The 140,035-nt window shown below is 46.9% G+C and overlaps 6 protein-coding genes, 1 long non-coding RNA gene, 2 other non-coding genes and 1 pseudogene across 18 annotated transcripts; 5 read left to right on the top strand and 5 right to left on the bottom strand.

The window, feature by feature from the left end:
* Window positions 1–5,498: 5,498 nt before the first annotated feature.
* On the bottom strand, window positions 5,499–21,242 carry MAS1 (MAS1 proto-oncogene, G protein-coupled receptor). The gene is made up of 2 exons (XM_019831449.3): window positions 20,347–21,242; window positions 5,499–9,552 (listed from the first exon to the last, which is right to left on the bottom strand). The coding sequence occupies exon 2, from the start codon at window positions 9,513–9,515 to the stop codon at window positions 8,538–8,540; it is 978 nt and encodes a 325-aa protein (XP_019687008.1). The 5' UTR covers window positions 9,516–9,552; window positions 20,347–21,242; the 3' UTR covers window positions 5,499–8,537.
* A 26,957-nt stretch (window positions 21,243–48,199) lies between these two features.
* On the bottom strand, window positions 48,200–66,492 carry PNLDC1 (PARN like ribonuclease domain containing exonuclease 1). 6 transcript variants are annotated; one of them, XM_045058319.1, is made up of 19 exons: window positions 66,339–66,492; window positions 65,858–65,915; window positions 65,484–65,557; window positions 63,824–63,863; window positions 63,168–63,291; window positions 62,680–62,768; window positions 61,136–61,236; window positions 60,165–60,241; window positions 59,859–60,002; window positions 59,297–59,369; window positions 57,591–57,676; window positions 56,198–56,253; window positions 52,514–52,578; window positions 52,012–52,065; window positions 51,765–51,909; window positions 50,214–50,313; window positions 49,771–49,946; window positions 49,526–49,624; window positions 48,200–48,460 (listed from the first exon to the last, which is right to left on the bottom strand). In XM_045058319.1, exons 1-19 carry the CDS (start codon window positions 66,412–66,414, stop codon window positions 48,397–48,399), a joined length of 1,701 nt encoding a protein of 566 aa, XP_044914254.1. In that variant the 5' UTR covers window positions 66,415–66,492; the 3' UTR covers window positions 48,200–48,396. The 6 variants fall into 6 exon arrangements, with proteins under 6 accessions (XP_044914254.1, XP_044914256.1, XP_023110320.1 ...); XM_045058321.1 differs by having other exon boundaries at window positions 50,247–50,313; XM_023254552.2 differs by having other exon boundaries at window positions 50,247–50,313; window positions 51,765–51,807.
* Window positions 66,493–67,804: 1,312 nt separating this feature from the next.
* MRPL18 (mitochondrial ribosomal protein L18) lies at window positions 67,805–72,689 on the bottom strand. Of its 2 annotated transcripts, XM_019831447.3 has the most exons (5): window positions 72,393–72,689; window positions 71,917–72,103; window positions 68,833–68,919; window positions 68,273–68,274; window positions 68,132–68,193 (listed from the first exon to the last, which is right to left on the bottom strand). In XM_019831447.3, exons 1-5 carry the CDS (start codon window positions 72,442–72,444, stop codon window positions 68,132–68,134), a joined length of 390 nt encoding a protein of 129 aa, XP_019687006.1. In that variant the 5' UTR covers window positions 72,445–72,689. The 2 variants fall into 2 exon arrangements, with proteins under 2 accessions (XP_003986739.1, XP_019687006.1); XM_003986690.6 differs by lacking the exon at window positions 68,273–68,274 and having other exon boundaries at window positions 67,805–68,199; window positions 68,688–68,919; window positions 72,393–72,651.
* A 698-nt stretch (window positions 72,690–73,387) lies between these two features.
* TCP1 (t-complex 1) lies at window positions 73,388–84,593 on the top strand. The gene is made up of 12 exons (XM_003986687.6): window positions 73,388–73,714; window positions 74,558–74,643; window positions 74,843–74,971; window positions 76,458–76,555; window positions 76,925–77,035; window positions 77,591–77,772; window positions 78,156–78,282; window positions 82,104–82,279; window positions 82,647–82,770; window positions 83,077–83,269; window positions 83,627–83,790; window positions 84,289–84,593. Exons 1-12 carry the CDS (start codon window positions 73,651–73,653, stop codon window positions 84,503–84,505), a joined length of 1,671 nt encoding a protein of 556 aa, XP_003986736.1. The 5' UTR covers window positions 73,388–73,650; the 3' UTR covers window positions 84,506–84,593.
* On the top strand, window positions 76,705–76,844 carry LOC111560700. The gene has a single exon (XR_002742695.1). It is a non-coding gene; the product is annotated as a small nucleolar RNA SNORA29 (small nucleolar RNA).
* Window positions 82,829–82,960, top strand: LOC111560697. The gene has a single exon (XR_002742692.1). It is a non-coding gene; the product is annotated as a small nucleolar RNA SNORA20 (small nucleolar RNA).
* ACAT2 (acetyl-CoA acetyltransferase 2) lies at window positions 84,499–100,955 on the bottom strand. Of its 2 annotated transcripts, none has more exons than XM_019831446.3 (9): window positions 100,802–100,955; window positions 100,067–100,201; window positions 96,551–96,732; window positions 94,988–95,105; window positions 87,904–88,047; window positions 86,937–87,059; window positions 86,206–86,360; window positions 85,526–85,636; window positions 84,499–84,898 (listed from the first exon to the last, which is right to left on the bottom strand). In XM_019831446.3, the coding sequence occupies exons 1-9, from the start codon at window positions 100,854–100,856 to the stop codon at window positions 84,728–84,730; spliced, it is 1,194 nt and encodes a 397-aa protein (XP_019687005.1). In that variant the 5' UTR covers window positions 100,857–100,955; the 3' UTR covers window positions 84,499–84,727. The 2 variants fall into 2 exon arrangements, with proteins under 2 accessions (XP_019687005.1, XP_044914253.1); XM_045058318.1 differs by lacking the exon at window positions 100,802–100,955 and adding an exon at window positions 100,288–100,507.
* Window positions 100,956–101,398: 443 nt separating this feature from the next.
* LOC109500018 lies at window positions 101,399–106,060 on the top strand. Its single transcript, XR_002157658.3, has 2 exons — window positions 101,399–102,064; window positions 104,645–106,060. It is a non-coding gene; the product is annotated as an uncharacterized LOC109500018 (long non-coding RNA).
* Window positions 106,061–107,325: 1,265 nt separating this feature from the next.
* WTAP (WT1 associated protein) lies at window positions 107,326–134,192 on the bottom strand. Of its 3 annotated transcripts, none has more exons than XM_023254549.2 (8): window positions 133,959–134,192; window positions 126,819–126,856; window positions 124,520–124,575; window positions 121,685–121,743; window positions 119,855–119,982; window positions 115,517–115,695; window positions 110,277–110,431; window positions 107,326–108,583 (listed from the first exon to the last, which is right to left on the bottom strand). In XM_023254549.2, exons 2-8 carry the CDS (start codon window positions 126,846–126,848, stop codon window positions 108,000–108,002), a joined length of 1,191 nt encoding a protein of 396 aa, XP_023110317.1. In that variant the 5' UTR covers window positions 126,849–126,856; window positions 133,959–134,192; the 3' UTR covers window positions 107,326–107,999. The 3 variants fall into 3 exon arrangements, with proteins under 3 accessions (XP_023110317.1, XP_023110316.1, XP_023110319.1); XM_023254548.2 differs by lacking the exon at window positions 133,959–134,192 and adding an exon at window positions 133,625–133,804; XM_023254551.2 differs by lacking the exons at window positions 107,326–108,583; window positions 110,277–110,431; window positions 133,959–134,192 and adding exons at window positions 114,472–115,297; window positions 133,625–133,804.
* On the top strand, window positions 117,929–118,041 carry LOC111560712 (annotated as a pseudogene).
* Window positions 134,193–140,035: the final 5,843 nt, after the last annotated feature.

Below are 140,035 nucleotides of genomic sequence, written 5' to 3'. Positions count from 1 at the left end.
AGTTTGAGTCAAGGTGTCTGCCAGACCTTTTGCAAAGTCAAATCCTCAAGGGACAATGAAGATTTGCCACGACCAAGGTCAGGGTTGTAAATGGATGTGCTGTGGCCACATTAAAAGCAATTCCAGAAGAGGGAGTCCCAAAATACTCTAGGTCATGGGTGGCAAAGTATGGCAGCCACCAAAGCCGGCTTTGGTGGCCGCCACTTGTTTCTGTACAACCTACAAACTAAGAATAGGTTTTTTTTTGCATTTTTAAATGGTTGAAGAAAAAATAAAGGAGAATTTTTATGGCATATGAAAGAAAATTACACGAGATTTAATTTTTAGTATCTGTAAATAAAGTTTTATTGGAACATAGCCATGCTTACTCATTTATGCATTATCTGTGGCCTCTTTCACACAAAAAGTGACCGAGCTGTGTCATCGCAACACAAAAAGTGACCGAGTTGAGTCATTGCAACACAAACTGTATGGCCATCAAAGCCCGAAACGGTCGCTCTCTGGCCCCTCTGTGATGGCTTCACTGAGATCATGTAGGGCTGCTGTAGAAAAGACTACACTCATTTGAAAACACAGATTGTGAGAGGTATTGTTTAATCAGCCTCATGTCTGCACTCTCACTGGAGATAGTGCCAGTCCAACACCTCCTGGAGCGACAGAGGAAGTTTGTCCTCATTCACTGTCATCACCACTTCTGGCTTGGGGCCCATCGGTGGGCCAGACACTGTCAAGCATACAGAGAAGCACACCTAATGCTTGAAAGCACAAGGGCTAATTGTTTCTATTGTGGCAAAAATATACATAACACGAAAGTCGCCATTTTAGCCATTCCTAAGTGTCTATTTCAGTACAATTCAGTACACTTACAGTGCTGTGCCCCCATCACCACCATCCATCTCCAGAGCTTTCTCCTCCACCCAGACTGAAACTCTGTCCACACTGACCACTAACTCCCCATCCTCTTCCCCAGCTCCTGGCAGCTGCCCTTCTACAATCTGTCCTTAAGAACTGGACTGCACCAGGCACCTGATGTAAGTGGAATCACACTTTTGTGTCCAGCTTATTTCACTTAGCATAATATCTTCAAAGAAGATCTCACTTTTTTTTTAATTTTTTTTTTATTTTTAAGTAATCTCTACACCCAGTGTGGGTTTCTAACCCACAACCCTGAGATCAAGAGTCACACACTTCAGCAGAGCCAGCGAGGTGCCCTAGGAATGACTTTTATTGATGTTTCCCGGTTTAGGCAGAGTTTCACAAACATTATCTCACTTGTATTTGGCACAACTATTTTGTGAGGCAGGTTATTTTGATCTCATTAGAGCAAAGACTGTTGGTTAGCCCTGAAACCCCCCTGAGGTCACCCACAGGTGGATCCTGCACCTGCCCCATGGCTCCCTGGGCCTCTCTGCTTCAAGGTGTTCTCAAAACAGGCTGTGCTCTACCTGGGCACAGGGCATGCCCAGAGTTGCTGAGAGTTGTCACTCCAAGAGTGACCCTCGCTTACAAGAGGCAGGACGCAGTGGCTCTGCACCACCTTCGGCCCTCCAGGTCTGAGGTGGGTGACACATGTCTCTCAGGGGTGTCCACTGTTCTGGGCCCCTGTGCTCACTAATCACTTTGAATTGGCTTCCTCTCTTTCCTGTCTATGTATCTCAATCCCTCCCTCGCTCCTCAGGGTGACCTCCTAAATAAATTGCTTGCACCAAATCCTTGCCTCGGGATCTGCTTTGCAGGGAACTTGCTGACTCTCACACAACTGGTAGGTAGAAAGTCAGATGTTAAGTTCTAGTTTTCTCACTCCAAGGGCAGGGCCCTTCTCTCTGCCTGCCTTACAGTAAAAGCAAAAGCGGTCTCTGCCTCAGGCATTCGGTTCTGGCGTTGGCTGAGGCCTTAGAAAGGGAGTGTTAACTCTCAGTTAATTCCTTCCTTGAATGACCTAAACCAGAGCTCCTTATAAAGATACTAATCTTGATCAGACTGCTTTGTAAAAGTGTTATACTTGGGGAACTGGTCCTATCTTCAGCAGGATGGAGCTGAGGTGTCAAGACTGGTTATCGTTAAGTAAATTTGGAATTTATAGATTTACGGGGCACAGAAGACTGGAGAAGACAGAATAGTGACATACACATTTTCTGTATGATAAACAGAATACCCCAAACCTAACTGCCTTCCTTCGAAAACAATGTGTTTATCTACGTTGCTTAAAACTCACCAGTCTAGAGCTAAACTACATTCTCATATAGAAGGGGATGTTTTGGGATCTGATTCTCAGTTTGGGGCTCCTCCAAAAAAGAGTTTCATCTGTGTCTGTACTTCCCTGTATCATTTGAATCAATAGCTTTCTGTTGGGTAAGATCTGTACTTCACACTGAGTCTCTTTGACATCTCAACTCTTTGTGTTAACACTCATATGTACACATTTTAAAATAATAATTAGCATAAGAAGATCTCCTTATCCAAGGATGACTAGTTTTAGTAAAAGTTTGTTAAAAGGGAATCTTATTAAAATGAGGACCAAAATTTCACAATAAATCCTGGGGGGGGCAGGAGGCTTAATACATTACCTCAAAAAGTAAAATTCAAATTATGAAAAAGTTTTTCATTTTGCCTTTATCAAAATTTATTGTAATGTTGTGCACCTAAAACTAATGCAATATTATCTGTCAATTATACGTCAATGAAACAGGAGGGAAAAAACTTGTAGTTTCAACCACATGCTAATTGGTTTAAGTAAGTGGGAAAACAGCAGTTGATTTTTGGCCTCTTGGAAAAGTTCGTTCTCAGGAAGATTCCTATCAGAAGACAGTTGCATGTTGTAAGAAACTCTAGCCACACCAAGAGATCAAGTGTAGGAACTCTGGACAATCTCTCCAACTGAGCCCACAGCCATCTATCAACGCTAAGAGTGTGTCATCTTGGATGCCCCACCCTGTACAGCCTTCAGACCCCTACTGCCTCCACCAACATCTGGCCGCAGCTACAAGAGACCCCAATTGGACAGCACGCAGCTGAGCTCAGTCAACCCATAGATCCTTGAGAAGTGACAAATTTTCATTTTCAGTCACAGGAAAAAGTTAATAATTTTTGGAATAATTTTTCTGTGAAAATTGTACCTACCAAAATTGTACCTCACACAGGTGTGGGGGCCCCCCTTAGCCAAGGGCACCTTGAGTTTCCTCAGAATAAAAAGGGAGCCTACGTGCAGAGAAATGCAGCTAGATCTGTAGATGTGATATGGGTAAGATGTGGAAGGTTTCTTCTAGTTGCTTCTATACTTGTGAAAAAGAAAGCAAACCATCAGCTGAGAGTAAGGGCAAGAAAGAGACAGTGAGAGACTGAGAAAGAGAAGGTGGGAAATGGTCATCCAGGAACTTGGGTCCCAGGAAAGCGCTCCTGAGGGGCCGACATATGAACAGGATGTAGATGGATAAATGAAGGTTGCTGGATTACAAAGAGGGAAGAGCAATCTATGCAAAGGGAAGAGCATCGCTGGGGTGACAGGGTGACTATTGGTGTCATTCAATGAGAAAGGAATATAAAAAGAATGGTGCACCTGGCATTGAGTCCAAATGTCCTTTAGGTGGTTGGATACACAGGACTGGAGCCCAGCAGAGTCTGGTCAATCAGAGGGATGGGAGCGTCGTGGATAGGTGAGCCATTACGGATCAAGAAAGCAAGGGAGAGTGTGCAGAATGAGAGAGCAGAGGTCCAGCCTCTGAATCATGGAAAACACAACCATTTAAGGAAGGAGCAGGGAAGGGCAAGGGAAGAGGTGGAAAGCCTCCAAATCGGTAGGCTGGGATTAAAAATGAGAGCTAGAGGGAAAGTGGCCAGCTAGAACTCAAGAAGAGATATTTTCAAAAAAAGTATGAGCAGTGTGTCCGGTGCCACAGAAGGGATAGGTAGAAAAGAGCCTGTCGGACATGGCAATATGGCGGTCACCCATATTCCAAGCTGGGCTGGATTCCGTGTGGAGGGATGAACCATAGCTGAGTCCATACTGCAAGTGTGGAGGAGCCTTTCCAGAAGGTTGTCTGTGAAGAAAAGGAGATGAGACAGAAGCTGAATAGGACTAGAGGGATTGGCTTTTGTTTTTTGACAGTTGGTTTGTGTTAAGATGGGAGTGACCCGAGCTTGGGAGGGAACAGTGATCCCGCCGCTGCAGCAAGGAACGCCTGCTCTTCCAGGGGCTGGGGCCACAGCCATGAGCAAAAGGAAGTCCTGCCCTCCAGCAAAGTATCCTCCAGAATGAACAAACCCACAGAGGGACGAGCAACAGGACAATGCGATGAGCTCTGAGGAGAAACAGAGCCAAGTGGGGAGAGATGGGAGGCTGGTGGCCATGGGGGGGTGAGAGGAGTGGGAGGCACCTCCCTGCTGAGGTGACATCTGACCAGAAGCCTGAGGGAAGAGGGGAGGTGAGCAGGGACCTGGCGTGGGGGAAGGACAATCCAAGTAGAATGAACATCAAAGCTCATCAAAGTGAAAACCCATAGGTGGGAGTGCATTTGGCATCTTCACAGGATTTCTAGGAAGCAGGTGTGGCTGGAAGAGGAGCCCCACTAACCCCAGGGAGAGTTAGGGGAGTTGGGTCATGTAGAAGCCTAGAGACCACTATCAGGACTTGGCTTTTTACAGAAAATAAAATAAATAAAAATAAAATAAAATAAAATAAAACAAAACAAAATTTAAAAAGTAACATTGGTTGCTAACACAGGAGTAAGACTACTATCTGAGAGAGCAATGGACAGGAAAATGTGGAAGGGGAGAGAAATCTTCAGGCAAGAGAGAAAGAAGGGACAATGTTGATGAGGTCACCCTGGACAGAGGAGAGCCTTGGAGAGTTGTTGCCTAATGGCCTTGATTGGCTTTCAGTAATCTATGAAGCAAGGTGGTGAGGAAAGAGTGGCAGTGGGGAGAAAGGTGTCAGACGGAGAGATGAGGAAGGAGAGGGTTTGGAAAAGCTGCCAAGGGCGTGATTCATGAAGAGGGACCAAGCTGTTAAGACCTTGACTGTGCAGAAGCCCTCTTCCACAAGTGACCTCCACATTGCCGTGTCCGATGGGCTCTTTTCTACCTACACCTTCTGTGGCACCGGACACACTGCTCACACTTTTCTTGAAAATATCTCTTTTATTGGGTTCTAGTTGGCCACCTTCCCTCCAGCTCTCATTTTTAATCCTAGCCTACAGATTTAGAGGCTTCCCACCTCTTCCCTTGCCCTTCCCTGCTCCTTCCTTAAATGGCCGGGGTTCTCTGTGCTGCTCGGCAGCCTGGTTTGGGTCAGGGACAACCAGACAAAGGGCAAATAGGAGAGCAAGGGGACAAGGGCAAGGGAATCAAGGGGGACAGTGAGAGTGACTGTGTCGGGGACACCAGAGGTCTCATTGCACAGAGACAGAGATGACACAGAGGGGACACGTAGATGTGGCAGACACAGAGGTCAGGGACAGGTGGTCTCAGCGGGTAGAAGTTCAAGGCAGTGGGGGTCAGAAAGTGAATCATGTGAAGGACAGGAGATCATGGTCAGAAGGCAGACCTGTGGGATTTTTGTTTGTGGGAGTAGATTGGTGAGTTGTTGTAAGGCTCAAGTGTAGCCCAGAAAGGAGAACAGCTGAGGTCACCAGGTCACTTTGCCACCTGATGGAGGCCAGTGGGGGACTTGTGGCGATACGAAATTGGACCACCACCCACGGCCAGGCTGGATGTCAGTGAGAATGGGTGTGGAGAGGAGGCCCAGGGACTCTGTTCCAAGAATCTTGAAGAATGTGATGACGGAAGACCAACGACAACGGCATCAAAGAGAGAGGAGTGGGGTGGAAAGCAGGACCATGTGGATCTCCAAGGTCTGCTGCTCCAGCCAGCCCATACAAGTGACAGTGACTGGCCCTGCTTCTCCCTTGCCGCCGCCTGCCTTCGCTCGTGCCACACTCTTTTGGGGATCCCCTCCTCCCCAACCCACTGAAATCCTACCTGCCCTCAAGCAACCAAAGGACACCTCCATGAAACACTCCTTTTTTACTACACAAGGTGGGATTTCACCTTCCTCTTGATGGCAACACCACTTTGTTTAGAACACTCCCCTAACATTGATCTGTGCCCATCTTGGAGCTGTAGATACACGTGTGTGTCTTCCTCTCTGATTCTAGAACACAGGGGCTTGTTCACATCATGGAGTTTGGCAGAGCAGACTGTCCAAGCATATTTGTTCCCTTCATCAAGGACAGTCATTATATCTGAACATGCTCCTCCCAGGCTCAGGGAATTCTCAGAAACGGCACCCCCTGGCCTACAATGACTCAGGCCAAGTGTCTAAACGCACAAGGGGTACAAATTAGCTAGTCAACTCTCCATATATGCATATTGACTTAAATCTTCTTGCTTGAGTTTTAATCTTACAGTTCACTTTAGGGAATGGGTTTAGGTAAGAGAGAGGAATTCGTCCTTACAACACTGACAAACTGAATCCTACCTGTTTGCCAGGCCTTGTTCTTTAAAAGGTCAGAAGAATTTTTATATTGATGGTCACATTCAATTTCCCCACCTTATCTGCAGGAAGGCAATTGATGAAGGCTTCTTATGAGTTCATCGTATTTTCCGTGGGTGAAAATTCCTTGTTTCCCACGGGTCTTCAGGTTCCTCTTTGACACCAAATATCTCTTTGAGATGAGATGAGACAGATCCCTTTCTATTGCCCCAGAGGCCAGCACAGCACTGGAGGGGATGGTGGCAAACAGAGGAGAGAGCTCTGACCTCCGTATTTTGTTCTGTCCCAGGGAAGATGCTCTGTTTTCCATCAAAAACAAGATCATTCTAAATGTCAGTGCTCCACACCCATCTGGGCTCCTGAAAGCAAGCTGCCTGGTTTCTGAATCAGATGTCATCCCCCACAGAAGAGCCGCTTGCCTCCAAAGTCGGCTGGGCGGGAGGGACTCAATCATCTCCCCCAAAGAAGTTGCCCCCATAATCAGCTCACACGCAGTCATTTCTTTCAAAGTCAGAAGATGGAGATGAAGCAGACAGCAACAGAGAACCCTTTCATCACAGCATCTCTGACCCTTTGGAAACAAATGGTTAAGACAAATCCTAATGGGCTCATTTATGGGAGTGAATAGTTTACTCCCCTAGACCCACACAAAGCATGGCCACTTTCATGGGGCACCTCGAAGGGGCAGAATGAGATGAAACGTAGTAACATAGTCTATGGGCCACAGTGGGTTTCACGGGTGAAACCCAGGACGCACTGTCTAAAGACTCAGACACAAGTCATGGCAAGCAAGCAGAGCACTAAGGTACTGACAAAGCCCTGCAAAGATTTTCTTGGGAAAAATGCCCAGGGCCCCTCCGAGATGTGGCCACTCTCATCAGCCCCTGCTGTGGTGCCTTCTCCCAAGACTAGAGCAAAGAAGTGCTCAGGAGGAGAGGAAGTCCGAAGCACAGAAACCTGCATCTGGCTGCAGGTGAGAACCTTGTGGCCATAAATAACCCATCACTTCATCATTTCATTTCATGGGGGTGGGATGGGAGGCTCCAAAAGCACAATCACCCTCACAAAGTCATGAATTGAGTTCCATTCATGAAAACTTATATCAAACAAAGGATTTCCCAACAGACTTTCATTACATCAAGCATTCCCACAGAGGGAAGGAAAAGTCATGTGAAACTCCTCTACTGGTGGCCAAATGTGTTTCTTCACAACCTCAGATGATGCTCTAACACATGGCTAGTTGGATGTTATAACATCTGCAGATGTTTTCAGTAGAGGTGCCGTGCTGTGAAAGGCTTTCACGCTTCAAGCAGACAGAAGACCTTCATAAATTTACATTTAACATTTGAAAACACACAGCAGTATTTGTATATAATAGAGCTGTGTGTGTGTGTGTGCACGCGTGTGTGCATGTATGTGTGTGTGTTACAAATGAGAAGAGTGTATTTCTTCTTCCACTTCAAGGAGTGAGGAAAAGACTAACATTTATTGAACGTTGACAATGTGCCAAGCGCTATTCGCACTGTATCTCCCCATTTTATCCTCACTACAAGCCTGGGGACTATTACTATTAAACATTTTATAAGAGAGGAAATGGGGTTCTGAGAGGTCAAACCACTTGCCTGAGGTCACACAGGCAGCAAATGACAGAGTCGATCTGACTCCAAAGCCCATGTTCTTCCTGCCATATCGCTCCACCTTCTCAAGTTCCAGCAAGTGCTTTCATTAACTTTTCCTGTACTCATCTGTAAACCTTCCTGCTAGAGTAGTTTCTACAGTTCATGGGGAAATGTTGCTGGAAGAGCTGAGGAGGAACAAAATGTTTTTTTATAGGTACAGAAATGATAGAGGTCCGACACATTTTTAGGCTTTTTCAGAAGATACAGTACAAGAATACAGTCTAGCCTCCTCATTAATTAGTCTCTCATGCAAATGGGATGGGGTGTCCTTCTGTGTCTTATTTAGGACATATGGAAGTGGTATTCCAAGCACAAAGTACAAATGATCTGTGTCCCACCGTTTTGTCCACTGCTCCCTGCCACGGTGCTCAGACCACAGTCTCAATCGTGGTGGTGTTGCCATTGTCTTCCTGGTGCCTGGGTTGCATTTCATCCTTGAAAGCCCTGGTCAGAACCACTTTTAAGGACTCCTTGAACCGCTTCTTCCTACTACTGCCCACAAAGAAGTAAATAAAAGGGTTGGCGCTGCTGTTGATGGTGGAGAAGAGAAGAGAAATGTCGTGCAAGTTCCCGAAGGCTGACCAATACTCATAATACAGCAGGTAGAGGAGCCTCATGGGCATGGCGAAAATGAGGAATATGATGATGGTGACCATGATGACTATGTACAGCTTTGAGGAATGGGCCGTCCACGTGTTCTTGCGGATCTTAATCACCAGGATGGTGCTGGACACCACCATGAGAGGAGTAAAGACCAGGAAGCTCAGGGTGGCTATAAAGATGATCACCGCCCTGCAGTCACTTCGAGAGTGACCCTGTCTTTCACTGTCAATGCACATGACATATTCCATGGTGGTCACTAAGCATGACAGTGCCCACAGGAGGGCACAGACAAACGCCGACTGGTGCTTGGGGCGATGGCATCGGTACCAGATGGGGTACAGGACAGACAGGCACCTCTCCACGCTAATGGCCGTCAACAGATAGAGGCCCGTGTTGTAGCCAAACAGAAACGTCACCGATAATGTGACAATTGTGTAGTAATAGCCAGAAGAGAGCTCATAATCTAAAGCATAGTCGACCGACAGAATAAAAATACAAAAGAGCAGTGAGATGTCTGCTATAGACAAATGGGTGATGTAGACGGTGAAGGGGTTTCTTTTCATCCGGAAGCAGAGGAACCAGAGGAGGAGCCCATTTTCAACAAAGCCCAGAGGGGAAATGCTCATAATCACCCAGTGCACGACCGGGATTTCCCGATGCAGGTCCCCGACCGAGGTGTTCCTGGCAGTCGAGGTGTTCGTGGACTTCTCATCGACGGACGATGTCATGTTCGACACCTCCATGAGGAGGCCGGGGGGCAGGGGCTCTTCAGGTAATTTTCTGTAAACAAGTAAAACAAAAACACACCATGAAAAGTGATGCATTGGGGTAGCAGGGAGAATCTCAGCTATGGGTCATAAATTTCATGTTGCTAACAAATATGTTTAGACTATACAACTGTCTCTCTGACAATGATAAAACTAGACATTTCTGCAGAAAAGAGAACTGACTTAATGACTTGTTGATCCTCCAATAGCCCTTAATCCTGTATTATTGTTTGCTTGTGGCTCAGGGCCAACAGGGATCCAGCAAAGCAGAGAGGGGCAGAACTCTTGGGGTCCATTTCCCGTCTGGCCCAACTTTCTGAATGGCATTTTGAAAATCAGTCATCTCCCATCACTCTGTCTCCCATCCTGAGGAACCAGATTAATCGCATTCACATGCAAAGACAAAATATATGTGTGGCCCATGTTGTCATTGGTATTATTTTTTTGATGCAGAAAGTGCCATAAGCAATGCGTAAATGATCGGGAAGAGGTACCCAAATTACGTTCAACAGTGTTCCAATATTTTTGAAAGTGTGAACAATTAGAAGGCATTTTTGTCTTATGCGGTTTCAATACCTGTGGCAAAACCAGACACCTATCCAGCCTAGGTGTGTGGTGCAAGCCAACGTGCCCTGAGGGACAGATGGTGAGCCCTTGCGAGGTGTGGTCGTCTCCCCACAAGGCACAGGCCAGACCATGCAGGAAAACACTACTGATGTTCAACAAAGCACTCACTTGAAACCAATAAAAATGCTAAATATTTGAGGATGCAAAGCAAAGATTCTCAGAAAATTTCTATCACACTTTTATGAATTATGAACTAAATGTATGCACAGGCCCCGCCCTCATCCTGTTACGTAACAAACACACAGATGCCACTTCCTCCCCCTCGACAAAGGACAAGGTAGGCAGCCACAGATACCCTCGCCCTGGTGCCAACTTTAACTTGTCCTTGACCTTCTTTTGTGGTCATCAAATCGTTGTCATTTTGACGGTAGTCGTGAAACACTGTTCCTTCTTTGCTTTTTGAACTTTGACCTTGTAGGCCAGGGTCCCTACAAGTGCAAAATAATTAACCTTAAGGAAGTTGATCAAACCAATATTTTAAATTAATAGACATCTGCCCTTTTCTCACTAGCTTCCCTGAGGCAGAACAGTACAGGATGCGATATTTTATGAAGTTTGCACATCTCAATGACATGATATTTTGGGACTGAGTCAGCACAAGTCTAGCATCAGCACAGCCTCGTGTTTTGAGCTCAGTGCAGCTGTGCCTGAAACCCAGATGAGCAGGCAGCCTGCTGAGAAGGACAGTTACCTCCCCAGAGCTGTGATCCAGGAACCCAGGGGCCCTCTGCCTCCACTGTCCCCATCCCCCATCTCCTAACACTTCCCTTAGCTGCTCTGATAAGGGATGGGAAATTATTTTTACTAGGGCAAGCTCTCCTTTCATTGCCTAATTAAACAGAAGATATAGACCCAATACCCCCAGGAGCCCAACACAAGGCCCAGAATTCAGAATACCATGGCACGGTTGGCCGGAGATCTGCTGTAGAGACCAGCCTTTGCTAGAAGTTTGTAAATAAGACAGTCGCGTTCCCCAAATTCATTCACCAAATATTTATTCAGTGCCAGCTTCCTGCCGGGCACTGTTCTACATGCTGGGACACGGCAGTGAATGAAACGAAGCACTACCCTCTTGGAGTTTATTTTCCACCAGGAAGGTGGTCAATAGCCAAACAGCAACAACAAATACAAAGATGCCAGGTCCTAATAAGTGCCACACAGAAAAGTAAAGCATGGACCACGCACGAACTGGAATGTGGTTGTGAGGCAGCATGACATGGTTGGATTCTGGATGCAATTTAGTTTGTTGATGGCTGAGATGTGTTAGTAGAGAGAGAAGGAGTTTTAAGCCATTTGATGAATGGACAGGGTGCAGGTGGAATAGGTTAGGAAAGGCATATTAAGTGTGAAATGCCTATGGAATAGCCAAATAGGATGTCTAGTAGCATCAGGAGTTGGGGAGACAGGCAGAGGCTGGGGATAAAAATGTGGGTACTGTATGCAACCAGGTGAGATTTAAAATTATGAGGCTAAGTGAGATTATCTAAGAAATATAGGTAATTAAAAGGGAGAAAAGGTCCAAAGACCAGTCCTTGGGGCATTTCAAAGTTTACAGGCTGGGGAGATGAGAACGAAGCAAAAGAAACAAGAAGGATCTGGCAGAGAGGGAAGGGACAGCCGAGGGAGAGTGGTGTCCAGGGAGCAAAGGTGGCTCAAGGTGTTTCAACTGTGCTAACATCTGGTCCAAGTTCAGATTACATGAGAATTGGGAATGGACCGCTAGAGCAGAGTCATTGTTGACCTTGAGGAGAGCAGTTTCGGCAGAGTAGAGAAAACAAAAGCCTGGTTAACCAACATGGCTTCCAGAGAGGATGGGAGGGGAGAGAGTGCAGACGGTGAGTATAGACAACCCTCTTGAGGAACCTGAATGTAAATTGAAGCAGAAATGGAGCGGTAACTGGAGAGGGCTGTGGGAGTTCTGGGAGAGTTGATAAGCTAATAAGAATTTTCCAGGAGGAAAGAAACCATTGATGACTCATGGCTTTGGGGTCTAGAGCTTGGTGGAGCTGCAGGCTTTCACTGGTAGCATGATTGATTCATCAGAACAGAAGAAAAGGCAGGGTTTGCAGCTAGGGCAGGCAGGCTGACGGCAGGACTGTTAGAAGTGGAAGAAGTTCTCTACTGAATGTACAGTGTCTCTTTTTTTCAGCAAAGATCGAAGCCGGATCATCAGCTAAGAGTGAGGAGAGGCGAACAGTTTAAGGAGAGAGGGCAGCACGCAAAATAATTCAGGGAAAGGGGGAAAGGAATAAGGAAATGCACAAAGAGTGAGATTTCAGGCAAAACTTAGAGCCCACCTAGGCTGGTGCTCATGAGTTTAAAACTTCACCATGACACGTGCCTTTCTGCAGCTACAGTTCAGCTGTCCAGGTGGGCACGTGGTGAAGGACGGAAGTTGGATTTAGCCAGGGCTAGGGTTTTACTAGGCTGGTGCAGTGTGGGAAGGAGAGGCATCAATGGGATTACACCACACGGAAGGGAATGGCTACAATGACGGACTACGAAACCTTAACGGGGTTGGGAGAAAGGTGATGTCATGAGAGAGAGGACAGTGACCAGGACATAGGAGCCATCTGATAGATCCCAGTGCTATCAGAGGATTTTGAAGCCCAAGTACGAAAGGTAGGCAACTGGCAAATAGCCTATGGGGGTGGGAGAAAGGGAGGCTCGAGACCGAGGCAGCGCAGTGTGGGGGCTTTCGCTATTGACAAGTGTAGAGCATGACGGTGGGAAGGAACGGCTGAGGGAGAGTGGGGGACAAGGTCATAGGAAACCCCTGGTCTGACCAAACCCCCTCGTTTTACAGACCCGGAAATGGAAGCCCACCATGGAGACTGTGAGAGGCCATCTAACACCCAGTTGGAGGGAACCCTGTAGCTGGGAGCTCCTGATTCTGACTCCCTACCGCCTCCCCCTCTGCCCTGGGGCTGGACCCTATTTTTAAGACTTTACCTTTTATAGCCCGATCTTGTCTGCCTCCACTCTTCCTACTCAAGGAATTGAAAGCATCAGATTCTCCAATGTGATAGGGGATTGTTTTTCCCCAATGACTTGATTACTTTCCGATTGTGACTTGGCCACGGTAGGACCTGGTGGCTGTGTGCTCTCCGAGTTCAAATTCACCTGGGAGCAAAGTAGCCCCACACTCTGGTTGAACTGCCCTGCTGTACACAAGGGCTTGGCCGCTAATTCATGGTACATTCGGTTTCATCTCAACACAAAATGGGGGTATTCTTTTTTAAGTTTACTTATTTTGAGACAGAAAGAGAGAGAGAGAGAGAGAGAGAGAGAACCAGGGGGCAGGGGCAGAGAAAGAGGGACAGAGGATCTGAAGCGGGTTCTGCGCTGACAGCAGAGGGCCCAATTCAGGGCTTGAACCCATAAGCCCTGAGCTCATGACCTGAGCCCAAGTCAGACACTTAACTGATTGAGCCACCCAGACACCCCTCCCCGCAAAATGGGGGTATTTTTAAAAATGTGATTGCCTTTTTCTCTAATTATAAAACAATTTGTTCATTCAATGTATGTGCTCATTGAAGAACATTTGGAAAATTCAGTGGGGGGAAAACCACATATAAAACTACTCATCAAAATTAATCTGATTTAACATGTTGGGATATTTTCTTTTAGTCTTGCTTCTGTGCCTCACACACGGTCCTTTTTAAAATTGAAATGATGAGGTGTCTGACTTCAGCTCAGCGCATGATCTCACGGTTTGAGGGTTCGAGCCCTGCGTGGGGCTCTGTGCTGACAGCTCAGAGCCCGGAGCCTGCTTTGGATTCACTGTCTCCTCTCTCTCAGTCCCTCCCCTGCTTGTGCTCTTGCTCTCTCTCTCAAAAATGAAGAAACTTTAAAAAATAAAAATAAAAATGAAATGGCATTTTTTATCTGTTTTGGTATCCTGCCTTTTTTTTTCACTCAATACCATATTGTCACCATGAACCCTAAAAAAATGACCTGACTAGTCACTATTCGGATGAACCATCATTTATTTGTAAGAATCCTCTAATCCTGGATATACCAGTTGCTTCTTACTTTTCATCATTATTTCTAAAAACAAAGCTCTCTAATGAACTCCCTCAGATGCAAATTTTGCACACATCTTTAATTATTTCCCTAGGACATATTTCTAAAAGCGGAATTGCTGGATGAAAAGGTATAAATATTTCTGAAGACTTTAAAAGCATATTAACAAACTGTCTTTCCAAAAACACCTGAACCAATTACGCAGACGTGAAAAGTATAAAACGCTTTCTTTTTTTCACTGCGTATCTATATACACAAACTTGCTCCCCCCCATCCAACAGCATCTCCATTTTTTTTTTTGATTTGTAAATTTGGTAGGTGATAAAAAAGTAGCTCATTTTCATTTGCATTTATTTGATTGCTAATGAGTTTGGATATCCTCTCATGGTTAACATTCCCTATGTCTTCTTTGGCGAAGTATTTTTTCGTGGTTACACGTCTCTTATTGAGTTGTGAGAATTCTTCATAAAGATAACACTTCATCATATTTGTTGTGACAGGTTCTTTTCCCCCAGAAACTGGGGGTATTTTATGAAAGATGGAAGGGACGCAGCTTGGAGCCTTATAACACCACTTCCTTGCCGTTACAAGTCTGCTCATACTCTGTTGGCGGCGGGGGGAGGGGGGGGTTGGAGCTTGAAGGCACCGGGGAGATCCTGCCCACCACCCTTTATTTTACAGGTGACAAAGCTCCCTCGCAAGCATCCTGAGGACCAGAACCAGAGCCTAGAGTGCCCAGGCCCACTGGGCACGGTTTCTAGTCCCCACACCTGTTCTTTGTTAACAGTTCACGTATGTGTGAAGTTCACTCACCCGTACATGCACCAAGTGAAACTTTTGGGACCTTTTTAAGAAATATTTATTTACTTTTGAGGGAGAGAGAGAGACAGCATAAGAGAGAGCAGGGGAGGGGCAGAAAAAGAGAGGGAGAGAGAGAATCCCAAGCAGGGTCTGTACTGTGGGCACAGAGCCCGATGCGGGGCTCGAACTCATGAGCTATAAGATCATGACCTGAGCCCAAATCAAGATGCTTAACCCACTGAGCCACCTAGGCACCTTTGGGACATTTAATAACAGCTTCAATGACACCAGAAGCCATCACCACCATCAACTTGATTGTCAGTAATGGTTTTTATTAACAGACTCAGAGGATTAACTTTTATTAAAGGTTATCTGGGTTGGGGGGGGGCGCCTGGGTGGCTCAGTCGGTTAAGCGTCCGACTTCGGCTCAGGTCATGATCTCACGGTTTGTGGGTTCGAGCCCCGTGTCGGGCTCTGTGCTGACAGCTGGGAGCCTGGAGCCTGCTTCAGATTCTGTCTCCCTCGCCCTCTGCCCCCCCCACTCACTCTCTGTCCCCCTCTGTCTCAAAAATAAATAAACATTAAAAAAAATTAAAAACAGAGCACTGGGTGTTGTATGGAAACCAATTTGACAATAAATTTCATATATTGAAAAAAAAATCAAAAACAAAAAAGGTAATTTAGGGGCACCTGGGTGGCTCAGTCGGTGAAGCATCAGACCTCAGCTCCTCTCTCTCTCTGTCCCTCTCTCTCTCTGCCCTGCCTCCATTTGTCCCTGTCTCTCAAAACAAACAAGTAAACAGTTTTTAAAAGGTTATTTAATAAAAGAACGGATTATTTCTTGTTATTGAAGGTTAATAATTGTTACCAAAAGATGAATATTATTTATTAAAGGACAGATTTTTTTTTATTTACCAAAAATCATAAGTGCTTATTTGTGCCATCTACCCAGGGCCAAACTCACAGCCATAACAACGCAACAGGGATGCACTGTTTTCAGTTTCTTCTGATTCCAGTTTTTTCTGTGAAATGGAGTGACCCCGAGTCATCACCACTATCAGCAAACACTTCTGTTGATGAGGGGCGCCACCCTTCACCCTTGTAGGTATTGATACTTGAAGTCAGAAGGGAACGTTCAGGTTATGTCGTTTCATGAGGACAAATAATAAGAAATCAGCTGCAGCCGCTCACCACGTTGCGCTTTGAGACAAGTCCTCCCCAAGGGAGTCAGATGTGATCGCGCTCACCCTGCCCGCGGCACACACACAGTGTGCTGAGGGCTCTTACCCCATGTCTCTCGCTGTGGTTCCCAAGATGACACCATTGCCTAAACAGACATACTTTCTTCCCTCCGGCTCCCCTCTGCCTGCCTGCAGCCTCTTCTCTGTGTCCTTTCCTGGATCCCTCCTTACCTGGCCCTTTGGGCTGCTAGGCTCACTTGCTGAGCCTCTCCTGTCATACCCTATAGACTCTCCCTGGGTGGGCTTGTCCAACCCCCTCATTCAGTATGACCACATGGTAGTGGCACCAAACCTCTGGCTCTGACTCGGACGGCTCCCCGGGACATCGGACCCTGCCGCCCACAGCTCGGACAAGCTCCCCAGGACATCAGACCCTGTCGCCCACAGCTCAGACGGCTCCCCGGGACATAGACCCTGTCACCCACAGCTCAGACGGATCCTCGGGACATCATCTTGTCGCCCACAGCTCGGATGGCACCCCAGGACATTGGACCCTGTCGCCCACAGCTCGGATGGCTCCCCAAGACATCGGACCCTGTCACCCACAGCTCAGATGGCTCCCCGGATATCAGACTCTGTTGCCCACAGTTCAGACAGTTCCCCAGGACATCGGACCCTGTCGCCCACAACTTGGATGGCTCCCCAGATATCAGACTCTGTTGCCCACAGTTCAGACAGCTCCCCAAGACATCGGACCCTGTCACCCACAACTCAGATGGCTCCCCGGATATCAGACTCTGTTGCCCACAGTTCAGACAGCTCCCCAGGACATCGGACCCTGTCGCCCACAACTTGGATGGCTCCCCAGATATCGGACTCTGTTGCCCACAGCTCAGACAGCTCCCCAGGACATCGGACCCTGTCGCCCACAGCTCTGTATGTCTGCAGCCAGGCCTCTCATGGAGGCACACCCACCCCAGCCGCCCTGAAGCAGCGATCAGACCCTGCTCTGGTATTCCTAGTCCTTTAAGCCAAAACACTGGATGGTTTACCCCACGCTGCTCATCTTGTATGTTCCCTGCACCGGTCCCTTTTACATATTATACGTACTATACTCTGTGTTCTTATAATTAAGTAATCTGGGGAAAAGAAAATGGTATTAAGAAAATCATAAGGAAGAGGCGCGCCTGGGTGGCTTCGTCAGTTAAGCGTCCCACTCTTGATCTCGGCTCAGGTCGGGGTCTCCCGGTTTGTGAGATGGAGAACTGAGTCGGGCTCTGCGCTGGCAGTGTGGAGCCCGCTTGGGATTCTCTCTCTCCCTCTCTTTCTGCCCCTCCCCCACTCGTGTTCATGCTCTCTCTCAAAATAAATGAACTTTAAAAAAAAGGAAGAGAAAACACAGTTACAGTACTGTACGGTGTTTATCGACAAAATCTGCGTGTACGTGAACTCCTGCAGTTCAAACCCATGTTGTTCAAAGGTCCGCATATATACATATTCAAAGGATGCACATCAGCATCTCCGATTTCAATCCGATGCCACTGACTTAGTTTCGTCTTCTTCCTCGCCATATTTCTAACTCCCTTCTCTGATGGCGAGACACTTGGCCCCCATTAGCCCCCATGTATTTATTTATTTGATCCACCCACCTGTAGGTAAATCACCTCTGTGTCTGCCACTGCCCAGCCCCCATCCCCACACGGCCGCTCCCCCCACTTTGTCGGCTCTTTCACCTCCCGTCAGGCCACCGCTGCCGCTGCCCTCTGCCCTGGACACACTCCTCCCCCAGCAGAAGCCCTGACCCTGGTGCCAGTCCCCGCCACCCCCGTGCAGAGGGGTGCACCTCCTTGCCCCCCCCATGTCGCCACCCCCCTCACCCTGGCTGGGCTGTCCCGCTATGCTCATAGCTCACCCTCTCAGGCCCCAATGCCTCGCACCAGCCACAGCGAGCCAGGCTGATCGCAGTAGAGGGCACCACCTCCCCCTTGCAAAAATCAAAAGAACTACAGGCAATTTGGCGTCTGAGTGCAAAAGAGATGTTTGAAAAGAGAAGTTTGACGGTGTTCAGGTTACCCTGCAGAGACAACTGTCTATTCCCCCTCTGCTGAGGCTGCACTGCCTCAGAGCCCCATTTTCCTAGTGACCGCTAGATTCAGGTCCTACAGAAAGCAGTCTGGCCCCTCTGAGCTTCGGTTGCTTCGCATAATTGGCATTTTCATGTATCTCTGGAAGGCTAGGGTGTAAGGAAACCTAGATATTGAAAAGCACTTTGCCGATAATGAGTCTCGTGGAAACGCCAAATTGAGATAGAGAATCCACAAGCGGCGAAAACAAGCATGGTGGTTTCCATAGCCGTTTAAGGATGTGGGCTTTGCAGAGCCCGTGTCCCGGTGAGTCTCCTGGAAATTGCTACCGGTGTTTCCCTCCCAACGAAAGTGAGAGGAAGAGATGGGCAGTGCGGTGATAGACGAGCAAGGAGAATCAAAGAAGGCAGAGAGTTGTGGACTTTCTTCAGCTTCATTGGGGCATAAGGCAAAGAGTTTTAAATGCTATACAATTTGCTCGCCAAAGTTTTCTCTAGAGTCCTAAGAAGCAAACATGCCCGTCCACATTCCCATTCAGTGGCCACAGTCCTCCTGTGGTCCTGCATTCCCAGCCTGCCCCATCGCTCTTCGAGGAAGGAAGAAAGGGAGGGAGGGAGGGGGGAAGGAGGGAGGGAAGGAAGGAAGGAAGGAAAGGAGGGAGGGAGGGAGGAAAGATGGGAGGGGGGGAGGAAAGAAGGAAGGAAGGAAAAAAGGACAGAGGAAGGAAGGGAGGGAGGGAGGGAGGAAAGGGAGGGAGGGATTAAGGGAGGAAGGGAGGGAGGAAGGAAAAGGAAAAAGAGAAAAACCAACAAAACCAGGGCTCCACAGGAGGTCATCTGAAACCTTTTTTTGTTCCTCCGCAACCAAAAAGAGAGGCCTGACCCTAGGCTGGCCCCCCCGGGTACGCAGCTCCCGAGGAAAGGGCAAATTCTTCCTTCTGTGTGTGTGCAGTGAACTGGACAAACAGAAACCTATTTGTGAGACGGAATTTCCATGGCAGGTACGGGATCTGATGGGAATGTGCAGGGCAGGGACATCTGTCCTGGTATTAAACGCCTCGTTTCCAGCTTCCTACCACCTGAGCCATCTGCACAGAGAAGCAAAAACTTTTTGCTCCCTTCCCATTGTACGTACGGCAGGAGCCCCTTACAACACCGGTCTCAGGGGAGGGGGTGCGGGGCGGGGGGGGGGTGGGTTGGGGGGTCTCGTCCCCTAGAAGACTTTTGGCAGGTCTGCACTATTGGTCTCCAGTGGTTGAGACCAGGGATGCCTCTCAACACCCCACAACGCCCAGAACGGCTCCCGCAACAAAGAATGATCTGGTCCAGATGTCGTGGTGCCAGGTTGAGAAAGCTCTGGAGGCAGGCTCGTTAACCACCTTCTCGCTGCTGCTTACGAAGCAACTGAACAACATCCTATACATAGTTTCCCCAAATGCCCCCCACCCCTGCCTGGGAAATAGTGCCAAGATACATCGAAGATGAGACGGAACAGGAGATGGCTTTCAGGGCCGCCTGGCCACCCCTGGATGGCACGTGTGAGTTTCACAAGGAGCAGAAGCAGGTACTAATTCTGGTGACCACTAAGGAAAAGCAAAAAAAAAAAAAAAAAAAAAAAAAAAAATCAATCCAGCTTTGCCTCTGGCCATGTCCAACTGCTTCCAGCCCGGTGACTTCCCCAGAGGAATCAAATATAGTAACAACCCTTTCAGACCCCGACCCTTCTAGCATTCAGAGCAACACACGAAACGACCTCGAACCCTTCCAAGCCCGCGCCGGATTCGCGAATCGACCCCGAGAGCCTCGCCCCCACCACGAGTCCGAAAGAAAACGCCAACACGGAAGTTTCAACCCCGGAGTTGCAAACCAATGTCTGTGGACAGTTCGCCCAGCGAAGAAGCAAGTTTTCCAAAACAAAGGCAGGAAGGGGGATACAGAGGTGTCTGTCACCACCCACCGAATATCCAACCCCCTGTAAAAACGACCGGCACGCAAAGAGTCCCCGGGGAGGTCGCTTTTCAAAGAGGGAACATCTTAACTCTGGTCGCCGAGGGCAGCTGAGCAGTTAAAACCCGGGGTGCAGACTCACTAGTTCCATTTGCTCAGGGAGGGTCAGAGGTGGCAGTGGGGACGCTGTCCGTTCGCGTCCTGGGGCCCTGGGGCCCAGCCTGCGGGGTCTCCGGTCCCCGCAGCTCCAAGGATGGCTTCAGCCTCCCTTCTCTGGAGAAATCAGAGCCGCTCTCCCACTGCTGAAAATATTTGAGATGTGCCAAGCAGATGGTCCCACGCTTATCAGCAGAAGCCGCACTTCAAATGGCATCGTTCCGTGAAGCACTCGAGTGAAAATCTTCACGCTGCTCCCGAGTGGGAACGAGCTGGCGGTGATGTGGGGTGGCTGACCCCCCGGGACCGAGAGGGCCAGCCAGGGCCGAGGGGAAAGGGGACCCGGAGAAACCTCCCGTGGAAGGGCACAATCACGCATGTCGCCGGAACACAGGACCACTTAAGTCCCTGACGGCCGGTCTCTGCAAAGCTCTCTGAGACTCCATTTGCTCGCCTGGGAAATGGAGCCAATTGTATTACCACAAAGAGTTGCAATGAGTAAGTAAGATGTGGATATAGACCTGCACGGTGGGAGACACCCCGTTCAATAAGTAAACATCCGCTCCCTGCCTGCCGCGCATTTCCAGAGTCATAAGCCCGTGCCAGGGTGTGAGCACGACGCAGTGGAGACAGGGAGCCCAGGAGCCCAGCCGTGGAGTCCCTGGAGGGACATGGGAGCCCAGACAGCTTCTCCGCCCGGTTCGGAGACTAACCCGTTATGTGCGTTCTCACCCCTGCGATCAAGTTCCGTTCCCCCCCGACCCCTGTTCCCTTTCCAACGGCCCCGGTGTAAAGGCCCAGAGGCCAAGCGGGAGAATTCTGGATAGTCTGACTCGCCAAGCCCTCCCGCGAAGACCCACCCTCCACTCGTGGCAGTGTCTCTTCCTTGTCAAAAGCATCCCTCCGTGGTTACTGTGTCAGAGTAGTAATGGACCCGCGGGACCCATGAGATCAAAACAGGGCGAGAAGGCGATTTCAGATCCTGCGGGGAAGCAGACTCAGGAGCCCAGATACGAAGCTTTGCTCCAACTGCTTTCATAAGCAGCAGGACCCGAGTGAGCCGCACGGCTGGGGCTGGCGGGGGACGGCCGATCTGTGGTCTGGCCTCCCGGCGGGAAGACGAAGGGAGGAGACCGGGAGCTTTCCCTCGGGACCTCAAGCCACAGGCAAAATAAGGCGAGGTTCGGGGCACCCATCGGGCGGCAGAGCAAGACCTCAGGTGAGCTGGGTGCCAGGGGAGTCGGAAGTGCACTCTCATTACCTGGTTCCGATGTCCCAAAGGAGGAGAGGGTCGGGGTCCTGGAGGACTTTACATTTCCCGGAGGCTAATCAGAAACCGGGGTTTCCTAAAGCGAACTGCGAGGCAGAGAGGAAGGAGCAGTCGGTGGGAAGGGGCCGGGCACACGCCAGCAAAGACAGGTGGGAGAGCAATACCGGGCCGCTGCGAGGGCTGCAAAGTCACGGTCGGGGAGGAAAGAGACAGCCGAAGGACAGGAGGGATGAAGGAGAGCGGGGCAGGGCTGGGGGGGGGGGGGGCAGAGTGATCCACTCTGCTCCTCTGTCCCGCATTCGCTGCTTCTCAGCAGCTCAGGGACTGTCCAGATTTTATGCACGTTTCACCCTGTCCCTTTGGGGGCTGTGAAAACCCTGAGCTGAGTGACCAACTGGAAGGAGACTCCGACGTCATTATTATTTAAGTCAACAGAACAGAGGGCCTCACCGGTTTGCTTTTCCCAGCTCCTAGCAGGACACAGGAGTCTACCCATCCTGACAGAGAACAAGTCGCCCAATTTGTAAATTGGTGAGAGTCACCAGGCGAATGAGGAACAAGCCACCGGGACGGTGGAGAGGCCAGGTGGTGCCCAGGTGAGGGCAGAGGATCCAGAGAAGCAGCCGGGGAGGCAGGGGGAGCCCGGCGGAGACGGGGCTCTCTTCCCCCCACCCCCTAGACCGAGTGGGCGGGAGGAGGCGCGGATTGTTTTGTGACTAATCGGCACCACTAACAAAAGCAGAAACTACCACAGGTGGAGGCTGGGTTTCATTTGGGGTAGATAATGATTTCTACTTAGAGAAAATACGGCAACTCTCTGTAAAAATAAAACTGCTTGCATTTAAGCCACAAATAGGTTGGCTATTTCTGTGCCTGGCTTGTCTTTGTGAGTAATCATCCTCCTCTTGAGAGGTAGGGAGAGTTTGGAGGAGGGAGGTGTAGACAGAACGGGTAACAGAGCCAGAGGAGCCTGGGGAAACGAAGTCTGCGGTCCCCAATGTCCAGCGTGGAAGGAAGTTCTAGCTTTCGCCTCCACGAGGTGAAACCACGTCCCTCTTTCTCCCAACAAACAACAGGGCAACGTGCTGGAGGAGGCCTGGGGATGAGAATTATAGGAGCAAGAATGGTGGAATTTAGCAACCCAGAAGGCCATAGAGTGGGCCCATAAGAGGGAAAGCCCATAAGTGGTACAACCCATGAGCGGTAGCACCCGTAAATAGACCCAAAGTGCATTTGCTCGAGCTCCAAACCCTCTCAATGCCGTGAAGACCCTACCCAGTGCCAAACCCAGGGATACCCGGTGAATTCCACTCACATCCAAGAATGTGTTCCTCTTCTGGAAGGGACTCTGCCTCGCCCTGGATGTTGAGCTCATGATGATGGGGAGATAGCCACCAAGTGCTTCCCCAAAGCCCAGCGCTCCCCTTGGTGTTAGCAAGATGCAAGAGGGAGCCCGGGTCGCTCAGTCAGTAAGCATGTGACTCCAGGTCAGATCTTACAGTTCGTGAGTTCGAGTCCCGTGTCAGGTGAGCTAGGGCCCTGGATGAGCCCCGCTTCTCTCTCTCTCTCTATTTCTCTGCCCCTGGCTCACTTGTGCCTTCTCGAAAGAAAGAAAGAAAGAAAGAAAGAAAGAAAGAACAAGAGGTAGAAAACAAGAGAGCAGGTTCTCTCACACTGAGAGTAGCTGGGGGGTGGGGCTGGTCAGAGGACTCATTTTCACAGGGAGACGACAGACCTCAGAGTCTGGGCTGGAAACAGCAGATCTCAGAGTGGCAGACAACTAATTTTGTACAAAGTGTCTGGGTTCACCATTTGGGAGAAGAGCAACTTCAGAGATGCTAGAGATTGGGATTTGCAAACTTGACTGGAGTGATTCTTTGCGCCATCTGATGGACAGGGCCTCAGAACAGGGCTGGTCCCGCCCTCTGCCCTCCAGTCCTGCAAAGGAGACTTCAGATCTCACTGGCCAGATAAAAACCCAAGATAAAACCCTGAGAACAGAACTCTCCCAGGCTGATCTGAGTCCCATCAGCCTTGGGGAATCTTCTCCAGGCTTCCCCTAGCCCGCCCTGTCTGGGACTGGTTGGGTCTCTCCCAAGTAATGATCTTTACTTTCAGCACACATATCCTAAACATCGAATCTCTAAGAGAACCGGCATGTTTCTCCCCCCATGTCATTTGTTTTCCTTCAGGTAGACAGGCCCACGCGGTGGGGCAGAAACCACAGCAGGTGTGACAACAGGGGGAAGCAAACCCACGAGGAAGTGACAGAAGCCGCCCTCCTGGGTGAACCCTGGGAGGATTAGGCCCAGCTGTGGGAAGCTAGGTCCCCAGGCCTGAGTCCTCTCAGACCTCCCACTGTATTTGGAACGTGCCAGAAAGGAGACTCCCCCCCACCCACCCTCTGCACGAGCTCCTTTGCAGAATGACGAGGAGATGTGAAGGACGCAGGATGAGGCTGCTGAGGGGCCGCGGGGACACTCATGTGTGACGCTCGTCCGCGTAGACACAAGCATCAGGCAGGTTCCCTAATTGGCACACATGGAATATCTCCTCGTCCTCCGAATCAGCACCTAATTGGCTGCGTAGACGCTTTGCCCTCTAGATTCCTTACCTAGATTGCAATCATGTGCTCTCCCTTGTCCAAACATCATAAAAAAAAATCCAGTTGTGAGAAAGAACATTTTTGGAGCATTGCCTTGGGACATGGAGTCTATCCACTCCTCTAGATGTTCTAAATATTACCCTGGGTTTAGCCCTGCATACTTGGCCAGCATTGTTTTGGCCCTTCGTAAAACTGTAATTTCTAAATTATCCTTTGGAGATACTCATCAGCTAGCATTTAGAGTCTCTACCAAAGAAAAAAAAGAGAGAGAGAGACATAAAAAGATCAAAACTGTGTCCATGCAGGAATTGGGTAGCGCCCTTCCCATCAGACCCAGAGTCTCCTTCTGGAGATTTCTGCTACAGGGGTGGCTGAGTTTCTCCTAAGCAGTAGCCGGCTTGTTTAGGTCAATAAAATACCATCAAGCGTGGAACTGGTTTTTTTTTTCTTCTTTTCCTGACAGAAAGCCTGAAGATACATATCTGACCTGCCTTTGCAAGTGGACTACAGGGCTACTTAAAAGAAAAAGGTTTGAAATCACTCATTTAGTCAAAGGTCCATCTGGGCACCATTAAACTTATGTTCACGATCCTTTTTCTGCCTCTGACTGTGGATTTTGACAATGTTTTTTCAAACCGACTCCATCCTGAAGGAGAATTAAACCAGTCAGTCGCTTCCAAGTGACAGTTACTTGGGTATTGGGACTCCCACAAGCAGCTAGCTTAAATAGCAATGACCAGAGGGGCGCCTGGGTGGCTCAGTCAGTTAGGCATCCGACTTCGGCTCAGGTCATGATCTCACGGTTCGTGAGTTTGAGCCCCACGTGCTGACAGCCCAGAGCCTGGAGCCTGTTTTGGATTCTGCGTCTCCCTCGCTCTCTGCCCCTCCTCCGCTCCCTCTCCGTCTCTCTCTCTCTGTGTCTCTCTCTCTCTCTCTCTCTCAAAACTGAATAAACATTTAAAAAAAATAAAATAAAAAATAAATCGCAGTGACTGGATCCGTGCAGAAAAGAGTTCTCTAAATTCTATGGTAGCACCTATTAAATTGTATTTTTAGAGTTACTTGTTTATGTGTCCGTCTGCCCCACGAAACGTAGCTCCGTGAGGCAGAGGCAATGCCTTCCTCATTTAGTATTAGCTGAGCAGAAGGACAAATGGAATAAGTCAACTATATTTAGAATCGCTATCACAGTTTTAAATATTGGTTGTTTTATGATTCTGTTATAATTGTTGCAAAAGTGTCTTAGAATGTCTCGAGCATTCGTCTAATTGCCCCAGTGAGGCTGCAAGCCCTTGGGGAAGGAACCAGGTCTGTACTTCCTCGGGCGGCCCGTATGGGGCTGAGAGCCCTCGATGGGACCGTTGACGGGTATCGGACTCCGTGCGACGTGCAGTGAAGCGGGTGGAGCCCAGGTCGATATTGGGCCGGAACCGTCCGTCTCGTTGATTATCACGGCATCTAGCAAACCCTTTGCCGGAATCTAAGGCAACACCGCACTGATGGCTCACGTTGGTTTGGGGTATGTGTGGGGTGGGCCATCTACCTGTCACATTGTAGAGGATGAGGATTTGTGAGCTCTCTTTTGTAAAAACCAAGGTGTCTTCCCGCGGCCTAACGTGCACTTACCAGACAGTGGCAGTGGCAGATTACAGAGGTGAAAAGGCAGACCCGCTTCAGTCGTCTGAGAACAATCTGGACAACACCCAGATTCCACACCCTCCACGGGGCTCGTTAGTGGTGCTTCAATCTCCATACGTGGCCCAAAGAGGGACACTCAGCATCTTCAGCCAAGAAAATAATAGTTAAATATTTCTGGCATCTGTAGCTACTCTAGAGTTGCCCGGCTGTCCCACGTTATAAAAACTGTATCAGACAAAGACAAAAATGTCCAGCCCACGGACAGTGTAAATAGACAAAGTAAATAAAATCACCCTTCTTAATTTTGCCCCAACTTTAGTCATTACGCAGGGTAAAGAGGAAAGTGCAGTCAACATCCAGTGGTTCAGACTTGACCCCGGGTACGTGGCCTCCACGTCCCGGACCCGTGCTTTTGGCGTCGTTCTTTCCTCATCCTGTAGACCCTTCACCATATAAAGGTGAGCCAGAGAAACAAGAGAGGGGTAAGCCCACCACACTCTTACGAGAACGTGCTGGAAAGGGAGGTTGTACTATGGGCCAAAAAGAGATTGAGGGATTTTTAATACGTTCCATTGAATATTCTCTCCCTGCGCTCTGACGACAAGGACATGTTGGATCACCTCTGGTCACTATCCCTGAGTCCGAAGATTCAGGAGCGAAGGGAGGGGTACGGAAGTGGCTCCTAAGTGCTGAGAGGAAAGGTGTGGACAGTGAAGGAAGAGGAAGGTCTCCAAACACAAGGCAAAGATGAGTGACCCCTGAGAAGTGCACTTCCATCTTCAAGGAGAGGTCAGGGGTACCGGGCAAAGACCTACTGATCTGGGTCAAACTCAGCCCAGCCTAGGTTAATGTCGTCACTAATCTGTGTTACATTCAAACCCCTTAAATAGTGCCGATACCCCGGAATTGTAAAAGGAATAACCTGAAGTGAAAGTTCTAGAAAGTTCTAGGATCAGAGGTCTTTCCTCACCAACTCTACAGACACAGATCCTCTGATCCTGCGTTCCCCCGCACCTGGGTGTGCAGTCTTGACGAGAGGCCACGTCATTTGACTCATTGCTTCCCCGGTGAGGGTGGGCCCTCCCTAGCAACGGCCTTGTTAGAGGCTAAATTTGAGGGGTGTTCTCCCTTAGCGCCTCAAGAAGCCTTGGGCAGGTGACACCTGACTGCCTGCCGTCCCCAGAAGGCGGGTCCTTAAGTGCCGCACTGTGGAAGCTGACTCGCTCATGCTGTTTGTACCACAACCTACCTCAAGGAATAATCCGGTGACACATGCAGGGAAGCCTTGTTCCCCATATCCACCGCTAACCCGACGTTAACACCTTGAGTTCCCACGGGTAAGGGAGGGGCTCAGGAGACATCTGACAGAGCAGGGGAAAGGGGAGGAGCAGTGGGGACGAGGAGGCCCATGTAATACCACCGGTGTGTTCATGCTGTCCAGGGTTTCAATCCCACTTCACCTCTGGAGTCCTTGAGCAAGTTTCTTAACCTCCCAAAGCCTCAGCGTCTTCGCCTGTGCAACGGGGACAGCGTCATCCTCCCCCTTGAGGCCGTGTGGGTATGAGACCGGGAGCCACAAGAAGGGCTCATGAGTCTTAGCTGTTTAGTTCTCGTTGCTTCTGCTGCTCTGGCAGGACGTGTCCACGTGGCTCAGAGAACGTGTCATTTGAAATTCAATCTGAATTTTCAGTATGTCAGCCAGTCGTTTCTAGAATACAAACGGCAAAAACCAGGGCTTAGCAAAGTCTCCTTGACCCATAGGATGCAGGGACAATAGAATGTGAAAGCGTGGTAGGTGGCATGGTGTTGGACTCCTGGGGCTGCTGTAAGGACCACCAACTGGGGGGCTTCAAATGACAGGATGGATTCTCTCACAGTTCTGGAGCTGGAAGTCAAAGATCAGGGTGTGGCTAGGACCGTGCTCTGAGTCTCTGGAGATAGAATGTCCTTCCCTGTTTCCTCTCGCCTTCTGGTGGTGGCTGGCGATCCCTGGTGATCTGTGGCAATCCGTGGTGATCCCTGGCGATCCCTAGTGAGCCTTGGCCATCGCTGGCAATCCGTGGCTTGTTAGCAGAGTCACTCCAACTTCTGTCTCCATCACCACATGGCATTGTCCTCCTGCGGCTGTCTTCCTGTAAAGACACCAGTCATGGGGCGCCTGGGTGGCTGTTGGTTAAGCATCCAACTTCGACCTAGGTCATGATCTTGCCATTTCTGAGTTCTAGCCCCGCATGGAGCTCCGTGCTGACAGCTCGGAGCCCGGAGCCTGCTTCAGATTCTGTGTCTCCCTCTCTCTCTGCCCCTCCCCCACTTACGCTCTGTCTCTCTCTCTCAAAAATAAACATTAAAAAAATTTTAAAAAACGCCAGTCATACTGGATTCCATCATCTTAACTGATTACATCTACATCGACCTCATTTCCAAATAAGGTCACATTCTGAGGTACTGGGGCATTAGCACTTCAACATATCTTTGGGGCACACAGCTCAGCCCCAAACAACTCCTACACAGAGTTGAATTTTACTCCCTGCCACATTCTTAGGACAATATTAGAAAGTGTCCTTCGGCCATTGCTTAGGTAGCTCTGAGGAATCCACACCAGTGTTTGGGAGAACAGGGTGTCCTGTTGCCGGGAGCAGCCGCCCTCGACCCTCTGGACCCTCTGGACCCCCGCCTGGCCCTCTGTTGCTGTGTGCTCAGAGAAAACAAAAGCATTTCAGTGTTAGTGAAAAATCTTGTGTGCACATGGAGGGGTGGTGACTAGGGAGAAAAGTGATTTGTGAAGGAAGAAAGAAAAAGAAGGAAAGAAAGAAAGAAAGAAAGAAAGAAAGAAAGAAAGAAAGAAAGAAAGAAAGAAAGAAAGAAAGAAAATAGTCCTCCTTTGACGCCATTCTTTTTTTAACATTTTTTTATATTATTTATTTTTGAGAGAGAGAGAGCCTGCAAACAGGGGAGGGGCAGAGAGAGAGAGGGAGACAGAGAATCCGAAGCAGGCTCCAGGCTCTGAGCTGTCAACACAGAGCCTGACGCGGGGCTTGAACCCACGGACCATGAGATCATGACCTGAGCCGAAGTCAGATGCTCAACTGACTAAGCCACCCAGGCGCCCCTGCTGCCATCCTTTTAAACTGTCTGCTTCTATGGAAATAACCTAAATTATCACTGATTGACGAATGGGTAAGGAAAATGTGATATATATATATGCTACATTTACATATATAGCGCGTTTATATTTATACACACACATACACACACACACACACACTCGAATATTCATCCATAAAAAAGAAGGAAATCCTGCCATCTGCAACAACACGGATGGACCTTGAGGACATTATGTCGAGTGCAACAAGTCAAACAGAGAAAATCCAATACTATATGATCTCATTTATGTGTGGGGGAAAAAGCCAAACTCCTAGAAACAGAGCGCTGGTGCTAAAGGGTGGACAAAGTGGGGGAAGGGGGCCAAAAGGTATAAACTTCCAGTTCTTAGATATTTAAGTCCTGGGATGCAAGGCACAGCAAGGTAACCAGAGTTAACAATGCGTTGTATATCGGAAAGTTGCTAGGAGAGTAGACCTTAAAAGCTCTCCCCACAAGAAAAAAAATTGTACCTACATGTGGTGACGGATGTTAACCAGCCCTATCGTGGTGATCACGTTGCAATAGGTACGTATCTCAAATCGTATGCTGTACAGCTAAAACGAATGCAGTTGCATGGCAATTATACCTCAATCAAAAGATACCGGGGGGGGGGGGGGGGGGGATGGGGAACCAGGTGAAGGGATGCACCGGACACTTGTGATGAGCACTGAGTAACGTATAGAGTTGTTGAATCACTGTATTGTGCACCTGAAACTAACGTAACCCTGTACGTTAATTATACTTGAATCCAAAAAAAGATGATGTGAGTAGCAGTGGATTTATACGTATATATATGAAAGCAACTACTGAAACAGCTATACAAAACACTAGATATAAAATAAAATGTAGTTCTAAACTGTGTTCAAGGAACTCACATGAAGGAACTAGAAAAGAAAAAAAATACATATCAAAGAGTACAATGGCTCCTTCTACATCTTGAATGGGGGAGGGGGGTCCTTATCCAGGTTTACAAATTCATGGACAGTCATCGACCTGTAGACTTAAAATGTGTTAATTCTTCATATGCAAATTATATATCCATAAAAAAAAATTTTTTTTAACTAACACGAAAACAAAATGTCCTGAGGCCAGAAAGAGTAAGAAGGTAGAAAACTTAGGCATGACATCGTTACCCACGGGGCCTGTTTAGCGGATGGCTGTGTAACATGCCATATATAACATGTCGATTTATAAACTGAGCAGTTACAGAGAGGCTCCGTTTTGCCCTCCCTCAAGCCGGGATCAGGGGTTTCCCCCACACGCCTTTATCAGTCCAAAGACGTCCAGGTTTCCCCACTCCGTTCTGGAGGATCGTGGGGCAGGGGGCCCTCCCCTCCACAGAGCTGGGCAGAGTTCTGCCCAGATGGGGGGACGAGTGCCTCGCTGCGCTATGGACACCGACCAACCCCAGGGACAGTCAACAGCAAGCAGGGTGGCTCGGGGCTGAGTCTTGCCCAGGCCGCCCCCGCACCCTGCAGCACACGCCCACCACCCCGCGCCTCGCTGGTCCACGTGGCTCCTCTCCTTCTTCCCAGCCTGCCATCACGTACCCAGTCACTGTCAGTGGTGACATCGCTCCGCAAATATGTCCCTGATTCTTCCCATCTTGGCAAATTGCAGCCTCTCTTTTTTTCCCCCTGTAACTTCATTAGGTTACTGAGCAGTGCAGGCAGGGGTCTGGAGGGGAGCCTTCAAGGTACAGTGGTGAGAAGACGGAATATTGGGAATACTAGAAAATCTTTGTGTCCTGTGCCTAGTTTCCCTCCACAAGAGAGGATCTGGGACTCTGTCCCCAGTCTGTTTCTCCAGAAAGATGTTTTCCTGTGAGCCATCACAAACCAACAAGAGGCTATGTGACCTCATCACTAGTCTCCCTAGTCTGTCTGTCTGTCTGTCTCTCTCTCCCGCACACACACACACAGGTCCACCCCTGTAGCCCTGCCCCTTTCCTGCATGCACTCTGGTTTCTGATTCTGGAAGCCAGGGTGAGAGCCCCCAAGCACACCTTCTCCCCACCGCAGACCTCTGCCAACCTCTCGACTCTCAAGTTTCCTCAAGCTTTGGGGTGATGGACACGTGGCACCCGCATGAACGAGCACCCACAACCTCACTGCCGCAGCCCCATCCACAATGAGTCCTGAAGTAACGGTTGGCTAGTCAGGCTGCCCGCCCCGACCAGCAGCAACGTTTCGGTCCCAGTGAGCGGGTACATGAGTGGACCGTCCTCAGCATTTTATTTTGCATCTTCCCACGCTGACGCTCTGTCCCCATTAGACATTAACTCTCCCTCCCTCTCTCTCCTCCGCCCCTGGCAAGCTCTGATCCTTGTCCTATGAGCCTGACTAGTCTAAGGACCTCACGTAAGTGGGAGCAGACAGTATTTGCCCTTCTGTGTCTGGCTGGATTCACTTAGCACGTCTTCAAGGTTCCTCTACATTGTGGCAGGTGTCAGAACTACCTTCCTCTTCGAACCCAATGATATTCCATCACATGGAATGGGATGTGTATGCAGCATGTTTTGCTTATCCACTTATCTGTCAGTGAAGTCTTGGGTTGTTGGAGGACTTTCCTTTTAAGAGTTGCATTGAAGGGGGGGGCGCCTGGATGGCTCATTCGGTTAGGCGTCTGACTCTTGATTTTGGCTCCAGGCATGATCTCAGCGTTGGTGGGATCGAGCCCCACGCAGGGCTCTGAGCTGACAGTGCGGAGCCTGCTTGGGATTCTCTTTCTCCCTCTCTCTCTTTCTCTCTCACCCTCCCCTGCTCACACATTCATGCTCTCTCCCTCTCTCTCAAAATAAATAAATTTTAAAAAGAAGAGCTGCATTGGGGGGTACCCTTCTCCCCATCGAGGTTTTAGGAACGTTCTCAGAAGCAGTAGTCGGTACACCTAAAAGGTACTTAGCAGGCACGGCTGGCCCTAAACTTCACATGAGCCAAGGACAGTGAGGGTTCTTAACTGCAAACAGAAATAGACTCCAGCTGATCTGAGTAGAAAGGGGATTTAGTACAAGGATATTAGCTAGCTCACAGAATCTCCAGGACAGAAAAATCCAGGCTAAGTTAGGATGCCAAAAACAACTGCCTGATGCTAAAATCGTGCAGCAGAATTAGCTCCATCGGAGCTCCTGCCTCTACCAAGCCGCTCCTTCACTCGCATCTCGCCCAGGACTGGGGTGCGGTCCTGCCACCCTGGGGGCTCTCGGCCTCCCCAACCACCACCCCGACCAGAGCACAGATTCTCAGGGTCCCTGCTCCCTCTTGCCACCAGCAACTGAGGCCAAGTCAGGACCCGACAGAGCGGCCGGCTGCACCCAGCGCAGACGCCCACAGCCCAGAGAAAGGTGGGCCAGCAGAGTGAGGCCTCATGACGTGTACTATCCCCCCGTGTGGAAGGAGCCTGGGTTCTGCGTGGCCGAGAGGCCAGATGAGGATCCACATCAAGTTCCAGTAGCCTCTCCAAGGCCACGTCAAGCCTCACCATGGCAGCAGGTGTCCCAAATTATCCAATACCGGATAACTAGGCCTGCTTACGTGGGGCCCTGTCCTGAGCCCCACACTCTGAAGGCCCCTAGTGGCTCTCTTCCATCACGTGCCATCTGCCATAGTCTGTGGGCCCCAAGTCGTGCGCCTGGCCTGTGGCACTCCTCCGACAGCTCACGCTCTGGGCGTCATCAGCCAGACAGCGCTCAGCCTTACTGAAAAGTCTAGTGCGCATGCGGAGTGGGGACTGCTCCCGGGGCCTGCACAGCCCTTAACCCTGGGTCCACCCCCTGAGGACGAGCTACACTGCCAGTAGGCACCCCCAAAGTGTGCCGTTTGCAATGGGTGTGCCTCCAGGGGTAAGCACGTGTCACACACGTCAGCGAGGCCCCTCACTGCCCGTGGAGAGGGATGGGGCCAAGTTCAGGAAGAGAGGAGGGCAGGACGAAGGCCAGGGGCCAGCTCCCCCTGCACGGCCACATCCCGGCACACGGCTCCAGAGTGTCCCAGAATTCTAAACCCACCACCCCTAGCCCTGGCCCCCCAGTTGTTACAAAGGCGTATCTGTCAAGGGAGAAGGACAGAGCACAGTTAAGAGTTCAGCAGCGGGGCGCGTGTGGACATAACCTAAAATTTACCGTTTTAACCTTTTTTCAGCGCCCGGTTCAGCAGCATTCAGGACAGTCCCACCACCCTTCCTGCCACCACCACCATCCGTCTCCAGAACTTTTTCAACTTCCCAAACAGAAACTGTGTCCCCGAGGAACACTAACGCCCCCACTCCTGCCCCAGCGCCTGTGACCTCGACCCTGCTTTCGGTCTCTGGGAGTTTCCCCACTCTGGGTGCCTCCCGTAAGGAGAAGCACACGGTATTTGTTCTTGGTCTGGCTTATTTCAATTAGCAGAATGTTTCTTGTTCAGGGTCATGCACGTTGTAGTACGTGTCTGAATTTCCTAAGGGTAGGGGCGCCTGTGTGGTTCAGTGGGCTGAGTATCCGACTTCAGGTCATGATCTCACAGTTCGTGGGTTCGAGCCCCGTGTCGGGCTCTGTGCTGACGGCTCGGAGCCTGGAGCCCGCTTCGGATTCTGTGTCTCCCTCTCTCTCTGCCCCTCCCCCACTCACACTGTGAGTGTGTGTGTGTGTGTGTGTGTGTGTCTCTCTCTCTCTCTCTCTCAAAAATAAACATTGACAAATTTTTTGAATTTCCTAAACCTGACTCATATTCGGCGTAGGTAACATCGCGTTTGGTTTATCCTTTCTTCAGTCGACAGACACTTGGTTTGTTCCTCCCCTTTCGGCGACGGCGAGCAATACAGCTGGGAACACGCTGGGAGTCCCGCTTGGGGGGTGTATACCAAGGAGTGGGATTGCCCGATCCGACCCGAGTCCCACGAGTAACTCTTTGAGGAACCACCAAACTCCTTTCCACAGGGGCTGAGCCATTTTACACGCCCACCAGCAAAGTGGGAGAGTTCCAATTTCTCCCCATCCCCGCCGACATTTGCTGTGTTTTTGTGCGTTTTTTTGATAATAGACATGGCAGGTGGCATGGAGGGGAGCTTGTTTGGGGACGTCTGGATATCGGGATGTAGGGTCTGTGTGCTCTTAGCTGAGCCTGGAATTGCTAAGGCTAGGCCCATTCTCACCACAATTATACTGGAGAGTGTGTTCGTTTCCTAGAGTTGCCGTGGCAAAGGACCACAAACTGGGTGGCTTAAAACAACAGAAATGTCTTCTCCCAGAGCTCCAGAGGACAGAAGGTGCCAGCAGGGCCACGCTCCCTCCGGAGTGTCTGGGACAGGGTCCTCCCCTGCCTCTTCCAGCTTCTGCTGGCTCCTGGTGTCCCTGGATGTCCCCCAACCCCTGCCTCCGTCTCCACAGCCTCCTTCCCCCGGTCCCTGTGTGTGTCCTTTTCTGCCTCTTATAGGGACCCTCTCATTGGACTTAGGGCCCACTTGACTCCAGTATGACCTCAGCTCGACCCTTAATTACTTCTGCCAAGACCTTGTTTGCAAGTAATGTCACATCGTGAGGTTCCGGGTGGAGGTGCAGTTGAAGGGGGCACTGTCCAACCCACAAAGAGGTGACTCTCCTCCCGAGGCTCCATCCCACTAGCAACGTGGGGCCAGCTCTCTGGGTGGTGCCGCAGAGGCGGGGGTCGCTCGAGTCACACAAGACTCAAGTCAAAAGCGGCCCAGACAAGTTCAATGGGAAGCGAATCGGACGGAAAGGGATTGGCTCTGATTCCAGATACGCAGACACACATCCGCCTTTAATTTCCTAGAAGTGAGCTGATTTGCTCTCAAATTCCCTTTACCTACTTTGTCCTGGAAACAGCCTTAATCTCGGCGCCCCAACCGTACCCGTCTCTTCCGGTTTAACTAGTTTCCTTCGGGTAAGAAGGCAAGAAGATGACTTTCAGTTCGGTCCTTTCAAATCTCAGCTCCATACCGAAGAGCCCTCTCCCTCCCGCCCCTGAAGGGGCAGGGGCAGATGCTACGTGCAAGGCAGCTAAGGGACCTTGGGGCCTTAGGGGCCGTGTTGAGTCAGGTTGTCGGGGAGGCCAACACCAAGGTGGGGGGCAGCTGGGGACCGCCGGGCAAGAGCAAACGGCAAGAGGATGACGAGCTGCAGAGCTGCGAGGCCGCGGCGCGTCAGACCCCCATGTGAAGGGGCGGGAAGAATGACTGGTGGCCTGCCGGTGGACGAGGAAGTTTCAGCGAGGTCGCTGGGGCATCCCTGAGCCCTGGCGGGCTGTCAGTGGAGTCCCCTTTCCCGGCAGCCTGCGTGGGGCTCGCCCTTTGCCACCGGCAGCAAGGCCCCAGGGCACCACCACTGCCACCGCCCTCCCCCAGGCTGTCCCCTCCGTTACCCCCTCCTCCAGGCTGTCCCCCGAGCCCCCGGCCTCTGGGCCTCCGCATGCCCACCTGGCCTGGCTCAGGCTCGTCTCCTTGCCCTGTCCCACCGCTACCCCGGCAGGATGTTCTCAACCCTGCCAACAAAGCAGGCTGTCCCAGGGCCCCTCCACCCGGGGTCCGAGCCAGGAAGCAGAGCAGACCCCCTCTCCTGCACATCCTCGGACCCTCTGTGCTCTCCACTGCCTGGGTCTGAGCACCGTGTCAAGCGACCCCCATTTGAGCCTTCCTCCCCAGGCCCCAGGCCAGCCCCAGCGTGGACGTCCTGGCCAGCATCAGTCCCTGAACGTCCAGTCTATCTTAAAAGAGACACTCGACGCCTGGTCCTCCAGGCCAGAGCTATGGATATTTACAGTCCCACCAAACAGCCCCCATGAAGCCGTTCTTTAGACTCTCCGAAAGCTTTCTTAAACTGGTTTAAGCCCTAGTGTGAGCAATGATGTCTGTCGCAGGCCGAGGAAGAGAGACAAGGGTCACAGACTCTCCGGAGAACAAAAATACATCAAAACCTATTTCAAAAAGTAGCATCTCTCCCTCCATTTGGGAAAAAAATGGAGTTTTAAATGACTCCACCTTTAGGCAACGAGAAAAGCCCCTTTAGATTTCTTATTTTTTGGTGCCCTCAAGTGGCGACTTCGGTTTTCCAAACGTGGAAATCGTTCTAATGATTTGTCTTCTTTTGTTTCCCTGCTTCGTAAGAAGTTGCATTTTTATCTCTTTTTAGGGGAATTTTACCCAAAAGACCAGGGAAGAAGGGTGCCTGGGCGGCTCAGGCTGTTAGGCATCCGACTTCGATTCAGGTCATGATCTCGCAGTTTGTGAGTCCCAGCCCTGCGTTGGGCTCTCTGCTGGCAGCTCAGAGCCTGGAGCCTGCTTCCGATTCTGTGTCTCCCTCTCTCTCTGCCCCTCCCCTGCTCACACACACACACACACTCTTTCTCCCTCTCTCTCTCTCTCTCAAAAATAAAGATTAAAAATATTAAAAAAAAAAAAAAAAAAAGACCAGGGAAGATCCCCTTACCTTAATTACTAACCAAATTAAATAGGCTGCTTTAAAAAGTCAGCAAAGGAGAGATTCTGAGTTTCTAAGGGGCAGCACTCAAAAGGGGTTTGAATGAAGTCCCTTTGTTTTCCACACAAGATAACATCACCCTGTTCAGCTATCACCCCAGTTGCTCACACCCCTCCACCGGTGTTTCCCCTTGAAGTGTTCCAGAGGTACAAGCAGAGATTGGGGGACCGATGGCCTTACGAGGGTGGACAAAGGCGACCCGGCCCAACCAATAGCTCCCCTCCCATGAGGCGACCTGTCTCCCTCTTTTATGCCCCAAGATGATTGACAACGAAGACAGCCAATTACAACAGTCTCTTTCTCCTTCCGGGGGCACTGAGAGGTGGGCTCCTTCTGCATTGCTAACAGAGACACGACAAAAAGGGAAGCACATAAAAGTTATCATAACATAAAGAAAGCTCTAAAGACCAAAGAAAAGCTTATGTTCTGGCTCTGTTTTGTTGCTAGAGTGAGGGGGCGGGGGGAGAGAGAGAGAGAGGGAGACACAGAATCCGAGGCAGGCTCCAGGCTCTGAGCTGTCAGCACAGAGCCTGACTCGGGGGTTGAACTCCTGAACCGTGAGATCATGACTTGAGCTGAAGTCAGACACTCAACCGACTGAGCCACCCAGGCGCCCCCACCAAGTGTGGACTTTTGAGAGACATTTTACTCAACGTAATTCTGGTTTTGCTTTGACAGACACAAGGATGATATCGGGATGATTTCCTCAAACACTTTTCAGTAACTTGAGTCTCCCGACAATTGCCACCTGTCTGTGCTGCCAAAGCATCGTCTGTCGGCAACATGCCCCTGCCGCCAGGGCCTCCGGTTCCCGCTCAGAGAGAGCAAAAGAGAGTCAGGATTAAGTGGGCAAATCTGGCAAGGGTTGGTAAGGAGGGAAGGAAGGCCCGTCTCAAGAATGATAGTCAAAAAAAAAAAAAAAAAAAAAAAAAGAATGATAGTCAAATGCGAAGAAAAGCCAAAAAGAGAAGTTCAAGGAGAAAGACAGAAAACAAGCCTGGTACCTTCTTTATGAAAGTATCCGGCTAGAATCAAGGGGAGAAGAAGGGGGGTTTGGGACATTAATCTTTTTGCCCGTTGAGTATTTTTAAAAGGATATTCCTGTAGAACAGGCCTAGAGAGGCCACCAGAGAAAACAGTTGACCAGTGGAAAACCCTTTTTGGTTTCTGGATTTTGGTGCCATTACGTGGCTTTTCTGCTTTTAATAAATGGTTCTAATGATTATACTCATTACCCTCTTCTGTCATCTTTCCCTTGGAGGTAACTGAAATCCCCCCTTCCTGAATTTTGATAACCTTCCTAAAAGTACAGAATTTGTCTAAGAGGTGGCTAATTATCTTGAGGGTAGAGTCACTACAAGGCTTCACCAAAAATATTAGATCTACGTGATATAAATGTGTCAACCTACTAGATTTTTCTAATGGCATTCTGAAACTTGATTCTCAGGCAAAAAGCACAAACATTAGAGTGCCCCGTTCCAAGCCAGACCGCTGGTAATTCAGTGTGGAGAGTCACCCGTACCCAAGTCTCCTTTCCTGTGTCTCCGGGGGGGCCTAGGTCACCTAGTGGCCAATTCACTCCAGAACTCAGAGGTAGTTGCCTCTCCCAAACCATGGAAGAGGAGTAACCATGGCTACCTGGGAAGTGCTTCACAGGGGAAATGGAAGATTCGAGGAAATTATTACCTGTGTGCAGCCTTCAGGAATGCCTGTGTGTGTGTGTTCATTCTACTTGCCTATATTCCACAAAGGATGTGATGTAGCTAAGACACATAAATTATGCAAAAATGTGGAAATAGATACAAGCCTAAATCAGAAAAGGCACCGGTAGGATGGGCGAGGAAGGTCAAGGGCCCCTGACGTGTGTTCTCTATAAGCTGCCTAGCTCCTCGCTGGAGGCCACAATGCAGTTAGGGAAGACACACGCCCAACCCCTCACCCCCTCTAAACAGAATTTCTACGTGGATGTTCCCAGTGATACAGTGAAATCAGTCATCAGGTGGTGTTTTTTATGACTCTTGTCGTTTCAAACGTTGTTGCCGGGATATAATTCGCGTACCATAATATTTACACATTTAAAGCATACAATCCAGTGGGTTTGGTCACATTCACAGAATGGTGTGACCATCACCACTGTCTGGTTTTAGAGCGCTTTTATCATCCCCAAAAGAAAGCCCGTCCCCTCAGCTCACACTCCCCCTTCCCCGGCAACATGAATCCACTCTCTCTGAGGTCTCCATGATTTGCCCACTCTGAACATTTCAGGTAAATACAACATACGGTCTCTTGTGACTGACCTCTTTCACTTAGCATGAGGCCTGCCATCCATGTGGTAGCACGGATCAGCCCTTCGTTCCTTTTTATTGCCAGATAATATTCTATTGTGTGACACATCTCACGTCTCTTCTAAAGTTAAGCAGAGAGAATTCCAGCGCGGTGGCAGGGGGTAGACACCGAGTCAGAGGCTTCCCGGTAATCCAGCTGGGTCCGTGGAGTTAACAGAACATCTAAGAAATGAAATGCACCGCGAGTCCTTCGAATTGTGTCTGCAGCTTGGGTCGAGGCGGGCACTTGATCGAGACCGATCAGGGAGCAGCCGGAGGGGAATCGCCCGAAAAGGCGGGGGTGGATGGGCAGATCCCGGGCTGGTGACAGACGGACGCGCGGGTTTCGAAACGGACTGGCCAGATGACAGGATGCGGGACCTTCTGTGGGAATTCAGGACCCTAACTGCGATTGAGACTCGAAACTCAACAGATGACTATTCCAGCTGTGGAGGGAGGTACGTGCTTGCGGGCTGAGATAGAGTTTTACTTAGAAAACCGTTCCAGATCCTCCCCCAGCACGTGAACAAAAAAATGATCGAGCAGCAAAGCTGTGCAGCCGAGTGCCCATCTCAGAAGGTTTTGACCTGGAAGAATTTGAGAGCGAAGTAAGCAAGTGCCCAACACTTTTCCAGAAAAATTCTTAGTGTATCCATGAGAAACAACCTACTCACACGGATAGCTTGGGAAGTGAAGTTCTAAGTAAATACACTCGTTTACTTGTTGACTGTACTGACTGAACACAGGCCAATTAAATTTGCACAAATTTTCTGCCAAAGTAAAAATCATCTTGGGGCGCCCGGGTGACTCAGTCCGTTAAGCACCTGACTCTTGGTTTTGGCTCAGGTCATGATCTTGTGGGTTGTGGGATTGAGGCCCACGTCAGGCTCTGTCCTGACAGCACAGAGCCCGCTTGGGATTCTCTTTCTTCCTTTCTCTCTGTCCCTTCCCCGTGTACTCTCTCTCTCAAAATAAATAAATTAAAAAAAAAAAATCATGTCGGTTTCAAGTGAATTTAAAGTCACTCTTCCTGACGGCATTCAATTACCTACCAATTGCAGTCCTAGTTTATGATAAAATAATATGGGAGGATATTTCTCTTTTTAGTCTGTGACCTTTTTTTGACCTAGCAGCCAAAAGCCCTCTTGCCTTTTCATGGTGTAAAAAGAAAAGAAGGCACCCCCTCCCCCACACCCACCGTCTCTCCTCTTGACAACCACATGTGGCACAGGACTGAGGGGCCGTCCATCAGATGCTCCAGGCCTGGAGTCTGATTCATCACGAAACACCGGGGACACCACAGTAAGTGAGACAAAGACCTTGTCCTCACGGAGCTGACGTTCTAGTGGAGAGACAAGCTAAGAAATGAACTGCATGTAAGGTGCTGATCAGTGCTACAAATAAAACCGAAGCACAATAGAGGGATAAGATGGGGGGAAGAGTTGAACTAGACATCGTGGGGTGGGGGGCTCCCTGTAGACATGACCTTGAATGGAAGCCAGGGAGGTGAGGAAGAAACTTTCTAAGAACATTACTTACAAATTATGCCTAGCAGCAGCACTAGAGTCAGAAGGACTGGAAAGGGCTCCCGCTGGTCTAAGTTGGGGCAACACAGGCACGGATTGTGACGGTGACAAGGTGGGGGAATGAAGCTTGTCTGGTCCCTTAGGGTTCAGCGTGAAAAACCTAGCTACTAGAAGCACAATGGGAATAAGGGAGGAACCAAGACTGGAGGACGGATGTCAGAGGATCAGAGAAAGCCACCCGGCACAGTGGCTGGGAGCAGGGGCACAGGTGGGCTGGCCAGCAAAGCCCAGGAAGCCACGGCGCCCAGCCTTGGATGGCGCTACGAAGGGGCGCCCACGGAGAGGTCCCGGCTCTGCAGAAACCGCAGTCAAGCTCGTGGTGATCAGCTGGGGCTGCGGATGACAGGCAGGAGCACGGGCCAGGGTGCTATTTGCATCCAGCACCCAGAGCTGGGGGCCGAGGGGCGAGGAAGGGGAGACAACAGGGAGACAGCCCCGCATGTGCCAGACTTTTCCTGCTACTGTGGTGAGTTCCCCTTCCGCACTGGGCGGAATGGGAGTTTGCAGCAAGGGATTCGGTGGAGTTATAGACATACAGGAGACGCACACCCGAGCCTGCGTGTGCCTGGATTGACAACCGGTGAGGCACCCAGGGAAAGCCCCGTGGAGGCCCTCGGACCAGCTGCCAGACCACAGCGCGTGGAGTTGGTGCGTGGGACTGTGGAGGCGGGGGCTCCCACCACGGCTGGAAGCGTGCATCTTCGGTTTTGTGGACCCGAGCTTCGCAGGTCCTGGGACCCTCTTGGATTCGGTCCTCAGACAGAAGTGACTAAGACTCACATAAAAAGCACTTTGAATGACATTTCATGGTACTTGAAATCTGTCTGCTGCCAGCTCCAGCGCTTTCCCACCCGACCACCTTGATCAGACACGATTATTTTGCCCACTGAGCTTTGTGCCATAGAAGGTCCTGAACCCCTGTCTGGAGGGAGAGGAGGACTCCCCCACGGAGTGTGTGAGCTTCCACCTGCCAGATGGTAAAGCCTCTTGCGCTCCACCCAGAACGTCCCAAGAACAGGGACCCCCTTCCGGAAGCATCCATCATGAGCATCCTCGAGCATCCTGCCTGTAGGTCCGGGCAGGGCTCGCTTCCAGCCAGCCTCCCAAGGCTTTTCCTATCCTTGCCAAACTCAACACTGACGTTGAAATCAAGGAAGTGATCTGTCTCCAAGTGAGGTTTACTCTTATCGCTAAAGGGCTGAGCATTAACCCAGGTGTGATCTCCCGATAAGTTAGTGTGCTTCATGTACTAATATGCACATTATAAAATGAAACTTTTGTTTCAATGTTTATTTATTTTTGAGAGAGAGACAGACAGAGAGACAGAGTGTGAGCAGGGAGGGGCAGAGAGAGAGGGAGACACAGAATCCGAAACAGGCTCCAGGCTCTGAGCTGTCAGCACAGAGCCCGATGCAGGCTCGAACCCATGAACTGTGAGATCGTGACCCGAGCCAAAGTCGAACACTTAACCAACTGAGCCACCCAGGTGCTCCAAAATGAAATCTTTAGGAGTAAGGAAAACAAACAAGTTTCTCATACTTTCTTTCCAAACGCCAGCATAGGTCTCGGGTTTTAGCACAAGCTTGACCTACGGGTAAGTAAACGATCACCAATCCGGGAAGATTTTAAGGGATACTGAAAGAGCCCCACCTGGCCTGTAACTTAACAGCCAAGTGTCTCAGATTCCTTTAGAGATACCTTCGGATGTGACTGCAGGGTGACTCCATGATGGCATTTAGCCAAGGAGTGCGGAAACACTAGAACTTCCTTGTCCGGTGATCTTCCCTGGGTTCGCCGGGGGATCCTCACGGAGCCCGGAAAGGAGCACTTTCCGAGCTGAGCTTTGGCCCCAGGCCCCAGGGCTGAGCTCTGCGGCAAGAAAGTCCTCCTTAGGGGCGCCTGGGTGGCGCAGTCGGTTAAGCGTCCAACTTCAGCCAGGTCACGATCTCGCGGTCCGTGAGTTCGAGCCCCGCGTCGGGCTCTGGGCTGATGGCTCAGAGCCTGGAGCCTGTTTCCGATTCTGTGTCTCCCTCTCTCTCTGCCCCTCCCCCGTTCATGCTCTGTCTCTCTCTGTCCCAAAAATAAATAAACGTTGAAAAAAAAAAAAATTTTAAGAAAGTCCTCCTTAGGGCCTCGGCCACTCTGTGGGGATTCAGACACGGTCCCCTTCCTCCAAGGGATGCAGCGGGCACGGCGAGGGGAGGAGAGCACTGCCTGGACTCCAGGCCCCCCACCCTTTCCTGCTGGCACCGCAGTCCCCAGGGGGTGGGACGAAGTGACCGGCAGCCGTTCCTCTGGGTGCCAGCGGAGAAGCCAAGATGATGCCGAGGTCGGATGTGCCCAGAGCAGGGGCGTCTGCTGTTCGGTCTGGTCCCTCGGGGCACTGGCATCTGAGCAACCCAGACCGCAGCCTCTCCTGGAGGAACTTCCCTCACCCACGTGGCAACAGCCCCTTGGTTTTCTCCCCCTAGAACCCTCTCTTAAAACCAAAGCATTCCTTGGACAATACACTAACCACATCAGAGCCGGCTGGGAGGCTCCCGGGTGGGGACGCAGGACAACTAGTGAAGGGGCCCAGCTGTGGGGCCGGGGGAGGGGCGGAGGGGGGGGAGTGGAGATCTGGTGGCAGAACCCGACCAGCCTGGCCCTCTGCCTGCCCCAGGGGCCTTGGGAGAGACGCACCTTCTTCTGCCTCCCCTGAGCACCTCTTCCCTCGTCACCCATAAATAACAGACCCTATCGCAATGAAAACAGTGTCCTCTGCTCACAGGCACCGAAGACCCCGCATTCATAGGGTGACCCTGCACCTCCACCTGCTCAGGCCACAGACACGCAACCCCTTGCTCTCAGACCCCGCGCTCAGGGAGTCACAGGGGCTCTGCTGTCAAAAGGCACCTGGCTGCCCACTGCTTCGATGCCGGCTCCGAGCCCCGCGTGATCCCAACAGCCTCCTAACCGGTTGCCCTCAGCGGCACAAGGCCTGAGCCCACCCCTTTCAAACCTAAACTGGAATTGAAATACAAGCCTAGGGCCACCTGGGTGGCTCCCTCGGTTAAGCATCCAACTTCAGCTCAGGTCATGACCTCACTGTTGGTTTGTGGGTTTGAGCCCTGCATCGGGCTCTGTGCTGATGGCTCAGAGCCTGGAGCTGCAGATTCTGTGTCTCCCCCTCTCTCTGCCCCTCCCCCGCTCGCACTGTCTCTCAAAAACAAATAAACGTTAAAAAAATAAAAAAATAGATAAAACCTAAACTGGAATTAAAATACAAACCTAGCGGTGCCTGGGTGGCTCCATCGGTTAAGTGTCCGACTCTTGACTTCGGCTCAGGTTATGATCTTGCAGTTCATGGGTCCGAGCCCCTGCATTGGGTTCTGTGCTGATGGTGTGGAACTCGCTTGGGATTCTGCCTCTCCTTCTCTCTGCCCCTCACCCGCCTGTGCGCACTCTCTAAATAAACTTAAAACCAAAACTTAAAAAATAAAAAAATAAAACCCAAGCCAGTCATGTCCCACCCCCACTCCGAATCCTCCCCTGGTTTCAGTCCTCTGATAAAAGCATCAACAGGGCCTGGCCAGATGCTCGCTTCCCTGCCGCCCAGCCCTCTGCTCCCACCACACCCACCTGGGCAGCCAGCACTCCCCTGCCCCAGGGCCTTTGCAGCCGTGCCTGGAGACCTCTCCGCAGGCATCCTAGGCTTATTCTCCCGCCAGGTCTCTGCTCACACAGTACCTCCGTGAGCCCCCTGGACACTCTAACGTCACAAACTACCCCGTTCTTCCATTTTCTCCATTGTTGGCTCTGAGTTACCCTTGACGTGCCCTTTCAGCACCACCTTTCTGTGCTTTCGTAACCACCCCCCACCCCGCCCTGGGACAGTGCCCCACGCCCAGCAAGTCTCTGTGGTGCTTAGCGAGTCTTCGTGGATGAAAGAATATGCACTCTAAGATTTGTACGGTGTGCACACATAAATGTCTTAAAGAGCAAGTCCAAAATGATATTAAGGTAGGGAGAGAATGAGTGCCTGCTTTTTCTTCTGTTCTCTGCAACATATTTAAATTTTTTTTTTAACGTTTATTCATTTTTTGATGGTGAGAGACTGAGCACGAGCAGGGGAGGGGCAGAGAGAGAGGGAGACACAGAATCCAAAGCAGGCTCTAGGCTCCGAGCTGTCAGCATAGAGCCCGACGCGGGGCTCAAACTCACAGACTGAGAGATCATGACCTGAGCTGAAGTCGGATGCTCAACCGACTGAGCCACCCAGGCGCCTCCGCCCCCCCCCCCTTTTTTTTTTTAATGTACAGGGGCACCATGAGTTTGAGCCCCGCATTGGGCTCTGTGCTGACAGCTCGGAGCCTGGAGCCTGCTTCCGATTCTGTGCCTCCCTCTCTCTCTGCCCCTCCCCTGCTTGTGCTCTCTCAAAAATAAATCTAAAAAATAAAAATTTTTTTTAATTAACCTAAAAATCAAAAAAGCAGGCTGAGCCCAGCTCCCCCTGTGCTCTTTCCCAAACGTTAGGACCATGTATTTCTCTCTAGGAAAAGAGGTGAAGGCAAATGATAAGAGCTCAGGCGGCGGGGTTGGGGTGCATGAAAGCCTGTGTGTGCGAGCTGCCCGGGGCGGACCCCCAGCTGACACTGCGTAGGCACCGTGGCGTTCCAGAGACCCAGTGACGGTGCAGGGCCACCAGCAGAGGCTGTGGGTCACTGCCCGCAAGTTCTGCACCCACCAAAGCCTGCTTCGGCCTCTGCTTCGTCGTCGCAAGGTGGGGACACTAGCACTTACCTGGTAGGGCTGCGGGTCCTTAGTAACTGCTGCTGGAGAAGGTGGTGGGCAGGGTGAGGGCCCCAAAGACACCCGCGTCCTCATCTCAGAGCCTGTGAATACAGCACCTTGTGCGGCAAAAGGGACTTAGCGTTTTAATTAGATTGCCCTGGATTTTCAGACAAGTTTACGGAAAAATTACACCAGATGCTTCAAAGTAACAGGCTTTGCTTCTCCCTCAGAAAGTATTCCAAAGGGGATCACAAATGACACGAACTTTCACCTCTCAGGGAAAAGCTACTTGAAAGATATAAAGAGAAAGGCTAATTTTAAGCTGATCATTTCAAGAGGATTTCCAGTCATGATCTTTCTCGTGTTAAAAATGTCATTGATTAAACTACAAAGAAGATTCAAACATGCTAAGAGCAAGGACTGGAATCAAGTCACTTCTATCTGATCAGGACCCCGAGGGTCGTTAGGACAGCCCTCGGCCGGGGAGATGTGGGGTTCCCGGGTGTCCTTTTCCTCTTGCAGGGGCAGAACGTGTCAATTGTGTGGAATGATGAGACTCCCTATTTTTTTTTTAAGTTTATTTATTTTGAGAGAGAAGAGAGTGAGTGGGGGAGGGACAGAGAGAGAGGGAGCGAGAATCCCAAGCAGGCTCTGCAGTGTCAGCACAGAGCCTGACTGGGGGCTTGAACCCATGAACCAGATGGTGACCTGAGCCGAAGTCAGGAGTCAGACGCTTAATGGACTGAGCACCCAGGTGCCCGCAGACTCTGTTTTTAAGGTGCCTCCAGGAGCAGCACCAAAGAACTCAAACTCCACTGCAAGTAGCACGGAGGCTCCAGGCACAGGCAGCACCGGAGAGCCACACACAGTCCTCGGACCGGAGCAGCCACCCGTGAGGGGGACAGGCCAGGAGCACGGCCACATGGCGCTCGGGGTTCTAACAGGCAGGATGAGCCCGAGCCCCGACGGCACCAGCCCGTCAGCAGAGATCCAGAAGCCAGAGGGGATGCCAGCTGAACGGAGTCTCAGGGTGAAGGGGAGGAGCCAGGCAGAGGGAAGAGGAGGGTGCTGGACCCGACCTACAGGACAGGAGCAAAAGCGGGAAGGCCAGAGGCTCAGGGATGCTCGTGCGGAATCCAGGGAAGACTCTGCAGGGGAGGCGGCGGAGAGGGAGACTTTCTGCAGGGCGGGGAGGGGGGGCGCCAGTCTCTGCTGAAGGGAAAGGAGCCTGAAAGGGGAAGGAGGGCCAGAGCCCCAGGGAGAGGCAGGTGGGGGCAGGTGGGGGCAGGGGGAAGAATAAGGCATCCGGTTTACATTTTGCTTTGGATTTTTCATTTAATGATGGGAGAGAGAACTACAGGAGAAGCTTGGCTACCAAGACCTACACAAAGAGGAGAAAGCAGGGTGAGGCAGCAAAAGGCCCCCTTCCCCCCCCCCCCCCGCCCCCGGCATCCCAGGGCTCTCCCTGCTCTCAGCACTTCTGAGCAGCACGCAGATCAAGAACCCCACGAGGGGGGCGCCTGGGGTGGGGGGGCTCAGTCAGTTAAGCCTCCGACTTCGGCTCAGGTCATGATCTCACGGTTTGAGATTCAAGCCCCACGTAGGGCTCTTGCTGGCGGCATGGATTCTCTCCCTCTGCCCCTTCCCCACTGGCTCTCTTCCTCTCAAAATAAACGAATAAACTTGAAAGAGAGAAAACAAACGAACCCCAGGAGAATCAGGAGCTAGAATCCAAGCAGAGTCACGGACTTGGAGCAACTCGGCCGCCTCCACGCCGCCCCCACCCCTCTCCCCCACCTGCCGCCCCAGCAGGGACAGCAGACAGTGCCCTCAGCACCAGCAGATGCCCCACTGAAGGTGTGAGAAGCAGGGGAGGGGTAAAGACCCATAAACAGCTAAGAGGTAAAGTCCTGACAGGCCACTTTCACTCCCGAACCACAGAAAACAGCTCACAGTGCTCGGACCGCACTCCGCTCACCGACCTAAGCTTGTTCTCACTCTCGTGTTGAGCACTGAATGCGGAACCCATCTAAATTAGACTGGGCCCCGAAAGCCCACGTGAGAAAAGGGAGCTCTCAGTGTATACAAAGTGACCTCCGATTGGGGAAGGGGGGGCGTCCCACTAGGATGCTGTGTGAACAAAGGGGTAAAACTTCCCTCCCGCCACCTGAGAGCTCGGTGTCCTTGGCCTGACCATGAGCTGCCCCGAATCTCGAATCTCGAGGGACAGCGCCCCATCTGGCGCTCACGTCCCTCAGGACAGGCAGCTCCCGACTGGGCGGCTGCCACCACTAACACTCCTGTTTTATGGAGGAAACAGCGGCACCCCCCCCTCCCCGCCCCCACTTAGGAAGGTTCTGCTGAATCATAAGTGAAGTTTCAAGATTGCACAAACAGCCAAGTTCTGCTCCCGATGGAGAACAGCTACTCATAAAGCTGAGTACAGTGTGGGCATGGCGGGTGTGGAGCACCACAGAGGAAACAAAATAACCCGAGTCTCCCTGGCCCCTCAGGGGACACAGCTGTGGGACGGAGAAGTTTTGTTTTTTGTTTAATTTTTCTTTTCTGAGAACAAGCGAGCGAGCAAGCCAGAGAGGGTCAGAGAGACTGGGAGGGAGAGAGAATCCCAAGTAGGCTCTGCACCAGCAATGTGGAGCCCGACTCAGGGCTCGAACTCATGAACTGCGAGCTCACGACCTGAGCCAAAACCAAGAGCTGGACGCTTAACCGACTGGGCCACCCAGGCGCCCCTGGGTAATTCTTGCTTCTGAAGGGAATGTTCAACATTATAAATCATAAAATGTTATCAAAACATCACAGATGCACATGGACACTTAGGCCATTTCCCAGATTTAAATCCCAACCAGCCTATTGGCCAAGAATTTCTCTCCCAGAAATAACGTGGGCCTTTGTTCACCTGGCGTCCAGGGCTAGCTGTCTGCACATGAGACCCTCTGGAACATTAGCTTAAGTTCCCAGAGGTGGGAACTTCTCCCATTTACAAAAAGAAAAGTCTGGGCCACGAAAGTTCCACTTCTAAGGATTTCTTTATCGTTGATAATAGTTACACAATTTCACATTTGAAACAAAGTTCCTCATGAGGACCCCACAGATCGGTCTGCAGAGAAAGGTACGATTTACACAAAAGCCACAGGAGCCCCATGCGGACATGCGGACGGCTGTCCCGGAGAGGCAGGGAGATGGGACAGAGGCTGCAGGCCACGCTCAGGGGTCAGGTCTTCCAAGGACGAGAGCGAGGAGGGCCCAGGTGGCCACCACGCCACAGACCCTGCAAGACAGAGCGCGGGTCAGTGGTGCCGGACGGACGGCCGCGTGTGCGCTGGCAGGCGTGAAAGCCCAGACACGCGGGCCCCCCGCTCTGTTGATCCAGACCGTCCTGTCTTCCCGTCACTTCCCCAGCGCGAGCTTCTGCCGTGAGCGCAGAAGGGCTCCGAGACCCACCCGGACCGGTCGTCCTCCTAGCGGTTTACATCAGAGGTTGGCAGGCAGGAAAACATCGCCAAGGGGCCGAACGTCTTCAAGCGTGCCGTTTTCTATACATACGGCTCCCAACCGGCAAGCCGAAACCCTTACGAAGCAACTCCACCTTTCAGTTACGCGGGCCAAAAAACCCCGATTCAAACTCAACCCCGCTCCGGTCTGCCCAAGACCCCCTTGGGCGCCCCCCTCTGCTGCCATGCAGTCCAAGCCCCAAAAGCCGACGGCACGCCCGCCTGGCTCCCCGACTTCCTCCCTGGCCCTCCGTGTCCTCTGCAGTCTGCGTCCCACCTCTGCTGAAAACCTCCGACCACCCGCGGCTTCGCCCACGGCCCTCACCCGCAGCCCTCCAGCCCGTCCGGCCCACATACCTGTCCCTTCTCTCCTCGTGGCCCCTCTCGAGGGCCTCCACCCGCTGCCTGGACACGGTCCTCCCCCGCGCTCTGCCTGGCTCGTTCCCTCACCTCCCTGGAGACTTTAATGGGGTCCCACCTTCTGCCTTAACCGTCCGCCCCTCTCTGGCCCTCCACTCCCACCTCCTGACGGGCTCTTCTTTTTAACAGACACTTGTCACCTGATCCATCGCCCAGTTCACTTGCTTGTCACCTCCCACTGGAGTGTGAGTTCCACGAGGGCAAGATTCTGCTTTGTTCACTGACCAAGGCCTAGAACCTAGGCCAGCACCCAACACAGCGGACGTTTACTAGAGCCCTGTCCGGTCTCACTGACTAACGTTCAGGCCCCCATACTCGCCAAGGACCCCTTGACCACACGCTAGCCAGGGAACCGTGCCCCACCCAGCCCCAGCTGGCACCGCGGGCCAGTCCAGAGGGCAGCCTCGGCCCTGGTCACTTACTGTAACAAGCAGTTGATGTCGGGGGAGTGTCTCCAGTACCGATAGAGGGAGATCTGCAGGGTGGGGTGGCCCCGGTACTCCCTCAGGATGCTCCGAGCGCTGCCAAAAGAGGGTCTCAGGTCAGGCGTGCAAGTACCAGCCCTGCGTCTCTGAGCAGGCCGCAGGAGGCCGCAAGGAGACAGGGCGGGCTGCGGGGCGGGGGGGGCGGGGGGGCGGGGGGGCGGGCTGAGAACCCAGGCACCTACTCCTTGAACTTATTGGTCAAGAGCAGGAACTGGCTCCGCGACAGTCGCCGGACATCGAACTTGCAGAGATTCTGAAACTCACGATACACTTGCTGCTCGCTGACCCCAGGCCACCTCCGGACGCTGAGGAGGAGGATGGGAGGTCGGATACTGGGGTAATCTGGACCAGAAAAGTTCTAGAAGACAGGGAGAAGAAAGGAGGAGATTCTCTGCCATTCCTACCGTCAACCTACCCCAGGGTTTGAAGACCCTGAGAGAGGCTAGGAAGGGCTCTGTCTGGGCTGGGAGGGGAAGGAAGGAACGAGCGCGTCCACGCGGGTTTGGGCAGGAAGACACAGAACAAGCCTAGCAGGGCGGGAGCGCCCCCTTCTGAGAGACCCCCGAACCAGACTGTTCCCCGCACGCGGCTGAGTAGGGGAAGGAGAGAAACAAAAGCTACTCACGATCTTAGGGACCCCGGCTCGGATAAGATTCACCTGGTTCACATAGGGAGCCAGCACATCGAGGTACAGAGGGAAGGACAGCTCAGGCAGGGAGCCAGCTCTACGGGGACAGAGAAAAGCCCGGAGCACTCAGGCATACCAGCGGTTACACACAGGTCCTCGGCCACAGCTGAGGGTCCGGGGACAACAGGGGAAGGCCCTTCCTCCCTCCAAGTCCACGTGCTTCCCCCAACCGGCCAATCTCAGAGCTCTCTCCAGGCCCAGGCCAAAGCAGAACTTCCACTTTGGTAAAGATCCCTTGACAAACATTAGCAATGGGCTCAGAGAATTCGTGAGAGGCCGCTGTCCCCAGGTCCACTTTATCATCCCTTGATGGGACCATCACCCTTGATTCCAAAAGGCCGTCCCTCACCCCTCGACCCACCACGCCCTGCCTCTGTCCAGACACCACCAGACCCCTGAGCACAGGTCTGTGAGAAGACACAGGCCTTGGAGCCAGGCAGGCCCAGCAGCCATAGAACTTCTCTAAATCTAGGAGGGCTTTTAGGTCACGAGGATTCAATCAAATAAAAGGATGTAAGGCACCCAGGTGCCACCTCTGGACGCTAAGGAGGAGGGAGGTTGGACACTGAGGTCATCTGGACCGGAAAAGTTCTAGAAGACAGGGAGAAGAACGAAGGAGATTTTCTGCCATTTGGGCTGTTAGCTGCCTTCACCGTCTGGCACGTGGGTACCTCCCGGGGAGCACGGAGATGCGGTCAGAGCTCAGGGAGGAGCAAGAGGGGGTGGACTTCCTATTTACGTTATAAGCCTCACATCAATGGGTCACAGAGGATTGCTATGCATAGCGTCCATTACCAAAACAGACAAAAAGGCAGTACCAAGGTTAACAGATTAGTCCAAAGTTATTAGCGTTCACTGGTCCGCAAAGGTTTCCAAGTCGGCCTCAAAGACCCTGTGTTTCAATTCTGATGAGCTCCTCACCTGGCCCAAATCCTACACAACAAACACGGACACCCAGCTGGCGCTACAGAATGTGTATTTCATGTGTGGTGTCACCGCCTAGGAGCGGATGCTGGAAGCGTCGAGGATGACGTCGCCACGCATTCCAATCTGGGGTTTTAGAAACACTTTCCTATATGCCCGATCCCCAGTCCCTCCCCTTCTCTCCCCCACAGCCTGACTGCGGGGACCCCCAGGAGGGGTCCCTTATCGGCCTGGACACTTAGCCCTCCTACCTCACTGTGACACAGCGATGAAGAACAGACAGGTAACAAAGCAAGCTTACACCCCAGGAGGCACGGAGGCGGGGGTCAGGAGCCACAGCTGGCCTTACCACCTCAGCCTCCCGGCACGTGAGTTTTCCCAGTGGGAACACAGGGGCCAGGACCAGCAGGGAAGGCCACCCTGAGGAGGAAGTCTGCTTCCCCGGGCAGGGACGGCGTGTACATAGCGCCCCACACGCTCCCTCTGGGACAGCCACAGGAGCCGGGCGCCTTAGCTCACACCCAGCGAGCCCCGTTCCCGTAACTGGATGGAAGGAACACTCACCCATGTACTCTCCACAGGAGCAAATGTGCCACTTTCAGAAGAACTGGGGACAAAATGCTAGAGATGTAACAGACGTCCAGCCTCGACCAGCTCCCCTTATCAAAACATGCAAAGCCACGCTTTATTTCTGTGATGTGCAACCCACCTAGAAATGAACGGAGAGCCTCGGGATTGGGGAGGGGGGATCATCCCGAATAAAGCGTGAGCCTCCCCCCCCCCCGCCAAGTGTAACGACAGCAACGCTCACCTGAGCCACAGAGGAAAGCATCATACGCAGCCTCGTGGGGGTACTTGGTCTCAGCTGAAGCCGTGTTCCAGAAGCGGGAGAGAATCAGGCAGCCGTCAGAACGCGGCCTGGACAAGGAACCTCCTCTCCGCCCAGCTCCACACCCGTGCTGGCCGCACACGCACCACCACCAACCATCGCTCCTCGAGAGAGGGGTGTGCCCTTCTTCCCACCCACACCCACCTTCACCCCGGGTCCCCCACGGCAGCAGGAAGCCGAGGCAGAAAGCCGCCCAGCAGGCTAGTCACGTGTCAAAGGGGAGCAGACGCCCCCCCAGGAGGTCGTGAAGCCTTCCAGAAAGACTCCTTTCCAGGGTAGTGGGGGTCACGTGGAGCACAGACAGGAAAATGATGGAGCACCCACGTAACCCTCCCACACACCTGCCCGTGGGGAGACCAGGCCATAGCGCCACCACCCCAATAGTCAGCCACCTATGGGGTGGCCCCAGCTCACGGGAACATACCGTATTTTTCGCACTTGCTTGCATGAATAATCACTGGCCCGGAATTTTTGGTAGGATTCAAGTCACTAGTACAGAAGAAAAACAGCGTAAGCATAGTCACAGAGGGGCCCCTGGGTGGCTCAGTCGGTTAAGCGTCCAACTTCGACTGAGGTCATGATCTCACAGCTCGTGGGTTTGAGCCCTGCGTCGGGCGCTGTGCTGACAGCTTAGAGCCTGCTTCAGATTGTGTCTCTCTCACTCTCAAAAATACACGTTGAAAAATAAATTAAAAAAAGAAAAAGCAGTCACTGAAAATAAGCCCTTCTTGGTATCTCCTCACCGTCTTATGCTAATATAACTAAAAGCGTCCCCAGGACTGGGGTGCCTTTTTGAAAGAAACAAAAAGGCACAGGTCCAGGAACAGGCGGATGAGGTCTCAGTAAGCAGGCAGCAGCACAGGTGAAGGCGGCGAGAGAGGCTGCTACTAGGTCACTAGAGTACTGGCCACACGCTTAGCCTGAGTGAGGAACCTGGATAAAGTTGACACTGGCTCTGCCCAGGGAGCACGCACCTGGTGACCCAAAGGACACATACAGAGCTGGCCCTGCAGCGCCCGAGGCACTAACAGTGCACTGGAGGGTACGGAGGCTGCGGGCAGGAGGGACGGAAGGCTTCCTGAAGGAGGAAGCACTCCAGGAGTCCTGAACCACAGGAACTCGCTTGGCTGAAGCGATGGGGAGGCGTCTGGCATCTCGCGCACAATGAAGGCGCAAAGGCAGTGAGGGAAAGGGAGCAAGGCCTGCCCTGTGTGTGTGTGTGTGTGTGTGTGTGTGTGTGTGTGTGGCTGGAGCCCCCGAGGGAAAGGCAGGGGCCAGTGAAAGAGCTCAGCTGTTGGCAGCGGGGGCAGGGGGAGGTGCTTGAGGAGCATCAGAAAGGCAGAGGAGAAACACAGGCCAGTCAACTTCACGTTTTAAAAGATCACTTGAGGGGCACCTGGGTGGCTCAGTTGGTTGAGCGTCCAACTTCGGCTCAGGTCGTGATCTCACGGTCTGTGAGTTCGAGCCCCGTGTCGGGCTCTGTGCTGACAGCTCAGAGCCCTGAGCCTCCTTCGGATTCTGTGTCTCCCTCTCTCTCTGCACCCCACCCCCCATGCTGTGTCTGTCAAAAATAAATAAATATTAAAAAAAACTTTTTTTTAAAAAGAGCACTTGAGCAGCAGTGGGAAACAAGGTAGGACAGGCCATGAGGCACCCATGGGGCTACCACCATCCCTGGAATGAAAAATACTCGGGGGCACCTGGATGGCTCAGTCAGTTAAGCAGCTGACTTCAGCTCAGGTCATGATCTCAGTTTGTGAGTTCAACCCTGCATTGGGCTCTGTGCTGACAGGTCAGAGTCTGGAGCCTGCTTCAGATTCTGTGTCTCCCTCTCTCTCTGCCCCTCTTCCGCTTGTGCTCTGTCTCGGTCTCTCAAAAATAAACGTTAAAAAAATTAAAAAAAAAAAAAAAGGAAAATAAAGATTGGGGCAGTGATCCTGGGGATGCAGAGAAGGGCAGACTTGACTACAGACATTCAGGGCGGAAGACAGACAGAACTCGCCTGACCAGCAGACGTGGCTGGCTCGGCCTGTGCAGGTCTCGGCTGTGGCACAGGTGCCCTCACTCAACGAGAAGACCTTCCCTCCGTTTTCCACCACAGCTTCTGAGAACTGGGTCTGTGCCCAGTGTCTCGGAACACTGGTCTCCTCATCTGTTCAAGGAGAGTGGCTGCTCGGTTTAGGACCGTCAGCGGCATGGCCAGTGGCGAACATGTCACAGCCGCGGGCCCAGTGCAAAGCACAGGTCTCGGTCCTTTCTCACCAATGAGCACAGGAAGTCCCCACGGCGGCCTGCGCGTCACCTGGAGTCATTTTCTCGGGTCACAGGCCGTGAAACTCAGGCCCAGAGAGATTAAGTAGTTTTCTCAAGGTTGCTCGCAAGCCACTGGGTGGCAAAGCTGGGGTTCAAACCCGAGAGGTCTAGATTCAGAGCCCGTTAGTGACGGGCAAAACTCTGGCGCGCACACCAGCCCTGAGCACGGCACCACGTGCCAGAAGGACGCAGAGGAAGCTGCTCCAGCACAGAAGTGGGTTTGGGGGGCAGAGAACAACGCCAGGTTAGACGTGCTTGCGGCCACGTGGGGTAGGAACATCAGGCGGACAGGCGGCTCGCCGGGGGGGTCCTGGAGGTCTGAACGGCAGTCACGGCGGTGGTAGCTGAAGCTAGTGGGGTGGATTCGGTCACCCAGGGACACAGCAGTGAGCAAGAAGGAGGCCGAGGAGCGACCCCGGGAGCGAGGGGAGGGGCGGAAGAACAAGAGCCCACGGGAGTGAGTTAAAAACGAAAACCCTCCACAAGTCCACGAGAGGCTACCATCAACGGTGCAGGAAGAGAGGGGCCCGGGGTGCCAGGAACGCACCCATGAGTCAGCCCATCAGCCGAGACCACGGAGGAGTTTGCACTGGGCAAGCTCACAAGAGCAAGTTCTGTGAAGGAAGAAAACCCGGCCTCGGTGGGCCGAGGCGAAGCAGAGGCCCCTGAAGATAAGTCGCAAAGATAAGAACAAAGACCATGTTGCGAGAAGAGAGTCAAGTGGGGAGCTGTCGTTTCTGGGTCGGGCTGATGACGAGGGAAAGGAGAGGGCCAGGAGGAGGGCCCCGAGAGGGAAGCCATCCAACCAGCGGAGGGACAATGGGACTAGAGGCTGGGCAGGTGGGCGGAGGGCAGCCCTTCCCTGCTTGGACCCTGCACACAGTAGGCGCTCACATGTGCTGACTAGCAGGAGATACTGCCACAAAGAGGACGACACTGCAGAGGTCTGGAGGGGAGGGGAGGGGAGGGGAGGGGAGGGGAGGGGAGGGGAGGGGAGGGGAGGGGAGGGGACCCTTCCTGCATTTGGGCCCCATTTCTTCCGGGAAATGGGGCCCAGGAAGGCCATCGGAGGGAGACATGGGGCATGAGGACCCAGAGGAGACCGTCACGTGCTGAGCCACAGGGCACCCCTGCGGGCTGTCACAGGACAATCACCGACAGAGGCGTCCTTCCAGAACGGTCCCACCTTCAGCTGCCATTGCTCAGGTTTGCTGCTTCCCCCCCCCCACCTCCCCCCAGGACGGAAAGGCACAGCCCCCCCACCCTGGCGCCTTCCAGGCACCGCGTCCCCACCAGCAGGCCCCCAGACCACAGCGGATCAGGGCTGTGAGGGGAAGTGGGAGCCACCGCTCCTGCAGGAAGGTCCGGGGCCATTCACTCAAGTGTTCAGAGCGTGCCCACCCGCACCACGGCAGGCGGGGGACAAACATCAGGGCACTGAAGGAAAGAAGCCTGTTGTGCTAGAGCTCTTCACTCCAATCAGAAAGACATCAAAGGAAGTTAAACCCTGGCCACAGAGACCACCATATACTTCAGTAGCTGTAGGTATTTTACCTGCTTCCTGCCCCTCTAGGCAAGGTTTATCAACCTCAGCACAGGAATGTCAGGAGCTGGAGAATTCTTTGCCATTGGGGGCTGTCCTGTGCATCCTGTCTACTCGCCAGACACGACAGCCCTCCCCACCCCCCAACAACCAAAAGGGTGTGTCCTGGGGAGTAAAATCCCCCCACGCCCCATCAAGAACCCCCTGTTCTACGAGCAGCTCCCTCCCCCTGCAAAAAAACAGCCTCCTTACCTGTTTAGGACTTCATAAACTTCTGAGAGATTTGAAACCCTTGGGAAATTCAGTTCCTAGAATTATGGAACAAATCAGAATAAAACTTGTGCTTTTCTTATCCGCTTGGGGATTACCAATGGCCACTGAAGGATCCTGGAAAATAATTCCTATAAACTCCTCTTTCTATTCAAAGATCAGGGTCTTTATCCCTTGATTAGGGCCCTAGCAGCATCCTTGGGTTCTCTAGAAGGTACCCAATAACCTAGGCTAGAAAAACTGCAATAACTCCTACCACCTTCCTACAAAAGCACGTGTCTAAGGGGTTCTGTAAACATATGCCTCCAAGGCACCAGACCATGGCCAAGGACACACATGTGGACACCAGGTGCTCTAAGAACCAGAGAGCCTTGGGCAACGCCAGGTCACCCCGAGCTCCTCTCCGCTTGTGTGGCAAGAACACGTGGGTTCCCTCCGATCAGCCCACACCCTTCCTGCTTCACCCTTGGACTCTGTCACATGGAGATGCACAACATCACAGACCCGCGAAGAGCTGGAAACTGGGGAGGGACAAATGATAAACACAGCTCTAAGCAAAGGGGTACCAAGTAACCCAATGCCTTTTTTGTAGCTCCCTTACTGAATAGTTAGGTGACCAGCTTCGGGCTTTTAAATGCTGATATGATTCCCCTCTCTCTGTTCCTCAGTTTAAGTTCTAAGAAGCATTCAAGCCAGTTGGGTGCCTCCCTTCTCCATGTGCAATTCATACCCTAACTGTGCAACAGAAGTCACCTGGGAGATTTAGAAACACCACCGCACCCCCAGCCCCCTAAACCATAGGAAGCTGGTGGTGGGGTCCAGATGGCAGGATTTAGCTTCCCAGGTGATGGTATCGTGGCCAGGTTGAAACCCATGACCTTAAGGCTCAGCAGAGATCGTTAAGAGCCCCACCCTGTTGAGCAGGCCGCAGATACTTATCATGCACATATCAAGCTCTAGAACAAACTGCTCCGTGTGGTGCTTTAGATCGGACAAGCTACATACAACTCAGTCAAAACATGGGAACTTGGATGAGGGAAGGAAAAAACTTACAAGCTAAGATGATAACCCAACGTGAAAATACAAAGGAAATTGTTACTGGTTGTAAAATAGGAGAAGGATTTGAGGAACAATTTTTAAAAAAGAGACGAAGTGAGGGCACATGGGTGGCTCAGCCAGTTAAGTGTCCGACTTCAGCTCGGGTCATGATTCAAGCCCCATGTCGGGCTCTCTGCTGACAGGGCTGAGCCTATTTGGGATTCTCTCTCTCCCTCCCTCCCTCTCTCTCTGTTCCTCCCCTACTTGCACTCTCAGGAGCTCAGGCTCTCGGTAAACAAACTTTAACAAACTGGGACAAAGCAATCCTGTCCCTTACCTTCCAGATGTCCTTTGTCACATTCTTGGTGTCAATGAGAACAGGAAATAGGTTGTGGATATTCAGCTTAAATTGATCATAGCTTTCTGAAGCAAAACACCAGATAGAAGGAAGTTTGTAGATAAAAATGGGAAGGAAGATTCTCCAACCTAGCTTGTCACCAACGCTAATTCACAAACAAGGCAAACAAAACAGAACAAAACGGGAATTAAAAACATCCTTTCTCCTAGTCATTAAGGATTTTAAATCTCAAACCAACCTGCCATCACCTTTTGTGGTGGTGAAAGCCAGACGGTTTTCCAATAAACTCAGGATATTGGCTATTGTCAACACTAGTTAACGTAGTTGTGGTGTGAGCCAATGCACACAGGGAGAAAGAAGTGCTATTGAAAAGCGGGTATGAAATGGTCTGTAAGGGACTGTTTAGAGGAAATCCAAGAAAAAAAAAATCAACTAAAAATTCTAAGTGCCCTGATTAAAAAAAAAAAAAAGCTATTAAGCTATTAATTGGTATATTTATCAAAGGACTACCTGTATGGAGTTTAAAGAGATTTATGGCAAAACAAACCAAAGCAACCCCACTCTCCTCTGCCCGCTCCCCAGGCAAGCACTTTCCATGTTCTTTCTCTGGGTATTTGTTCCCAGATCTGCAAAGGCGCTGTGCTGCGGGTTTCCCCAGTTCTACGCATCCACCTGTCGACTGCCCGCTGGGTGAGAGGACAGCCCGTCTCATCCCTGGCTCTGCCCCCTGCTCCCCTCTCTACCCCCAACGCCCCCTCATGTCCCTAACACCCCTCCCCACCCTTCCTGCTCTCACAGGGGCCAGGCCGTGGTCCCCAACCTCTCCTTTCTTACCCAGCTTTTGTTCTCCCAGTTTTGTTTTGTTGTCTTAGTTTTTCTGGCCAGTGCACATTAATTTTACCCCTACTTCTCCCTCGATTCTCTCCACATGCTCAAACTGAGGGGTTTTATCATTTCCGGGGAAGCCTTAAAACCCTCCCACCCTTTTAATCTAGACAATGTACACTATTTCATTTAATCCCCCAATACTAGGATATCGCCATTATTACCACCCCCTTCTTACAGGCAAGGAAACCGAGAAAGCACCTTGCTGGAGCTAACACATGTGAGGAGGGTTGTAGGAGGACAGAAGCAGGGCTCTCGAGTCCAAGCCTTGAACGGCTGCAGGACACTATCGTACATCCAATGAGGGCACCAGTCAGGCAAAGTGTGGCACAGCCATAAGACAAGGCCACACAGCCACTGAAATGACGTTAGGTTAACGGCATAAATGCTTTGGGTAAGTGGGGGGGAAAGCCAAATGCAAAATCACGTAGCGCGATCAAATTTGTGATAAGTCCCGGGGGGGGGGGGGGGGAGGGAATCAAAGTGTTAGGATTATAGCGGAGACGGAAGGCAGCTTCCTCTCTCCTCACATTTCTGATCCCACAAGGTCTCACGCAATGGCACACGACAGCTGCCATCAAGGCGGGGATGGGATCAAGCCGAATGGAAGTCTTTCTGCCGGAAAGTCACCTGGCTTGCACTGGGGGGAAATGGGAACAGGCACAGATCCGCCAGACCCTCGGAAGCCCGCGGGTCCCGGGGAGGGGTACGTGGAGGGGCTACCCTGGGGCAGGACGGGGGCCCAAACCCCGTCTGGACGTGAAGGGAAGACCGGGAGGGGGTGGCGGGCACGCCCGTACCTGGGAGCGGCCGGAAGAACTTCTCGTGCAGATGCAGTAGGTCTGTCATCATGTTGTGGCCCACCAAGGGCTGCTTGGAGGGATGGACAGGCGGCAGAAAGGAGGGTTAAAACCAGACATCCCGGGTCCACACTCTCCCGCGGGGGGGGGGGGGGGCGGCTTCAGAACCCTGAGATCCCACCACACGGTATCCCCCCTCACCACCCCCTCCCATGAAAAGTGGCCCCTATGCGCAGATGCCAGAAAGAGGACGAGCAGGGCTTGGAGGGATGTGGGGCAGGGTCCACGCCGGGGGCCAAACTGAAGCAATTCCCCCCAAGCAGTTCCGGGTCAGCTAGTCAGGACATGGGGGACGGGAACCTTAGTGTTTTATGCAGACCCTCTGTCCCCGCTGAACCCGTCGCGATTTGGGGAAAGAAGGCTAGATCCAGAAAGCCGGTTATCAACAAGAACGGACCGCTTCTATCTCAAGGCATCTCATTTTTGTTGGCAGCCGCAGCGCATTATCATGGTCAGAAATACGAAAGACGGCTGGAGGCCAAGAAGAGAGATTTTTCCCTACCTTCTGGGCTTTCACCAGCATCTGGAAAAACACAGAAAAACCCCTCGCGGAGAGAAGAATCTTCTCCTTCCAACAGCTCTCTCGATCGCAGGAGGTGTTCTCAAGGTACCAGCGATGCTGTTTGCTCACTTTTTTCACTATTATCTGAGACAAAAGTAGAGAGGAGTCCTCTGAATCCCGGGTTCCTGGGAACGTAGCCATAATCTCATAAAAGGGGGGGGGGGGGGGAGACGAGAGAGAGCCTTTCTCAGAGGCCGAGGGAGAAACAGAGCCCCTGAGGCTGCCCACCCCCAGGCGGGAACTCACCCCCTGGTCTCTCAGGACCGTCCAGATGTTGGGGAGGGCCTGCCTCAGCACCAGCTGGATCTCAAAGGCCTGGAAGCCTGCGGCAAGGAGACACAAGGCTCGCGTGGAACCGCCACAGACGGCGGTTCACCTTCCCCTCGAGAGGAGGAAGGGAAGTGGAGAGCTACGTGGAGCAAGCGGAGCGCTTCGGCGTGCCGCGGCCAGAAGCCCACAGGACGGGACGACACGGCATCCACATCCGTTCTCGAAGCTGATGTCCCGGCCACTCTGAAACTGAGGACCCCAAAGGGTCTCTGTGTGGGGGTTACAGCTATTGACGGCCACCACGTTAGCACACTACGCTGAAGGTCATAAAGTTCTCTTTCAAAACGATAAACACAGAGGCCCTTGGGTGGCTTAGTCTGTTGACTGACTTCGGTTCAGGTCACGATCTCATGGTTCGCGTCGGGCTCTGTGCTGACGGCACGGAGTCTGCTTTGGATTCTGTCTCCCTCTCTCTGCCCCTCCCCGGCTCTCGCTCTCTCAAAAATAAGTTTTGTTTTTTTTTTTTTTAATTAAAAAAACCGAACAGGTATGGGGTGCCAGGGTGGCTCAGTCGGTTGAGAGTCCAACTTAGGCTCAGGTCATGATCTTGTGGTTTGTGAGTTTGAGCCCTGCGTGGGGCTCTGTGCTGACAGCTCAGAGCCTGGATGCTGCTCCAGATTCTGTGTCTCCTTCTCTCTCTGCCCCTCCCCTGCTTGTGCTGTCTCTCAAAAATAAATAAGCAAATGTAAAAACAAAACCAAACCGAACAAAACAGATCAGAATGCCTCCAGCTTCTGAGTTGAGGTCGGAGCTTGATCTCACCCCAAGGACAACGTGCCTGCTGAGCTGACGCCCAGGATCCACAAGACAGAGGGGGTACGTTTCCCCCGACCCCCACACCTGCCAGTGACTGGCCCCAACACTCCCAGGCTCGGGGTATTGCCTACCAGCAATACCAGGGAGAGTCATCCAGTCGCCCTCCTCCGCCAGGTCCAGCCACCGTGTCACCTCATCAATCACCACCTTGATCTGGTCTTTATCCAGAGAACTGAAAGCGGGCACACAGAAATGGGAGGTTGGAGAAAACCACGGGAACCACAGAACCTCAAGACAGTGTGAACGTGACCAGGGGTTTGGAGGGTGCCAGCTTTAACACGGTGATCCAGGCAACAGAATGGACCCCAAAGGGACTATTTTCTGAGCCTTGCTCTGCAACAGAAAGCCAGACGCTTGGCCTATGCTCTCCCATACATTTGCAGGGGCACGCCCCATCCTTTCTGCCTCACTGGGACGCATGCGGGAAGAGGCCTTGGGAGCGAGCCAACGCTGAGCACTACAGTCAGGCCTGTCTGCTTAATTCAGCCTTGGGGGTAATAAAGCACCATCTGGTGACAGAAGGAAAAGACAGGAACTTTGGTAAGCACATCTTCTCCCATGTTAGGGACACAAGAACATGATGTTATTTTGAGATGAGGAAAGACTCTTCTCCGACATTTGAAAATAACAGAAGGTTAAAAATTCAAATAGTTTTCCTCTTACAAAAAGAGACATTTTTATTGAAAATCCATGAATGAGGATTTCAGGGGGGGAGAAAAAAGCCCAAAACTTCTGGGGGCGCCTGGCTGCCTCAGTCAGTGGAACATGCAACTCTTGATATTGAGGTTGTGGTTTCGAGGTCCAGCTTGGGTGTAGGGCTTAACAAAAAAAAAAAAAAAAAAAAAAAAAAAACCCCACCTCCAATAGTACGTAGTTATCTGGACCTAATAATCAGCCAGAACATTCCAGAGCTAAAACTGGTCTAATTTAAGCCCCCTCCCGATAAAGGCAAGACTCTAAAGCTCAAATTGCTGAAGTGACTGGTTGAGCTCCATACAAGTGACTGCGGGGCCTGTCTGGGGCCCAGGTGACCACGCGATGCTGTCACTGCATCACTCCTGGCCCAGCTCTACGGCATCACGGGGTTTCCAGTAGGACAACTGGCCCTGGGGCCAAAGAAGAGAGGCAGAGACGCCACCCTCGGGAGCACGCAGATTCAAGAACATGAGGCAGTAGGTCCAGGCCGAGGCCTACGACCAGCATGGTCAAGGTTACCCGGGATTGACCCCTGAAACCTCCCTAGGATCACACGGAAAGCCAGCACAACGCGTCACAGGGAGTCCTGCAGAGCCCCTCCCCGTTGTGGCACCGGAATGGAGTTCCTGCTTCTCCGCTGGAGTACTGAGTCAAAAGTCGGTTCCTCCCCACTTCCCTTCACTTTTGAACATAAAAATCATACTTGATGCAGCAAGAGGGCTCTCATCGCAGTGGAAGGAACGGAACCACCGTCACTCCAAGCTGCCCTGTTTGGCTGATTGCATACTGCCGAAGCCACCCCGGTTAAAGGTGACGCCGCGAGGTCACTGTGCTCTCGAGCCGGCACACCTACCCACAGGATACGTGAAAAAACACCAGAAACAGAAACCCACGAAGCACCTGGAGAAACAGGCTTTACCTGCGAACTTTCCAGTTCCCGGTCAGGATGTTGTGTTTGATTTTCTTCTCCTGTTCTTCATTCATATATGGGATCCCGTTTTTGAGAAACTAGACAGGATGAGAACAAGCGGACTAGTGGCGGCATCCTCTGTGCAGCAGGAGCAGATGAAAAAGAAGCCCTCCTTGTCCAGTCTCACGTGCACAGGAAATGAGACGCAGCCCAGCTGGACCAAAGAACCTTTAAAACCTTCCTATCTCTGGGGTGCCTGGGTGGCTCAGTCGGTTAAGCATCTGACTCTTGACTTCGGCTCAGATCATGATCTCATGGTTCATGGGGTCGAGCCCTGTGTCAGGCTCTGTGCTAACAGTGTGGACTCTGCTTGGGATTTTCTCTCTCCCTCTCTCTCTGTCCCTCTCCCACTTGTGCTCTTATTATAAATAAATAAAGCTTTAAAAAACAAAAAACAAAAAACAAAAACCTTCCCCTTCCCCACTCTGCTGCCATACCTTGTTGTAGTCGAAGCCATACTGATTCAGAAACTGGACACTGGAAGCCTGGAAAGAGAACTCCGAATCCAAAACCCCAAACGTCGTGGGGAAGAGAAAGAAGTTACACGAATGGGCTACATACCTATAAAAAAATAAACATTAAGAAAAACAAAAAAAAAAAGCCAAAGACATTTTTTTCAGTTCTAGCCCACAGAGCAGGGTTCTAAGCGAATTACTTCTTTCACTTGAGAAGTACCTAAACGTTGGCCACTTCTAGTACTGCTGACTGCACTGGGGCCAAAGGAAAAAGGCAGAGATCCTGCCCTCGGGGAAGGGTCCACCCCCATCCTGAGTCCACCGTTCAGCACGCTTTCTGCCTGCTGGTGTCCAGGAGTCACATCATCCTCATTAGACCTACCCTGAAGGCTCACAGAAACAGGGAGAGGGGCACCGACATGCCAGGAAAGACCCCCGGAAAAGATGCTGCCCCAAGAGAGACTTGAAGCAGCCAGAACCTGCAGGGGACAGGAGGCCACAAGGGCACAGAAGGGGAGGAGAACATGGAACATCCAGGGCCAAAGTGGTTCAGAGCCTGGGGCAGAAGACGGAGGGGAGCAGGTGGAGAAGATTAGTGGGCAAGAGCCAGGTGTTTTGCAAAAGGTCTTCATACATACTTGTTTGACTCTCCTTCAATACTGGAAAACACAGACAATCCTACAAGAAGAACAGAGGGAGTGAATACCCAAGCAAAGCTATCAAAAGTTAGCTGCAGAAAGGAAACATTGCAAACGGTACTTTGCACCTAAAGATACTTTGTATGCCTTAGAATAAGACAATCTCTTAAAAAAAAAAAAAATTAAAAACAGGAGAGCTCTCAAACTGTAATTCACACCGAAATTACTAAACTATAATTGTGAATGGTTCTTCAAATACAGAAAACTGACATTTTTCTAGTTTTAAAACTAACCGGAGGAAATGCTAAAGAAAACAGAGATTTATACAGTGAAGGACTTTAAAATGTCTGCATGGCTAAGAAGACCCTATGGTGAAGTGAAGAAGACTTCAAAGTAGGGGAAGACAACAGAAATACCTACATGCTGTTTCATATACTTTTCAAAGAGGTCTTACCGTTAAGAAAAAAACTGCAACAGAAAAATAGCAAAGGACAAGGAGAGAGAACACACACACATGCTCAGCATAGAAAAAGCAAGGGTAAATCTGTTTCAAGACCTTTTTTTGTAAATAAAACTTTATTGAAACATACCATGCTCATTTACATATTATCTTTGGCTAACTTCCAGCAACAGAAAGGTAGCTGTAACAGAGACCATATGAACGATCTGCAAAACCTGAAAAATGTATCGCCTACCCCTTTACAAAAAAGGTTAACCCAGCATTTAATATGTAGATCAGGGTGCCTGGGTGGCTCAGTCGGTTGAGCACCCGACTTCAGCTCAGGTCATGATCTCGAAGTTCGTGAGTTCGAGCCCCGCATTGGGCTCTGTGCTAACAGCTCAGAGCCTGGAGCCTGTTTCCGATTCTGTGTCTCCCTCTCTCTCTGCCCCTTCCCCGTTCATGCTCTGTGTCTCTCAAAAATGAATAAACGTTAAAAAAAAATTTTTTTCACTGTAGATCAGAACAATTAGATTTTTCCTCTACCAGGTGGGCAAAAAAGTGAAGACTGATCTTACCCAGCACGAGTGAGGAAACCAGGCACGTTCAGTGCTTTAGTAGAAGTCAGTGTAAATTCTGTGGATGGCTGGTAGGAGAGGGATCGTTTGGCCCCCCAAGTTCATACTTTCATGCACATACTAACTCCACAACTCCACTGCTGGTAGTATACCAAATACATCCATAAACACCAGGACAGTTAACACAACTTGTTTGATTACACACAAAAGGTAAAAAGGCATCATAAGGAGACTGAGTCAATTCCTACATTCACAGCTAGAACACTACGTGACTGTTAAAAAATGAATGGGAATCTGTTTATGCTGATATAGAAAGATGTCTAAGCCCCATTAGTGAAAAAGTCTGCAGAGCGAGACGCTTTATAACAGGATCTTGTTCTTGCAGGTTTTAAGCAAAAACCACACGCATTTTTTCTTGAGAGAGGATACAGATTCTTTAATGTCGATTTACTTAGGCATGGGAACAGTGCAGCTAATTCAGTTTCTGCTTGTTCCCAAATGTCGGGCCCCACAGGCACAACACGGCCAAAACTGAAGCCAGCATCTCTGAAGGGAGTCAAAGCTGTTTTACCAGCAGGAAACCCAAAGGCGATACAAACCCCTCCTTCAGTAACTCTAGCAAACAGCTGAAGAAGAAACTCACCAATCTGACAGATTGTGAATTGCTGAACACTCTGACGGGTCTTTAGATACCACTCCGAGGGCAGGTCGAACAGGCTGCGGAAAAACAGACATCTCATCCCACAGGGAAGGAAACAGTGTGAAGGCACCCCAGACTCCACTTTGGATCAGCATCTCTCAACCACAAGCAGCATTTTTCCTTGTTACAACTATTACGTACTCCCAGTGCTCAGTGGACAAAGACCACCGCCCCACACACACACACAAAGTGCTGTCCTGCCCCCCCCCCCATGCCAACAAGGTGTCTGCAGATAAAGAATAAGTGGCCAGAACACCAGTCGGAAGGGCACAGGTGAGCCCCTCCCTAGCTCAGCTGTAAGGCAGCTTTGGCTTTACCTGATCTGCTGGGGCCGGGACTGGTTAGAACGAAGGCCCGTGAACTCTATGTCCAGACCTGCGGGAGAGGCAAAAAAACAAAAAAAAGACGACAGTCCGCAGACGCAGACCATTGCCACGGCTCTTCATGTTGTAAGTGTTGCAGGTGAGCGAGCGTACTCGGCTCAGGAGGCCAGGTGGGGTCAAGAAGACAGAAAGGAGAAAACCAAAGCAAGGACAAGCCAGGCCACTCATCGCATCCGCTCGGCTCTACCTGGACCACAGTGGGGCCAAGGCGTAATCGCTGCCTAACGTCCCACCGCCCAGGCCCCAGAAGGAATGTCCCCGTCCGTCGGAAGGGCCCTCTTTGCGCCTCCCGCGGCCTGCCGAGCGTCCCGGCTGGGCCTCACCTCTCTACCCCTGTCCCGCCCGCGCCACACCCTGTGCAGGCTCCCGCGGGCCAGAGGGATGCGGCGACAGGGCCCGGAATCCCCGCCCTTACCCACGAAGTCCGCGCCCAGGACGAGCTCCTGCAGCAGAGGGAGGCTCTGCTCGAACTCGTCGGCGCCCACGTCCATGGCCACGCAGCTCCGCCGAGGGCGCCCGGTGCGGCCACGTGCAGCCACGCGCTTCCGCCGCGCCGGCCGCCTTAAAGGGCTCGCACGGGAGCCTGCGATTGGCCGTGCCGCCACCTGCCCGCCCACAGGTGTCCGCCCTTACACCTCAGCCGCGGGCGGGGCTCGCTTAGACCCCGCCTTCCAGCCAAAGCCCGTTTCCCTTGCTCCGCGCCGCAATCTCTGCAGTGACTTTAAGGTGCGGTTTACCGAGACCTAGGGTATTAGGACGGGTGGTGGGAGAAAATGGTGCCTGAAGAAGGGTGAAAAGGGGCCAGTAGACAGCACCTGGAGGAACTGCGGTAGGTAGGTCAGGACGGCAGCTGTGGCAGGGTGGAGGGACCACCTCCACCTCTCGTCCGCTTTGAGATCAGCACTTGTTCGCACTTCGCCCGTATTGAGCTGCCCCGTCCCCTCCCCTCCCCTCCCCCAACACCCCTTCTTTTTCTTCACTTTGTCTGCATCATCCTTTGTAATACCATCTATCAAACTCTCCGCAAAAAGCCTCAATAATTGCCCATCGAACTGCAGAGGTGATCTGGGACAGTCCTTGCGAGGGAAAAAAAATATCCACCTATTCCTTGCGGGGGGGGGGGGGGGGGGGGAAGTCCACATACAGTGTCACTTCCAGGTGAACTCTATTTTTGTCTCTGTCAATTTCCGAAGCCACTAGTCCATCGGTCTTTACGTCTTCCCTTGAAGGCCTCTCAGAACCAATCATACTTTTAAAAAATGTTGGTGCATACTTAGCTTTTTTCAGGAACCTATCAAATATTCAGATTGGAAATAGTAGTGTTATTTCACTTATGTATGTATAATTGGGATACACATTTAAAAACTGGGAGGAAATGCTCCAGAAGCTACCCTAACTGCTTACATGTTCTTCCTCTTCACATCTGTCTTAAATAGCCAGAAGTAGTTAACCTCTTTTGATTGAATCCACTCCCGTGAGAGAGCTGCCGTGACTCCCACCCGGCACAGTTCACCACCCATCCAACAAACTCACTTAGCGGCATATGATACACACCACCCCTGCTCCTTTCCACCGCTGCTTCAGTTGCCCACTGTGCTTTCTTCTTTCAAATCTGCTTCTGCATGTTAGGGTTCAGGAGCCCAACTGAGGTTAGGATTTGCCCCTTTTCTTCACAGCACTAAGGCTGTTTATAATAAATTGACTGATACAGGCATTTCCTATTAAAAAAAAAAAAGGCCACACTCTGAGCAGCAACGGCCATCGTTTATTGAGATCGCCCTCTGCGCTGGATGTGGTGACATGCAGTTTGCATAAACCTCGTGTGTGTGCTCTTGCCACAATGAGCTCAAAGGCAAAAAAAAAATTCATTTAACCAGAAAGTGTTCATAATATGCATTTATTCTTTAGCTTATAAACAATTTGTCCTTCGAAAGTTAATTATCATTGGCAACAGCTTTTCTCAGGTACTTCTGTCCAAGAGAAGGTAAGAATTTAGCCCTTGATGAGCAACAACAAAATACACACACACACACACACACACACACACAAGGGGTGAAAGGGATGACCTTCTTAACTGGTAATAACATTCCACTGTTACGTGATTGTATAAAACTTCCAAGCTGGCTGTTCTTCCAGATGCTCTCTTCTGAAGGATGTAACAGCTCACAGCTTTATATCCATACATTCGGAACGATGCTTCTAGTTCATTCATAGATTCTCCGGGGCTCCTGCAGCACCACACCGCCTTCTGTCATGGCACTCTGTAGTCGCTTCATCTGGTTTTGAAGATCAGAAAAAAGGAAAAGATTAAGTCAGCACAGTAAGCGGACAATACACCGTGCTTCTCACTCCTCAAAAGAAAGAGAGATGAAACAGCCAACTTGCTCCTTGCTAACTTCCAAGCCTCCCCTGGTTTCTCAGAAAGCGATTTTAATGACACGGATAAGAAGAGACCTTAGAGACGTCAAAGACTAATAGTGTCTCGTTAGACACACGAGATGTTAACATGTGAACAGGAAGCAGGGCGGTCTACGTTGCGGCTGTACACCAGTTCCCCTGGATGGACTCTGGACAAGCCAGCCTCAGGTTACTTGTACACAGGACAGGGGATACTAATCCTGACCCTCTGGGCCACTCTGCAGGTCAAGATACCCACCTCAGCACCTGCCACGTGCAAAGAACCTGAGAAATGCAATTACCATTACTATGTAAGCACCTGACATCAGGAATTAGTACCTTCTAAATAAATACGAAACCAAAATACCGAGTCTGAGGCTGCCTCCCACGGAGTGGGCTGGTAGACCATGAAGTTGATTCCTGCCTCCAAGCATCGCTCTGCCAGCACCCGTCCCACGCTCTCACAGGCCACCACGTTTGTGGTGCTGTAAAGATGCTTTTTAATGGCCCACTCCCGAGTGGACGCTGAAACCACAACCTGGCCACTGCGATGCTCTACAAGCGCTTCCACGTGATGCTGAGTCCTTATAACTCGCAACCTAAACGAGATGAGAACAGAATGAAATCATAAAAGAATCCTAAAGATTAAAAAGCCTCAGGTGAATAAACGCCAAATATTTCTCAAGAACACGGTGTTTCATTTACTTCAACACACTTAACCTGGATTTTACTTGGGGAAGGTGTTTGTCCTCTGCCTTTGTGAGGATAACCTCAATAACTAAACCAAACATTTCCACTTAACACCTCAAATATCCTAGAGAAACTTGGTATTTCTGAAAAGTGAGGATTACTGACACAGCAGCTACCTCAAAAAAGGATTTAAGGAGGCAGAGCTAAGCTCTGACCCTGCGATGAGTAAGGATACATTTACTCTAAGCCTTTATTTATCAGCTAACACCAAAATAAAGATTGATCAAAGATTTAAATGTAAAAAACTGAAATCATAATACTAGAAGGTACACTTTTTTTTTACAATCTCGAAGTAAGCCTATTTAAATATGATATTAAACTATGTCATCCAGTTTTTATAAAGACTGACAAATTTTTCTGCAGTTAAAAAAAAACAGCAAACCAAAAGGCAAGCTAGAAACAAAAAACACTTTAAACACATATTATGCAAAGAGATAATTTCCATGTAAAAAGCCTCCTATAGTCAATAAGAAAATGACCAATAACTTAACAGGCAAAAGATCTGAACAGCCTGTTCACGGAAATAGAAAATATTAATGGCCCTTAGGCCCATGAAAACATGTCCAACCTCACTGATCAAATGCATGGAAAAAACAATTCATTGCAACCCTGTTTGGAAATCACTGCAGTAATCAACGATATGGAGCCAGCCAACGAAAGCATCCATGTGGTGGTATTCTATGCAGTCACCAGAACGAAGTAGCACTTTATGACGATGCTGCTGACATTTATTGAGCATCTACTGTGCCAGGCACGGTCCTGTTTCAGGCATAGTTCATGTAGCAAAATAATCTCATAACCATTTCTTTTGATTTTTGTTTTTGTTTTTTTTTATTTTGATTTTGTTTTTTGTTTTTTGTTTCAGTCAGAAACTGACCCAAAAAGGTTATGTCACTTTAGCAAGATTACAACTAATGGTAAGTAATGGAGCTGGGATTTCGGTCCAGGGGTCTGGTTCCAGAGCCAATGTTCTTAACCAACACAAAGGAATTCCAAGATGTACTTTGAAGGACGCAGGGAGGATTCAGGCGAAAAACAGTGTATGTGGTGTGCTAAAAGATTTGTAATTTATTTATTTTTTTTATCTCAGAGAAAGAGAGCAAGCGGGGGACAGAGAGAGAATCCCAAGTGGGTTCTGCACTCAGTGCAGAGCCTGACACAGGGCTTGATCTCACGACCATGAGATCATGACCTGAGCTGAAATCAAGAGTGGGCCAGTCTGCTGATCCTTATCCTAAACCATGTGTTCAACAAAGACAGAGGACTCATCTCTAAGGTCACTTCCTACTATAACATACCAAAATTCTATACTGATAATACTGTGAATATGACTGATAGAACAAAAAACAGGTGGGAAAATAGGTCTCTAATTATTTAAATGATCCAAATATTAAGTAAATAGGTTTGGTGTTTCAAAAGCTTTTTTGACTTAAGATCCAGATTAATTCAAGTTATCTGCCTTCTCCCTTTGACTCCTCCCTATGTACACGAAGTAAAAATGCATCATAACAACTGTAACACTTCATTATCCCTATTCCATCTTTCACTACGAACCCATGAAAACATCTGCCGACAGGGATGATGTCTACTCTATGTTTGCATCTCTTGCCTCTAGCAAAATGCCTACGAAACGCCACAGGCCTAATGATTGTTGAATGAATATATCACACAGATACGATTTCTAACTTTCCGTTACAATTTTATGGAGTCCTTAAGAAACATTCCCCTTTAACACATGCTTACTAAGTAAATCAGCAGATAAAATAAAGCAGCACAGTGATAATAATTTCTAGTGGCCTGGCTCTTAGGGGAGACCAAACATATCTGAATCCTAGCTCTGGTGCTCATTATTAACCTTGTCCCCTTATGCCTCAATTCTCCTGCTCCTATAAAATGGAGGACGTTATTGCACCTGCTTCATAAAGTAATTTTAAGGATTAAATGAGAAAACGTACATAAAGCAACTAATGTAGTTCCTGGAAAATACAAAGCAGTCAATAAACAACCATCTTTATAACAAAGAATAGACGCCTAACAAGGGCGCCTGGGTAGCTCGGTCCATTGGGCGTCCAACTTCAGCTCAGGTCTTGATCTCATGGTTCATGGGTTCGAGCCTCGCGTCAGGCTCTGTGCTGACAGCTCGAAGCCTGGAGCCTGCTTCAGGTGCTGTGTCTCCCCCTCTCTCTGCCCCTCCCATGCTCATGCTCTGTCTCTCAAAAATAAATAAACGTTAAAAAATTAAAAAAAAAAAAAAGAATAGACTCCTAACTTGTCTTTCTGCTTCTACCCTACCCCCTTAAAAATCTGCTCACCCCAAAGCAACGAGAATGACCTTTAATTCAAACTCAAACTTTAAACCCTCTCACAGTTTCCTACTGTAGTGAAAAGAAATCATAAATTGCTTACTTCAATTTACAAAGTTAATGATTGGTCTCCTACCTACTCCTCTATTTTCACCTTACACTATCCACTCCTTCGCACACTAAGCTCACTAAGCTCCAGGTACACAGGCCTTTTAGTCCTTCCAACACACAGGCCCATTACCACCCTGGCCGTTTCCTCTGCTGGGAATGCTCTTCCTGGCAGACTGTCTTCTCCCTATCTTTTAGAAGGAGCCTTAGCAGCACCCAGCCCCCCCCCCCCCTGTTCTAACATCATCCTCTTTAAATTTTCTTCCTGACATTTATTTACTGTTTGTCCCCCCACGCCCGTCTCCTCCTCTGCTACGGCAGATTCCTGCGAAGAGAATCCCCAGAAGTATCTGGCAGGTTAACTGAATTGATGAAACCAACTTGTAGCGCACCCTGCACTGCTCTGTCAGTCAATTACCTGGCCGATGTTATTACCTGTGCCAGAACTCACGGGAGGGCCACGCTGTCCCCCAACCCCGCTCTTTCCTGGCCACAGCTAAGAGCTCCAGATTGCGCGGGTTCCGGTTGGTGAACTCTGGCGCGACGGCTTCATTTTCCAGAGGATCCACTCCAGGCTTCACCGCTGGCTTGGAACTGGTTGAGAGCGCTGCGACCCCACACCCTAAGAATGGAAACCACCACATGTTATCTTTAAAAAGACAACCACGGACAAAACTGGAATGTGATCTAACCTCTGTCCCCATTCACTCCCCGAATCTTCTCTCCCCGGAAGGGGGAGAAAAAGGTAAGTCTGGTCACAGAGTCCAGTCATCACAGATCCTGGTTCTTGACTTCCTACTACTGTCATCACAATGCTGTTAGCCTGGGATGTGCTGAATATAAATCACTACTTGCGTGTGCACACTTATTGGGCAGGCCCTGGTAAGTTATCTGAGAGAAGTGGGAATTACCGCGGTTCCTGCAGACCGACAGCCACTCCCAGAACCGCGACCGGAGCGCCATCGCTGAGGGATCGCGAGCACAGCCTCGGAAAAGCCTCGCGTCCTTTCTTCATCGAGGTCCCAACCGCTCGCCGGCCGCAGCCATATTAACTCAAGGAAAAGAACTCGGATCCCTGACGTCACAGACGTCTCGGCCCGGAACTAACAAGCCCCTCCGCCGAGCGGCTGAGAGGGCGGTCCGTCACCTCTGTTCCTCCAATCACCGCCTACGCTGAGATGCACGCGACCCTGGAGCCCGCCAACCACCTCGCTGCAACGCGACTGGGGGCGGAACGCAACGCACTAGGTTAGGAGAGCTTTTAGCGTTGAGTCGCGGGTCCGAGGCACCCGTAACTTCGCGTTGCCGTATTCGGCTCCCGTAGTCGCAAAGCCTCGGCCGATCGTTGTCGAACCCACACACAGCCCCGCTGAGCAATAGGAGAAACTGGGCAGCGCAAGATGCAGTTTCTCTTCAGAAGCCGTGGTTGTCATTTCCCCGGATGGCCCGTGTAACACTCTTGTCCCGTCCCACCCAGGTTCAGGCCCCGAGCTTAAGCTCGTGAGCTTATGCTGTGACTCGCCGCATGCTCTCCGAGCAAGCTCATACGTTTAACGAGACGGTTAAACGAACACACCACACTCTCCGTAGCGCAGTTTTACTTGAAGGGCCTGTCCTTTCTAGTTACACCCTACCTACAAGCTCCGCCCTCCATCCACTTTTTCTAGAAGGCACTAGAATGTGCAAATGCGCACGCGCAACCGGTGTCTGGGGGAGGCGGGGGAGAATCTTCAGCCGAGCACCTCCTTCCTCCCCAAGTCCCAGAGCCCGACTTCCGTTCTCCTGCGTTCGCGCCCTTCTCATTCGCCCTCTAATTGGGTGAAAATGCTGAGCCCGCCCTCTCCGGCTCCTCACTTCCGGGTCTTTCGCACTTTTCGCTCCCCTCCCTCCCCCTCCTTCCCTTCCCGCCCTGCCCCGCGGCCGGGCCGGGGGAGCGGTGTTCCCAGCAGTCTCCGCGGCCTCGCTCAGGCCCGTTCCACGCCGTAGCCGCCACCGCTCTTGTGGACGCCACCGGGCGTAGGGACCCGTACGCTGGTTCCCTGCGGTGAGGGTGAAACTCGACGTGCACGCCGCAGCCGCCACCGCTCTTGTGACCGCCACCGGGCGTCGGGACCCGTACGCTGGTTCCCTGCGGTGAGGGTGAAACTCGACGTGCACGCCGCCGCGAAGATGGAGGGGCCTTTATCCGTGTTCGGAGACCGCAGCACCGGGGAGGCGATCCGCTCCCAGAACGGTAAGGGAGAACAAGGCCCGCCGTGGGCCCGGCCCCATCCCGGCCCTCCCTATTAGAGCCAGGGCTGCGGGTCTTGCGCTTTCCTCATCTGTACCGGTAAAGGGCCCGGTCCGGTCTCGGCGGGGCGGGGCGGCGGCGCCGCCCTCTATTCCCGTAGGGGAGGATTTCCGGAACACCCAGCACGTTTTGGAGGACTGTCCCCGCTGCGTGTGGTTGGCAGTGGATGCCCAGGCCCGGGAGTTGAGAAGCGCTCCCCAGCCTGGAAAACCAGCCGCCCGCATTGACACGTGCTGGTCACGCCCCACGTCCCCTTTGGTCCGGGTGCCCTGCGCCTCGTATGTTCGATTCTCACCAGGAGGAGCGTGGCTCTCAATCTTTGGACCTCGTTTTTGGGCTATTAAGCCGAAAACGCTAGCTTTAACTGCTGGTTGTACTGATGAGCAAATGGCCACAGTCCAGCAAATGGGCCACTGTACCCCACTGGTTATTATCTGCAGTACATGTCAGGTGCCCGGATGTCCAGATCCTAACCTTATCCACCTATCGCCGGCAGGTTTTTACAGTAAAATTAGTTGACGAAATCTCAGTTGAACGTTAGCATAAGTGATACTGAAAGTGAGGTTATTGTAGCAAACAAGAGGGATTAAGACATTGGTTGCTGTTTAGTTGAGAGCGTGGACACTTTTGAAATCAGGGATGTTTGCCGATCTTAACCATTTTAAGTAATTTGGATAGATTGGTAGATTTGGAAAATCCAGAGGCTGTTGGGTGTCACCTTCTTTAGGCTGAAATGGTTGTCATTTGGAGCAGTGGGTTTGAAAAAATTTTTTTTTGTTTCTACAGTTATGGCAGCAGCTTCTATTGCCAATATTGTAAAAAGTTCTCTTGGTCCAGTTGGCTTGGATAAAATGTTGGTGGATGATATTGGTGTAAGTACACTTACGTGTTGTGTGTTACTCTAAAGAGAAATGATGGTTCTTCACTATTAATGTGAATTCTCTGCTTTTATCATAATCCTGGTATTGGAAGGTGCAGCAAAGGTGATAATAGGGGTTTGTGTTCATTTAGAGGCTGTCCTGGGTCTGCAAGTGATTGTGTTGTCTCTTTTCTTTCCTGCAAATTTCTTAGGATGTAACCATTACTAACGATGGTGCGACCATCCTGAAGTTACTGGAGGTGGAACATCCAGCAGCTAAAGTTCTTTGTGAGCTGGCTGATCTGCAAGACAAAGAAGTAGGAGATGGAACCACCTCCGTGGTAGGTAGTTGGTTACCTGGTAGGTGGCTAGAGACTAGTTGTTCTCCTAGAATGGACTTTCACAAACTGAAGCTATGAGTAAGTCAAGGGGGAGAAATTTACTTTGCTTCTGGGATAGACAGAATTCAAAAACCAGTGCCTGTAGTTTGTACAAAGGAGAGAAACTTAAGAGATAATACAGTCCACTCGGTTTAAATGTAGATTTTCAGGGGCGTCCGGGTAGCTCAGTCAGTTAAACGTCAGACTCTTGATCTCACGGTTCTTGAGATCCCAGCCCACATCCCGCTCTGTGCTGACAGTATGGAGCCTGCTTGGGATTCTCTGTCCCTCTCTCTGCCCACCCCACTTGCACTTTCTCTCTCTCTCTCTCAAAATAAATAATGTAAAAGTAAATGTGGGTTTTCACAAGTTTCCTGAGTTTTTCAGCCACAACAGTATCTATACATATACACAAGGGTTTTTTTTTTTTAACAGTTTCATTAAAAGGTCTTATGTTTTCGCCACCTGAAACTTAGAAGTTCCTAAAACTTTCTCTTTATAATTATCTAAGGAAGAAATGTTACTGGGTTTAAGAAAAAAAGTTTGCATTTTGAATTTCATGGGTTCAAAATGGGAGCGTGAAAAAGTAAATGTGATCAGTAACAATACAAATTTCTGGAAGATCATCCAGCACGCTGATGTGGTGTGTTGTGTAGTGTAGAAACAGGATTTAGTGAGGAACAAATAATAATTCACTGTAAAGAGGCAGGCCAGTGGTTTGTGGGGAAAATCTTTGTATTTCTAGATTAAACGTTAACTCATGAAAGAATGGGATCTATCTCTTCTGAAATAACAAGAATAGTTTTTGTCTAAATAACTTTACTATGATTTTAAAACAAAGTGATAATTTTCCTAGAAGAAGCAGACAGAATTTTTGGTTTTGTAATATCTTCAGAAGAATAATTTAAAAAAAATTTTTTTTAATGTTTGTTTTTGAGAGAGGTACAGAGACACAGTGTGAGCAAGGGAGGGGTAGAGAGAGGGAGACAAAGAATCTGAAGCAATCTCCAGGTTCCCAGCTGTCAACACAGAGCCCGGTGCAGGACTCGAACTCACAAACTGAGATCACGACCTGACCCGAAGTTGGACGCTCAACCGACTGATTGAGTTACCCCTAGAAGAATGATTTTTAAGATCGACCAAGTAATAGTCTAAAATAATAGACATCATTTGAATAGTCACACTCTTCACTTGGCTTCTGTTGAGCACTTCCTCTTTAAAGGTAACAGATGTGCAGTTCTCTACCATTGTGTGGCCTGGCTCCTATTTGCTTTGGCCATCTGCATGTAAATAAAACACTGCGTATAGCTCTCTTTTCTCCAGGTTTCCAATAACCAGTTATTCATCGTCGTCACCATTTAACACTAGCTGATCGTTGTTGCAGTGTTGTTTTTACATAGGCGCGTGTTGTCAGACTCCGTCAGAGCAATGAATCTTTTCTCAACAGGTTATTATTGCAGCAGAACTTCTTAAAAATGCCGATGAACTAGTCAAACAGAAGATTCATCCCACGTCAGTTATTAGTGGCTATCGACTTGCTTGCAAGTAAGATTGCAGTCAGGGAAGATTTTACATTATCTGATGTTATTTGTAAAAAGTCTGTGTTCTGTAAATGTTATTAATGACTAAATTTATTTTGAAAAAGTCATATTTTAGTAGTGATATTTGAGTAAGAAACAGGGCTAGTATTTTTTTTTCCCATTTGACTACCACATTTTCTCCCAATAATAGATTTTGGTGGCTATGCTTATGGGATAGATAAAAATTGCCGTGATCTGACGAGGGAGGACTTACTTGTGTCCTCCTCCTGTATGAAATGGCTGAACAAAAAATTGGTCCCCGTGATGTTTTGCCATTGTGAGAAAACAAAGTTTGAGTAGTGAATTTATGTCTTTTCCTACACACTTCAAACAGGGAAGCTGTGCGATACATCAGTGAAAACCTAATTATTAACACAGATGAACTCGGAAGAGATTGCCTGATCAATGCTGCTAAGACATCGATGTCTTCCAAAATCATCGGAATGTATCCTTGTGATGGTTCGATAAAGTTGAGGCTTTTTAAAGAGTAAGATCTTGTTTTTGTGCCGGGTGATACTGTATTGAAATTGTCTGCTTCCTTCCTTGCTCTCCTAGGGGGAAAGTCAATAGTGTATAATAGTAATAGGAATTGCAGGTAGCAATAAATGGTATTTTAACATTTTGACAGCATAATTAATGTTTTGGTTTTTTTGATGAAATGGTTAAAAGGAAGTGCATTTGAATTACCCTGGTTTTGGGGCGCCTGGGTGGCTCAGTTGGTTAAGTGTCCGACTTCGGCTCAGGTCACGATCTCGCGGTATATGAGTTCGAGCCCGGCATTGGGCTCTGTGCTGACTGCTCAGAGCCTGGAGCCTGTTTCGGATTCTGTGTCTCTCTCTCTCTCTGACCCTCCCCCGTTCGTGCTCTGTCTCTCTCTGTCTCAAAAATAAATAAACGTTAAAAAAAAAAAAACGTTTTTTTTTTTAAAGAATTACCCTGGTTTTTTGTGAGCACCCATTATCCATTCTGTGTCTCTTGTTCTCCTTAACTGTTGGCTTAGAAATGGTGATTTCTTCGCGAATATGGTAGTAGATGCTGTGCTTGCAGTTAAATACACAGACGTGAGGGGCCAGCCTCGCTATCCTGTCAATTCTGTTAATATCCTGAAAGCGCACGGGAGGAGTCAGACGGAGAGTCTGCTCATCAGTGGCTACGCACTCAACTGTGTGGTGGGATCGCAGGGTAAGCCTCAGGATTTGGTACTAAGGGTCAAAATTTGCCGTCCGTGGAATACATACCATACCTCCTTAGGGGAGCGCTCCACAACTTGCACTTAACAGTTCTTCAGTAAAGCCCAAGGGCAGAGGAAATTGTAGATCACTTTTTCAGTTTCGCTTGTGTAACTTAAGCTCATAAAGCTTGGGAAAAACGCAAGTTAAAGACCACGTAAAAGGCCGTAAAAGTTTGTTTCTATGGTTAGATGTTATAAAATCTAAATTTTTGTCTTCGTAGATAACAATCTAATATTTCTTGCTATTTTTTAATCAGGCTTTAAGAATACCCATATTTTATAAAACGTGACGTCGTTACAGTTCACAGTTATTTAATGTTACATTCAATTGCAGGCATGCCCAAGAGAATAGTGAACGCAAAGATTGCCTGCCTTGACTTCAGCCTGCAGAAGACAAAAATGAAGCTTGGTGTACAGGTGGTTATTACAGACCCTGAAAAACTGGACCAGATTAGACAGAGGTATGTTCAGAGATTATTTTTGACCTTTGAAAGCGGTGTCTGGAAATGATACTTTCGTTAGAGCCGGTGACAAGTAAAAAAGGATCCTAAGGAGTGGCGACATCTCCTAGATAACAGCAAGTAATCAATCAGTTGCCAGGTAGCAGAGGATGGTGATGATGCAGCTGGAGTTTTTAAAATGTGGGGTCTTAGAGGACTAGAAAAGTTAGGATTTAAAAAAGTTGTTTTTAATGTGTTATTTTTGAGCGGAGAGGAGGGGCAGAGAAAGAGGGAGACACAGACTCCGAAGCAGGCTTTAAGCTCTGAGCTGTCCGCACAGACCCTGATGTGGAGCTGGAACTCACAAACCTGAGCCGAACTCAACAATCTATGAAATCATGGCCTGAGCTAAAGATGGACGCTCAACCAGATGAGCCACCCAGACGCCCCCAAGATTTAGGATTTTTGACCAGAGTCAAACTTGCTGGAAGGCTAGAAAATGTGGTGATCTGGTGTTTTAAGATAGACCCGGGGTGATAGAACTTGAACGAAACCTTGTAGAACGTCAGTTTTAGGAGTGACTAATGTTATAGACCTGCCAAGGAATGTACTTCCTCGAGTAGTAGAGTGTGCACTGTGTGCCCCCTGTACGCCAGGCCCCAGGGGACGCTAACGCTGTTCCTGATTGGTTAACGCGCTCCAGAGCTAGACTCTGACCGCTACCCTGGATTTTGACTGCCTTCTTCCACTGGACTGTATCACTCACTCTTTTTTTTGTTGTTTGTTTTTAATGGTTGGTTGGTTTGTTAAAAAGGAAAAACAGTAACTGAACCAAGCTACAAGAAGTCTTTGCCAAAAGTCAGTCATGCTTTTTGCCTTTCAGATCTGCCTATGTATTTTTTTTCTTCCTGTAAACAAAGTGTCCTTTCTTCTACCGGAGGCCGATCAGTCCCTCTAGGGTGACTGTTCTCAAGCTGCATATTCAGTTACTAATTCTGGTTCTTTTTAAAGTTTATTTGGAGGCAGAGTATGCTAGCGGGGGAAGGGCAGAGAGAGAATCTGCTGACAGCACAGAGCCCCACTTGGGGCTCGATCTCAGGAACCATGAGATCATGACCTGAGCTGAAATCAAGAGTTGGATGCTGAACCGACTGAGCCACCCAGGCGCCCCTGTGTCTCATCTCCTTGGCAGCTGTGCTCTAGTGGAGGACCATTTGCTAAGGTCGCTAGTCGTCTCTAGTGTAAAATTCAGTAGACGCTTTCAACTCACTTGACCTTTCTCGAGCTGGTGACTACTTCCTTCTTGAAACACTGGGAGGTGGGAGGCAGCTCGGTGGTGCTGCCCCATCTTGTGTTTGTATGCGTGGGCAGCCCTGGGGTCTGCTCTGCTCTCCCCAGAATAAGCCCTCGTCATTCCTGTGACTGCGGGTATTCTTCCCATGTTGGAGACTTCCAGAATGTGCTGCTCTGAGCTCCAGACACCTGTGAATGCTTCTTACATATCTCAGTATGTTTAAAACCGAACTTTGGGTGATACCCATAAATCTGCATTTTAGCGATGGGGACCCCTCAGGCAGAAAACTAGGAAATACCTTGGCTCTTTTTACCTAATGCCTTTCTCCCTTCTAATGTATCACCAAGACCCCTTGATTTCTGTCGTCAAATTAAATCTCAGATTCATCTACTGCCTATCTTCTTGCCCCTGTCGAGGGGCAGCTAAGCTGCTCCTCTGGATTTCACTCTTGGCCCCTCCCAGGCGATTTTCCATACAGCAGCCACGGTCATCTCGTCATTTCCAAGGCAGAAGCCTTTTGTAGGCTTCCCATCGCTCTGGGATAGGTTTTTTCCTGTCTTAGTATTTTTTTCCGCTGTGGTCCAGCCACAACTGGAAGAGTCCGTCAGACTCCCCTGCTGGCCCCGAGTAACGTTCTTCCGAGCGCTTATACTCTCTGCCTGCTTATTTTTTTAGCTCAGAGAACAGCTTGTTCTCTTTCCCTCCGAAGTGCGCTCTGCCATGAGTTCCTGTACTTGCTCTTCCTGCCTGTCAGCACAGTTTCTGTGTTTGTGGGACTTGGGCCAGAAGCTCTAAAGGCAGAGCCTGAAGGATATGCTTGGCTTCGCAGCCGCTGCCCATCCTGCGGCGTGTGGCCCAGAGCATTTGTCACGGTTTATAGACCGCTTTACCTTGGGGTTCGTCTTGGTCTTATTTTTAAAAAAGCCCTTTGAATGACAAGTGAAATAGTTTTAATAATCTATAACATGTTGACTTTTTCAAATCTGTGTCCCTTCCCCATAGCTTGCTTGTGATTTCTGTCCTGTGCCCTCCTCCTGGCAGCTTCGCCTGATTAACACGGGGGCTTTGGACGCATCTTTTGAAAACCAGACTCTACTTTCTCGTTCTGCCCCATAACCTGTTAGTTTTTGTTTTACGCCGGGAGTCACTGGCTGAACCTCCCTGTCACCAAGCCATAAACTGGGACTTCTCTGTTCAGAACATCTGTTCGCATCAGATACGCTCCTGTGCCTCCAGTTACTGCTTCCTCGCCTCATTCCTCTATCTTTCCAGTGCGGTGCCCACATTGACATCGGGGCATCCTTTTGAAAACACGGATAATACTCTTACTTAAAAATGTTAAACTTCTTGGGGTGCCTGGCCGGCTCGGTCAGTAGAGCATGTGACTCTTGATCTCGGGGCTATGAGTTTAAACCCTACTTTGTGTGTGGAGTCTACTTAAATAAAAATAAATAAATTGGGGTGCTTGGGTAGCACAGTCAGTTGAGCGTCCAACACTTGATTTCAGTTCAGGTCACGATCCCAGGGCTGTGGGATGGAGCTGTGTTGGGCACCACACAGAGCGTGGAACCTGCTTAAGATTCTCTCCCTCCCTCTGCCCCTCTCCCCCACTCGTGCATACTCTCTAAATTCATTATTAAAAATAAATAAAAATATTAAATTTCTTAACGGGCCCGAGACACTTTAACATCTAACTCTACAAAACGTTCATTTTCTGTTCCTACTAGTCATTTTTTTTTTAATTTTTTTCTTAACGTTTATTTATTTTTTTTGAGACCGAGAGAGACAGAGTATGAACGGGGGAGGGTCAGAGAGAGAGGGAGACACAGAATCCTAAACAGGCTCCAGAATCCGAAACAGGCTCCAGCCTCCGAGCTGTTGGCACAGAGCCCGACGCAGGACTTGAACTCACGGACCACGAGATCACGACCTGAGCCAGAGTCGGACGCTCAACCGACTGAGCCACCCAGGCGCCCCAAAAGTTTGTTCAGAGAGAGAGGAGACACAGAATCTAAAGCAGGGTCCAGACTCTGAGCTGTCAGCACGGAGCCGGATGTGTACCTTTTTGAACGTTTGAATGCGAGATCATGACCTGAGCCAAAGTCCGATGCTCAACCAACTGAGCCACCCAGGCGCCCCTGTTCCTACTAGTCATTTCTACTCTGGACTCCTCTTGACTCCAGACCTTCATGCTTTCCTTGCCTCACCTGGCAGGCTGCATGTTGCTTCCCAATCATCTCTGCGTTCCGTGGTAGCTAATGCTTTTCCAGGGTATGGTTGACAGTGTTTCCCTGCCAGATCCTTAAAGGCAGGGATGCCATTCCTTGGTTCTCAGGAACTCACATTGGGGTGGGGGAGAACTAAGTGGTAATTTTAATTTCTTGGACTTTTCTGTAAGTTGATTTAAATTTTGGTCACAGAAGGGAAAGAGTGTTTGATGTAATTTAATCTGCAGTTATTTTATGTGAAGTATTTAATGGAAATTGGAACTAGATTAACCACACAGAAGATAACTTTGGGTTATTACCCAAATACTTCATCTCTGTAGAGAATCTGATATCACCAAGGAGCGGATCCAGAAGATCCTGGCAACTGGTGCCAACGTTATTCTAACCACCGGTGGAATTGACGACATGTGTCTGAAGTATTTTGTGGAGACAGGTGCTATGGCAGTTCGAAGAGTTTTAAAAAGGGACCTGAAACGCATCGCTAAAGCTTCTGGAGGTGAGTCCTCTGCTCGCTCCCAGCTGCGGCGCGTCACGTTACCGTATAAGAGACAGTGTCTCTTTACGTTGGAATGTTATCACTAAGCAGTTTCAGAAGCAGTGGTTTTTTTTACATCTTACTCCTTTAATGCCTTATGCTACAAATACGTCTCATAGAGCCATTTTCCACGTTACTGGAAAAGCTCTTTAACTTACTGAATGTGTTGACCTCAGAAGGTCATGGTTCCGTGTTAGGCTGAAAGGACAGTGGTTTATCTGATGCCTGTCTATACGTTGCTCTTAGTATAAATGTTTCTGAATTTGGGACAGCATATGAAAGTGTTCATGGGAAAAGTGTTTACAGATCTTTGTCATCATCTTCATAGCGACTATCTTGTCAACCCTGGCCAATTTGGAAGGAGAAGAAACTTTCGAAGCTTCAATGTTGGGACAAGCAGAAGAGGTGGTACAGGAGAGAATTTGTGATGACGAACTGATCTTGATCAAAAAGTAAGAGCTGCATTCTCAATCGAGCTGCACGGGTTTTATTGGTAAGGGAACGGATCGCCTTCCCATTGATTTGCTGCTCTAGTCTTTCAGTGATCAGAGCAGTTATACGCGTGGGAGAGAACAATAGTAGGCCGTGCGCTACCACGAGATGGAGTAACCATTTCATCTCTTCTGCACGGTCCAGACACTGCCTCTGTGTCTGGGTGAACCACGTGAGCAGGATTTCCAGTCGAGGTGCTTACGGTGGGTTTCTTTGTAGACGTCTATGAAAATATATTAAGAATTTCACTTTACTTTTTTAAATAGCACTAAGGCTCGTACGTCTGCATCAGTTATCTTACGTGGGGCGAATGATTTCATGTGCGATGAGATGGAGCGCTCTTTACACGATGCTCTTTGTGTGGTGAAGAGAGTCTTGGAGTCCAAATCTGTGGTTCCTGGCGGAGGTGCTGTAGAAGCGGCGCTTTCCATATACCTCGAAAACTACGCAACCAGCATGGTGAGAACGCGTAGAATTGTGCTTTCTTTTCAAGAAGGGCAGGGGGGGCACCATCTTTGGCTTTTTGTGGATGTACCTTCCCTGATGGGGCCCCTGGGTGGCTTGGTCCGTGGAGCGTCGGCAGGCATGTAGATTTTAGCTCAGGTCATGATCTCCCGACTTGTGGAAACGAGCGCTGCCTCGGGCTCTGTGTTGACTCCCGAAGCCAGCTTGGGGTTCTCTCACTGGCTCTGCCCCTCCCCAGGTAGCGCACGCTTTCTCTTTTAAAATAAGATAAACATTCAAAAGTACACATACTCTTCTCCGTCCTCTGCTGCCGCCGTGGGTTTTAAGACCCTTCGCTGTCTTTCTTCTCAGGGGTCTCGGGAGCAGCTTGCTATTGCGGAGTTTGCAAGGTCTCTTCTTGTTATTCCTAACACACTGGCCGTGAATGCTGCCCAAGACTCCACAGATCTGGTTGCAAAGTTAAGAGCTTTCCATAATGAGGCTCAAGTCAACCCAGAACGCAAAAATCTAAAATGGTAAGCATACAATTTCCCTTTTTCACGGTCATCTGTGTATCGTGTATGGCACTTTAGCTTTGTTTTAAACTGATAAAAGATGATGACTGGTGATTAGCATTGGTGTATTTTAGTTAGCAGCTCAGAGTCCCAGCCTCTCCCTGCTTCTCTGGACAGTCACTACACCTGCACAAAGGTCCCACAGAGGCCAGGGGATTATTTTTGGGTCATCTATATCTTCTTGAGGAGCCCCTGTTTAAGATACTGAATGATGTTGGGAGCCCAGTATCTATCTAAGTTTTTCTATGACTTGGTACTTACTTTGTTACTTACAGTCAACTACCGTAGTCTTAAGGGATCTATCCTGAGGTCCTTACATTTCCCAAGATTAACATTTGAATGGTGAAGCCATTCATCTCTTAAAGAGATGAGATGGGATAGGTGTGCATTATGTAAGAAATCACTTAATGGTTTTTTGGTTGGTTTTTTTTTTGTTGGTTTTTTTTTGTTTTTTTGCAGGATTGGTCTTGATTTGGTCAATGGTAAACCCCGAGACAACAAACAAGCAGGAGTATTTGAACCAACCATAGTGAAAGTTAAGAGTTTGAAATTTGCAACAGAAGCTGCAATAACCATTCTTCGAATTGATGATCTTATCAAATTACACCCGGAAAGCAAAGATGATAAGCATGGAGGTTATGAAGATGCCGTTCACTCGGGAGCCCTTGATGACTGATCTCATTTCTCTTTTATTTATAACAATGTTAGACGCAGTTATCTTGTATCTTGAGTATTACACATTAATAAAAATAACCAGCTGTCAAGCCTTGGGTTCTTACGAAAGATGTTTTCCATCCTCACTTTGGTCCTCTGATTTCACATATTACAATTTAGTACCTTGTTAGCTTAAGAAGAGATGAGGTTTCAGTTTAGTTTCGGCATGATTCATTAAGCAATTTCATCCTCTCTGAACACACATTGCTATTCCCATCCCACCCCCAATGCATAGGGCAGCCACACCACGATGTCCACCCTTTCGCTCCATTGTGTGTAACAGGGTAACAAGAATCCGACACCCAGATGCTCCAAGAGGGTGGCCCAAGGCTATCGCCCCTCCTTGAATGTTGACCTAAGGGGGGAAAAATATATACCGTTATTCTGTGGACATAGGGTAAAAAGTTTTGTGGGGTTTTTTTAATAGTTATTTAGAACGTGTGAGGTGGGGAGGGGCCAAGAGGGAGAGAGAAGCCCAAGCAGGCTGGGTGTGGAGCCTGACTCCAGGCTTGATCCCACAACCATGATTTCATGACCTGAGCCCAAATCAAGTCTGACACTTAACCTACTGAAACCACCCAGGTGCCCCAGGGCTAAAAATCGTAAATTATCTTTACCCTTTTAACATTACACCAGTAAACTATCCTTTCAAATTCCACTTTCATTTTTACTGTTTAGGTATACTGTTTATACCCCTGTAACATCCACCCTACCTCACTAGTTTAGGAGAGTCAATGCTCTGTTGGTGTTAGAAGTAAACTAATACACAGTCCAGGGTTTTTGCCTCGGGAAGCAATAAAAGAACTCCCCAGCCCTAGCAGGCACTTACCCAGGATCCACCCACAAGTTAGTTATTGGCCGGTTGGCCAATACCAGGGATACTGTGGAACAACTATGCGTGGGTTTTGGTGTTTGCAATCTTAAAATTGCATTGTGAGAGTTCGCTTGTGAGCTATCCCCACGACTGCTTGCTCGGGTTTACCTTCTCTGGGTTTAATCCAAGTTCTTTAGCTACTGCAACAGACAGGGCTGCAAAGGCTTCATTGATTTCAAATATGTCCACATCCTCCAGTGACCAACCTGCTTTTGCAACCTGAAGGAAAGATGAATGGAATAGAGGTCTGAACACTCAGGTGGAGCCTTCCTTCATTGTAGATACTCAAAAGAATAGACTGATACTGAAGGATCTCTTCTGGGATGTTCCAGCAGGGGCCTAGTGGTACCACATTTTGCCTCGGTGACACCAGTTCCAAAACATGAAGGATCAAACATCCCTTGGAGATTCTAAAGTTAAAGTTTTGAAGCAATAACGGGTTACAAGTAGGTGACATGATCTAAGGGATTATCAGTTACTCCTAAAAGGCATATGACCCAAATGTTCTCGGCTGCTCTTTGTGGTGGGAAAGTGGACTAGACGTAGAGCTGCAGGAATATGCTCGCATAAGGCTAGGGAGGAATTCCATTAAAGGGAAGACGAGATCTGATAAGAATAAAAAGGAAAACAAAACCAGGCTCGATCTTGACATTTTGGAGTGGAGAGGATCTGAGCCAAGGTTTACAGAGGACAGAGTAACGGAATTACAGGGTGTTGGTCTGGTCCCAAAGAGGTTCGTTCAACCAACAAAGCAAAGGACAGGTGCTAACATTCAGAACTAGACTCACAGCTTGCTTTATCGCCGGAATTGGTCCTGTCCCCATAATGGAAGGCTCCACACCTACTTGTGACCAGGAAACTATCTGTGCTAAAGGTGTAAGCCCTCGACTGTCGGCCTCTGACTTCTTCATAAGAACCACAGCGGCAGCACCATCATTTATTCCTGTAAAATATGAAAGTCTGGAGTTTTGAGATGCTCATTGAGTTACATGCCTGTGTCTACTTTCTGACACGTGAAGACATGTTAAATTATTCTTAATACATCTTGGCAAATTCATTGGCTGTAATTCCTATTTACAATGTAATTGGAAATGGTAAGTTTGGTAATATGAATATGACATAATTGACCACAGAATGTTCTAACTGAGGAAACCTGGGGGAGGGGAGGGTAAGAAAAGAAATGGAAGAAATAGTCTTCATTTCACGGGAGGTACTGGGAGTTGCTGGTTTTGGAAAAGCACAGAGGCAGTAGATAAATTCTGGGGTTCCCTAATTTGCTTTTTCGCCTGTGTCTAGTGAGGATGTCAGGGAGTCAAATCCATTCTTTCACATATATATTAAGTCAAAAATGTAAACACTTAGTAATGATCAAATACAGAGAAACTACATTTTCCCTTAGAGCAACTAAAGGTTTTAGGATCATTTGTATACAAAAAAATAATTGAAACGAAGAAGGCATTAAGTTGGTGGGGCCTAGCAGAAGATGGTTTTCCCCCAACTGCCCTTTGGCAAATCTGACCTGAAGCATTAGCTGGGGTGACTGTTCCTGTCCCATCTTTGAGAAAGTAAGGCTTCAAGTTAGATATGGCTTCTATGTTGGTCCCATGGCGAGGAAACTCATCTGTTTTCACTTCAGTAAGACCTGAACAAGGAAAATCAATTCCCCAAGATTACCACAGAGATGGCAGTTGGCGTGCTAGGAATGGTGGAGTCCCGAGACATGATGCATGAAGATTCATACTTGGAAGGAAGGCTCATCAAAAATACTTTTATTCCAAGAGGAAAGTACACACTAATAAAAAAGTGTGTGTTCGAACATTTTATAAGCACTGTCCTCATGAGACATTTTGAGTGTTTTCCATATGCACGGCCCTTTCTGAGGAGGGCAGTTCCTTGTGCGAAAAGTTAAGGTGTGGGCGTAGGACTTGTCTGGTTACAACCGCCTGGAGCGTCAAAGCTATGAGGCTTGGACATAAGTGACGTCAGTTATGGGGAACGGAACAGTTACCAGTAATAGCCCCTTGACTAGAGCACGCCATATTAGATAATAGCAAAGTGACCCAAAAAGATCCACCCTCAATTTGTATGATATGTATACAAAAACATACAGGAAATAACGAATGTTCACTTCTGAGGAGAATTAGCCTGTAGGGACAAAAGGTCAGTTGTTGCCTTCTAATAACCATGAGCCAACGCTCCAGTTTCTCACATGAAACCAGCTGTATCTACAGAACAGTGTGGACACTCTGGGACCGAGAGGGTCCAGTGCTAACACAGCTGCCTATGTTCTTAACCCTTCCACACCCCATAAACATGCCTCCCCCCGCTGCGCAGCCCCGCCATCTAAGACGTATCCAAGATCAATCTTTTCTTTGCAACCTGAAAGACACAATTTATAAACATTCCTATATATTATTTTGTGGAGTATTATTCTTACCTATAAATAGGCATGCTGCTGTTTAAACCATTATGATCCAGATACTCACCTTTTCTAGAAGACACAAAAACTGGTATAATCTCTTTGTCAAAATAGCCAGCTTTCTGTGCACTCTCTGTCCTGTTCTGGGACAAAACTGCAAACTTGTCCTGATCTTCTCTACTCACTTGCCATTTTTTGGCTACATTTTCAGCTGTGAAAGAAAAAAATAATAATAAAGCAAAAGAAACATTTTCAGGAACTGGCTCTCGGTAGCTCAAATTTTTCATATGTAAACAAGCACGGAGCACCGCGTACAAGCAGACTCACCGATGGGCTGCGACAGTGTTCTGTGGCCATCTTGCCTCACAGTGGCAATGAATTTGGAAATGTTGCAGTAAATCTTAGAAGCCATTTTCTTTGTTCCCGTCCTTCTCTCTTTTCCCTTCTATATAATTTTAAACTTTCAGAAATTTCCTTTATGCCGATTCACCGTTTTTTTTTTTTTTTTTTGCCCCACTTACTTTATCATTCTCTCTGAACCATTTGAGAAAAATTTATAATCCTGCCTCTTTATCCCTCAATTTTAATTTCCCTGTATATTTCCCCCAAATGGCCATTTTCTTACATAAACACAGTTATCAAGATCAGGAAATTTAACATTGATACAATACTATGATCTAATTCATGGTCCAGATTCAAGTTTCGCCTATTGTCCCAATGATGTCTTCTGTAGCTAAATTTAGATGCTCAGTTCAGGGATCACACACTGTGTTACACTTAATAGTGAAACAGCTCCTCAGTTTCTTTTTATTTGAAATAGTTCCTCGTACTATCTTCGTGTTTCTTAACCTGGATTTTTTGAAGAGCAGAGGCCAGTTCTTTTATCGAACGTCTTCCAATTTAGGTTTGATGTTTCCTCAAGATTAGGTTAAGATTTTGCAGAAAAGCAGGCATACCACGGACATGATCTTCTCAGTGAATCTCATCAGGATGCCTGTGGTATTAGTTCACCTCAGGTGCCGTTAGCTTTCATCACTTGGTTCAAGCCTCTCTACACGGTAAAGTTACTACTTTTCCGTTTATAACTTATCAGTAATTTATGGGAAGTTATTTTGAGGTTGCAAAAAAATACTTCTTCCTCATCAAATTTCACCTGCTACTTTTCGCATTCATGATTTTCCAACTCCAACCTTCCTTGTGTACATGTTAACTGGTGTTTTCCTTCCCTCCATGTATCACGCTGACATCAGTATGAACTCAAATATTTTTCCTTCATTTAATAAGTTACATAACCCGTAACTACCATTATTTATTCTGATGTTCAAATTGTTCAAGATTCGGGCAGTGGGCATCCTCTAAGCTGGTTCCTGAGCCCTTTTGACATGTCCCCATGTGCTCTAAGCACTTCTTCATTTTTTGTTTTTTGCTAGTTTTATGGTTTTACTAACACAAATACAATGTGCACATAAGCTGTGTATTCATTTTCTTTGCTGTGCAGCCCGGCATTGGAACTGGGGACTCTGGTAGCCAGTAGGACTGCTCTTTCCACAGTGGCTCTGCGGTTCTTGGAGGAGACACTGTGAGCAGTCTCTGCACAGTAAGATTTGTTGCACATCAAGCAGCACCTCCAGCTCCTTGATCTTGTGGCCTAGGAACATCCAGAAGCCAACGGGCAGCATGTGCTTTGTTTTCTTGTTGCTGCCGTAACCAATTCTGGGCATGAACATTTGGCCCTTGAATCTTCTGAGCACCCCATTGTCATTGCCTCTGGGTTTCTACCAGTGGCACTTAATTTTAACATACTAGTTTAACTGGTACCAGATGAACTCCTTGGTCACATTCCTGGGTTTCACCAGAGATCTGAGGGCAGCCATGATGCCAAGTAGGGCGCTGCCACCTCCGCAGGCAGCGCCGGGGAAAAACTTTATTTTTTTTTTTTTAGCACTTTTGTCCTACCGTGGACACTTCTCAAAGGAACCTTAGTTCCTTAGTTCTCCTTAGTGGAGAAGGCATTTAGAAATAAAGATCCGGGTGTTAGGACTGCTCACTATTACTGGCATGTCATTGTTCCTGTGCCGGTTCATTGTTCCTGAACCGGTTCCTGTGCCGGTTCTTACATACACATACGATTTGCAAATGTATACACACTCATGGTGATACCTTGCATTCTCTGAGTGTAACCTAACACCACCAGCGCACGCTTCGCCCTTTCCCTTCGTGGACTCCCTCCTACAATAGTGAGAAGCCTGGCTCCCATTACCCTCAATATAGTCACTCATTTGCTCAAATCTAGAATATACACAAGGTGGTTTCAGAACTTGCTATCCCACACCACTGGAGAGAAAGCAAACCCAATAACTAGAGCTCGATATTTGTTTACAGTTCTTTTTTCTTTGATTAGGTAAAACTTACACAGAGTGAAATACACAAATCTTAAGTGTATAGTTCAACGAGTTTTGACAAATGCAGGCAACCATATCTCCTGAATATGTAATATTTCCATCACCCCAGAGAGTTCTCACATGCCTCTTACCCATCTCCCCCTCCTTGAAGCAAGTAATATTCTGATTTCTGTCACCATAACTGCAACTCAGTGTCTGTTCTCAGCATTGTTATATTGTTGAGGTTATTGCTGTTTGTTCCTTCTTACTGCTGAGTGGTTGTTATGCATTCTCCTGTTGATGGATACCTGAACCATTTCTAGGTCTTGGCTCTTATGAATAAAGTTGCTATGAACTTCTTTGTGCAAAGCTTTTAGTGATCGATGTTTTCATGTGTCTTTAGTAAAGAAACTGCCAAATTTTTTCCAAAGTAGTTGTACCACTTTATGGCTGCAATGTATCAGAGTTCTAGTTGCTTCACATCCTTGCCAATATCCAGTCATTTTAATCTTCATCATTCTGGGGGTGTAGAACAGCATCTTATTGTGGTTTTTCATTTGCATTCCCTGAAGTAATGATGAATACTTTTTTTGCACTGACTGGCCATTCATCTATCTTCCTTTGTGAAATTTGTGCCTAATCTTTAGCTCATTTTTCTTTCTTTAAATTTTATTTATTTATTTTGAGAGAGAGAGAGAGAGCAGGGGAGGAGCAGAGAGAGAAAGAGAGAATCCCAAGCAGGTTCCGCACTGTCAGCACAGAGCGCCATGCAGGGCTTGAACCCACAAACCATGAGATCATGACCCAAGCTGAAATCAAGAGTTGGAAGCTTAACCGACTGAGCCACCCAGGCGCCCCTTTAGCTCATTTTTCAATTGGTTGTCTTTTTATTATTATTATAGGAATTCTTATATGTATCATGAATATTTTCTCCTAATTGGTGACTTACTTTCTTAATAGTGCCTTCAGTGATGGTAAGTTTTAATTTTTGAAATCTAATTTATCTAATTTATCTTCTAAGTTTATTGCCTTCTGAGTCTTGTCTTACCCCCAGGTTTACAAGCTATTCTATGTTGACTTCTTTGGTTTTTATCTTTAGATCCGTGATTCATCTCAAATGAGTATCTGTTTACAGTGTGAGGTAGGAGCTGAGGGTCATCTTTTCCCAGTTGCTTGCGGACCCTCTTATTCCCGCACCACTCATTGTAAAGGTTTTCCTTTCCCCATTTCATTACACTGGAACCTTTGTTGAAAATTACCACAAGTCTGGGTCAGAGACAGAATCTTAAGCAGGTTCCGTGCTCAGTGTGGAACCCGACATGGGGCACAATCCCACGACCCTGGGATTGTGACCCGAACCAAAATCAAGAGTCAGATGCTTAACTAACTGAGCCACTCAAGGGCCCCAATTTCTGTATTTTTATCCTTTCTTTTTTGGTAGTTTTACTAGCTTGCCGAAACGCAACTCTTTGTCTTTCTTGGTGTTCGAATTTTGTTTCTCACAAAATTTGGGAAATTTTCACCTATTGTTTCTTCAATAATGTTACTGCCTCCATTCTCTTTCTTCCAAGATTCCTATTCCATGCATGTGAGTCCAGTGTACTTTGTTCCACAGATCCCTGAGGCTCTATTCATTCTTTTCTCAATCTTTCTCTCTGTGTTCTTCAGGTTGTGTGTATTACTCTTTCCTTAAATTCGCTGACCCTCTCTTCCGTCTCCAGTTTTTCATTAGGCTATCCGGTGGGTTTCTCATTTCAGAGTGTGGGCTTCACAGTTCTAATTTTCATCTACTTCTTTGTGCGTATTTTCCCTTCTACTGCTAAGGTTTCCCTTACATGTTCCTCAGTCGTGTTTTCCTTTATGCCCGTAAACCCGGGTAAAACAGCACCTTTAAAATCCTTGTCTGCTGATTCCAGTATCTGTCATTATAGGGATCAGATTCTATTGACCGTTTTTTCTACTGTTATGGGCTAACATTTTCCTATTTCTGTGAATGCCTAGAAATTTCTTATTGCATGCTGGACATTACAGTCACTATACTGTTGAACATGTGCATTTTATGATCTTTAAGCAAGGGTAATGAGTATCATTCCCATTAACATGCTGGCAGATCATACGGATCCTTTTGAAGCTTGATTTTTAAGCTTATTAGTTTGGGTCTAGAGTAGTCCTTACTCTGGGGCTAGAGCCCTACCCTAAACTTTGACCTTTCTGAGATGTCAAGGGAGTGTCCAGGGGGTTCAGTAAAGTTTCTGCTCTGGCTGGTCCGAACTCCTGAGTCTCCCAGTTCACAACTCTTTAGCAGCTGTTTCCAGCAGGTGTTGCCCTGCACACATACATCTGAGTATTTGACCAAAGTGTTGAGGAGACCCTTATGGAGACTTCCGGGGCTGCTTTTCTAGCTCCCTTCTCTCTAGTACTCTGCCCCACAAAATCTAGCCATCTCAGCAGCACCAAACTCTGACCTCTGCCTCCCTAGTTCAGTGGCCACTATTCCTCCAGGCAGAAAGTCAGGGACAGTGGGGTTTTCCCTTCTTTCAAGAATCTCAGTCTTGTGACAGACTGCAGCCAAAGTAGAGGTGGCACTGGTGTGGGCATTGGCACCACGGCTGGCTGCAGGGTGGGTGAGTCCCCTGCTCTCGTCTAGGGGAGCCCTAGAGCAGCCCTTCAGGGAGAGGATCCCAGAGGCAGGGCAAGAAACTGCCTTGGGGAGAAAGCAAGGTGCTCCTGGTAACCCACCCCTCCCTCGTCATAGGATCACGCAGGGCAGAAAGAAGGTGCCACGATGCCCTGACAGGAATCTTCAAAAATCCATCTGAACTATTTGGGATGATGCCCAAACTCGGGATCTATCACCTTCCCTGGTCAGTGCTAGCCAAGTTCCCGACGGGCGCACACTGAGAACATTCGGCAAGCCATGCCTCTAAGACATGCCTCAATCTTGATCTACTGTGAAGGCTCAGTGTGGATCTGAGAGCTCTGGATCCTGGTCCATACCAAGTTGGTAGAGCCATTCCAAGCCCAAGTGAACTTCCTTCCTGTACCTTGTCTTTGGGGAACTCAAGCACCAGAGGGAGAGGAACAACATGTTCCTCTACATAAATCTAGAAGGGAGGGTTTCCCCAGGCTGAGGGAGGAAAGAGCTGACAGGCATCAGATGAAGGCTCCATGGGGAAGGCCCCTGGTGCTGCCCTGTGTGGAAGGAATACATCTACCCCTGTTAGAACAAGCCATCAGGGAGTGGTACCAGCAAGGAAGGGACAACAGCCAGTAGGAAATGGCAGTTCCTGGCAACTGCCCCTATCCCCCACCTACTGCTGGGGCCGACCGCACTGGAAATGCCTGAGCCACCGTGGACAAGATGCAGGACCTTTCCCAGAGTGACAGCATTTATCTAAAGCTGGAGAGAAGGGGGAGGATTTGTTTGCAAACAATTTGGATTGTTCCCAACACCATCCCTGCCAGGAGCTTGCAAGAGGCTAAGGTGTGGAGCAATGGGGGCTGAGCCCCAAGTGGTAATACAGAAGGTTCTGGAAGGTCCTCATGAAAAAAGGCCCAAATTAGGAGGAATAAAAATCTCAGTCTTACATGATTGTTGGCTAATATTTGAAAACAGTTGCTTGATATGTTTTGACCAGTTTTCTGTTTGTCTATATTAGGAGGTCTAGTCTTTACTAATGCCTACATCATGGCCTGAGACTTTTTCTTTTTTTTTTTTTTTTAAGCAAAAGAAATTTATTTTACATAATTCTGGAGAATAGAAGGCCAAGATGAAGATGTTGACAGGTTTGTTTTCTCCTGAGGCCTCTCTCCTTGGCCGCTTTCTCACTGTATCCTCACATGGTCTTTCTTCTATGCTGCCATGTCTAGTATTTCTTCCTCTTCTTCTAAGGATGCCAGTTTGATTGGATTAGGGACCACGCTAAAGGCCTTATTTTAACTTGATTACTCCTTAAAAGGCCCCAACTCCCAAACACAGTCCCATTCTGAGGTCCTGGGGGTTAGGGCTTCAACATACGAGTTTTGGAAGGTCACAATTCAGCCCAGAACACCTCAGACAAGGCTTGACAGCCTCTGGTGATGTTGACACAGCTGGAATATCACACTTGGAGAAATTCCGGCCTGGACACTATGATAACACCCTGTTAGGGAACACAGCCTCCAGCAGTGTGGCCACACTCTCCAGCCGTCCCCGCGGCCGCCCTCGCTTGCAGTGACAAGATGCCTCAGCTTCTCTCTGCTCCCCACGTCTCCACACCCCTCCCTCCTTGCCTTTATACACACTGTGCCCTCTGCTTAGAATCTTGCTCTTTCCCCCACTTTCTCATGACTCAAGACAGCAGTTCTGTTGACCTTCCAGTTGCCTGGCCGGTAAACCTGAACCGCAGACGCCTAATGAAAACCAGGTCATATGGTGCAAAGAGTGCGGTGTGAGGTGCCAGGAGTACCTGCTCACCTCTGATACCACCTCTGCCACAAAACCACCGTTTGGGGCCCTGGTCTGTTCATACGGTGAAATGGGAGGTTGATCAGAGCTCTGAAGTCCCACCCACCTGTAACATCCCGCCATAATCAAGGAGTCACAGAGGAGAGACCGGCTATTTCCTCAGTTGGGCTCACCCGAGTGGAACTGGCCCTGCCATCAGTGATACAAAATGATGAGGACATGGTCCCTGACCTTAAAGAGGAAAGCACCTGCAGAGCTGACTATGACATGACCTTTTGGACACCTTTTTACAGTTAGTCTGTCTTCAGCTGTGTCTGCCTTACCCGTAATGCCCATGTGGTAGTTGTGAAATGCATCGGTAAGCCCGTCACAGAGTATGCTGTCCATCAGTGGCATTTCCCCCATCTTGACTCCTGCCCTCAAATGAACCAAGTGAGGAGCCTGGAAACAAGAAATACAAGTGGACTTAGGATTGGCTGTAACTAGTCCTCTCCTTAGGATCCCACTCAAAACTATCCAGTGGCTCCCCGGTCTTCGCCTAGTCCCCCCGGTGATCCTTCTCCCCAGTCGGCCCATCCTCCTCCCACCCAGGGCTTGAAGACCCCTGAAATCAGTACACAATTCTATCCTACCCACTCTTGAGAAGCTGTTACTCTCCTACCTACCTATTTCCATTTACCACCAAATCTATCCATTCTGTGTCCTGTGTCCTTAAAAACTCCATTTAGTCTTTCCGAAGAGGCAACTAGTTATCTGGGGTTTTTTTTTTAATTTTGTTTTTAATGTTTATTTATTTCTGAGACAGAGAGAGACAGAGCATGAGTGGGGAAGGGGCAGAGAGAGAGGGAGACACAGAATCCAAAGCAGACAACTAGTTATCTGTTAAATGAGGAGCTAATCTAACGGCATAAGTGATCACGCTGTGTGTTACTCATTTTGATACAAGACATTAATGCCTATAGTCAGAACAATCAGGAGGCCTAATTAATGGGGAGAGCTTTCTGGGTGTGGGTCCTCTTAACTCCTACCAACTCAATAGCAGCTAAAATAGAATGGAAAAACTTGGAGTCAGAAAATTGATATTTGAATCCTGGCTCTGGGCCTCAGTTTCCTGACCTGTGGATTGGGAATGATACCATCTACCCTATAAGGACTGTTGTGACTATATGTATAAAAGCTACAAACCTCGTAAAGTACTACACAGATATGAGCATGGTCCCCTTGGAATCACTCTGATCATGTTCACTACCTTCAACTTACCTCCTCCTGGGCTGATTTGGCCCTGTCTAGGGAATCCCCAGGTCAGACCCTGAACTGCCTGTAGGAAGCTGGTGATATACTTTTTTCTTTTCACTCCCATGCCAATTTGAGGGATGGGCCTTGGGGAAAGAAATTCTGCCGAGCAAACCTATTTGAGAAGGGTACCACTCAGTGGTCCTCTTTTCCACATTCGATGTCTCCAAACGGTCAACAAAATTTAGTCCCTTGGTCCCTGGGGTCCTTCTTGTCAAGCACAGGACAATAAGTGCAAACATCTGTTTGTTACGTTTCCATACAATGAGAAAGAAATTTAAGACCAAGGATATCAGCCAACTAATGTAACAGGTTAAATTTGGGACACACTTTATGCTTTGGTAACATTTTAGAAAAAAAAAAAAAAAAATGAATTCTGTTCCAATCACACTGGTTGACAGGATTTTTCTACAACCCGCATTTCTCCCCCAGCTTGGAAGAATAATTAACATCCACATAGGGATCAAGGTTGAATCCAGTTTTACTTTGTTTACTGTTTGGTCTCAGCTCTGCTATGCATCAGGTTACTCTGCTATGGCAAAATGAGTTTATCAGTGAGAGGTCAGCAAGAGTTGTTTCTTCAGAGGCCTCACCTTGCTCATGCTTTCCATGCCTCCTGCAACCACAATATTAGAGTCTCCTGTCCCTATTGACTGGGCTGCAAGGCATACGGCTTTGAGGCCTGACCCACAGACCATCTGGCAGCTCCATGCTGGAACAGAGTAAGGGATTCCTGCACCCATACTGGCTTGTCGAACGGGATTCTGCCCACAACCTGGAAGAGGGAACACAGAGACTTCTCAGCAATCAAAGAGAAACAAAATGTTTCACTGGGCTCCTGTCACTTCCCAGCCAAGCTGAAACAAGCCACACTCCCAGCCAGACAGAAGAAGGCCTGTATACACTCTATCCTTGCCACAATCTAGCTCTTGAATATGAATTATCTTGTGCTGTTCTATATTTTAGGGATATAAGTTTCCTCTTCCACAAGGAAACGATTAATATCTTAAGAAGGAAACATTCTTCTTGATCTTTCAACAGGGTCTGAATAAGCACACATTCCCTTATTTTTTTAAAAAAAGTTTATTTATTTGAGAGAGACAGAGACAGTGTGAGTGGGGGATGAGCAGGGGGAGAGAGAGAGAGAGAGAGAGAGAGAGAGAGAGAGAGAATGAATACCAAGCAGGCTCTGCACTGTCGGCACAGCACTGGAGTCAGGGCTCGATCTCACAAACCATGAGATCATGACCTGAGCCGAAATCAAGAGTCGGATGCTTAACCCACTGGGGAGCCACCCAGGTGCCCCAGCACACACTCCCTCATAAACACAGGGCAGAACTTGGGCATCATCCATGTTTCTAACTAGGGCCATGTGCTTCCATGATCATGGCTTCAAGACACCTGGCACAGTAAGAAGGTTACTTAAAGAGGAAAACCTCTGTTAAGAAGTATTTCTTTCTTTGCTTGATATTCATCACACATGGTTAACTGGTTATGTAACAAGACATGTGCAAAATCAGAACTGACAAATACCCTTGCATAATTCAACTGTGGGAACTGTTCCTTCAGGGAACCGAAAGAACTACATCACATACATAAAGTAGCACAGAACGGAATGGAGTTGAGGGGCGCCTGGGTGGCTCAGTCGGCTAAGCATCCGACTTCAGCTCAGGTCACGATCTCGCAGTTCATGGGTTCGAGCCCCGCGTCGGGCTCTGTGCTGACAGCTCAGAACCTGGAGCCTGTTTCAGATTCTGTGTCTCCCTCTCTCTCTGACCCTCCCCCAATCGTGCTCTATCTCTCTCTGTCTCAAAAATAAATAAACGTTAAAAAAAAAATTAAAAAAAAAAAAAAAGGAAGGGAATGAAGTTGAAAATTTCAAATATTCTCAGTACCCAGTGCCTATTACCAAAGGATCAATGTTTGCACAGTGGTCACTCTATTGCAAATTTCAGATAGACCCATACCTAGCACCTTTCCTCAGTGAGTTTATTGGAAAAAACTCGCCAATAGCTCATGGACAAAAATTTAGAGATTATATTCATCACAATGCTCTTTCTCTGGGATTAGACTGGTGGCCTTGAAACTAAAAACATATATAGGAAAAACTGGTCAAATGACAGAATCAAAATACCTCTAAATTGAACTCAGCATACTAGTTAATAAAGAAGAAAATATTATTTGAAGCTCCTGCTTTTTAAAAATTTTTTTTCAACGTTTTTTATTTATTTTTGGGACAGAGAGAGACAGAGCATGAACGGGGGAGGGGCAGAGAGAGAGGGAGACACAGAATCGGAAACAGGCTCCAGGCTCTGAGCCATCAGCCCAGAGCCTGACGCAGGGCTCGAACTCACGGACCGCGAGATCGTGACCTGGCTGAAGTCGGACACTTAACCGACGGCGCCACCCAGGCGCCCCAGCTCCTGCTTTTTAAGCTACAATGAGTTACAAATGCATTTAAGTAAATGATTCCTTCATAAAGATGTTATGTGTTTATCCATAACCTCCATCTTCAAGGTAAGAAATGAGCGCAGGGCGCCTGGGTGGCTCAGTCGGTTAAGTGTCCAACTTTGGCTCCGGTCATGATCTCGCAGTAAGTTTGAGCCCTGTGTCATGCTCTGTGCTGACAGCTCAGAACCTGCAGCCTGCTTTGGATCTTGTGTCTCCCCCTCTCTGCCCCTCCCCGCTCACGTTCTGTCTCTCAAAAATGAATAAAAACGTTAAAAAATGTAAAAAAAAAAAAAAGGTAAGAAATGAGTGCTAAACATAATTAATAGTCTAGCAGTTAGCAGAACGTGAGCTCCATGAGAATGAGGATTTCTATCTGATATGAACACTACTTATCCCTAGCTGAAAAAAAATAGTGCCCAGTGCACAGCAGGTGATCAGCTAAACATTTTTATAGGGTTATGGAGGGTGTCTAGGCTTAAGAAGTAGGACAGATGAAGGTTCGAATGCTAGCTCCATCTCCAACTGTGCCTGAGGATAAGTGACTTGACCTTTCAAAATCTCATTCACTCATTTCGAAAATGGAGAGAATACGATTCAACAGACTTACTGATGGGATTAAATGAAGCAATGAAAGCAGTAAGCACAGTGCTTTAAAGGCCCAACACTCAGCAGGCCCTTGATAAACATCGCTATTCTTTGTATTTTAATTTGCAAAGATACTATAGAAAAGAAGCGTGGAAGAGAGAACAGAGAAACCAACATTGGAGTACCGTATGGCAACTGAATTAAGTCTGAATAGTGGGTCCGGGAAGGAAGGAGGATGTGGGCTGAAGGCTGCCAGTCTGAGAGTGTTACTCACCTATTTTAAAGCCCTTGGAGAGTCAAGGGAAAGTGGTAGGCCCGCAGGGACAATTTGAGAAAGGAGAATTAGGAAGAGGAACTACAAAACTATAAAGTAAGAAACACCAAAAAAAAAAAAAAAAAAAAGGGCCAGGTCTCAGACAGGGTAAGGACAAAAGTTGGCTGTAAGTGAGCATTACCAGTTACCACTAGCGATAATTGGAATTTATGCTACCGAGTGAACACGAATCTGGTTATTAATAAGTAGGAATGGCCAGTGATCACCAGTCCGTAGACAGTGGGAACCAGAAGGGAGACAGGAGCACTCTGGTGACTCACCTATTCCCAGGGAGTGAGACACCCCCGTGAGGAGCAGGAAGTGCAACCTACCTGGCCAGCTTGGAAGGGAGCCTACCGCCGGGCGCAAGGCCCTTACCTCTGCCCTATCCCCAGCAGGTAGCACAGTGCGAGACACAAAGGAGGAATTCACACTTTTGTACTGAATGTGTACATTTCTGGGGACTATGGAGGGCCGTGCATACTCTCGGATGCGTGAGGCTGGCCCTGGGTCTACAGCATTGAAAAGGCAGTGGGGGACGGTGGTTAGTCTCGGCTCATCCGGACACGCAGATGAAAGTCTAGGAGAGTTAAACTGGAAGGGGCTTGCCAGAGGGCCGACAGGAAGAATTCCCACAGCGGGAACGCCGTGGGCACATCTCTGGAGTGAAGAACTTCAGCTTCGGGAGCGGGGATGGGAGGATGTGTTGATGGGTTGCTTCCAATAAACCTGACCTCAGCCGGGGTCTCTGAGGAGTTACCTGCTGTCAAAACGTGTCCAAATATGACCTCTGACACCTCTTCGGGAGCCACAGCGGCCCTCTTCAGGACTTCTTTGATGACCGTTGAGCCCAGGTCGTGGACAGGGACGGTGGACAAGGCACCATTGAAGGAGCCTAGGGCAGAAGGGCAGGCGGGGGCGATGAGGAGGGCGTCCAGCGCGGCTCGTGAGGGTACAGAGCGGAACGTGTGTGACTCTCACCCAGGCGAGACTCGCGCGGAACGCTGCCAGAGCATCGGGAAGCCGCGGACGCGCGGGAAGCCTGCGCATCCATTCCCCAAGCGCTGGCAGATGGGCGCGGCCCACGCTTCCCTAACAAAAGGGGTCGACGGTCCCACGCGCCCAAGGGCTTTGAAATGTCCACAGCGCTAAGCGCGGGGCGGCATTCTCACTAAACCTCCATTCACCGCCGCGACCCTGCTCTGACCACCCGTCAACCCCGCCCCTGTGGCCACAGGGCTGACATGGCTCCTCCTGGAGCTGGCCAATCAGAGGGCTCGAGAGAGAGCGCTCACCCTCGCCATCCAATGGGAGAGTCAGGCGGCACGGTGGTTCTACCCGGGGATCCAATCAGAGCACGCGAAGAGGAGTGGGCATCACCTGGCGAGGACGGGGCGGGGCTGCCGGGTGGTCGGCCGGGAAGGGCAAGGTGCAAAGTCCAGGGTGTCCCAGGGGTCCCGGAGTCCCTGCGGCTTAGCCGCCGCCGGCCACTTACCTATAACGGTCCGCGCCGCCGAGACGATCACCACGGGGTCGGTACCTGCACTCATCCTGCCGCACCACAACCTCTCGTGCTGCTGAGGGCCCGGAGCTGCAGGCGAGTGAGGCAAAGCCTTGCTCGGCCGCTGACAAGCCGCTCCAGGGGGCGGAGCTGCAGGCAGACCCGCCCACCGGTCCGCGGGCGCCAATGCGCAGGCGCGACGGCAGGCGCGCGGGAGGGCTAGGCCGCTGGGGACCCGGACAGCGGACGGGACCGCGGGCCCTGGAGCCAGACACGCATCACCACCGCCTCGGACCCTTACCTGAACACTCCAGTGTTGTAGTTTGTCTTGACGTCTTTGATTTGGGGGCGGGAGGCGTGTTTGGCGAGTCAGTGAAAAGTGGGGGTGACAGAATAGTACCCCACGTTCGCTCAGGACTCGAATCCCGGTGGCGAGAATGTGGGCGCGAATCCTGCCACCTGCCGACCTGCGGGCGGTTCTGTTGTGTGCTTTTGCTCTCGTGGCTTCGACCGTTCCTCTCCGAACTAGGCGCCAATGATTATCACTGGGGGGTTAACGGTTCTCCGTGCAAACCCTTCTCCGTGCTCTCGTGCGGGGTGGAGATCAGCCCCAGCGCTGAATGCGTGAGGAAGTCTGTGTGAGGGGTGTCTTAATGTCCCACACGTCCAAAGGATTTCGTTTCAGTTGACAGGCAGAATGTGAAAATGGGTGCATGTAGCAAGCTGGGTCACTCTTGTGAAACACAAACCCTTTGCCACTTCCCAGCTCCGACTGGGCAAAGCTCAGAATTTTTCAAAGCTATCTAGGAACCTTAATACCTGGCCCCTCTGGTCACTTTTCAGCCTCTAGTCTGGCGGTTTTCTCCTGGACACACCCCGCAGTCTAGTCTCCCAGAGAGGGGTCTTGCTTTGTCTTCTCTCTAGCACTCAGAGCAGCGCCGGATCCACCCTAGCTACTTAATACTTACCTAATAAGTATTCATGAATTTTCATGATATTGTCCAAAAGCTTTAGCAAACCCTCAAAGGTTGCGTAAGACCCCATAGAGATTAGAGTCAGCCACAAATATGGAGACTCAAACAAATATTTGAATAATAACTGGAGCACCTGGTTGGCTCAGTGGGTGGAGCCTGTAACTCCATCGCAGGGGTGTGAGTGCCGAGAGTCCAGCCCCAGTAGGGGTTCCCGAAGGATGGCGTCTGCGAAAATAACAAATGGACACAGACAACAGTGTGTCCGACTGGCCGCTTTATTGTGGTAAGCGTGGCATTATGTGTGTTAGCAATTTCCTCCTAGCGTGCGTCATCTATGTTTCTCGGCTTTACCGAATTCTAAAAATGTTCCTTTGTGTAATCACCCATTAAGGAACCTCATGGTTATTTCTTTGTAACGTTCCCTCCTGCCTTTTGCTTATTAATTTCTTCATACTACTTTCATCATGTAGCTACGTTCATGGTTTATAAAGCGTTTGCTTCGCTATTTTCATGAAAGGTCATCTAGCTCTCAACACCTCAAGTGGAACATTTATAGGGACATGACTTCTTAATTGTTTCTTTGAACCAAGCTGAGTTTACCCAAGCTGAATTTCTAGTAGGAAGGTTTTTTTTTTTTTTTTTTTTTTAGAAGTTTGAGGAATCAAAGAGAAACAACCTAAATATGGCAGGAAGGAAAGGGGTTTCTAGGGAAGTAGTGCAGCTTGTTGAGAACAAGGGGGCAAGAGGACTTTGTCACAATGTTGTGGAAGGGAAACTGCTGCCAAGCCTGGAGAATCCTGAAGAGTTTTCAAGTAGATGAAATACTTATTCGATCCTGGGAATCTACATTAAGGCCTTGCAAAGGTATGTAAGTGGGCCAAATGAACCAGAGAAGAAAATAGCTGGAGCACAGACCCCACAGGTAAGGTAGGAAAAGCTTGGATAACACCGTTTCCTTCGGGAGAAATCCTTAGTCTGGAATCATGATGGAATCAGCAGTCCTCCCTAAGAACTCGGCAGCAAATCTGAGATCCTCCTGTCTGAAATGTGTTCCCTGTCCTCAAACATGTGAGTCCAAGAAATGTATGGAGCCTGTCCCTTGGCTTCATACTCTGTTCTATCCCAGTGTCTTCTTACATCTCTGGCTACCCAGTCTCCTTTGTGGACTTACTTTGACCGCCCCTTAATATATTCCCCTGAGGCTATGACTTTGCACTAGCACTCTGGGTAATGCCGGTCACTCCCGTGGCTTCAGTTACTACCATAAGCGGACCATAGTGAAATCTCTCTCTCTAACCTAGTTGTCTCCTGAGCGGATGCCCTCTCCATTAAAATCTCATATAAGCCCATCAGATTTAACACATCTAAACCAAACTCATGATAATATCTACCTCTTCCAGCCTTTATTGTTTCTTCTCTATTGAAAATCTCAATTCGCAGTGCACCTATCTTTTGTTAACCCACCTACTGGGGAGGAGCACTCCATGTAGACATTACTTCTTTCAGGAACCTTTCCTATCTTTCCTAGCATTTGGTGCCCCTTGACATCATCTACCCAACTTATCTTCTTACCAGATGTTAAAACTCCTAGTTTCATCTGTCCCCTGTACTAGACTACATAAGCTTTACAGATCATCTTGTTATATTGCTTTATGCACAGGTCCTAACACATTACAGGCATTCTATATGAGTGAATAGATTCTTTATGTCCCGTGCCTAACACATGTGAATGAAGATGAATATATTCTTCTGGATGCAAGGAATGTAATCCAGCTGTTTCCCACCTGAAGGCTCTATCAAGAACCAAGTTAAGAGCAAAAATTGAGAGGGTAATTGCTTGCTTCTGTTGAGGCGCCACACAGCACCTGTTTTCAGGGGAGTCCTCATTATAGCTGCGCATCAAGCTCTACTCAGAGCTTTGCATGGACCAGGATAGGAACTAAGAATAATGAATAGGCAAAAGGAGAGCAAGAGAATTATTTTAAAAATTGCATCTAGATCAAGGATCATACGCTACCTGGGCTGGTGAGGAATGGGTGGGTAGCCACCATACTCTCCACGTGTGAGCGAGGGGCCACTGCTACAGCAGCGCTCCTCAGCCAGTTTCTCCTGAAGGGGCCTTGAAGCCATTTTTGGTGAAGTTTCACAAAGAGGGTTGCAGGAGTGCAGGCCAGATTTAAGCTAGAGGGCAGAACCCCCAAACCTCCCCTGTAGCAAGCTCCCCAGTTGGTCTGAAGGGGGCAGTGAACCACCACTGCAGATTGGCCACAGCTCACTTGCCGTGCACTCTGCAACAGGGGTGACTCGATTCTTTCTCGGCACAACTCCTCCATGGTGGCTCCAGACCAAAGGTGATGACGTTATCCAGGATTGTGAGAAGGGTTCATTATGACCACAGGGATAAATGAACTCCTAAGAAAGTGTCGTCAGAGAAGAGCAGGGGGGTAAAGACTGGTCTAGAGGACAAACTGCTACGAATGAGAAATAAGGAGTATCTGAGAGAAAGAATGCCTTCTTCGCATGATGTTTGCAGAAATGTCCCAGAAACTGGAGTGGTCAGTTTTGTCAACTGCAGCCAAGGCCAAGAGAAGGAAGTGAGCCCTCTGTACCAAGCGCTGTGACATTTCTGTTCTCCCAGCAGCAGTGTCCACGGAAACTTCTGTGAGCAGGTGGCAACTGGTACACTTCCAACAATGCCAGACCTTTGCGAAATGTTTTCGTTCCTCTTGTCCACAAACTGGTATCACCTTCAAAAGACATATTAGCCACTTCTAAAAGACTATTCTTAATGAAACCCTCTTACTTCAGCCAGTGTCTTCAACTACATACTACAAATCTTTATAATTTGTATTTTCACCATCAGTGCATTGCTGGGTCCTGTGGTTGTTGCCTGCTCCTACATACCTGACACAGCAGCCTCTCTGACCGCTTGGGAACCATCACCCTCCGCTCAAGCACAGCTCCTTCTCCCACCCAAGAGGACTAGCAGGATGACACAGCTCCAAGCCCAGGCTTTAGGAATCAGACAAACTTTTGCTCCTAGCTTTGGAGGTGGGTATTGCCCAGGAAGCTTTGATGACAGCGCCCTACGGGGCAGATCTAATACCTACCAATCCTTGGGTGACCACTTAACCCTTTCAAACCCCATTTCTTGTTCTATAAAATGACCAGTTGCCTCTTCTCATAGGGGTGATGATAAAAATGCAGATTAAAAAAATTACTTGTCAGTTTCTGGCATGTAAGTACTCAACAGGTATCAAAAAAACGTTCAGGCACTTTTTGCTATCTTCATAGTACAATTCTCTTCAGGGTGATGGTAAAGTAGAGACATCAAAACTTTACTAACCTTCAGCTTTATCCAAGTTGACTGCACTTACAATTAACCTTCTTTGGCAGTACTCGAGTTTTTGCCAAATGGCGGATTCTCCATTACTGGAGGTTGTCTAAAAAACGCTTCAGTACTCCCACTTATCCCACTTAAAGAGAAGGAATACACTTTTAACAGGAAGTAAACACAGGCAGCTTTTCACCTTTACACCCAAGACCTTACACATTTAGTGTAAGCTACGATCTTTTCTCTTTCAGTGGGAACTATCCAAATACAAATTTATATTTGAAATAACCTCATCAAGGGAAACGGTCTGTCATCAGAACTGGAACTTCGAGAACTTAGGACTAACATTTACTGAGAAGGCACCATGTACTTGGCACCACTGTAAGCACTTTACGTGTATTAGCTCGTTTAAAAAAAATTTTTTTTTAATGTTTATTTATTTTTGAGACATTGTGAGAGACAGAGTGCAAGCAGTGGAGAGGCAGAGGGAGACACAGAATCTGAAGCGGGCTCCAGGCTCGGAGCTGTCAGCCCAGAGCCCGACGCAGGGCTCGAACTCACGAACCGTGAGATCATGACCTGAGCCGAAGTTGGACGCTTAACCGACTGAGCCACCCAGGTGCCCCTAGCTCATTTAACTTACAGGCAAAAATTGAGCCACCGAAAGAGAATGCAGTTTTCCCAAGTCTTGAAGCAGGTAGTTAAGTGGTAAAGCCAGGATTCAAACCCATTAGCTCCAGAGGCCAGGCCATGCTCTGAACTGGATTAAGACTTATCACCTCTCTTATCATAGTCATACCAGCAAATACAGCATCCAATCCCCAAAATGAAAAATACTGACTTTGCAAATCCCAAGTTCTCTCTGCCTAACACAGATGCATCAGAAACTTGAAAATTGGTAATGACATATAACCGTTCTATATTAAATTTAGTTATAAAATTCTATCACTAGTTGAAAAGTTTATTTCCTATTATACGCCAAGGATTACAGAACCTCAAAGGAAATTCCATTTTTCTTTAAAATGGCAAGGTTAAAAAAGTACCTAAGAAAAACCGAAGTCAAAAGTACTTCATAAATCCAGGGAATATTTAGTATTAAAAAAAAAAATTTTTTTTTTTACATTTATTTTTGAGAGAAAGAGCGTGAACTGGGGAGGGGCAGAGAGAGAGAGCCAGGCACAGAATCCGAAGCAGCTCCAGACTCTGAGCTGTCAGCAGAGAGCCTGATGCGGGGCTCGAGCCCACAAGCTGTGAGAGCATGACCTGAAGTCAGATGCTTAGCCGAGTGAACCACCCAGGCGCCCCTAGTATTTTAATATACACCAAAATGTCAAATTATCCTAAGTAAATGTATTTAAAATTGTGTAGGATTTGAGACCGCACAAAAGGCTAACCAAAAGTCACAAAGTGTAGTATCTTAAATACACCAATGAAGACAAGATACACCTGTATGCCAGTTCAGCGAGCAAAAACACACGGCTTATATTCAAATAAGCTGTATCTCAGTTTCGGGTGTCCTAATTCCATTTCTGAGGTTCCTTGATTGTATTACAAGAAATATCTAAAACAGTATCTTGCTTTCATCAGAAATCACATTTCCTCTCAACCACATATATGTAAAAAACTATAGCTTCTAAAACCATTCTATAACACAGACTTTGGTATATCAGTAGACATATTATTAGTATCAGTAGCAGTGACCAGTGTTTTCAAACAAACATCACTGACTACTACACAGATACCCTAGTGACCTGAAATCATCTCACAAAAACAAAGTCTACTTCTCAACTAAAACCTAACACACACTTAAGGAACTGATTTTCTTCTTTATAAAATTTTTCTGTATATGTGAATATTTTATAATAATTATTTTTACAAGTCAGAAAAAAACATTTACAGTCCTAAATTCCACGTTTATCTTGCAAAACAATGCATATTATTTTTTTAAAGATTTTATTTAAGTAAAATCTATACCCAGTGTGGGGCTCAAACACACAACCCTGAGATCTAGGAGTCACATGCTCCAGCAACTGTCAGCCAAGCACCCCAAAGAATACATTTTTTAAAAATTAAGTGCACAATCAAAATCAATGCATGAACTGAAGTTTCACTTTTGTGGTATGTTGAAGAATTAGGAGTAGAACTTCAGCAATTCAATGAAAATAAATGCTAAAAACACACACGCAAATAAAAAAAACTAATGCAAGCGGTTACAATAAAAATCTTTATTTAGGTTTGGTCAGTACAGGTAAGATATACTGGAGTCACAGAGCAATATGCATTAACAGGATACAACAGTTCATAAAAACTGAGTAACTATGCACACAAATTTCTTAAACATTCAGTCACCTAAAGAGAAAATGCACAGATGTAAGGTGGAAAAAACTGTATCTAACACTGAAACTACTCTAGGACTCCATCAGCAAGTCCAGCTTTTAGTGAAAAACTACTGTACTGGGCAAACTTGGCAGTCATAAACCCACATCTACTCTAACAAGTCTGAATGGTGCAGAAGTATAATAACAGCATGAGGAAGAATGCCCGTACACAGCACAGGTTCTAGGATAGACACAGATTTATACAGACATCATTGTGTTATACTTTAGGGAAAGATTTCCATTTACAACTTCACATTAACTCATATAAAAATAACTTGACCCTACACAAAATGTCCTTTTAGCAACATTCAAGGTAATTAACTGTTACAATTTCCAAAGTGGCAGAGGTATTGAAGCAAAGGGGGGGAGGGGCGGGGAGGAAAAGAAAAAAAAAACACCACACCCACAAAAAAAAGGCAAATTGTGACAAAAGTATGCGTTAATTTTCCGGACAGTATCCTCTCCCAAATTAAATGACACTGTATAAAAATTTGTTGGAAAAAATATTACAAAACTGAACCCTGTACATTTACACTTGAGTCCAAGCCATTCTGAACGTGGCGGGAACCCGTAGTTCGGTTACCTTTCCCACTCACTGTTTTCTCCTCTTGAGGGTCAGGATTGGAGTCTGTGTCATTTGAGTGGTGTGTGAGAGAGTTTTCACTGCCCGTGGGAGAGTCTACACTTTCATACCCCGCACTGAGTTGATTTACGTAACTACCACCTCCTCTGCCAGTTCTCTCCTCTGAGCTGTTGGAGGCCTTATTCCCATTCCCTGGAGAAGAAGGAAAGTCATCTTCGGCTGTGTCCCCCTCCCTGTGAAATCCAGACCCAGACGTCCTCTGCCGGGAGGAACTGCCATTACTTGGTCCGTTGGCCAGCCGGCTGCAGTCTTTACCTGTGGCCTCCACCTGTCCTCCAGGCTCGGAAGGTGTAGTCCTGCTGGTACTTGGGGCTGGAGCCTGAGACTGCTGTTGTTGGTACTGAGCCAACTGCTGACGCGTCTCTTTCAGCTGTTGCTGAAGAACTAGAATGGTGCTCTGCATACCCTCGACTTCTTCGTCAAGTTGAATGATGAAGTCATTCAGTTCTGTGCAAAGGAGAGTCAAACCTACTTTAATATCTCTGAAAACAGATTTTAAAATATTGCTTAGCGCCTGCCACAAAGCTAGGCAGTCAATAAATGTTTAAGTGAACAAATACAAGTCTAAAACTCACAAACTATTTCAAGCTTTTGCTTAGAATTTAAAAATAGTCATTCAAGAATGAGTTTGTTTGGGGTGGAAGTAGGGGTGGGGGAGACTTGCTTAAAATATCTATAAAGCAACCAAGTTCCAACTGACCCAAGCCATCTAGCCATATACAACTCATAATAGCCCACAAAATCCACTCCACATGGGTTTACCTCTGGGCCCACATGGCCAGTCCCCTTACTCCTTATTCCTCCTAATCAGTGTCTGTCTCAGCTCCACAGCAGGTTCAGCCCTAGGAAACAGTGGGTCCTCTACTCTAACACTCCAAAGAGGCCTATGCTGTAACAAAGGACTGTCCCACATCCAAAAAAAATCAGAGAAAACAACTCTTGAAAACTGATAAAATACACATGTCCATTAAATCCTAAAAAGCCTTGGGAGAGGAAAAAGTCCTTCACTACTATACTGAAATCTATTTTCTATGTTTACGAACAGTAAGAGCTAACAACTATCACTATGAAAAGATACTTTAAAAGATACTACACTGACTACTGATCTTCATGATTAACTGTCAAATATACTAATTCTCAATTTAGTTTTCATTGGTGAGATATTTCAGGTACTATTCATCCTTCCTCAAAGAGAAGAGAAACAGAACAGATGCAGCAACACTTGCCAAAAAAAAAAAAAAAAAAAAAAAAAAAAAAGGTGTGGGGGAGGCGGGCAGAGACAGAGACTGAATTAAGTTTACCTTTAGCAAATTTAAGTATTACATTACATGTTTAGCAGCACCTGGGTGACTCGCTTAAGTGTCTGGCTCTTGATTTCGGCTCAGGTCATGATCTCATCGTCAGCAGACTGAGTCCCACATCAGGCTCAAGTTGGGCGTGGAGACTACTTAAGATTCTTATTCATTCTCTCTCTCCTCTCTGCCCCTCCAGAGCTCATGCTCATTCTCTTTCCAAAAAAAGTTACATCTTATTCACTAAACAGGACCTTAACAGGTACAATCAATTCTTTATATTTAGACCACTGGAAATAGCCAAATACCTCCAAGATTTACACTTACAGAGAAATTGGTTAAATGGAGATAACCCCCTTTTAAAAACACTGACTTTAAATTTGTCTACGTACAGCCTTATGTTTCACCAAATTCCACCCCTCCAAAACCAAATACTTCTCGAAATTTGCACAATAAACAATTAGGAGGAGGGGGACCGCTAAAATTAAAATGGCTTTGCTACTCAACTAGAAATTTTTTTTTTAAGTTTATTTAGAGAGAGAACAAGTGAGCGGGGGAGGAGCAGAGAGAACTCTAAGCAGTCTCCTTCCTGTCAGCAAGGAGCCCAATGCTGTGAGGTTGTGAGCCTGAACTCACAAACCTGGAGATCATGACCTGAGCTGAAACCAAGAGTCGGATGCTTCACCAACAGAGCCAACCAGGTGCCCCAGCTAGGAATGTTTCATTTGTAATTTTATAGAACTACTGGCAGAGATTAGCACATACAGAATCTAATCTATAATATTCATGCCTGGCAAGTTTTTTAAAGCCAGTGCAAATTTAACCAAACTTTTCAAAAATCCCCTTACCATCCTGACTGCTTTTAAGCTCCTCACTATATTTCTTCTGTAAAGCCAACTCTGCTTCAAGTTGTGCAATACGTCCCTGGGACAGCTGCCTTCCAAGTTCTTGATTCTCCTGGATAAGCATTCGACACTTCGCCATTAACTTTTTGCCTGTTTGGCTGCAAAGGAAAGAGCCATCCATCACAAAATGAAGACAAGTTTCTACAACCTTGTTTACTTGCAATTATTACAGCAATAGATGTAACACGTACAGAATGTAACTGTCACAGCAGATGCCTCCCTATAATTACCATCTTCTCTTCTGGAACACGTCCATCTTCTGCATTTCAGTATTTTGCCAATACAGCAGCAAAAATAAACCCTAAACAAAAAGTACCCAAATGGCCACATCTTCTATTACACTAATAATTAATTCTGGTATCTATTTTCATCCCAATTTATCATTTGTAATAGAAACAAACCAGTTAATTAACACACATCTCAGATGTATCAGTATTAAGAAAACACTAAGGTACTTAGCTTGGAACAGTAAAGTTCTTGAAAAGGTAAAGGCAGTATCATAAGCAGAGTATATTTATTCTTGCTAAAACAGCATTTGATGAGGATGCCTCTTAATAAGCTGTTCTCACAAGACGGTTTACTGCAGTAAGTGAGGCATATTCAGTAACTGTTTTTAAGGAGCCGTTTAAAAAAAACCCGTTAAGACTATTTCCATTCACTAATCTTCATTTAACTTCTTTATTATATACTTCTGAGCTATCTTCGACTGTAAACATAAATTTAAAAAAATTTAATATTGATATGTGGTTAAGATTTTATTCATGTTTAATAGGTTTAGAACAGAAAACGAAGATTGGGATTACTTATCACAAATAACATTGATGTAAATATCTGCCAAATTAGGGGTACCAAACTTTCCACAAATTAGTTACCAAGGCCCAGTGCAACACTCCATAAAGACTACACACACATACACAGCAACTGCAAAAATGCAATCAAACGCCTTAATAAGTCTTCAATAAAACTTTACAGCTTTTCTTTAGCCTCAATAATAGAAACGATCCCCTCTAAAGGGATCTGATTTAAATACATAATTGTGATATTACCTGACACTTGAATAAGGACAGTCTGATATTTTTAACTTTTTTTTTTTTTTAAACTAAGTAGGCTCTACACCTACACCCAAGTAGGCTTGAACTCATGACCCCATGATCAAGAGTCGCATGCTCCACAGGGATGGTCTGGTATTCTTGTGATGGCGTTAAGTTCAGAAAGACTTAATGGGTTAAAAAAAGTTTTGCTGACATTTCCTGTCCTTTCCTTCCTTTAGTGGGGCTTTCACTTGCCTGATACATTACTTCACAATGCATCATATCCTATTATATAAGCCTTCAGACTCTTTAAATGAGAGCATTTTGTGGAGTGCCTGGGTGGCTCAATTGGTTAGGCGGCCGACTTGCGGTTTCAGCTCAGGTCATGCCTTCATGGTTCGGAACTTTGAGCCCCTCATCGGGCTCTGTGCTGTTAGCACAGGAGCCCACTTCAGATCCTCTGTCCCCTCCCCTCTCTGCACCCTCCTCGTACTGTCCCCAAAATATTTAAAAAGTTATGAGAGCATTTTGTAAGTGATTCTCATTCTTTGACTCAGCGTTCTAGTGTTTTTTATCTATTGTACATACTCTACCCTAATTCAGGGGTAATTTAAGCAAAAGTTCGTAAATTAACTTTCTCTGTGGTACAGTGAAACCTGGGTTACTGCTGCTCGGAGCAGCCTCAGGTGAAAGCACTTGCTAAGGGTTTTATTCTCTCTATGGTAACTCTATTAGCTGGTGTTCTTGCTCGTTGCTACTGTAGCTCCAGACTCCCCCTCATTTCCCATCAGTACCCTCCGACTTTGGCTTCCACTGAACAAGAGTTTAGAAATCCAGTGAGGAGTTAAAAGACGGGCAACCACTGGTCAGGCAGCGTGCTCCTCCCACGCCCTGCCCGCACTCCCAAGTTTGTTTTCTTACAAAGTCTATAGCTTCAGTGTTTTCCAACTAACCTGAAAATCCTATGTGAATTTAATAAAGATTAGGAAAAAAATACTGGTAAAACCAATACATTAACTTGTGACCTGACTTAACCTCGTATAAAGTACCACAAATTCTAATAGAAAAAATGCTTCCTTTATGGTCATACCTTTTAATAAATGCCTGTTCTAAGATAATCCTATCACTTCTAAAATTAGTGATTACTGAAACAAGTCTTAAAACACTTTACCATTTTACCATGTCATGTGAGATTTATATTGTGTTCATTACATCCTTCAAAATGGTAAGAGTTCAATTACCAATAACTGTCTTTGGAATAATTTTCTTTAATTACACCCCCCGCCCTGCCCCATAACCCATTCCTAAAAATCAAATAATCCCAAAGAAAATATGAAAGGAAACAGTCTTGAGAGAAAGATTTATAAAAAAGAACAGACACTATACATTGCTTTATGATCACAAGGAAGGGGGCCAGGGTATCTGAGACATGTACACACAATTGCCTAAATGATTAAATGCAAAACAGAACTGTCAAAATAACTGAAATATACCTCTCTTAAATACTCTAAAATATATGCACTGTTACATGTATGAAGTATTTCAACTAAAGCAAAGAAGATAATTTAGAGAATCTTTCTCTTTCAAAATTAAAACAGAATAGGAAAATGGGGTGGGGGGACCCATAACCCATTCTATTTGAATTACTCCAGACACAGCACTGATTAATAAGCACTGTTTCAAGTTAATGATGTATTTATAGTACCATTTATACCCTATTCTTTACAGAACAAAAATTCACTTACAGGTGATTAAAATAAATTATGATTTATTAATACAATGGAAATATTATGTACCCATTAAAAATGAAGTAATCTAATAAAAGAATGAAAAAAAACGTGCAAGGGATAAACTGTGTGTGTGTGTTAGGGGGAGGGGGACACCAAGCTGCAATCGTGTATGTACGTTCACATTTGTTTAAAATCAATGTATATAAAATGACTGTATGTGCACAGAAACGATCTTGATGATACCCAAGAAATTTAACAGTGGTTACTGTTCCTGGAGAACACAATGGGGAATGGCAAGGTCACATCCAGAAGGGACTCTCATTTTTTGTCTCCACCTTTCTTCATGCTGTTCCAATTTTATACATGAGCATGTATTATCTTATTAAAAAAAATATTTTTAACCCCACAGAGAAAAACCCCCACAGACCTCACAATGACTCTTACCTAAGCAGTAAAGAAGGATGCTAGCTAATAAAATTTGAGTACATGTTAATAATACATTTTATGAATTATTTCTTGACCTACTAAAAGTACGTAGGCCATTTCAACTGTGATCTTAAATGGCATAAAATATATACAAATGCCTTAATGCGGCACATTTTTGTTTACTTACCCTCCAACCCCACAAATAGTGAGAATTTTAGAAGCGGATTTTCTTGCCATAAAATCACACAAACCACTTCTTCAACCCACCCTCTGCCCCACAATCAGTTCCCTAAAGCACAAACATATAAGATACTTACAATTGATTTGAATGGTTAAGAGAGAACTTAAGTCACCCTTGTTAAAACTGCACTTAAGCGTTGGGACAATCTGGAACATTTATCTTCCACTCATCTTAGACTCCATTATCACCAAGTGAAAATTCTCATTGGTGACTTAGAGAATGATCTGACGAAAAAAATTCACCTCCAGGATTGGATGGAAGCATGAAGAAATAATGCCTCATTTATCTAAATGATCAAATGAATTTGCTAGAAATGACCACTATACCTTTTTTTCAATTCACAAAATGTCTCACTCAGGCCAGCCCACAGTTCAATACATTATTTCCCCAATCTTCTGGCAGGCACCCTGTGAAGCTGTCCCACATGAATTTCTACTGCGATACCCGGGACAAGGTGTCAAAAAGTACCAAGTGTCAAGTCTCCTTGTCTTTTATGATACCAGCTGGAAAAAAGGAGGTCTTTAAAAACGTGACACAGAGCCTTTTCCTTCACTTTGAAGAGCATGGCAACAATTTTTCCAAAATCAATCTGCTCTCCACAGCCCCCCAAAATCAAAATGTTAAAAGTACAACAAAATCATCATAGTATTCCTTGAACTTAAAAAAAAAAAAAAAAAAAAAAAGAAAGAAAAAAGAAAAAAAAAACCAACTACTTCAAGGCACATTTAATTTAATATCAAGAGTGCAATACAAAAGGCCCCAAATACAATGAAGGAAACACATTCCCCCATTAACACCAACGACAATACTCTTTCAACATGTGCCTGTTGAATGGAATGGGGATTTAATTTCACTACTGAAAAAATAACGCGGTGAGTCTCATCACAGCCAATATCCTTATACAATCTAGTAGTGAAATGAATGTTCATAATGCTTCAAACAGTTTCAACCTGAAGTTTGATACCACACCTTTATGTTTGTACAGTCCTCAATAAGATTATCTACAGCATTAGCAAGAATTCAAAGAACAAACCATTGATTAAACCCACATTGATTTAAGGCTCAATCAAGTAATATAGAGCCCCAAACTAAACGGTTATGAACTACTTGTACTGACATCTATTATTTGATTCTCTCACGACTATTAAGTTGGTTCCTTAGCAAATGAAGCTCTTTAAAGGCAAAATTCACCTCATTTGAGTTTTGACCCAGAAGTTCAACAACAATCACGAAGTCCACAGTCTTATTGGCAAAACTGATATACAGTGTCTCTAAGTCACTATGCTCAAGGTTAAGAGCGATGCATATTCCATTTTTACATTTTACTGGAATTTTACATGTTCAATTCATGATTTTAAATCTCTAGGTTTTCATTCCTCCAAACTGTCTGAAGACACAGTGTGCCACAGACTTAAGACTTCTGTTTCTCCCTCTATTTTCTTCAAACAGAAACATTTCTCAAGTGTCTACATGTTCTAGAAGGGGAATTTTTCGGAGGTGGCCACTTCTTCGGAATAGTCCGACGCCATCAGGCCTCTGAAGCAAGGGGAGGGGGAAGAGAAAAAAGCTGAAACACAAGGTTCATCTGGTAAGTTTTACATTAACCATTACAAGCTGGATAGTGTAAGAATGTGGCTTTTTTTGGCTCAAAAAGTCTGAGTCTTGGTGTGGAAACGAGTACTTGGCTGTCCCACCACAGCTTTCTCGCAGTGGGACTGTCAGGGAAGTCTTGACTGGGGAGTATGATTTGTTTACCTATCAGGCGTAAACTTCCAGGCACTCAGTTCATTTTGGGCTTGTTCCAGTTTGTCTTTAGTCTGTTCCAGTTCACCTTTCATTTTTAGGAAAAACAAGTTGATCGCTGGGTCTACCATTGTTGATCTCAGTTGGGCAACGCTAGGCTGCTGGACTTGCTTGAGGTACTGGATTTGAGTCTGTACAAAGTAAAAGAAACAATTACTACCAAATCAAAGAAAATATACACAAGAAGGTGGCGTAAAACCCCTTTTGTTCACAGAATTTACCAATTTATTAAATCCTTCCTCCTTTAATCTTAACATCCTCTAGAAAAAGTATAAATTGTAAACAACTTTTTAAGGTTATCCATGTAGGAATTAAGGCTACAATTGCATTTCCATATTTGGAATCTTTAAAGAGGCTGTATCTTACTTCGCAACCAAAGGATACAAAAAATCAGTTATATTTACTAAAAATATTGACACCCCTAGAAAATTGCCAAGTTTAAAATATTATCTAAGAGTACAGTAGTTTATTTGTATCTATGGAAATTATTCTATGTATAGGTCTCCTAAAAATATACCAAGTACAAGATTATAACTTAAAATACACATTTGTATTTCCAAATTTAAAAATACACCGTGCTTATATGAGGTGGTATTACAGCTTTATAAATAGCTCAAGTGAAAATAAAGTATATATTCATTTTTTTCCTTCTGAGTAGATATGAATCACAGAATTATATAGGTGGAAGGTGACTGACCAAATCCAAACTGCTCATTTTGGAAATTAAATAAGGCAAATGTCCACGGATACACAGTTCAGTGCCAGAATGGAGACTAGAATCTAGTTCTCAAGCCTCCTGACTCCCAGTCTGGGGCTTTTTCCACCACACCAGAACCCTTCTACTTACATATGAAACCTTCAATTTCGACTCCAGTTGTACTATTACTAGCACACTAACATTACATTTCTAAAATATGAAATACAGTTTATTAGCATTAAATGCATCACTTTCTTCACACCCAAAGTAGTTTTGGTTCAAGATCCTGCTGCACACTAACACTTAAAATAGGATTAAAGTAAACAATTTATAAGCTGCTAATTTCTACCAAAATTTAGCAGAAAGTACAAATATGCTATGTGGATTGGAAATATATTTACTATTTCACTGAGCAAACGGAGGTAATTTTTTTATTTAGCGTAAGGAGATTTCTTAAAGTTACTCATTAAAAAAAATTTTTTTTCAATGTTTGTTTATTTTTGAGAGAGAGGGAGAGAGAGAGACACAGCACGAGCAGGGGAGGGGCAGAGAAGGAGACACAGAATCTGAAGCAGGCTCCAGGCTGTCAGCACAGAGCCCAACACGGGGCTTAAACTCACGAGCCATAAGATCACGACCTGAGCCGAAGTTGGATGCCCAACCGACTGAGCCACCCAGGCGCCCCAAAAGCTACTCATTTTTTAAAAAACATTTTATTTTTGAGAGCGAGCGAGCATGAGTGGGAGAGGGACAGGGGTGGGGGGGAAACACAGAGGATCCAAAGTGGGCTCTGCGCTGCAGCAGCTCGAGCCCTATGCTGGGCTCGATCTCCCGAACTGCGAGATCATGACCTGAGCCAAAGTTGTATGCTCAACCAACTGAGCCACCCAGGTGCTCCTTAAAGTCACTCATTTTATTTTATTTTATTTTTTTTTAATTTTTTTTTCAACGTTTATTTATTTTTGGGACAGAGAGAGACAGAGCATGAACAGGGGAGGGGCAGAGAGAGAGGGAGACACAGAATCGGAAACAGGCTCCAGGCTCTGAACCATCATCAGCCCAGAGCCCGACGCGGGGCTCGAACTCCCGGACCGTGAGATCGTGACCTGGCTGAAGTCGGACGCTTAACCGACTGCGCCACCCAGGCGCCCCAAAGTCACTCATTTTAAACAAAAAAGTGCAGCTGCTTATTTAACATAAGACCAGTTGTTAAGATAACTGAACAGGAACAAAGCATGTCATACAGCACATATCACCCACTGTGATCCCTAAGAAAACATGCCTCTCCGAGATGGACATAGTTACTATTTAGGTTTACAACGTGAACTGCCCTCATCTGCCATAGATAATCTTGTCCTTTCCTTATGTTTTTGTTCCTACCACCCTTTCTGCAAAATCTTACTCTGTAACTAACTGAAAACGAGCTGGTTCAGCTGACATGTGAAGGGGAAAACTATTAAAAAAAAAGTATGACTGGAAATGGTTAGATTCTAGTTGAAATAACCTTAAAAACCTAGGATGAGAAGACAAAAGGGTAAATGAGCATCACAAAAGGCTCTGATCAGGCATGATGTTACCAAAACTGTCTGTGCCATAGCACAGCTGGAGAACAATAGGAGTCAACTGTATATACTGTCTAGGCAAGCAGTAAGAAGTATGTGACCTAGGTGTTGTACGAAAGGAGCACTCACTTGACAAGGATGGAAGAGGCCCTCGGGCATGACAACACATATGGTTAAGGCACTGCCACCTATTTCATGTCATCTAACCATCGTTAAAAAAAGGCACATGAACTAGGATGTCAAGAGTAGGGCTCAAGAAAGAATTCAAGACACACTGGTGCTAGGAGATATTAGCACTGGCACCCTCCAATCACACTCTACCAGCAGTTTGTATCTTGCAGATAAGATTCTTCCATTGCATGTATAAGCATCTGGCACAGTGCCATGCAAACTGACCCAAAACTAGGTAGAATCTAGAATCCTTAGTATCAAAAAAAGGAGAAAAGAACTTAAGAGTTTTGAGATTGGGGTGTTACCTATAAAGAAAGAAAATTAGGGGTGCCTGGGAGGCTGGCTCAGTCAGTTGAGCGCCTGACTTTGGCTCAGGTCATGATCTCACGGTTCGTGGGTTCGAGCCCCGCGTTGGGCTCTGTGCTGACAGCTCAGAGCCTGCAGCCTGCTTTGGATTCTATGCCTCCCTCTCCCACTCTCTCTGCTCCTCCCCACTGACTTGCGCTCTGCTCTGTCTCTCTCAAAAATAAACAAGCATTGGGGCGCCTGGGTGGCTCAGTCAGTTAGTTAAGCGTCTGACTTTGGCTCAGGTCATGATCTCGCGGTCCGTGAGTTCGAGCCCTGCGTCGGGCTCTGTGCTGACAGCTCAGAGCCTGGAGCCTGTTTCAGATTCTGTGTCTCCCTCTCTCTGGCCCTCCCCCATTCATGCTCTGTCTCTGTCTCAAAAATAAGTAAACGTTAAAAAAAAAAAATAAAAAAAAAAAAAAACAAACAAAAACAAGCAAAAAAAAAAAAGAGAGAAGAAAAGAAAATTATATTCAAACTATTGGTGAGACTTCTTGAAACCAAGTGTCCAGGTAAAAAATACAGCCAAAGGTGGGGGGTGGTCAAGAGATGAAAATATAGAAAGTGAAAGTGTGTGATTACTGAGAAAACAAACTTTATAGGAAGTAAAAGGACTGTGACTGAACCCTGAAAAACATTTCATTAGTGAGAAAACAACTACGAATAGGACTGTGTCCCATTTATGATCAGAGTCTCCAGTGACCAGAATATTATCTTTTGCATTAGATTTAATAAACAATGTATCAGACCAATGGAGATTACACAAAAGAATTCAAGAAAATTTCAGATTTTCAGGCTGCCTGTCTGGCAGTTGGAAGAACATGCAACTTGATCTCAGGGTCATGAGTTTGAGCCCCACATCGGGTGTAAAGATAGATTACTTTAAATACATAAAATTTTAAGAAATTTCAGATTTTTAAAATTAGTAACAACATGGATAGAGCTACCTCTATTTTACATAACATATATACAAACACTAAATAAAAAGGAATAACTGGGACTACTGAAGACACCGTAAAATTGAACCTAAATCCAACCAGACCTAAATGATCAAACATGTCAATGGATTTCAGATCTGTGTACAAATGAAAGCTATTAACAATTAAAAGCAGACATGGCAGAGGTTGCTGATACCAGGAAGAAGTTTTTTTATGCACAGAGAGGTAAAGAGAGCAGAGGAGAAACAGCTTGCTTAGAAAGGAGCAAATGCTCCTTATACTCTCAGATACCAACCTACTAAAAAACATCTGAATCGATATGCTGATTATTGTATCATGGAAAATAACTGAAAACTTTGAACTTCCTGGCCATTGAAAAAAACTTCAAATCCGACAACAGGGTGATCGCCCAAGATTTTACAATTTGCATATTTATAGCATGAAGCTGATCTATCTCAACAAAATGTGCATTTATACTTACGAGCAAGTATATAAAATTCGCTAACTATGAATACATGTCATAATGCAGACTGAAACCCAATTTCGCCAAAAGACTTAAACCACTTGAAATACTCACAGTACACTCTTGCATCTCTTGCTCCTTGGTAGCCAGTCGCATTACTAGGATGTTTTCCCTGCGGGCAGACTCTTGCTGTTGTTGCTTTAGTTTTTCTTCAGACTCTCTTAACCCAGTTACGTCATTAGCTGATGATTAGAAAAAAAAAAAAAAAAAATCCCCAAACATTAGGACATATAATTTCAAGATCAACCTGACCTACCCAAATAAAGTTCCAACTGCCTCTGTCAAGAAAAAAAAAACAAAGGCAAAAAAATTCATCTAGTCTTTAGTTTCTATCCTTATGTGTTCTTGATCACGAGTGCTCTTTCAGGAGGCAGTGGTGTTAGAGTGGCCCACAGCCACCTCATCCTACATGGGATTACATTTATTCTTGTCCAATCCATCTCCCAGAACATGGGAAGCTTCATTATTTGCATCCGTCTATACTGTAACACACTGACAAAGTCCTGACTATATTGTTTTTAACCTATTCAATGTAAATATGCCAAAAACTGCACGATTATTACTTTAAGCTCTCATAATGCTAATGTGTGTGGATTATAATATAGTCATATAGTAACTGAAACTTCAGGTTATTAAGCTTTCTGGACTTGAAAAACTATATTGTCCCCCTCCGCCCTTTTCAATTTTTGAGAGAGCGAGCGCGCGCGCGCACACACACACACACACAAACAGGGCAGGGACAGAGAGGGAAACAGAGAATCCCAAGCAGGCTGTGTTGGGACACTCAACCGAATGAGCCACCCAGGTGTCCCTATATTATATTGACCCTTTTTAAAAAAGTTTATTTACTGTGTGTGTGTGTGTGTGTGTGTGTGTGTGTGTGTGTGTGTGTGTTGTGTGAGAAAGAAGGGGGGGGGGGTAGACTGAGAGTGCATGTAGGAACAGAGAAGGAGCAGAGAGAGGGAGAATCCCAAGTGGGCTCCATGTTCACAGCACAGATCTCACAAACCAGGAGATCACGACCTGAGCTGAAATCAAAAGTTGGACGCTTAACCGACAGAGGCCCCCAGGTGCCCCTGTATCGTTTTTTATGTTCACAAATAGTATGTTACTCTTAACTCAGTGACAAGTGACAAAAACTAAAATGGCTTGAAACTAATAAACTTTGTTGGTATTATTTTTCAGCAGGTTTTGAAAATCTGTAAATATATCTATTGTTACACTTGAAGCTCTTACAAGTTTATTGTGTGTGCTTCTATGTACTTCCTTTCTAAGACTAATAACTCATGTTTCACTTCCAATTCTTCTGTGGAAGCAATGAGGGGCACATCAAGGAAAGTTCAAGTAGTTGTTGAGTTCCCCCATCTATGCTCTCAGACACTTGTATGTAATTCTACTAAAACAGTCTCGCTATCATATGATTATTAGATGTCGGTCTTTCCCAAGAACTGCACACGAAGGGAATTAAAGAAAAGAGATCACGGCTCATTCACCTATTTTGCAGCAGCAATACAGTGAATGCTTGGACAGAATTCTGGAACGAAATGCTTGAATAAAAATTACAATTGCTGGGGCGCCTGGGTGGCTCAGTCAGTTAAGTGTCCAACTTTGGCTCAGGTCATGATCTCAATGCTCCTGAGTTCAAGCCCCATGTCGGGCTCTAGGTTGAGAGCTCTGACAGCTCAGAGCCCAGAGCCTGCTTCAGATTCTGTGTCTCCCTCTCTCTCTGCTCCTCCCCAACTCGTGCTGTCTCTCTCACAAAAATAAACATTAAACAAAAATTACAGTTGCTTAGTAAAACCAATTATCCTGCAACAAAAATTTTCCTTAACAAAAATCTAAAAGGAGATATTCATGTAATCTTCAGGAAACTTAAAAACTTACAATTAAGATCTGTGTATTTGCCCTCCAAAGCTTGGACGTATGCTTCATATTGTTTCCATCTAGCACAAAAATAAATTCACATATTAGTTACATTGATATCGCTTTTACTAAATTTATAAATTTATAAACTTATAAATTTAAGTAATGCCAAGAATTTCACTACATGATTTTTAACCAATAATAAAGTTAGTCACTTCATTATTCCTTCTCAACTTATAGGAACTAGGCAAAAGGAAACACAGAACAAAGTGTTCTCTGCTGAGAATATACTAAGTGTGCTCCTCCAGGTCAGTTCATGGGCCTTACAGGACGCTGTCACTGATGCTCAGCACATGCCTGGATTAAGGAAGCGGAGTAAACAACTCGCTTTCAGATATGCTGTCCACCTCAAACAAATGGCACCTAAGAAATGTGCCCACTTATAAGGGACTCTAGGTTATCTTAGCTCTTTTCTGAAAATTATCACGTGACTCCGTTTATTTTTGCCCATAAAAAAGGGGGGAGAGAATATACTCTCTCTCAGAACTATTCTTTAAAGCGTATCTAATTGGCAGAAACAATCTGCATAAATGCCATACGCTATGAGAATATGAGGAAACCTTTCTTCCTTGCTATATTCCTCTACCTTCAAAATACAAGCTATGTTAGCTTGGCTATTATTGCTGATAAACAAGGTCCCCAGACTTATGCTTACGCAACAAAAAGTAACCTGCCCCAAATGTCTACTATTCTGCTCTTCTGAAGAGCTATATTTTCAAGCTGCTCTTCAGTTACAGCTATTCAAAATTTAGTTGACCTCTGACCCATGTGGGGTGGAGTTTAGGGAGGAGAAATCCTGCATGCTCAAAAAATCCATGTATAACTCTGGACTTTCCAAAAAAGCTTAACTACTAATAGCCTACTGTTGACAAGAAACCTTACACCAGTAACATACACACTTGAATAACATGTATTTTGTGTATGTATTATATACTATATTCTTATAATAAAGCCAGAAAATTTTCCTAGAAAAAGGGAATATTAAGAAAACAAAATACATTTCAAGTATTGTACTGTATAAAATCTGCACGTAAATGGACCCACACAGTTCAAACCTGTGTTGTTCAAGGGTCAACTGTACCCTTGATTTTAGAAAATCTTTCTACAAAACCTCAAAAATTTCTGAAAACTTTGCTACGAGATATTAACATTACAACACAATGAACAAAAAAAATTCCAGGATACCAAGCAAATTCACCTTTTACTGTTCATACTACTGTTCAGTCAAAGGCATGCTTATTCTTACGGGCCCTACAACCTAGGACACAAACAGGAGTTTCACTCAATGTTTGGAGATGAATAAACATCTTTTGTGGAAGCCACATTAACAACTATTTTAGAGGAACAGAAAAATATAAAAGCTCAGCCAAAAACATCCTTATCGAGATGACAGAAAAAACACAGAACAGTTAAATAAGCAGAACTTGATTTAAAATCACCAGGAGAATTAATGAGGACAAAAACTCACTTAAAAGTCGTATGTGAGAATTCCCTGAAGAAAGAGAAGTTAAACTGACCTCAAGAATATAAACTGCACATGACTTAAAACCTTAAAGGTAACTTAATATAAAAAATTGCTACCATGAGTTTTATTAAGATCATAGTACTGATTTCTCCCCCTACAGATGAATCAAGAAAAAGACTGCACACACCAACCAAATATAGAGAGAGAGTATCAACATGTGAATGGCAGTATTATCACAAACAAGGGACTACCTCAGCAGGAGGATTAAGAGTGTTTTAGAATACTATGGATTTAAATTTCATGTGCAGGAAAATAAATGTATGCAATGGAAAAACTGTCCTCTGCACGAAGAAGATAAAAAGCTTGTCTACAATAGAGTAGCTGAAGGAGGTGGGAAATTATCAGATTCTAGTTAACAATGGAACATGTCATCTGTGCCTGCCCATCTTATAAAACACCTTTTTTCCCTCCCCTACTTCCAGCCAATTAATTTACTTATTCAAGTAAAAATCACTTGGAAAGTTCTAGAGAAAAAAGTTCAATGACCTTGGCAAAGGTGCCCTGAAAAATCTTTGTTCTAAAAACTATCATGTAAAAAACTTACCAAAGTAATAAAATGCAAAAAGAACACATTTAAGTTACACAACACAAAACCAGTGTTGATCATATTTTACATTAAAAAAAAACAAACCCTTAATGCTGTTCTTGACAATCTGCTTTCCAAAGACATTTACAGAATAACCATAGAAATTCAGAGCTTAAAGTAACCTTTAAAAATAATTTAATTCAACTCCTTTAACCTGCAGATGAGAAAATGGATATAGTTAAATGAGCTGACCAAAGTCAGTTCTGAGAAAGAGTAACTTTGCCTATCAGCAAATGATATATGTCTTCCATAACTAGACTTGTCATCCTTCAGGACTACAACTTTTTCACATGTTGAACAGAAAAGGAAAAAATAACATCAAAACAAGTCTATATACTTGTTAAACTAAAAGCCTTCTGAAAGCAGGGTTATTCCCCATAGCCAAGTTATACACATGGAGTACAAATGCTTTCAGTTAAAATTCTGAGTATCTTCCCTCAAGAAAACCTCAAGTTACCTATTAGTCTAGAAGCTACCCAAGCTAGTACTTTAGTTCTATGAAGTGTTATACTTCCTTCAATGTTTACACAATGAACAGACCATATTATGTTCGACAGTACATTAAGTGATTTGAGGATGCATTAACGTTAAAAAGAAAAGTCTAACTTGAAGATAATTACAGGATAGAATCACAGTATGTTCTATAGAAAGTGCTTTATATTTTTGGTTAAAAAAATTTTTTTACCTTAGAATTAACTCATCTCGTGCCATAACTTTGAAGTCTGTTTCACTCAGTCGAACCTATATAAAGAGATTTAAAACATGAACTGACTGCTTTTCCTAAAATTTTTTTTTCCAAAGTTTATTTTTATTTGAGAGAAAGAGACAGAGAGAGAGACAGAGAGAGAGAGAGAGAGAGAGAGAGAGAGAGAGAACGCGCATGCACACATGCCTGAGAAGGGGAAGGGTAGAAAGAGGAAGAGAAGGAATCCCAAGCAGGCTCCACGCTGTGAGCGCAGAGCCCAACACGGGGCTCCATTTCAGGAACCATGAGATGTCGACATCAAGAGTTGGACGCTTAACCAACTTAGCCACCCAGAAACCCAATTCCTAAAACTTTTAAATACTGAATACTACTAGTTCTTATATTCTTCACATTTTTTTATTTAAACAGGATCGTAACATTTTAATCCCTCATTTCTGTTATTAGCATTACCCTTATTACTAAAATCACACAGTACCCCTCCTAAAAGGAGCTCTGTACTGAGATGAAACATTTCCAGAGCCTGAGACTTAAATGGCTCAACATATATTGTTTTTTTAAATCTTACTTTATTGAAAAGAAGTTTTTCAAAAGTGAACTACTTATCTTTAATATAAGCATCATTCTTAAGGAAATGCAAATCACAACTCCAATGAGCTATCACTACACATTGATTAGACTGGCTTTAAAGAACAGTAGTAACACCAAATACTGGGTGTCATACATTGCTGGTGAGAAATAAATTTATTTTCATACAGAAATTTGTATATGAATGTTCACAACTTTATTTGTAATAGCCCCAAACTTCCTTCAACAGGTCAAATTACAATATATCCAAACCCTTGGAATACTGTATTTACCGTTAAGAAAGAAACAGTCTATGGATCAACTTGGGACAAACCTCCAGAAAATTTTACTGAGTGGGAAAAAAAAGTCCCAAAAGACATACATACTGCATAATTTCTTTGGTGTAACATTTGTGAAACAGCAGAATTACTAAAATAGAGAACCGATTAGTGGTTGCTAGGGCTTTGGGATGGAGAGGGAAAGGATGGATGGGGCTATGGAGGAGTGGCAAAATGGAGGCTTATTAGTAATGGTTCGGTTGACTATTTTCATTGTGGTGATGGTTACACTTAATTACCCACGAAGAAACTGCACAGAGCTACACACACACACACAAGCTCTGTGGATTGTGCCAATGCCAAGTTCCTGGTTTTCATATTGTTATACAAGATTCTGATAGTTATGCAAAATTAACCCTGAAGGAGGCTGGGTGAAGAGCACACAGAACCTTCCTGTACATTTCTTTGCAACTTCCTATGAATCAGTAATTGTTTCAAAATAAAAAGTTAAAAAAAAAAAATGAGCACAATATACCAACTAGCTGAAACTGCTTTGTAAATTGAGAAACATTGTGTGTTTTCTCTATACCAAATGAAGACTATACAGGTGAGACACCTCTCCTACTTTAGTATGAAATTAATGCTTTATTAGTTTCCTTTTTAAGAAACTTGCTTCAAATTGCAACACTAACCAGTATAATAGTACTATCATCAAAAGGAAAAGGGAAAATCACTGTACCAAAATACATTAAAAGTCTAACAAAAAGCACACAATTCTGATTATTAAAACACATTACAATTCTTTATTTCATGAATAATTTAACTTCAAAACTAAAGACGAATTCCCATAATACCACCTTAAGTGTTCACTTAAATACTCACTGCTTAATATGTACATACCCTGCTTTCCCATTTGAATTATAAATTACTTTTAGGAAACTGTTATTTTGTAATTCTGTGACTGACTAAATTTAATTAAGTTAGGGATATAGGACAAGGAGAAAATAAGACTAGAAAACAAACTTCAGAGAAAAGGGAGGATCTAAGAACTAGCTGTAACCTTTTCTTGAAAAACACAGAAGTGGTTTTACCACACAACCAAAGGGATTTAAAAAGTAGGAAAAAAAAAATAAGCAACTTATAAGAACTTGTGAAGGAATCTTTTTTGACACTTACAGTCATGTAGATGGAATTACTTGTAAAACAAAGATTAAGAGTAGACCATGGAGATAAAAATCTTTTAAAAACTCAAAATATTCTAAAAATACACTCCCTATAAGATTATGTCTAACACATTATACACCCACAATGCTATTAGTGTTATAAGGCAAAAGAATGAACAATAAGCAAATAAGGACAGTCCCTTTAATTCTATTAACCACCCCCCCCCCCCCAAACACAAAGTGCTTAAAAAACTGCTGAAAAAAAAAACACACCTTTTTGGGAAGAGGTTCCTCGTTGGTCATCTTGAATCCTAGGAAAAAGAGGCAGAGAGCAGAGGTTCGATTGATTTTCTCCCAGTTAAGGTAGGAACAAAATATACTGGCTTTTCTAAACCAATTAGGGAACTTAGTTAATCACTACGTTATTTATTTAAAAACTTTTTATTTCATAGTTTTTTTTTTTAAATGCTTATTTATTTTTGAGAGACAGAAAGAGAGAGACAGCGTGTGCCTGAGCGGGGGAGGGGTGGAGAGAGAGGGAGACACAGAATCTGAAGCAGGCTCCAGGCTCTGAGCTGTCAGCACAGAGCCTGACACGGGACTTGAACTCACAAACCATGAGTTAACCGGTGCCCCTAAAAACCTTTTAAATTTTAGATTTACAAAAAAGTTACAAAGATATCACAGGGCTCCAGTTTACTCCACACCCATCTTCTCCTTTGTTAACATCTTTTGTTACTACTGTCTTTAGGTTTTTTAGGAATTCCTTTGTAAAAAAAACCTGATCATTCCTTTTGATGTTCCCATGAAGGATTGACCAGAAATGTAACTCTCAATGCATTCTTACAACTGTCCTATGAGAAAGAGAAACCTTACAGAAGCAATAGCTTTGTACTAAACTCAGATATTGACCTCAGGCAGTATCCCAGACATCTTCCGCAAGAATAGGAAGGGTAGTACCAGTTGCTAAGTCTTTCCTTTTACAGCATTAGGTTGCTATAGTAAAGTAGAATCTGTCATCATCGTGACAATTCACCACTGTACAATGAATATTTATATACATTATATACTACACCTTAATAAAAATATTCCCAAACTACTTAATTTTATGCCACAGAATTTATGTCAAGTTAGCTTTTTATAAACGTATACAAAATTTACTGAACCCAGTTGCAAAAGACAGGTTATATACAAGAACTACTCTCAGTAACTTTATTATGCTTATTGAAAACACTTTCTGATACCTCCTATTGTTCAAATAAGGACACAAGCAAATTTAAATTCATTCCTAAGTTTTATTTCCAACAGCACTGTCATGAATCTTCCCCTTATATTTTAAACTTCCTTTATATTTACTTACCCACACTTATTACAAATCCCAACTATTAAACATTCAGCCAAAGGGAAATAAGTTGCAATGATGTAACACACAGCATGGTAACTATAATTAGCAATACTGTACTGCATGTTTGAAAGTTGCTAATAGAATAAATCTTGAAAGTCTTCACAAGGAAATAAAACTTTCTAACTGTGGTAACAGATGGTAACTAGGCTTACTATAGTGAGCATTTCACAATATATACCAATATCGAACCATTATATTGTACATCTGAAGCTAAAGATACATCAATTATACCTCAATAAAAAAATTAACCAAAGAATTTATAACTTAAAACTGAATTATTTATTTATTTTGAGAGAGCATGGGCACCCACATACACACGTGGTACTCAAACTCAGTGAGATGTTGACCTGAGCCAAAATCAAGAGTAGGATGTTTAACTGACTGAGCCACCCAGGTGCCCCTAAAACTGAATTTTTAAAAGCTACTTGACTTCTTACTATTTGAGAGTCCTCAAAAGGAGATAATCTTCCAATATCACTTTTTATGTTACATACAATCCCAACTGTGTAAATCAGACATTCTAATCATATGCTGCCATTAAAACCTCATTTTCAGACTAGAGAAATCAGTGTTAAAGAAATCAGTACATTTTAGAAAAAAAAAAAAAAACCCGTAAGTTGATATTATATATTGCTGGCTTAATTCTTCCTTCTTTAATAATTTTATCATTGGGGGCAGAAGGCAAAAATCTGAGGTTATCTGTTTCTGAACTAAGAAACTGACCAAGTCGCTGACCAAAACCTATGAAGACATGACCATTATTTCTACGATATAAAATCTGTATATTTTTCTTTCTTTTTTTTCTCCCTTTAAATGGGTCCCTGTTTACTTTAGGCCTCTTGTTGCCCAGTGTATACTCTCTGCTGGAAGTAACAGACAGCTGCTTAGTGACTCTCCTAACGTGATACCAGTGATTCCAATCATCTGGGAAACAAACCTTCACCATGTTTGTCCTCAGAGGTCTACTTGTATGTTCAAAGTGTACTCACTCTACTAGACTGCAACCTACTGGAACCCAGAAAGCAAGCGTGGCATTTCCTTAGAATTTCCCATTTGAGTTAAATATAACAGGTAAATGTCAATAAACTAAATAACTTTTAAAAACTGATGAAGGGCACCTGGGTGGGTCAGTTGGTTAGGTGTATGACTCTTGCTTCCGGCTCAGGTATGATCTCAAGGTTCTTGAGTTCAAGCCCCTTGTTGGGTTCCAAGCTGACAGAGCAGATTCCAATTGGGATTCTCTCTCTCAAAATAAATAAATATTTAAAAAAACCTACGAGACAATTCCGGCCCTCTGAACTTCTAGCCACTTTTAACTAGTATACATGTGCCTCTGCAAGTCACTACTTCTAAAGGCACCCAACTCACTCAAAATAGTGCACTGATCCCTACTATCCCCTCACATCAGGCTTTATGTTTCTTCATAGTTCTTATCATAAGCTGATATTTTGCATACTTATCTGTTTCTCCCAATTATAAAATAAGATCCATTAGAATTGTTTTATTCACTGCTGATGGCACAGTACACCGGAGACATGCAAACATGCTGAATGGAAGTATGAACAAATGAATTTGCTTCAATTACCAATGAAATCATAAAAGTGAATAAGCCAATCTAATTTCCGCCCCCCCACCAAAAAACCAAGATGACCTACAGTAAAAATCTTGAGAATAAATATGGAACCTAATATAACAGATACTGTGATAACATTGCTATGAGTGACAGTTTCAAAACTGCTAGGGGCGCCTGGGTGGGGCAGTCGGTTAAGCGTCCGACTTCAGCCAGGTCACGATCTCGCGGTCCGTGAGTTCGAGCCCCGCGTCGGGCTCTGGGCTGATGGCTCAGAGCCTGGAGCCTGTTTCCAATTCTGTGTCTCCCTCTCTCTCTGACCCTCCCCGGTTCATGCTTTGTCTCTCTCTGTCCCAAAAATAAATAAACGTTGAAAAAAAAAATTAAAAAAAAAACAACTGCTAGATTTATCACTGTGGATAGGTAATCCACAATATTGCTAAATGGGCACCACAGCTACTCAGAATTTTAGTTGTAAAATTTAAGCATTATGGCTGTTATTAAACATAAATTCCAGTTTATAAACTAGTAAATGCTTCTATAACATGACATTTTCCCCCAGATTGGTTCATTCTTTTAATACGTATTCGGATTATTCCATTAAAATAAAATTAGACACTTAATTAGCAATGAATAAGCTAAACTGTTTTTAAAGGGCATTTAAAGGACTGGGAAACACATGAAATTCTAACCCTGCTTTTATCTAAGAGAGTGACAAACTTTGAAAATAAAAAAAAAAAAAAACAACAGAACTTCTGAGCCCATTTTGCCCAACCCAAAAAGGATTACCACCACCAAGGCTCAAAACTATTCAGCTACTTCTAAAGATAAACACTAATCTTTAGCATGGTGACCAGCACAAAATAAGCAATTATTAGTTTCCTTCTCCCCATCAAAAAAATAAAAACTTTCAGTCGCTACCTCTTGAAGAAACTGAAAGGAGAATTCACAGGTTGAGGATAACTATCAAGACATACTCCCGTCTTTGTTTCTAAGCCCCACTGCAGAATGCTTGGTGATCTCCAATCTTTAGAATTCTAAACAGCAAGCTGTTAAAATTTTTAACATTGGTTTATGTTCTCTTTCTTTCTAAAAAGTTTGATGGTGGGCAATTTTCATTACACACAGCTTAACGAATATGTATTCTCTTTATAAAACTAAATATGTAAATTTGTGATATACATCAGAAATAAATGTAGTTTTTGTATAAAGGTTTGCATTTCATGTCGATTCTCAGAGTCACAGGTCATTCCACACGTTATAGGATATGTATGTGGCTTGGGAATTCAAAGTACAAGCATTTTGAAAGAAATCCCTCCCTGATTTGTAGCTGTTGAAATGTCACTCTTTCCTTGAGAATCCATAATATGCCACAAGAGTCAAAAGCAAAAAAAAAAAAAAAAAAAAGGGAAAAGGCAAATTAGAACATATTTAAATTTAAAAGCATCAATATTTAACTATTTAGTCAAAATAGAACTTGGTTCTCAAATTTGTCTTTCATATTACATGAATGTAGTAAGAAAATTATTATTGCCTTAGGCAACTTTTAAATTTCAACTGACAAGCACAATAGCCATCTAAAATCAATTCTAGATTCATAAAGACAATGTTTATTCCAGGTTCTTAGAACCATCTACTTTTGTATCAGAAAAATGAATGATTGAAATACCTAGATTTAAATTCAGAATCTTGGGGGGGTGGGGGGGGCGGAAATGAATATAATATTAAGTGCTATGAGTCACATGCTTAATAATCAAAACTTTCCAAAATCAAAGTTAGTCCCCATCTTCTAGATGATGAAAATGATTGAGTCATCTGGTGATTAGCTCTGGTCAAAACAGCTATTAATAAATTGGGGGTTAGGACCCCAAATGCCACACCTCTCAAAAGCTGGTAACTGATTAAGATGGATTATTCTCCCACTCTCCCATCAATAATTATTAAGCTTAACTAATCTAAGAATATAAAAAAAGCAAAATAGGGGGCGCCTCAGTCGGTTGAGCGTCAGATCAGGTCATGATCTTACAGTTCGTGAGTTCAAGCCCCACATCTGCTCAGTGCCTACACCTTAGAGCCTGGGGCCTGCTTCGAGTTCTGTGTCTCCCTCTCTCTCTGCTCCTCCCCCGCTCATGCTCTGTCTCTCTCTCCTTCAAAAATAAATAAGAACATTAAAATTTTTTTTTTTAATTATGTAAAGGTTTCAGTTATTCCTATGGATTAATTCAGGGATAACCTCTTAAATTCAGATCTCAGAACCACCATGTACTCTTAATGCCTTAACAATGAGAAACATTTAATGATGGAGAGTTCAGTTTTGGTTGGCTAGGTGCCTAGCATCCCAGATCCCAGTACTTCCCTGGCTCTTAGCATTATGACCCGAAGTTATGCAACTCTGTTCTCTCTTAGGCGAACACCAGCCAACACAATTTAAGAAAGCATGTACCTCACTGAACCTAATCATAACTAAACTCAAGAAACTAATAATCTGACAGCATACAACATCGGGTCTGTGGTAGGTAAAAAGGGTACTAATTAGGAACTGGAAAACCACCTTTTCCTGATTCTTATCAGTCATGGATCTTGAGCAAGTCACTTAACTCTGGGCTGCAGTCTCCAAATCAGCAAAAAAAGGATACAAATTTTGCCTGCCTCACATAGTGTTGGAAATCTCAACATCCAAGTGCCATAAAAATGCTACACAAATGATTTTTTAAACAAAATATCAACATTAAAAGTTTAATATGCATTAAAAACAATTAAACCAAAACGCAACAACTACATTGTCAAGACCGGAGAATATTTATAGCTCGGAGTTCTAATCTGATGGACCAGCTTAATATCCAATGGAATATACTATTATGGGAATACTGAAAAGTTTTTCTGATAATCTGAGTATCAGAAAACAGGTAAAAAAAAACATTTAAAAAACAAGCATAAAACCAAACATTATCTGGATATTGTTTTGCTAATTAGCGGCAAAATCTTCTTTCAAGAACGAGGTAACATACAGTTATATGAAAATGCTAAGACCATATCAGGTAAAGGTTATTTTCTAGGGGATTCTATACTATATACATACAAGTACATACGTACATACAAGAACACAAAGGACCTTGAAAGCTGTAACGTACTGTACAAATTATTACAGCTCTCGTCTCCAGATCGTAGAGCTGCCACAGATTTTCTGTATCGCATATACCAACTCATTTCTAACACAAAAAATATTTTGAGCAAGTAGGACTCAAAATTGAATCAGGAAAACTAGATACTACTAAGTTCTATAAATTACATAAGCTAAGTAAAACATCAACAGTGCCGGGGACACATTTTTATTATTACTTTCGTCCTTTGGGACTTAGAAATTTAGGTAGGTTGCTTAAGGTCCGCCAGTGAGAAAGGAGAATCCTGATTACCTGGCTATAGCTACCTGTTTAAGACAAGGTAAGCTCTAAAAGAACTCCCGAAAGGCACGCACCCAAACCCTTCAAATTTAACTTCATCCTTTATCACATGCCACCTGGTGGACTGCAATTTCTTTCGCCGACTAGCCTCATCAGATGCTACTGAACGACAGGAGTAAACAGCAGCCTTGGAAAGACCCAAGGTGAGACCCCGAAATTTCACGAAAACCTCGAATACAGAATTTTTTCTTTACTCAGAATGCATGCAATCATTCAAAAATGGAAGTCTACAGGAGGACGCAGCTGCAGCAATAACCTACTGCGCGACGTGAAATTTGGTCCACGGCTTTCCTTCCCTTAATGAACTCGTTAGTGCCGCCAACCCTCGGGATCCCGCGGAGAGGTGGGAGGGGGCGACACCGAGGCGGGGACACGACGCACACCGAGGGGGCGGCCTCCCGGTATCGCCGGCCCGCGGGAGCGCCTGCCTCGCCCCCGGGACGGAGGCCGAAGGCAAAATGGCCTCGGGGCGGCGGAAGTGTCCCCGCAGGCGAGAAGAAAGCGCAGCTAACGGGAGGCCGGCGGGCCCGGGAGCCCCGAGTCGCCCTCCGGGCTCTGCCCACCCCTTACCCGGGTCGGCCGCGCCTCAGCCCTCGGGACCCGGAGGTCCTCGCGGCCGCTCCCGCCGGCGGCCCGCACCTACCTCTCCAGACGGAGGCCGCGCCGGCGCCGCCCAGTCACATAGGCCAAGGCCGCGCTGCCCGCTCACCGCCCAGGCGGCCAGACCGCGCTACCGCCGGCCCCCGCGCTCCTCCTCCCGCCGCAGCCCCGGCGCTCCCCTTTATTTGCGGGTCTCGCTGCCACAAAATGGCGCTGAGGGAGGACGCGAGGCCCCGACGCCCCACCCCCTTCCCGCTCCTCCCGCCGCCCCGCCCCGCCCCGCCCCGCCCCGCGCCGCCCACCGCCCGGCCCTAAAGCGCCGCAGCCGTAGCCCGCCCTCATCGCCGCCCGGTCCTGTCAGCGGCCGGCTCACTCACCGAGTCGCCTCCCGGACGCGGCCGCAGCCCCCGGCCCGTCACCAGGCCCCGCCACGGGGAGGAAAGACGAAGGGACGGCACCCGCCCAGGCGCTACGGGGGGTGCTGCGCCTCGGTGGCACGCCCCACAGCCTCCGGAACGCGGCAAATTCAGCAGGCGCCGGGGGAGAAGAGGGCCGCAGGGAGGGGTGGGAGGCGAGGTCGGAGGTCAGCCGCGGGGCATCACGGGAAGGGCGGCGGGGGTCGCGATTGGCGGCGCGGGGCGAACGCGCTGGCCGGCCACCTGCGGCTGCAGCGCCGCCTCTGGCGGAGGAATCTGGGCCAGGCGGCGCGTGATTGGTTGCTGTATGGTGTAGCGTCCATCGGTGATGCTTCCGCGCGCTGGCGGGCCAGGTGCTACCTCGGGAACTAGGCCGTGGGTGGGTCGGTTTAGGCTTGACTAAGCCGTGATGTTTGAGGCCTCAGAAACCAGCGTTCTGTCTTCTGTCGTGAAGCGCAGCCTCCTGGCCTCTTGGTCCGTCTCCACCTTGACATCTCGTGGCGAAACCGAGGAGCTATTGTCTAGGAGATGGGGGTTGTGCCTGTGTCAGCAGCTCTAGGGGCACCTTGCAAAGTCAGAAACTAAGGGAAGGCGAACCCTGTGAGTTTCTAACGAACCAGATAAGTTTTGTAATTTGAACATACTCCCTTACGCAAGACTTTGTCACCCGGACCATTGCATAAGAACGACAGTGTTACCTGCTAAACGTGAAACAATCTCTTACACGTCCTACAAGGGGTCAGAAATTCTTTTGATTGATCTGCCTCTTATCCGGCTTTGCCAGAACTGTTTATCCCTAAAGGAGGTGTCCTGAAATGAGGGGATTTATAAGGATAAGATTAAAGTGTACTCCAGATGGTCAAGGGGATCATGGCATATTCCCAGATCAGTATAGAGAAAATACTTGCAACTCACAGGAAATCTTAAAGACTGAAAAAGACCACAATCCGAAGAGAATTTTTGGGCAAGAACTTGAACAGACAATTCACAGCAAAGAATATCTATCAGTGGTCCTTAAACATACAAGGCTGTTTGTCCTCACAATGGAAACGCACGTTGAAATCACAAGGCTCTGGAGAAACAGTGGTCATAAATTTTTTGGTGGCAATGGGAAAATCATGGAAGCCCTATGGAGTACCAAAATTATATTGCATCAATTCTTACATCTTGCAATTCTGCTTCTAACCCTAACCTTATTCTGAGAATACACCTCCACAAATAGAAACAACATGTAGGCAAGATGATTTGTTGCAGCATCATTTGTCATAACTAGAGTTTGGAAATAACCCAGATGTCCATTAATGGGGAACTGTTTGGACAAGATACAACCATACAGTGGAATACAATGCAGCCATAAAAAAAGAATGCGTTGCTTTGGAATGAGCTTGTTTGGAAATTTGGAAGGGTATCCAAGAAACAAAAACGGTTACCTACAGAGGTTTTGAATTAAAAAAAAAACAAAACTTTTTTAATGTTTATTTATTTTTGAGACAGTGAGCAGGGGAGGGGCAGGGGGAGAAGGAGACACAGAATTCGAAACAGGCTCCAGGCTCTGAGCTGTCAGCACAGAGCCTGATGCGGGGCTCGAACCCATGAAGTGTGAGATTATGGCCCGATCCCAAGTCAGATGATCAACTGACAGCCACCCAGGCGCCCCTGGCTTTGAATTTTTAAAGTTTTATATAGATGAGGCGCCTGGGTGGCTCAGTGGGTTAGGTATAATCCAACTCTTGATTTCAGCTCAGGTCATGGTCTCTTGGTGAGATGGAGCCCCATGTTGGGCTCTGCACTGACAGTGTGGAGCCTGCTTGGGATTCTTTCTCCTCTCTCTGCCCCTCCCCTGCTTGCATGTGCCGTTTCTCTCTCTCTCAAAATAAATAAACTTAAAAAAAAAATAAAAACCACACACTTAAAAAAAAAAGTTTTATATAGCCAAAAAGTAAGTAAAAAAGGAAAGTGGGTAAACCCAAAGTTGAAAACAAATTGAAACAAACTTAACTTTAAATCAAGTTGGTAACATAACTATTGTTACCCAGAGAAATGAATTATTCCCTCAGGGCTTTTGAACATAGTACTCCGGCAATATCTGCGGTGGGAAATGGTCTAAGAATGAAAAAGAACGGCAAAGAAATCTTAAGCTTCTCCGCAGTGGTTTATAATTAATGGTAATACTGTTGCGGTGGTTTTGAAACTATACGTATTGTAGGGTGAGACAAGTAGTAATGTATAGAACTTCAAGAGAAAATGAGGTACAACTATAAGATCAAGAAAATTCAGGGGCGCCTGGGTGGCGCAGTCGGTTAAGCGTCCGACTTCAGCCAGGTCACGATCTCGCGGTCCGTGAGTTCGAGCCCCGCGTCAGGCTCTGGGCTGATGGCTCAGAGCCTGGAGCCTGCTTCCGATTCTGTGTCTCCCTCTCTCTCTGCCCCTCGCCCGTTCATGCTCTGTCTCTCTCTGTCCCAAAAATAAATAAACGTTGAAAAAAAAAATTAAAAAAAAAATTCAGAAAAAAAAACCCTATAATTTAAATTGGAGGTATCACTTTGAACACATTGTTTTAAAAATAAATTTCCTAGTTCTGTGCACCAAAATGGCCTAGAAGCAGTAGGGGGACAAACTGTCCCCAGGGATTTCCCAGGATGTGGATTTTCAGTGTCAAAACTGGTACCATCAGAGGCAAAGGGATGGTTAGTCACCTTCTGTAACAATGAGCACTCTTGCCCCCTGCATGGTAGTTTCTAAATTCCATTTCTCTCTAAATAGATACAAAGCTCTTTGGAGAACTGGCCGATTCCAGTTCTGGAGCAAAGAAAGTACAGGATGAATTAGACACTTGGTGCCTGAATGCAAAGGAAGTGCTTAGGCTAATGAAGATCTGTCACCAGAACTTAGGAGAATAGGCAAAACTAACCTACAGTGATAGAGGTCAAATCCATGCTTGGCTAGGAGAGGGAAGGAGCGTAAATTGACTGGAAAGGAAAATGGGGACTTTGGGGGGTTATGAAAATATTGTACATCACAAAGTGCTTACCCAGGTGCATGTGTATATGTGTGTGTGCCTGCATATGTGTCAACATTCCTCAACTGCAGCACTAAAATGGGTACACTTAATGTCACTTTTACCTCATATAAAGTATACATATTTGTTACATACATACACTTCATGTAAGTTAACCCTCATATGTATGTCTGTTATACCTCATTAAAGCGTGGAAATAAATGAAGACCAGCCAAGTGAGAAAAGCAGAGGCTATTTATTCAGAGCTTGCTATAAGAGAGGCACTGTTACTTGCATTTTTCCTAGTAATTTTTCTTAATGTTTATTTATTTTTGGGAGAGACAGAGTATGAGCAGGGGAGGGGACACACACACACACACACACACACACACACACACACACACACACAGAATCCAAAGCGGGCTCCAGGCTCCGAGCTGTCAGCACAGAGTCCGACGCAGGCTCACTAACCGTGAGATCCTGACCTGAGCCAAAGCCAGATGCTCAACGGTCTGAGCCACCCAGGCGCCCTCCCCCTGCCCCGCCCTGCCCCGCCCCATCACTTGCACTGCACTTGGCAGACACTGAAAGGCAGGCAGAGGAGCGGGAAGGCTTCACAGTGGAAAAAAAGGAATGGCTTCAGGTGGCCCTGTTGGGGGCTGTTGGCACGGAGAAGCTGAAGCAGAAGCAGAAGCAGGACATCCTATGTGATTGGCTGGGGTGCATAAGTTGACTTTCTCTGATTGATTCTTAAGAAGTTTCTTTCTTATGTTTTCTGTTTGAGGGAGAGGCAGAGAGCGAGTAGGGGAGGGGCAGAGAGACGGAGACAGAATCCAAGGCGGGCTCCAGGCTCTGAGCTGTCAGCACAGAGCCTGACGTGGGGCTCAAACTCACAAATGGTTGTGAGTTTGTGAGATTGTGACCTGAGCCGAAGTCGGACACTTAACCAACTGAGCCACCCAGACACCCCTTCTCTGGTTAATTCTAAGTTGGAAGTGGAGACAAAAATTAGGGAAGCTGTGAGTTTTTAATCAAGCCCTGGCCATTTTGAGCTGATTGTTATAGAAGGTGTTGTTTAGCTGCTTGAATTGCTACTTGGGATAGTAATCTGGCTTCCTCCAAGTTCGCCTTACAGGAAGCTGGCTTCCTTGCTCATTGTTGCAGATAAGGAGGTTGATTTCCTGGGCAGGTTGCTGCCAGCTGTGGGTCACAATTCTATTTTTATATATGGTCTGGCCATGTCCGTTTGTATATCCAGGTTTCAAAAATAAATTTTAAAAAGACACAGGAGCCAGCTTGAAGGATCTCCCACAGGCCACATTTGGGGTAACTTTACCATCAAAAAGAAAATGGCAACAATTAATTGTAAATACTCAATGGGTAAAAATCTATGACTGCAGCTATACTTGATGAGAGAGGGGGTGGAGGACTATTTTTCATCATTGGAAATGATTATTATGTCAAGTTATTCTGAAAATTACTTATTAAAGGGAAAACAGTATTTCTCTCTCTCTCTTTTCTTTAAAAACATTTTTTTAACATTTATTTATTTTTGAGACAGAGAGAGACAGAGCATGAACGGGGGAGGGGCAGAGAGAGAGGGAGACACAGAAAAGGAAGCAGGCTCCAGGCTCTGAGCCATCAGCCCAGAGCCTGACGTGGGGCTCGAACTCACGGACCACGAGATCGTGACCTGAGCCGAAGTCGGACTCTCAACCGACTGAGCCACCCAGGCGCCCCATCTCTTTTCTTTTAAAAGAATTATGGTTCACCCCTGATTAATGAGGAAAAACTCTTCTTTATAATAGGGTGCTAGTAAATAAGTGTAGAATAAATAATATCACTAGCAAATGACTATTATGAAAATCCTAAAGAAATAATTAATTCGGGCAAGAATAGTCAATGGGCTTTAAAACCATTTGATGACACATTGCTGGGAACTGGGAGCGTACATTTGGCACCAAAATACTGTTCCTCAGATTATTCACCTAATGATAAAGAGAATACACTTGTATAGTGGAGTCATCTGGTGGTCACCATCTGAACCAAATGAACAAATTTAGAATCTGTAATAGTGGGACAACTTCCAATTTACAGAAAATACAGGAAAAAGACTAGTGGTAGCAAATCTAATGGCACTAGCAAAATTATTCCCCCCAAAACTTTATGAAACTATAAGCAGTAAATATTTATTGAGCCCCTGAGTGAGGTCTAGCACAGTCCTCAGTATCTATTTCCACTCAACTTTAAGCTACAATTTCTTTTGTTTTAGTTTTTTTAATGTTTATTTTTGAGAGAGAGTGCGAGTGGGAGAGGGGCAAGGAAGGAGACGCACAATCTGAAGCAGGCTCCAGGTTCTGAACTGTCAGCACAGAGCCTGTCGCGGGGCTTGAACTCAGGAACTGTGAGATCATGACCTAAGCCGAAGTCAGACGCTTAACCAACTGAGCCACCCAGGCACCCCCTTCGGCTACAATTTCAAAATAATTAGCAAAGTGTGATGAAAGTTACTTACATTTTACTGTTTTAAATACCACACACTGTTAAGTTAGACTGATATGAAGTAAATTGGCCATTTCTTTCCCATCAGCTTACTGGGTAGCCCATAACCTATATTCCTACTGCTTTGATTTAGGAACGACCTAATAAAATAATAATAGGAGGAAAAAGAGGAAGTGGAAAAAAGAAAAAAGCATTTGCAGTAAGTCTGGCCTTTATCATAGGCACAGGCGAAATCCAGGGAGCTTGGTGGTGGGCAGAATCAGTGGTTAAAGAAGTTGGCAGTGATTCATGGATGCTCTTCTGAGCTCAGAAATGGTCTGACCCTGGCCCTGAGCATGTCAAATCCTTCCATGTGTCAGTACTTTTGCTTGGTCCATTCTTTCTGTGTGCCTTCCTCTTCACACTCTTCCTTACCCAGTTATCTCCTATTACTCATTAGCGATTAGCTTTAGCAACATTATTTATTTAGGCTATTCTTTGTCAATCATAGAGATTTGTGGTTTCACAGATATGGGAGTGAAACAAAGCTGTCTACGCC

This window comes from Felis catus, chromosome B2 (genome assembly GCF_018350175.1).
Source record: "Felis catus isolate Fca126 chromosome B2, F.catus_Fca126_mat1.0, whole genome shotgun sequence".
Classification (NCBI taxonomy): Eukaryota; Metazoa; Chordata; class Mammalia; order Carnivora; family Felidae; genus Felis; species Felis catus.
Note: the sequence above shows the minus strand (reverse complement) of the source record. Positions and strands in the feature narration are given on the sequence as shown.

What these genes read in the sequence shown, in the direction of transcription:
- MAS1 (XM_019831449.3), bottom strand. Translation starts at nt 9,515, where the DNA reads ATGGAGGTGTCGAACATGACATCGTCCGTCGATGAGAAGTCCACGAAC.
- PNLDC1 (XM_045058319.1), bottom strand. Translation starts at nt 66,414, where the DNA reads ATGGACGTGGGCGCCGACGAGTTCGAGCAGAGCCTCCCTCTGCTGCAG. An exon ending in ATGGCTTCGACTACAACAAG is followed by an intron (nt 62,769 to 63,167) that starts GTATGGCAGCAG and finishes CATCCTGTCTAG; the next exon opens with TTTCTCAAAAACGGGATCCC. An exon ending in CGGTCCTGAGAGACCAGGGG is followed by an intron (nt 60,003 to 60,164) that starts GTGAGTTCCCGC and finishes CTTTTGTCTCAG; the next exon opens with ATAATAGTGAAAAAAGTGAG.
- MRPL18 (XM_003986690.6), bottom strand. Translation starts at nt 72,444, where the DNA reads ATGGCGCTCCGGTCGCGGTTCTGGGAGTGGCTGTCGGTCTGCAGGAAC. An exon ending in GTCGGTCTGCAGGAACCGCG is followed by an intron (nt 72,104 to 72,392) that starts GTAATTCCCACT and finishes TTCCATTCTTAG; the next exon opens with GGTGTGGGGTCGCAGCGCTC. An exon ending in GGGAGGCAGCCTCAGACTCG is followed by an intron (nt 68,200 to 68,687) that starts GTATTTTGGTTT and finishes CTTCAAAACCAG; the next exon opens with ATGAAGCGACTACAGAGTGC.
- TCP1 (XM_003986687.6), top strand. Translation starts at nt 73,651, where the DNA reads ATGGAGGGGCCTTTATCCGTGTTCGGAGACCGCAGCACCGGGGAGGCG. An exon ending in TCTTCCAAAATCATCGGAAT is followed by an intron (nt 77,036 to 77,590) that starts GTATCCTTGTGA and finishes CTGTTGGCTTAG; the next exon opens with AAATGGTGATTTCTTCGCGA. An exon ending in AAAACTACGCAACCAGCATG is followed by an intron (nt 83,270 to 83,626) that starts GTGAGAACGCGT and finishes CTTTCTTCTCAG; the next exon opens with GGGTCTCGGGAGCAGCTTGC.
- ACAT2 (XM_045058318.1), bottom strand. Translation starts at nt 100,360, where the DNA reads ATGGATGCGCAGGCTTCCCGCGCGTCCGCGGCTTCCCGATGCTCTGGC. An exon ending in TCCGCGCGAGTCTCGCCTGG is followed by an intron (nt 100,202 to 100,287) that starts GTGAGAGTCACA and finishes CTTCTGCCCTAG; the next exon opens with GCTCCTTCAATGGTGCCTTG. An exon ending in TGGACACGTTTTGACAGCAG is followed by an intron (nt 96,733 to 100,066) that starts GTAACTCCTCAG and finishes TCCCTCTTCCAG; the next exon opens with GTTGTGGGCAGAATCCCGTT.
- WTAP (XM_023254549.2), bottom strand. Translation starts at nt 126,848, where the DNA reads ATGACCAACGAGGAACCTCTTCCCAAAAAG. An exon ending in CGAGATGAGTTAATTCTAAG is followed by an intron (nt 121,744 to 124,519) that starts GTAAAAAAATTT and finishes TTTTTGTGCTAG; the next exon opens with ATGGAAACAATATGAAGCAT. An exon ending in TGGAAGTTTACGCCTGATAG is followed by an intron (nt 110,432 to 115,516) that starts GTAAACAAATCA and finishes TTTCCTTTGCAG; the next exon opens with CCAAACAGGCAAAAAGTTAA.